Raw genomic sequence first — 144179 nt, forward strand, 5'->3', positions numbered from 1 at the left:
ACAGGATTAAGAGGAAAAGAGCAGCTAGTTATCCAAGAAAAGTGCTTAGGACCATGTTGATCAGTTAGAGAACAGAGCACAACTCTTCACATTGGATGTTTAAAAAGCATCATCAAGCAGAAATACGAGTTATAGCTGTGGCAAATGTTAATAGAAGATGTTGACAGAAGGTATTGGAAGCCGGGAGAACGTTAGGGAGAAGGAAGCATCCCCTCAGTATTTCCTGTACTATTCTGTGTTACAGTAATTTTGTCTTCTCTGTGTGTGCTTGTCTAGGTGATGAGTAACAGAGATGCATATTTAAATTTAAATTTAAATTTAAATGTAAATGTAGTCTTTCAGTTTAGTTTAGGATTCCAGGACCTTCAAGAAAGTTCTGTAAGAACCAGGAACTTGTAGGAACAGGGCTGCAAAAGACAGTAAAATGAATGATACGGTCATCAAAAAAGAAAAAAAAGAAAAAAAAAAGACATAAATGGGGAACCTAAATGAAAGAGCAGTACATTTCTTTTAGTCCAGAAACTGGCAATGAGCTCTGTGTAAGTACTTCATTCAATTCCTGCAAAACATAACAGGATGGAAATAAGAGACAGAAAATATTTGCTAGGTTATGCAGGCCATTTTCCAGTGCTAGCAGAGAAGGAAAGAAGTGGAAAATGCATCTCGTATCACTCTCTCATGTTCCTTCTGGCTATATTAGGAAATGACATGGATAAACTCTGAAGGGAGCCTCATCCAGTCACTATAAGCCAGGAGCAGCTTAGCAGTAAGTCAGCTAATGCGACAGCGAAGGAAAAACCTGGGTGATGCTCACAGAGATGGGGAACCCCTTTGCTTTGTGACCTGGAGTACTTTTCTTGAGTTTATTGGCATAGGAAGTGACCAAATGCTGTAATGCTAATTTGCTTTGCTGCAAGGGCTACTCTCTCTTTGTGCTCACACACCAAAACTTTCCCTTCAGTCACCCTCCTTGGGGGCTGTACAGCTCCCACGCTGGAGGTGTGCCTTGGGGCCCCAATATTGTTTCTGACAGCAGTGGGTGACTTGCCGAAGAGGATACTTGACAGAAATTTGGAAATTTTTCAAATTAAGAAAAAACAAATCATGGCACTTGATCTCCTTTGACTTTATAGTCAGAAAATTATGAAAGCAGTATTAGTGTTTCATTGTAAAAGGGGAGAAGTCTCTTTGACTCACCTTAAGTAGCTGACAGTTAAAAGTGTCAGAATTTTAAACTGAGATCTGCCTCTCTCCCTGAGTTTGCTCTTCAGCTCTGTGCTCTTATTTTTATTCTGTTTTTGAAGTTAAATTCCTGTAACCGCTACCACTAAAGCCAGGCCATGTGGGCAGCAATTCAAGACTGACTAATTTTTGTGAGCTTTCTTTCAATTACCCAGCTACAGATGTAACTATGGCTGCCAGAAGAGAATGTTTTTTCTTTTATTTCTCTTTTTTTCCCTACCCTGTGGAATTCTGTTCAAGTAATTTATCTGGGTTTGATTTATTTATTGTTTTTAATTGCATATTTTTGAGTATGTTGGCAGATTACTCTGAAGCCACCTGACTGGGGTTTTTTTATTTAATTTTTTGAAAGAACAGTTATACTTCCTCTCTTTTTGCTGAAGGTGTTTGCTGGTGTACCTTTGAAAAATGCAGTCCTAAGCAGTCAGTTATACAAGTACTGAAAAGACCATGCAGTGTGCATACTTGAATACGCCAAAGAAACAGACATGAAAAATATTGATAAATGCAATTTATTCAGCTTAGCATGTGGAAGGCCAGAAATGAACTGGTTATCAAGTAGTGAAAGAGTAGTGAGTAGTGAAACTTTATTTGTTTGTTTTGGTAAAAAAAATTATTCTGGCATCTTGAAATGTGATGTGCTGGGAGTGAAATAAGCCATACTCTGCTGGTGTTGTCTTTTAATAGCCACAGTCTACTCTTTTTTGAGACTGCACAACAAATGTTTTTGCAATTGTTATCATCTAATGTCTGCAAGATCTGAGAGTTGCCAGTTTATGAGGTATTGTGGGTTTGATCTTTGTGGTGTCAAAATGGCTGTGTCCTTTGAACTTATAATAGCTGAGCAGATTTATGTCATCTATCTGGTTAAACTGATTAGCTGATTATTTCTGTATTTTGGGGAGGTCTTGCCTTTGATCTCACATACATTTGAACAAAAAGACAGCTCAAGGTTTTATGATCTACCAGTGCTTTCCTGTGTAAATCTAGGGGAGATCCAAAAAGAAATTTATATTGTCAGTGTCTGTAGCTTGTTTTTTGCAATGTGATGGAGAATCCCAAGGAAGCTCATGGGTCACCTTTTTAACCACAGGAGATGAGTAGCTACCATTAGCATTTCCCTTGAGCAGTGATAAGAGGAAGAATACCATCAAAACTGACATAGTTTGAACTAAATCAGATAAATGAGACTGTTCTTACCTCCTGGGGGTAACACCCGCCCATCCCCCCAATATCCCCCCCAAAAAAACCCCAAACCAACCAAAATCAACAAATCAAACCAAACCAAACCAAAACAAAAAAACTAACACACACATACACACACACATACACACACAAAACCCCAAAACCCCACAGCAAAACCCAAAGCAAACAAACAAAAATTCAACTCTATATCCATGGAATACAGCTGTTATTGAAAGTAATATGAACAGGCTAATAGAAATAACTATTTAATATCTCGATCAGAATGTTCTGAAAAATAAAATTCATATTCTGGGTTATTTTTTCTTAATTTTACAGTGGCTTGAGTTGAGGCTGCTTTATGACCCTCCTAATGGGATAGGAGTGGTCTTGTGAAAATAGAGGATAGGCATAAATATTATCACAATTACATGATGAAAGGACACTAAAATAAATGCTACCACTTTCTTTTTTTTTTTTTAATATTGATTTATATTTATATCTTCCTTTACCATTTGGGAAATAAGGGGAAATTTCTTTAGCCTGTAAAACATGAATTGGAAATAGAAACTGTTAAACTAGAAATTGAACCAAATGCGTATTGTGGTTTCAATTCTAGTTAAACACTTTGTAGGTATTCAACTGTAAGTCATCAAATGTTGAATTAATTATTTACTGCCAAATCATGAAAGTTTAAATATCTGTTAATTTTTCTCTCAAAAGATTGCCAACTGGTTTCTTACAGAGAAATAAAGTCAAAAAAATTAAAACAAGATGGCAATCTTGTGGCAATATATCGATATGAATCAGGCTTTTAAGACTGGTGTTGTACTGCTAGAAAGCCTGATACTATCATATACATTGGATAATATTTTAAGTAATTGAAAGATTAGCATAAACTTGCAAACTGGGAAAAATATTGATAATAAAAGATTTTTATGCTTATTTTCATAGGCAGTGACACAACAAATCAGTTTCTCTTACTGGGAATGTATTTGGTAGAGAATAGAAAGTGAAAGAGAATGATTAAGTGGCCTGTGTATACATTTCTGTCAATTAGTGTTTGCTTATGTTCAGAAACATGAAAGTATGAAATAAATTGTTACATGCAGGATTTTTTTCCAGTGAAAAAACCCCCCATATTCACAATTTCAAAACTGATTGGAACTACAAGACCCCTTGAATTTTGTAATATTTTCTTTTACAAGTAACAAATAAGAGGTTAGGCTTTACAATTTTGGTATATTTTTCTGATAAAACCCCCTATAAATTTATCCAAGCATAAGTCTTACGCATTCATGCAAGTTTAATCTCTGTTCAAACTACAGTTTAAACATAACCAAACATCATCTGCAAACTCTCCACTGCTCCTTCCATATTCACTGGTATGTAAACAAATACTGGGAAATGATGCTAAAAGTATGTGAAATATAATTAATCTGTCTTCACAAAATCCATTTTGAATTATTTTGTTGATCTTTCATTGAATTGTAGGCAGGAATTGAAAAGCTGGTCTTACAACATATCTAGGTTTTCACAATCTTGAGATCCTGGGGAGGTCCCCATTGAAAAAAAGCGTCCCCAAAGGTCTGAGAAGCCAAGGTGAGAGCATCACTATTTCCATCCTGTATCTTCAAAAATCAGTGGTAAATACAGCAAGTTTGATGTGAATGGTAAACCAAAAACCAAGACCAAAGCTTCTAGGCTTATGTGCCCATATAGCTTAGATCCTCCTGAATTCTTAACAAAGTAAAAGCCAGGCTAACACAAGTACACCCATGTCTGTTTTTCATTGAAAGAAGGGGAATACAGCTACAACTACATTATGAATTACCTAACAGTTGAGACAAAGCCTCTTAAAAGTAGGCTGCCTGTCCATTTAAATAAAGTGAAACCAAACATTTATAATCTATTTAGAACCCTAAAAGCAATGAACATTAGAATTGGTCTGTGAGGCCTAAAAAGAAAACAGCCAAACACTATCTTCACTAAGTAAATTTTTTCAACCCTCTTCTCCTCCCATCTCCATCTGGCACTGTTTTCTTTTTGTGGTTTGTCTGGTGTTGGATGAGCTGTTTAGTATTTGCAGTTTTTAGTGGTTCCAAGAATATGTGGGGACCAAATCCTTAGCTTGAAGGCACTGTTTTTTGTTGTTTTTTGTATTTCAGCAGTGTCTAGCTGTCTCACTGTGGACTGCAATCACACAGTGAAAGCAGCAATACAAACACATGATAAAAATAAATTCTTGCCACATCGTGCCACTGTGTAGGAAATGGGTGGAAACAGAATTGTCTTTGGCCAAGGGTAGTGAGGACAAAAGGCAGCTGTAGCCAGGAATGATGAGGGCTGCAACTCACCCATGCATATTTAAAGAAATCTTCGAGACTGAGCTTTGAAGATTTTTACTGAAATATTCCCCAGTTGATTTACAATTTTGCAGTATGTTCACCTTTAATTCACCCCAATTCATGCTCTTATGTTGGCATTTTGGTATATGTGAGACAGACTTCATCCCTGCATGTTAGGTCGTATCTGAATTATTGGAGGCAAGAAATGATGGAAAGATTTGATGTTTTAATATGAAGTGGATGAGAATCTATCAATACCAAAATTACTCATGAGTAAGATAAAGATCTAACAGAAAGCAGAAAAAAGAGTTTTTTCCATGGTAGACTAATTAGAAACAATTGACTTGAAATTCAAATATGGGAATGTTTGATTCTACTCCCAGAAGTGATGCATGCATTTTTCAGAGTTAAGGCATTTGCTAACAGTGCATATCAAAAGGTTTAGTTGTTTACACATTTTCTTATGCCAGAAATGTTGCTTCTGCTTAGGACAATGCAGCCACTTATAGGTTGGTCTATAAACCAGATCCCAATAATGTGCTTCATTAGGAAAATCATTGCCAATTCTGTGGAAGGTGAATGCAAATAAATATTGCTGTATTATTTATTAATTACTGTTTATCGTATTATGCCTAGACTAACAGTAGTGGAGTCGCAGCAAGAATATTAAACAGGTGATCAGGAACAGGGACTTGGCAAATTTGAATTAGACTTTTAATTCTCATTAAATTTTGCTGAGCTTTTTTTTTTTTCTGAAAAGACTGTTAATCAAAATGTTGGAATTACCTTATGACCTCAACATACAAAATATTATTGAGCATAAGAACTCTTCCAGAGAGAAAGTTAATGAATTTTCAGCTAACATTCACAGTACCTAAATAAATTTGCCATGCTTAATGACTTGTATCATCTTTCTTCAAGCAAATTATTAGAAGCAGTCCATTTTCAAAGCCTGCATAAACTGTGGCCCTGAAATATTTGAGAAAATTGGGGTTTTGAGGCTCAATACTGCAAGCATGTATAGAATTTTATTGGCATGGAATGTCTTCATTGGCATGAGAAATTATACTGAAATTAGGTTTGGTGGAAAGGCAACATGAGTGCCACTGCTAATGTGCAACACCTAGGCCTCATTAGAAAATATGTATTTTGTAAGTATAATAATCTTACTATTTTAAATGGAACTATTATATATATTTACTTGCAAGCCCACAAATATGTTTTTTCTGGGAGGGTGAAAGTATGGTGACTTTTATGTATTAATTAAATTTTCTTTGGAATTCATGGGGTAGTTTAATGGGTCAAAACCCAAAGATGCATAAATGTATATAGAGAGTGAGAGCATCAGTCTACCTTGGAAAAAAGGATAGTGGTCTCATTTCCTATGCAACTGAGGCACAAAATGCATCCGTTTTTTCTTTTCATTTCATGAAGATGCAAAGTTTTCTGTCTAGAAACAGCAGTATGAATGATCACAATCAAGCGTAATGAATTTCATTTACATATAATGCATGAAAAGTTCTGAAAAAGTTGTCCTCAGCAGTCTGCCTTAAGGATATGCCAGCTGGGTGTTGCTTTTTTAAAATCTATTTTTTTAATCCATATGGAAAAAGAAGAGACTCAATTCCTTGGTAGAACTGGTGAAAAACTGTCATTTGTGAGGCACTAGGCATGAATAAGTCCGTGTATGAAACTACAGGAGAGGAAGCACTTTTCTTTTTCTTTTTTCCTTTTTTTTTTTTTTTTTTTATCATCTTGCCTGCTTTATGGCTTGTAAATGATAAATGAAATTTACTAGCTAAGCCCTGCAGTTATATTTCAAATTATGCTACAGAATACACTGTAAAAAATATTGAGTTATAGCAGAACCAAAGAAAAATGCCCTAATTTTTTTCTTTCTGGAAAAGTGTGCTACCTTATAACATTTCCCAACCACCATTTAAATATTACAGGATGCTGCAACGATTCAACTTTAGTGTGCTCAAACAGTTTATTTAAATAACTTTAAAAAGTATGCCTGCTTTTAATATTGAGACTTAGGAATTAAGCAAAGTTAAAACTCTCATTACAGTATAACTCTGGGTAGCCTTGAGTGCCCAGACAGCCCATAAAATGGCCTGTAAGCAGGAGAAATGAGCCTGAGCAGCAGGAACCCGGTGGCACTGCCCTGTAAGCCTCTCTCTTAATGATGTTAGAAAACTTGCATTGACACATTTTTATGACATTTTATTTGTGGCTGTTGTTGAAGGATAAAAACCAAGACAAAAAAGACATTATCCTAAACTGGGGCCGTGGGTAGTTGTCCACAGTGTCCTTTAAGCCCTGTAAAGCAGGATCCTTTTGTAGGCTCGGGTGAGTGGCGGCTCTTTAACATTCTGAACCTGCTGTGGCTGCTGGGACAGTTCATCACCAGAGAATAGAAAAGAGCCCCTGGCATATCAAATAAAGAAAAAAAAAAAAAGGAGAAAAAAAAAAGTGGGGGAGGAAAACCAAAGAAAGGCAAGTCCTGAGTACACAGACAGCACATTGTGTAAGAGGGGTTTAAAGAGCCTGCCGTTAGGTATATTTCATAATATGTAAAGACAGACCGATTTTGACCCCCTCGCCTGGTGGGATCAGTGCTGTCAGTGCCATTTATTTTCAATCCCCCATGATTTCTGTATCCCCACAGCCTTTTTGCATAAAAATGAACCATAAAGGCAGTCAAAACACCTGCTTTACTGACAGGCCTGATTAAAGCTTTGATTTATCCTTCAAAGTGAGAGCTGATCTGCTGTTCATGGGGCCTCGCGCTGGTGCGTAATTCATTGGAGGCTGAAGGTCTCCTTTCTGTGTCCCCAGCTTCAGCTGTGAACGTCTTTTGTACCTGCTTGAGAGCTGGGTGAGCTTCGAGAACACCCACCCCAGCTGGAGGCTGGGATTTTTCTATCCCTACTGGCGCGAGTTTCTCGGTCTGTCTTATTAAGTGACAGTAAATTATAGGACTAACTGGGGAGGCCCCCAAACATAGGGTTACATGTTTCTGAGGAGCCAGCCCTGCTCCCGCTCTGGGGAGTGGCTCCACCAGATGCAAAGGAATAGTGTTGCTTACTACCGCTTCATGTTTTCCCATCAGTAAAAACATCAACATTCAATGTGGAAGTTTAATGTCATGTAGGAGCCCTTTACTCTTTATAGGCAGGTTTTGTTCTGCAGTCTTAAACCTTCGTTTTGGGGACTGATGGGGCTATGCACAGTAACTATCTCCTATGGCTCATAAACAGCACAGCAAGTGAAAGCAAACTTTGAAATCTTTTTTGGGAATGTGGGACAAAGGGGAAGGAAGGTTCTAAGCTTTATCATTGTAACTGTAAAAATAGATATTTCTTAAACTTGCTGGAAGGTCGAACTGGGTCTGATATTTCAAAAAACTACTGTCTGGAGACAGTGAACAAGTTTGGGGTTTTCAGTACATATATATATATATATATATATATATTTTAACACAAAAGCCCAGTTTATATCCTGCCTATATATTGTCCCACCACCCCAAAAAACAGCCTTTAAGGTATTCTGACAAAATTGCCTTGTAAGTATTTTGACTTGTGCACCATCAGGTCTTGTCCACCGTAAATGGTTCTATGATCATCCACTAAATCACTAAGCTATTATAGAACCAGAACACGGTATAAAAGAAGGCTGAGCAAGTGTGGTTCAATGGTTCAAAAATTTCCCAAAGTGAGATTTTTTTTGTGATTGGAAAATACCTTTTCACTGGAACTAAAACATCCTGATCTGTGTATTGTTATTTATAAATAAAGTGGGAACAAACAGGATGGTTACTTCCAAAGTCTTTGTTTAGAAACAATATTTGCTTTTGAAATGTTGATGAAGTTAAGGCATAGTCTAACATAGTAAAAATGTAATGTTCTGATCCACTTTGATAAAAACAAGTCTTCGTTTAACCAGGTGCAACATTAAAAAAACATCATCAAGAAAGAGTGAAAAAGTCCTCTGAAATTAAGCAAAATTCATAATAACAATTTCCTATTAAGAACAAATAATATATGTCTTTATTGAAGAAATTGCCACATTACTGGGAACTGGAACACTAATTTAAAAATAGTTTTACTGTAAATTCTTTAAGTGGCAGAAACAAATTATGTAGAATTTACATTTGCAGTTATGCTAGCACTTGGCATAAGACTACAGTGCAGGGAGTTCTCCTTACTTTTTGGAATGTAAAATAACAACGTAGTTTAAATTCTGATGTGAACTTCAACAGATCTAAGATGTGGCACCACAAAGACTATGGTGAAGCTGCAGAAATTGAGAGCCCAAGCCGCTTCCTGACTTCATGCTGAGGTGTAAGGTAGGCATGAGCTTGTCGTTTCCTTCATGATTGCTTGCATAAGAAGTGTACAGGTGCACAGGGCAGGCAGGACCCAACCAGCCTTAGCTGAATATTGGTACCACGTGTGCTAAGAAGGCCTTAGGTTGCTATCTAAAAATCTGACTCATGACATTTAGGTGTCTGGAAGTATGATTAAACCTCAATACATAAAAATTGACAGCTCTCTTTGCAAAAACAAGGACACATCTTAGGCCTGCAGTAATGTGTAGGTAGATGCTGGGTTATAATACAAAACCATCAGAGAACAAAACTGACAGCAGCTATTAATGCCAAAGAAATTTTATCTGATGAGAAGTGGGAAGGTACGTTACTAAAACATCACTTATTCCTTGTCTATGATTGCTTTCTCAGTCTTCACCTTACTTGTCCTATGCTATTTTCCCATTTAGTCTGGCATGTGGCTTACAACCATACATGCAATAAAGAGGATCTTTGATTTTAAGGTAGGCAAAACTCTTACAGATTTTAAATACAGCAAAACCTCTTTAAGAAAATCTAAAACAATGCATGACAAAAAATTCCTAAAGATTTCTGTTGTCACAAAAACTTCTTTTTGCTGAAAAAGGCAAAAGTCAGAAATAGAGATAGCCAAAATTTAAATTTAGGTTGGTTTTTTTGTTTGTTTGGCTTTGGGGTTTTTGTTTGGTTTGGTTTCTTAAATTTTTTTTTTTTTTTTTCTGCAAAGAGAAAGACATTTTGCCTGGTGGTGAAAATTGTCAGTCCTGATTTTTGCCTGGTGGATATGAATTATTAGTCTTCGCTTAGTTTTAGTTGCTACTAGAGGGAAAACTATTACTAGCTAGTGCAGATTTAAACAAATGACACACATATTATGAAATGTTGCTGTTCTTTTTCTTGTACAGAATATATAAGGTTTTCTTCATGTCTCCCTCATCCATAGATGTGCCCGTTCCACACAACCTTTCTCATTGCTAGTTCTTTGCTTCTATTCCTTTACAGCCATATTTTTGTTCACCCTCCATGAAATTGTAATTGAGAATCCTTTCTCTTCCTCCTAAACTTCTATTTTCACCTACCTTCTCTGTATAGAATGCATAAGCTATATATATACACATAACATAATACACATATACATGTGTGCATATTTACATTGTATAGAATGGTTATGAATAGAAACCTTAAAATCAAGACTGTAAAATTGTAAGTCATTTAGGAACAAGCCATTCTGAAGAAGTTTGTAGTACTGCAAAACCAAGCCTGTAAGATTGCCAGCTCCTCTTTCATTCTTCATATATATCAAATTCAATAGTGTAAGGTAAAAAATAGCATTGAATCCTATTAAAGTGTTCCTACTGGGAGCAAAGATCATTTATAGGTTTTAACCTCTGTGTCCACCAGCCCTGCGTTGCTCTGCGCTAGCATTGAGATATAATGTCACATCCTGATGGAGCCTTGAGGTAGCAGGGGAATTGAGCAGTACATGATGTGAAGAGGAGAAAATGGAGTGGGAAAGGGCTCAGGCAGGTATTCTCACTCCATAGTCTCGGTAAAGACAGTATTGAGATGATTTAAGATAGCTGTATCCAGATTAACTCTGACTTTTGAATTTTCAGCATAAGAAGTGAAACAGCTGAAGAGCTTCAACAGCTTTTAAAGACAAGGGGCCTCTCGGGCATTAGCACTTTGCTCTTGCAAGTTTTTTGTCGACATACACATCCTCTTACTAGATAAAATCCAGAAGAACTTTAAAAAATATCAGCCTTAGGTTTAGATTCATCTTTCTGCTTAGCCCTGATTGCCATTTCCCAGAGAGTCCAACCTCATCATAATACTTATCTTTCTATCCAGTTTCTCCAATGAGGGTTTGAATTTTGCTCCCTGCTGTACCTGAAAGTTAGGAGTAAAGTATAAGCATCTGACTGTAGTATATCTGTACAGCAGTCTAAATACTGTGTAGCCGAACAGGTTCTTAGTGACTCAGCTGTGTTGTAAGAGATATTAGAAAATATCATTTGACTTATTTGAAAATACTAATTTGACTCTGTAGCAAATACAAATATTGTTGATGATATATAGGTGCAGGACGAATGGTTCTATACCTATATTGCTTTCTTGTTATGCTTTACCAAACCTTTTTTCAGAATTCAAGGGGTGTTTTCTTTACTCATGTTAGACTTTGCCGGCTCTCACAATGGAGCTCTTTGTGAAGAAATATTAATGATTGCTATTTTTTTTTTTTTTTTTTTTAAAAAAGTAGGTCTTGGTAAACTCTTTAAAGCAAAATGAAGGAAATCCTTTAGAGGTAAATCTCCCACTAAAGGCTTGGCTACTCTGAAACAGATTTGCAGCCAAATCTCTTTAGCTTGAGGTAAGCACAGAAGAAGGTGCTCAGTGAAATCCTGGCAAATATCCATAACTTACCTGTGACTGCAAAAAAAAACCCAAACAAAACAAACCCAAAAGAAAACAGAAAAGAAACCCATACCTGCTATTACAGACGATATATCAATTTAAAGGTGTTTTTTTTTTTTGACAAAATGCTTAGTTTTACTTTTTAGAGTAAGTTTCTGTGCATAAAGCAAAATTGCTGTCTTATACAAACCAGAGCAGCTTTATGAATTTTAAATCAGCCATAGCACGTATAATAAACTTTGGATGTTAGTCACAACTGGTTTGAATAAAATATTTACTTCTCTTTTGGTCTTTAAAATGTTACTTAGTCTAAAAGATATTTTAATAAATGCATAAAACATGTTAATCAACATGAAAAATTAATAGAGTGCACATTTCTTTCCAGATACTTTTGTAATTGATTTTGCCAAGGGTAGTTTAGTTCAGATGCAATCTCTGTTTGTTCACTGAGGGCCTGTTCATTATATTTCATACAATTTCCCTGTATTTTCTATATCATGTATTTTTAATACCATAAAATTTTAATTTTAACCTTATTACAGAATAGTTCTATTTACTACTTTATGCAATATAGACTCATATGAAAAAAAGACATAAGCAACTTTCTGTAATAAAAGCAATTAACTTGACCTCACAGAGATGTAGCATTTTCCAGCTGTTAGAGCCAGACCATAACAAAGACCTTTACATACAAATCTCACATTGGTTGTAAATATTATTCAAAACCAAAGCCTGGATACTGTCCAGGAGTTTTGCTGTTGACCTTAGCACAAGGCTTTACCTCTTGCTTGATGCTTTCATACTTTTTCAATGCATACAACTCCAGTTCTGCAATGGGATCTAGCAGCATCATGACTACAATAGCATTTCTTGTAACACATTCGTGAGGAACAATCTCTCCTGGGAATAGAATTGGAAACAATTTTGGCTCAACATAAGTATTTAGGGATGCTGTACCTGTTTGGAAAGCTAGCCCTGGCATTACAGCATACCCAGAGAAATTTTATCAAACATGCAGTGGTCTAGAAACGGGATAAAAATAAAGAGGCCAGTAATATACAGTACCTAGCAATGTATCTCTTAATCTAAACAAAAAATAGTATTTTTCTTAAGGTAGAAATAGCTAAAATAGATAGAGTGTGTTGCTTTACAAACATAAGCAGAAAACTTAACAGCAAGACTAATTTTTTTCTCCTTTCTTATTTGAAATACTATCTTACTTAAGAACTGTAACCCAGAGATCTGTTATAAAAAGATTCATATATACATATGGTAAGGGTAGCCTACTCTCTTTCCAGGGATTCTAATAGCTACAAGTCAAAGTTACCTCGGGTAATGCCTGACTGGAATCAGAAAGTCCTCTCTTGACAAGACTTTTCCTAGGACAGACATCACCAGAGAGAAAAACTTACTCAAACTACGCATATGGAAGCTACCTTTTACTGACAAGTAGATGTAGATATTAAAATAATAAAATCATAGAATAGTTAGAATTGGAAGGAACATTAAAGATCATCTAGTTTCAACCCTGGAACCTGCCATGGGCAGGGACACCTTTCCCTAAGCCACGTTGCTCAAAATCTAAAAGTACTGTAACATCACACAGACACTGTAGTTGCAAGCAAGGGAACTGGTGAAAGTCAGACTTACCATGGCAAAAAATGACTTGATAAGGGTTTATCTTTTAGCTTTGGTTTGTTTCCCTGCACATGTACAAGCAGATTCATCTTTAATATCTTTGCTTTTAGCATCTTCAGTTGATGATTTTACTGCTGAAAGGTTGTAGTCAAGAAGAGAAAAAGAACATTAGAAAATGATTCAGAACAACATGCCTTTTTGTTGTGCCATGATTTGAGTCTACATGGCTCTAGTTTTAAAGCTTGAAGAGCACATGTTCAGTAATTCATGCTCTCTAATTAAACACTGATGACTGTGCCTAGATGAATTTTATTTTAAATAGCAGCGTGTCCTTTATGTTTTCTGTAACAACAAATTGTCAGAAAAGGAATCATGTTTATTTTCCCAGGTGGTTCAGAACACGGCAGTGTATTCAGTGCAGGTTTCATCAGTTCCTTTGATGGTTTTGTTCATGGTCTTGGGAGACTTGCCATCAAAATCTGACTTTGTATGCCTACATCCTTAATAAGTGGTATATATTGAGTAAACTGATATTGTGTGTTCTCACTGCCTACAAAGAGCTGATCTCCCTCTACCTAAGATAGAAATGTAGTTTGAGTGCACCTATCCTATCCCATTTTGTTATCTGCAGCCAGTCTATCTTTTGCTGAAGACCATTTCAGATTCTCAAACACCATCAGGCTTGTTCATCTTTTAGGTGAGGGATGCCTAACAAATGCTTATAGTTAATTAGAGTCTTGATTACATAGAAGTAAATTGTCTGCCTTTTGTGAAGATTAGATTAAAAGGGGAACAAGAACTAGGCCCTCCCAAAAATATGTAGTAAAATACAGGTTTGGGAGTTGTGCTATAATGAAATCTGACCTTATGCAAAAATATGACAGCTGTATGTATTATTTAATGGACAGTTGGTCTGCTCTTACAATCAAAATTAGTATATTATGGATATATTATGTATATTATGGAGTATATTCCAGCTTTCTGGAAAAAACATGGCTTGGTTTGTTATTTTTGCATACACAATTGACTTGTGGTCAGACTAGAGGTAGTTGTTTGAGTGAGATGATGATAATCAGAGACCATAGGAAGATTATAATACTACAGTGATAAAGTATAAGATTTGGCATAGCATAGCAAAAGATTGGAATACCAGTTAGCTGTTTTGCACATGTTCAAATGTTATTTTGTCAAAAAATGGAATAAATTCTGTCTGGTGCAACAAGGGAAAAAGGTGCAAGATTAATTAGTTCCTAACACTGAAGGCAAATGACAGGATAACGTCTATTACTAAATGTAGCTCAAAGTCTTTTTCTGCTCTTTTGTGCTCAAAATGGTGACCCTAATATAGGTAATGCTACCTCTGAGTACACAATACTTTTTATTATTCTTCTGCCCTTTAGAATTCTTTCTTTCATATTGCTCTATATTTGCAAAGTACCTCAAATTTTAAACAGGACTTTTGAAGACAATGAAAAGCGATTGCCTATCTCAGGGGATTACTTACCTAAGGCAGAACTTGTTTAAGGATATGTATCTTGACGATATCAAAGAGGATGAAGAACTGTTTGGGATGTTTTCCCCTATTCTTTGAAGATGATTAGAGAAAAAAAAAGAAAGAAAGACCATAAAAGAAAAGATTACTTATAACAAACACTGAGTTAGAAATTTAAGACCCTCTGGAAAGATGAATGTTTTTCTCAGATGCTCTGTTGAATATTATCAAGTCAAACTCAAAGAATTGTTCACCACTTGTACTTAGCTCTGAGTAACACTCTATTTCCTACTTGAAAAAAAGTCTGCACACTTGAGATCCTACCTTTAAGTTTTCTAGTTGGCCAAATAAGAGACATTATGTACTGTACAATACTAAAGTTGCATCTTACCAGCAAGAAATAGTCCCCCTGTTGTTTAATTTATCATAATAATATTTATTGTAACTTCCATCCAAATTTCTAAGATCTAATATTAAATTTCTTTTCGTACTTCGCTGTTCCTTGCAGTAGTTCCTATATTCATCATAACACAATGAGATCATTGAATCACAAGATGCAGAGTTCATTGGCACAAGTTTTTCATGTCAGAATATAGAATCATAGAATAGTTATGGTTCAAAAGGACCTTAAAATTGTCTAGTTCCAACCCCCCTGCCATGAGCAGCGACACCTCACACTAAACCATGTCGCTCAAGGCTCTGTCCAACCTGGCCTTGAACACCACCAGGAATGGAGCATTCACAACTTCCTTGGGCAACCCATTCCAGTGCCTCACCACCCTTACAGTAAAGAACTTTTTCCTTATATCCAACTTAAACTTCCCCTGTTTAAGTTTTAACCCGTTACTCCTTGTCCTACCACTACAGTCCCTAATGAAGAGCCCCTCCTCAGCATCCTTATAGGCCCCCTTCAGATACTGGAAGGCTGCTATGAGGTCTCCACGCAGCCTTCTCTTCTCCAGGCTGAACAGCCCCAACTTTCTCAGCCTATCTTCATATGGGAGGTGCTCCAGTCCCCTGATCATCCTCGTGGCCCTCCTCTGGACTTGTTCCAACAGTTCCATGTCCTTTTTATGTTGAGGACACCAGAACTGCACACAATACTCCAAGTGAGGTCTCAGGAGAGCAGAGGAGAGGGGCAGGATCACCTCCTTTGACCTGCTGGTCACGCTCCTTTTGATGCAGCCCAGGATGTGGTTGGCAAACCATAAATGTTGATGAGCAACTCATGAGGGATAGTCTACTGTTTGCCTGTGATATGAAATAGGTAACATGAATGTGGCAGGGCCCTGAGTGTTATCCTGTGCAAACTTTCTGAATCAGCTTGTGACACTATGGAAAAAGTACCTAAAATATTGGTTTTCTAGCACAAATTTGGCACTTGATTCAAAGAACAAGGATAAAAAAAAAACCCCACCACATATCTCCCCTCCCCAAAGGTGTGTGTGTGTTTTTGTTCCAAAGTTATAAGGATCATAAAATACTTATGAAAAGTAAAATATGCCTCCTTAAAAAAAAAAAAAAATAGTATTTTCATTTTGATATTGTCAACTTCTGTCTCTATGGTGACATGTGGATATGTGTCAGCCCGAAGGATATTTTTCCAGTAACACAGTGTTCAGAATAAGTTATTCATGAACACATGAGTAATGAGCAAGTTCCGTTAGCTTGTTTTTTGATTGAGAAACCAACTGCAACAACTTATTTTCTCCTTTAAATTCCTATTCCAAACGCTGTCAGACTAACCACAGATTTGAATGAACTTTCTGTCTGTGGTAAATCCCAAACCAAATCTGACATGATTTAAACATTTTTAGTTAACAAGCAGTGTTATTGAGGAAATGAAAAAAGAAGAGAGAGGAAAAGATATCTTGCCCCATGTTTTGCAGAAATGATGCTGATTTGTTGGGATATCTTTATAACTTTTTTTTTTTTTTTTTAGGACTGGCATCTGCATATTTGTTTCAGAAATGCATTTCAAAGGACAAGAAACACAAAAACAGTTATCAGGTGACTAGAAGGTGGCAAAACCAGAAGGATAGTAGAAAGCTGACTTAGAGTCAACATCTTTTCAAAAGTCCCAGAGGCTGGAAATTCATATTCAGCAGACTCAGTCTGTTTCCACTCTTAAGGGCTGCTCTAAGGATGGAATACAACAATCTATTTTCTAACTTAACACACCAGTATAAGCTTTCATAGCCAGTAGGTGAGGCAGCTCCTTTCAAGAAACTTTTCTGGTCCTTTTTCTGTAGTGGTGTAAAATAGATTTCACTGGTGGAAGGTCTTCTATTTTATTTCAGGAAGGGGAAATCTGGTTTTTTTGCCACAAATAAGTCTACAGATCATGTTCCACAACAAATGTATGTTTGGTTTTTTGGGGTTTGATTTTGGGTTAGATTTTTTCTTTTTTTTTTTCTTTCTGTATACATTCTTTTAAACATTACTAGGTTTAGGTCTAACAGACCTAAATGGAATTAAACTTCCACTTTCAAAACTATTTGTTTCCCCCATCTTTTCCTCTGCACAGGAAACTCTTATTGTGTGGCTTAATTGGAAACATATTTCTGGGATGGGAATGTACAAGGCATAATGTTAGCCAGCTGAGGAACAGAGACAGACTTCTTTGGGAATCTACTATCTGATGAAACAACAAAGGTTTGAGAATGAATTATTCAAGACCATAGTCAAACTATTCAGGAACTCTGATATGGGGCTTTAGAAAAACAAGCCTGTAATCTGTTTGGTGAACTTCTGCAACTTGGGTCTCTTGAGGTTTGATGAGCTCCCTAGATGGGAGTAAGAGAGAAACACATTTTTATGATCTTGGCAATTGGAGGAGAGGGGATATTGCCATCAATGATGTGCCAGCATTTCCACCACTAATTCATGTCTAAAGGGAGGGCTGTATCACAGTTACATTGATTCTTCACGGATGCATTTACCATGAAAACTATATTTGATTTATACACTATACTTTGAGCCAAGCATCTAAAAAAGTATGCCTGGACACAAAAAAGTGCCTGGACAGTCTTTGTGACAAGAAAAGTGCTCTTGTGTAGGTGGGTGTGCATGCATGTGCACATGTATCTGATTTCCAAGTTTCTTAAAAATAGCAAATATTTTATGTGAAAAAAAAAATTAAAAAGCTTTAATGGCAAAAAAAGTTCTGGTATGAGCAGCTGAACTCACTGTATTTCTCTACAGATATACATGAAAGCAAACATCTTTACATGTTCAAGCTTATAATGAACATCAAGCAGCTGTGGACCATGGACAAAAAATTAACTCTGAAGTTTTGATTTATCCATCATTGGTATTAGGATATATTAATAATTGCTTCATGCAAGTCAATATTTATTTTATGAAAATATAATATTAAAAGTATGTAATACTTTAGAAAATTTATATCAATTATTTGAACTGTTTTATTGCATCAACATGCCAGAAAGTTGAATAAAGCCATACTTGATTTCAGTTGCTACCTAAATTTTCAAATCAGCATACTCAGCCCTGAAAGAAGTAACTCACCCTTCACCTGGAAATGAGTAAAATGTACAGTATCTCTGTATACAGCAATCAGCAGCAATATTACCAATTCACAAATTATTTGCTCATAAACTTAGCAAAGTGCCAGAAGATCCTGTTCATTTTCCACTTTTCCAGAAATTCCAAGTATTAGTTTGATCTTACAGGGATAATGACAAGACGGAATTGTCAATACATGAAATTGGTACACCAAAACTTAAAATGAGACTGAGAATTCTCTATCTGAACCAATCTAGGTTTAAACCGATTTAAATCATACAAGCAAAGAATCTCACAAGGCACCTACTGCTGAAAAGCAATATGATCTCCAGTTGTAACTTTAAGTTTCATCATTCCTTTCTGCCTTGATAGGGTACAAGGGTAAAGTCACTTCTAAAATAACTGTAATTGAGGATGCTACAAACAGCCAAATAAATCTGAGTCATGATCTGCTCAAAGGTGGCTGACAGAAGCAATGCTTCTGTGGTACAACTCAATCATTTGAGTGCCATAGTTACTGCTTCATGGTATTGCTTATATATGTTCATACTGGGGTTGATCTTATATCTTTCCTTAAGCTTTTCTTGTATATGTACATGCATACGTATGCATTTAGACACCACGTAATGCAATTTTACAACAGTAATGTATGCTGTTGATTAGCATTTGGTGACAAAAAAGCAGTTCTTGTTTTTGACTGTCGAATAAAAATGATCAGAACACTTAGGAATGTGTAGATTTAATACATGGATGAGACAAATCTAAACCTCAGTGGTATATAGTAACTTTTTCAATAAACAAGGCTGTAATACAGACAGATTTAGGCATTGTGTGATGTTTTCTATGCTGAATCAGCTGCTATTGACAAAAATACCTGAAAAAGTCTATGTCCTACACGAAGTCAGTATGATCTGAGTTCTTCAGTATCTTCTGAAAATGAGATGAGCCCTTCTAAGCCACTCAGACACTGTGGAAAGTATTTTGTGCCTACTAATTTCACAAGCCAATTTCATGGAAATTATAATTAGGTAGTGAAAACTTAATTATAAAATGTAAGCTTTCATGTTAGAAAAAAATTATGCTAAATTAAGCCAGTTGTTACTGGAAAATAACACAGAAATATCATTAAAATAGCTTGGCTTTGAATTAAGAGAGAGGATCAACTGTGTTCTAACTTTGGGCATTTAAAACACACATGAACATTTGACCAAGCTACTGTTAGATATAGTAGCATTTACATTTGAATACTTGGTTGTGTCAAACTTGTAACTGTTGTACAGAACACATCAAAAAGATTGGAAATTCTCAGTTTTGCAATTCTCAAACTAATTTGCATATGTAAAACCAGTATTACAAATGTTGACTAAACAAAGCATTATTTTTCTCTGTCAGTTAAAAACATTTTTTCATTTTTCCCAAAAGTGAATCACTTCAAGAAATAATAATAATAAAAAAAAATTCACTAACTTAAAGGAAAATATTGTTATGAAACATACTGTACACATCTTTTGTCTTTACCACACGAATTTTTCTAAGCTAGAAACAAAATATGCATGCAGGCTTTGTTTCTATTTTCCTTTTTTGGTGTTTTGGGCTTTTGTTGTTCTCTTTTGTCACTGGAGATGAAGAAATGAGAATTTCTGCTTATTCAGCATTCTGATTTTGAGACTCTAATAGTCATGATTGATAGTTCCATAGCCTGTGAAAAGTGCTAGTAGTTTTTCCATGAAATTTTTGATAAAGCCGATTTAGCCTGAAGGCAGCTTTGACTCCTATAGCTGGTTTGAGTACCATGGGAACATCTCCTTTATGGGATGTGTGTGAGATAGATAGGCATAGAACTACAAAAATGAGTTATGGAGCTTTGACTGGGAAAGTTCATACTGTGAAAGAGATCTGCATCAAAAAACGATGTATATGCAAAGGAAGAAATTCTCTATGTAAGAGAATGAAATGAAAAAAAAAACCAATCCTTAAGAACCCAGATTATGAAAGGTTTATTTTAAAAACAGTATTTTGAGAAATAGTAGACAGAGAAGACAAAATAACTCCTGCTGAATCCTGCTAGAAGATCCTATTTTCCCCCTTTTGCTCTTGTTCTCATTACTGCTTTCGTAATAATCTCTCTCACACCATATAAACTCAAGGAGTTCAAAGCGAGCTTTCAAATCAATAGCATACAAGGCCCCATTATTATAAAGCACAGTGCATTCACAGTGTCCATATTCATGAAGACTAGGTTTGAGTGTACTGTGTCAAATCTTGAATGAATCTATGCCACGTGACAATAAATTTAATAAGTATTTTTATTTACATCATAAAATTGATTTGGCTACAAGAATGATATTAAAGCATGACATTCATGATGATGGATGACTTTGTGAGTTTCTACTCATTTAATTTCTCTGTGGTAGTGAACAGTGTAGCATCTTAGTCACTTGATGTAACTGTTCAAGTACTGTATGCTCCAGAACTGCCTTTGCTATGAACATCTTGGCATACAGTGCAAACAAGCCACAAGGCTTACTACTGACTAAACAAGGATGTCTGGAAGCAGGAAAATCTTCCATCTGCTATGTATTATCCTTTAAGCTATTTTAAATGGCATCCACCATGCTCTACAGTTAGAAAGCAAAAGCAGTCTGAATTGTTGCCTGTTGAGATTCAACCTTAGAAGGCTTTTTCTGTATTGCATCAAGTGGTAGTTTGTTTTCAAATTAGTAGTTCGTTTTCAGATTAGAAGTGGCCATAGGACTTATTGTTTTACTTTCTTGTTTCTGCCTGACTTACATTGCCTACTGAGCAGTGAGTCCCATGGGCTTTGGTTAGAATGCAGCAAAGGAAGGGTTACTCTTTGAGGTTTATGCTTTCCATAACTTAAATACTACATGAGCTACAACCAAATTAGTTTTACCATCTTTATTTTAATTAACTGCATGTGTAACTGAATGTTCTATCAGAAGTCCCTACAGTATTTCCCCAAATAATTCTCCTCAATTAGTGTAATGACTTTACTGATATTCTGGAAAGCAAAAATATAAGCAAAAAAGAAAAAACAAAGCAAAGTAACAAATAAATAAATAAGGCCAGTCTCGGATATAATCTTTGCTGGATTTGATTTGCATATAAAATAATAAGAATAATTTATGTTTGAAATGACAAATATTAAACTTTCTACCTTTTATTGAACAAATTATCAACATAGTCACCAGTGGTAATCCCTGCAATTTATATTGTTTTGCTCAGTGTAGTGGAATATTTCAACCGTTAATGAAGGGAAGTTGATATATTGGTAGGGTTTTACTGGAAGTTGTACCCGTGTGAGTATTCTCAGGCTCTACTGGCTCAGTATAACAGAATCATAGAATCATAGAATAGTTATGGTTCAAAAGGACCTTAAAATTGTCTAGTTCCAACTCCCCTGCCATGAGCAGCGACACCTCACACTAAACCATGTCGCTCAAGGCTCTGTCCAACCTGGCCTTGAACACCACCAGGGATGAAGCATTCACAACTTCCTTGGGCAACCCATTCCAGTGCCTCACCACCCTTACAGTAAAGAACTTTTTCCTTATATCCAACTTAAACTTCCCCTGTTTAAGTTTTAACCCGTTACTCCTTGTCCTACCACTACAGTCCCTAATGAAGAGCCCCTCCTCAGCATCCTTATAGGCCCCCTTCAGATACTGGAAGGCTGCTATGAGGTCTCCACGCAGCCTTCTCTTCTCCAGGCTGAACAGCCCCAACTTTCTCAGCCTATCTTCATATGGGAGGTGCTCCAGTCCCCTGATCATCCTCGTGGCCCTCCTCTGGACTTGTTCCAACAGTTCCATGTCCTTTTTATGTTGAGGACACCAGAACTGCACACAATACTCCAAGTGAGGTCTCACGAGAGCAGAGGAGAGGGGCAGGATCACCTCCTTTGACCTGCTGGTCATGCTCCTTTTGATGCAGCCCACGATACAGTTGGCTTTCTGGGCTGCAAGCACACACTGCTGGCTCATGTTAAGCTTCTCATTGACCAGCACCCCCAAGTCCTTCTCCACAGGGCTCCTCTGAATCTCTTGTCTGCCCAGCCTGTAGCTGTGCCTGGGATTGCTCCAACCCAGGTCTAGGACCTTGCACTTGGCATGGTTAAACTTCATAAGGTTGACATCAGCCCACCTCACAAGCGTGTCAAGGTCCCTCTGGGTGGCATTCCTTCCCTCCAGCGTATCAACCGAACCACACAGCTTGGTGTCATCAGCAAACTTGCTCAGGGCGCACTCAATCCCACTGTCCATGTCAGCGACAAAGATGTTGAACAAGACCAGTCCCAACACTAATCCCTGAGGGGCACCACTCATTACTGGTCTCCAGCCAGACATCAAGCCATTGACCACAACTCTTTGCATGTGGCCATCCAGCCAGTTCTTTATCCATCGAGTGGTCCATCTATCAAATAGATGTCTCTCCAATTTAGAGACAAGGGTGTCATGTGGGACAGTGTCGAACGCTTTGCACAAGTCCAAGATGACATCAACTACTCTACCCCTGTCCATCAGTTCCGTAGCCCCATCATAGAAGGCCACCAAATTGGTCAGGCAGGATTTCCCCTTAGTGAAGACTGAACTGGAGAGGTTTCCTAAAACTTGAATTTAATGTTAAACTAGTTATGATCTCTGCAACTGTCAAAAAGGTCATCACTTACTGCAAATCAATAGAATGAATTTACTGTAGAGATTCAAAAGCCCTATGAACTAACCTATAGGAAATTCCTTAGTCAGAGGGAGAATAAGTCATCAGGTTTAAGCAAATTTTTGCCTCTGTGGCAGACAAAGAAAAAAGCATACTGAACATATGCCACTTGCTTTTCTGTCCTGGGCTGTTTAGAGAGAGACAAAACAGGATTGTCAGCCTCAACACCAAGGCACTCTACCTGGGTCGTATGTGCCTCAAATAAACACACCAAAATTTTTCTTTTCAGCCAAGGAATAAAGCACTTGCAGCGTACTATGGCAGAGCTATGAAAGAGCCCCTGAAAACTCCTCCAAGCAGCATCATGTAAATCTGAGTCCAGGCTGCTATGATTTAGCCTAAATGCTGAGCTTTTATTACATACTGAACCTGGTGACATTGGGAAAAAAATGCAATGTCATATTCATCCACTGTGCATTGATAGAAACTGATATGCATGCATTAGTCCTGACAGCAAGCAGTGAATAACTGAAAGCTGTGTACAAAAAAGTTGAATCCTTGCCATAGATTAAATAGATACCATGCGTAGATTGATAGGTACATAGATTTTCTTTCTGAGGAACAAAAAACGACAACAAAAAGGTAGCTTACCAAGAGCTGTATGTGGGATGAATCGGTGACAGAAGCCAGCTTAAAGCAAAAAAAAAAAACAACCCAATACACAACTTTGAAAGTTCCCATGTTTGTACATGTCAAATCCTGACATCTTTCCTTTGAAAGGTTCGTTTATTTTACAATACATCTATGCACAATGTCTCTGCACTTTTAGGAATACTGATTAGACATCTGAGAGCTAAAACAATGCTCTTGCAGTGGGACTACAAAGATTTGTCAGCTTATTTTCTCTCATGAGAGGCAAGGATTGCTTAATGTATTAAAGAAAACTAAGTCAGGTGTAGAAACAAACTGAAATTTTCATTTTATAAAGAAAACTTCTGACTGGAGCGAAATCAATGAATGAGAAAACGTTATGGTTTTGAAGCACTGCCTTCCTTCATGGATACAGTGGAATCTGCAGGGGGAGGAGACAGTCCTGCTGTGGCAGTGCTGAGCAAAACTGTGCAAGCTTTTGATTCTGTTCTTCTGCCATCTTCTCCTTTTGAAGAGCAATGTGGAAAGCATACTACCTTCAAACTTGAAGGCTTCTTCTCTTCAGAAAAGGCCAGAAATTACTTTTCCTTGCTCCATTTGTATGTGCTAAATTGATAACACAGGGTTTTTCTTGCTTTTAACAAATTTATGTTTGATTTGTTACAGATACATTTTCTGACTTTGAAACTTCTATTCTCTCACCTTAAATAGCTTTCAAAGTCATACGGAATTGAGATGGAGATAAGCACTAACATCTACCCATATTATTTTACGTAGCTGATTATGTAAACAGCACAAGCCTGCTAGGAGATAAAAATGTAGCATAGTACTCTTAATATATCTTCAGTAAATCCTAAAAGGAAATCTGCTAAGGCAGCTTCTTGATTCCCCCTTAAATAAAATAAAAAGGAAGCATGGGACAAGGCTATACAGAATGAGTGGAAGAGGCTGGATGTATGCATACAGCAAGCTCCTGATCTGTCTGTAGCCATGTGTCCCAGTGACCTGAAGTGCTTGGTCTCAGGCTCTGGCTGCTAGGTGGTACTCAGATGGCATCCATGGTGTTCTGAGAGTGGTCAGAGCAGAACATGCCAGGTGCATGTTTGTGTCTGTGGCACAGTGAACATGCCACGGGATAAAAACAGTCTTGAAAGCTCCTTGGGAACTTTCTACCTCCTGTGTGAGCAGAGGGACACCTCAACTCCAATCTGTGAAATGGAAGGAATATAACATAACATACAGTGGTCTGCAAACCATCTGTGGGATATTTGCTTATGATCCACAAGGAGCTAATTAATTACATGCTAATACTTCCGTTTGTTACTAACTGGGAAAAAGAAAAAGAATGAAGCAATAAATAACGTAAGGCATAAAACTGGACAGGCATCCAAAAACATAGACACATGCTGCACTACAGTACTGGGAAACATCCTCATTTAACATATTTCTACATATTTTATGGACTGTGAATTTGACCCATAATAAAGATATTATAGATAATTTTACTTCCCACTTATGACACTGCCACGCAGTTCCCGAGCATTTAAAACAGTGACTGTAGGTTTGACAAGCACATTGAATACATCACATCAAATAAAAGTGCTTACACCAGCAACAGCCTGCAGCTTGTCCACAGCAACAGGCATTATCTTCTAGGGGCATTAGAATTTTGGAAGGGACTTTCTGGAGCGATCTGGTTTAGGAATAGTCTGGGTTACTTCTGTTAAGAATTGGGTCTCCCAGGTATAGCTCAGATGAAGAGCTAGAGTCGTACTTATGCTACGGTATGCACAGCTTTAATTTAATTGTGCATACTTAATTTGTTTGTACTTGTATTTGTAATTACAGCTCTAAATCTAATAGATATGTTTCAATAACCATTTTCTTTCCTGAAGAAAGATCTCTACACTATGTAAAAATCAGTACTCTTATTAACTTGACAATGAAGAGTGTATAATGAAAGATAGTTAACATTTCTATTTTGTTATTCTCATTTATTCATCTTGAGATCTTATCTAGCCCCTAAAGCTGCTACAGAACTTAATTTCTTTTATATATTTTTTGTTCGTATTCAGTTAGACATGTATGACAGCTACAAAATCTGTGAGAACTCTCATTTAAAATTAAATTTGTATTTTGCTTCAGATTTGAAAGAAATAAAATCAGATGAATATTTTAATTTTATTATTGCATTCAATTAAAACTGCATAATGATTTTTAGTTTTCCAAAGTTGAGGAGGTTAAGAATTTGTAACTTATCACTCTTTATGAATACTATTTCTAATAAAGGTCTATTATGTACAGATGTACCTAGTTTTGGAGCATGAAGTGGTGTTTGAAATGTCTGAAATGGTGTCTGAACTCCACAGGACTTTGAATGAGCAAAAGAGGCAGCTAATTGCCATCCTCATTAGAAGTAACTTATTAATCTAAAAAGGTATATAATATTGCAAGTTGAGCCATTGCCTTTAGAGACACAAATGAGAAAGGGGATTTGTACTGAAATCCAACTATGGAGTTTGTTATGAATTGTACTGCTAACATTTTCAGCCATATGGAAACAGAATTTTAAAGATTGAGTCACCCAAGTTGAACCACATTTAATCATATCCGACATCTCAAGGTCTCACTGCATTTTCTAAATTCCACTGTGATTTAAGGATAATCAGTGCTGAAACTAGTCATTACAAACTTGACAACACAGTAATAAAACCAAATATTTTTTGAATTTACAAGTAGCCTGTGTTTGTATTATGCCACCTCAAAGCCTTCAATACTCCTATGATCATCCCTCTTAATATATAAAAGCTAATAAAAATACAGGAATTAATTTACTTAAGAGATCTATTTTAGGAATTCATACATATATAAGATGTTATAAATATATTATTGTGTCTTAAATTGATGAAACTTGTTGAGTTTGGCACATTCCACTTTTCCCAGTGACAGCATCTACAGGTATCAGAAGCATCCAAATCACCGCTATTAATGTCTATAGAAAACTTGAGTCAAGCAGGTGTATAGCTGTGAAATACGAAACTTGATGCGGGAGAACAGAGAGAGTTTTTCTAAGTGACTGTAAGTGACTGTAAGAGCATCTCCTTAAGAAATCTAGTGATGAATTAACTTTGTTAATGCAAGAATCTAAAAAAAAAAAAAAAAAAAAAAGGTGTGTATAAAGTTTACATTTAGCTGTCTTAGAGAAAACCATACAAATAGAAGTGGAAACAAAGCCACTGGTAAGAGATGTAATGAACAGCTAAAGCTGGTGGAGAGTATCTGCTCCACTTCCATTCATTGGAAAGCACCAGGGTTGTCAGTGACTTTGAGACGAGTCCTTTGGTCACCAAAGCACTCTCAATTGTGAGCAGCCTTCCTCCAGCAGCGTTCCCAGCCCCAGCTGCTTCCTGCCGAGGCGCTTGCAGTGGGAACCAAATGTCTTTGATCACATCAACCCACATGCTGGACTCCCACCATGGCTCTGGTTCCCAGTATTCCCCAGTTCCTCACACCACCCACCAGGGCTGTGATTCCCCCACTTTCTCACAAGTCTGATACTATGGCTTTTGAAGTTATTCAAGCTTTTTAGTTCAGCACCCACCTACTTAATTTCTTTTCTCTTTTCCCTCTATTTCTGCTTTTCTTTCTTATTAAGCTCTCATTAGATGGTAATTATAGAATTTTTCTTCCGTTCTAAATGGTCAACGAAAAAGTAGCCAGTCATGGCTAAATGAAATAGACAAAAAAAATAGCCTTTCCAAGTGGGATGGGAGAAGGAAAGTGCTTGGATGAATGAGATTATTCCTTTTTGTTTCTTTATCAAACTAAGATCAAGCAAGTTCTCAAAAAGTCTAGAATAGACCTATTTCTGCTGCTGTTAACTTATAAATGATTGACTTATTAATGGTTGACCAGGTCACAAAGAGCAGCAGACAACTAAGTTTTCTGAACTGCAGAGGCTGGAATAACAGGTAAAAAAAATTAAATACATAGCTTATGTTATTGCAGCTGAAACCCGTGATGAAAGATCACTTCGTAATGACTTGTAGGCATTGGAATTTGGGGCTGACATTTTATTTTTAATCATGGCTTGTGACCTGTCACCCTTATGGCAATAATGCTGGATATGTGTATGATAAGGAATACATATGGACCTCTTGCTACTTCTAAAAATAAAATACCATTTGGATATAAAGATAATTTTTTATTGCCTATAGTAAAACCTTGAAGTAAAACATGCCTTCTAGATACTTTCACATCAGGGAACTCAGCTGTGCTTAAACCTTGGCATGTGAAATAAAATGTCCACTCGATGTAATAATTTAACATTGCTATTTCCTCTTTGGCATGCCTAAAAATTAGTATCGGCTTTAACCTTCTACGTGTATGAAAGTGTCAGTGTCAATTGAGCTTGATATTGGTTTCTCTGCTGCTTATTCTACCCTACATAAAACTCCAAAACACATTCATTCCTTACACAGGATTCTTGGATTATAACTATTCAGTATTAAAACTCTAGAAGACAGAAGATGAAGCTTTCTGATGAGATGATATTTTTATATCAGATTCAGTATCATATGTAACTTGATAACGCAGCTGTAGCCATATGGCCATTTGCAAACAGTTTGGAATAATAGTTATTATGTAATTTTTGGAGTGTTCTGCAACATTAGAATTTTATTTTAGATCAGGTATCCTTTCAGCTGTGCAGAAGGTGTTTGCTCCATAAAATTGTGCTGGTGTATCACAAGAATCTCCAAGATAAGATGTAAACAAAGAATGACTTATTTGAAAGATGTGATTTATTCCTGGGAGAGAGATGTCCAATTATTTTTCTTGTAGCTGCCTTTATAGTCATGGGAACATTAGTTAAGACAGTGTACACAAATAAAGTATTTAGCAAAACACCCAGGAGATATTCAGATTTAATAACTTGCAACCTGTCTCTCAAATTCATTGAGAAAGCACTATAAAAGATATCATGAGGAAGATTTTTTTGGGAGATGGTGTCTTTGATCTATGCAGTTCTTCCCCTATCAACACGTTTCTCATCCATTTACTGAAGGAGGAATTTAGCTGGAACCAGCAGCCCCTCCTGTTTGCTGCCTGTGACACTGGCAACCAGCCTAATAGCTTTGGTTTTTATGAGCAACTCGTGGAGGAAGCCCTCCAAGCTTGAACTAATTCTTCTCCTGAAGAATATACCTGATTTTCTGTGACACTGGTACATCTTATAGGGGTCAGATTCCCTGATTTTTCAGTGAGGGAGGAGAATAGAAAATAACTCTGCCTTGCTGGAACCTTCTGAGAACCTCATAGATTGTTTCCCCTTTGTCCTTCTCTTACAGGGTTTCCCATGGGAAAAGGAAAATCTAATCCAAAATCCAGGGGTAACCTTTTCCATTAGCATTGCTGGTTTTGATTAACTGGAAATTGATAATAAACACCTAATAAAAGTTTTTCACATTCCTTCACAATTTCTTTGCCAAAACAAAAAGAAACAAAAAACTTAAGGGTGAGGGAATAGAACATTGCAAGCGGATTTTTATTTTTTTTAATGTATAAACAAAGACTGCTTCCATATAGGGATAAGAAGATTAAATTTCTTTAATGGCTGGGGAAAGGCTTGCTTGCTTTAAATAACTATAGAATCTTTCTTTGTTGTACAACATTCCAGAGTGAGGCCACATAATCTCTTGGTGCATGTAAATTGCTCTGTGAATTATGTTCCGGTTATGAATTTAGAACTTAACTGTGACTGACTCTGAAGGGAGGAAAAAATTTCCCTCCATGCAGCCATGGAAGTATTACCCTGACCTTAGCGCTGGGACCTGACATGAGTGTTGGCAATGTCAAACACTTGGATTCTTCTCAACAGCAAATGCAGGAGAAGTGGGGAGTTTATTTTGCCTTTCTGTGTGTCAGCCCATGTACATGGACCTGTGATGGATTCCAAAGAGCGGTACTGCAAAAAAGAGCTGCTGAGTTTCTTCTCCTGCTCCTCCCAAAACAGTAAGGGAGTCCTCAGGGTCTTGTGGCTTGTCTAAGTCCATGGGTGCAATGTTTACTTTTCCCCAAAGATCCTCTGCACATGTCCTGCATCCTTCCAAAGGCTAGGCCTGAAGGGATGGTTTATTACTGGGCAATTAGCATATTGCAAAAATAATATTGAAATAGATGAGATAAATATTTCGATAGTCACTTAATTTTCTCTTTTTCCTGGATGATACACAACCTTTCTTATCTGAGTGGTAAGAGGTTTGCTTGCCTCTTGTTTGTTTAGTGAAGTATATGTAAACAAGTAATGCATATGAGTCAATATATCTTTGGTGCGATTTAGCCTTTTGCAGTGTGGAGTTAGCCTATGAAACTGCAGGTATTTGAACCTCAGAGCGCAGTTTCTAATATAACTCTGGAAAAGAATCAAAGGTAAAAGAATGGAACCTGGTACTTCAGGTTTAGCAGAAAATAATTTGGAAGAACACACTGCATTCGAATGAACACCAAAAGAACATCTGTATGTTTTATTACATTTTTAAAACAATCATGTGTTGCTGATAATGGGAAGAAATCTACTGTCTCTTCCTATTCAGAACCAGTGTGTTCTCCTAAACCATCTGCTGGGACTTCTATGCAGCTTTATAAAACATTTCTTAGAAAATAACAAATCGGAGAAATTAGGCATGGGAAGGAAATTAGCAAGCTTGAGTTGAAAAATGTAAAATCTTATTCAAAGTATCACCTCAGATGAATAAATAAAACAAAGACTGTAACTCACGATATCACCATTACTGAGATTTATAAACTTATTATTTGTATTAATTAATATTCATTTTCTCATTGCAATATCTAAATATATTATCTGTTATATTATTATGCTTGATTTAGCCCCTATTACAGTCTATTTGTTCAATGGCTGATAGCAAGATTTTCATATCTGGCTTTGGTATACATTACAAGATCCATTTGGAGAGCCAAAAGTGAGTTTATAAGCATTTTTGTAAAGGCTTATTGTAATTGGCTTTTACTGTGTGTATGTTGTAGGAGGCAATATATTGTGATTTCACATAATTTAAGCTATAATGAGGGGAAAAATGTGTATTGTTAAGTTTGCAAATGTTCTCTCTCTTCCTCCTTCTCCCTGCAACTGGAAAGTAATCCTTTTCATTAACTGTAGTTCATAGAAACTGCTTCAGTGCACTATTTTATTTTAGCTGTATTTTAACTGTAAAGCTCAAATATCAGTGAGATGGGATGTTGTTCTATATTTCTTTATGCCAGTTATTTGCCCCACATGTATGTAGCTTATATTTTCTTTGTATGTCTGTGTCTGCATATCAAAAGCGATTACATTGGATCGCTTTAAGATCTGTCTTGCCTAATGAGCTCATGGATGTTCTGTTACTGACTTCAGTGGTACTGGCCCTAAACGAAAAGGCTTTTCCCTGTTTGGAAACTTTTGCAGGATTACATTATCATTCAGTTCAGCTGAGCTCTGGCATATGCAGGTCACTTTAGGATATTTTCATGCCTGGAACCAGACGGAAAATGTCTTTTGCAATCAACAAAAAGCTTGGATTGTTGACATTTCAAATTTTTTTCTACAACTGTAACTAATTTGCTTTCTACAAAATTTAACAGTGTCCAAAAATTATTACAAATACTTTGAAATGAGATTACTTTTGTGGTTCAGAGAGTGTGCAGTGTCACAGAACTTTGCTTTATTTTGGTATGCTCAGATTCAGCTTGAACTGAATCTGTGGCTTGAATAGCTTAGCTGATACATTATTTTGCTTCCATGTGGAGTAACTTTATAGTTGCTCAGTCTACTAATCAACCTATCTGAAAACCCTAATCATATACTGGTAATGGGATTTCTCTCAAACTCTTCCTTCTTCAAAATGATTATTGTTGGGTTTTGTGACAAAAGGCTCCCATCCATACAGGCAAAGGAGTGCAGAGAACCAAAGGTGGGTGGGGAAACCCCTATAACCTTGATGGAAATGTGAGCATCCTGACCTGCCTCTTCCTGACACTGTCTCAAGAGGGTGCTAAGCCTTATGGTCTGGGGGCAATGTCCATCATGATGGCTCAAAGGATGCCTTCTTGAGCACCTTGGGCTGAGGAGGATGATGTCTGAAAAGGGTATGGGATTCATCATGGGATGTAGGGAAAAACACTGAGGTGAGATCATGAGGCACAGGTGTCTGGTGTCAGTAACTGGAGCTGGTAAGGGTCTACATGCCAATGTGGTTGCTAAAGAATATCAAGCTGTGCTAGCTGGTAAATGGAACAAGTGGGTTGTGAGCCCTGTGTGTGTGTCTGGAAGTAGGGAACCTGCAGGAACTGGCAACCAGAGAGACTGTAAACTCAGGGGACTGCTTGAGACCTACTAGTGTGTGAGGGACTGGAAATGAGAGGATGCAAAAGCTACTGAATATAAAGCCAGTTACTGGATGGACCAGCTGTGTGCATCTGTGTTAGTGTGTACCAGTGTCTTAGGTGGGGCTGTGGGCCTTAGAGCTTGCATGTTCAGATGCCAGAAATGGGGGATCCAGGAGCAGATACTGTGTGGACCAGGTTGTCTAAGCCCAGATATGCAAGGATGTAAATATATATGTGTCATTTTTTACTAACAGACTTTCACCCTGAACTGGCAGAGAGGGGAACAGGTTGAAGCCGTTGGTGCTGTTTGTGCTTATGAGTGCTGAGTGTTTGATCTGTGTGGTTGGTTATGTATACAGGTATGTGTTATAAACATATTTGTGTCTGTACTTATTGGGAATATGTGCTCAGCCTTGCTACTGGCTGGACCCAAGAACAGTGGCAGCCTTGGCTGTATGGAGATACAGTATTCAGCACCTCCTTACGACAATTTATCTTTTGGATGTGAGATTGGAAAAGGCTGCTGTAGAAACACCATTGTGTGTTAAGCTTTGTATGAGATGGTCATTGGCATAGAATGTGAATGAATTTACACCAGGTATTTGGGAAGCCAGGCCTGTTTAGAGTACTCACCTCAGTGTCAGGTCCAACCTGTATACACAGGCTGTCAGATGAGCTGCTGTACAACATAGTGAGTCTCCATACACATTTACACCTACTTTCTCTAAAACTTTTACAACCTTTTCCCTCCTGTGACATGGGATAGAGGGATAAATCCTTCTCAAACTCTGTGCTTATCTTGACAAAAGGATCACTGAATGGAAAAAGGATTGATGTTTTAATCTGCAGCTCTGCCTCTGAAGTTACAGGAGCTCTTAATCCACTCTTATGCAAAGATAAGTCCACCACAAAACTGAGGAAAATAACTGGTTTGTTTGCACATGGAAATCTTAAATTGGCAGCTCTTGAAATCTTGAAAAGCACCAAGACATTCTTGTAAGGAGAGATCATTGAGATTTTCTCTTTCAGAAACAGAGGAAAGCAGCTGTTTTAATTCTGCTTCTTTCCTTCTTGAAGTAGGAAAGTACCACTAGTTGAGCTATTCAGCAGCACATGCCCAGATCGACTGCCTCATTTCCAGGGTGAAAGGAACTCCTTGTCTCATCCTAACATGGCAGACTTTACAGGGACCTTCCTTCCCTTTGAGCATCAGAAAGTGCCGCAACCCCTTATTCATCTATCTGGGCGCCCTCTTCACCATGGCCTTTGCTCAAGCTTTCAAATGACCAGGAGGTTATTGATGAAATGCTGTCTGCTTTCTCTGTAAACACCTGCTGTCTTAGCTGAGTACTAACACTACATGCTCTGGAGCATGTTTTCAGTGTCTGGGAATTTAATATCTGGTAAGCATTTGTAGCCTGACAGCAATTTCATCTTTAATCTTTAATATATTTATCTATGCATACCTTGTGATTTTTAATTAACAATGCAGAATAATTCCATGCTTTAAAATGGTTAACACAATTTTAAAATAGCTTTTCATATAAAATTAAGAATAAGAATGATCATTACAAAAGATGATCATTAAGCGTTCTTTTTCTGCCACATGGCAAACACTTAAACAGGCTCTGAAATCCTGTGAGATGATTCCTATTTCCACCACCATCAATTCAAACTTAACGTGCAAGTTATTTTGGCCTTAGATTTCCAGCTGTGTAAATCAGATGTCATATTCAAGTAACTTTAAAGCTTTTTTTTTTTTTTCCATGGAGAGCTTTCAGCACAAGAAGATAATATGCATACTACAGACCTGTTTCCTTCTATGTGTTAAATGTAAGTAGATTGAATCTCTTCTGTTTAGCCAAATTGTTTTTTTTCAGTTTGTAACAAATCTGTAGTGCCCAGGTCTAAAATCAGTCACCTTTTGGGAACATTATTTAATCAAAACCTGGATGCAGCTTTATCAGGGATTTCTCTAGTTGGAAGAGTGGAGTCAAATTTCAAGCAGATGGCCTCATTTGATAGATCAAGGTCTGATCTTGCACATAACAAATTCTCCTGTTTTGAAATCTATGTCTGTGTATTTGAGGTTTTTGCATGTGTTCAACTGTCAGTGGTATAGAAGAAGTTGATGTAGGATTTTCTTGCTTTCTTCTGCTTCCCAGAAGACAAATTAATCTGATATGGCAAAGCCATTTTCATGGCTCTCCATAGTTCATCTGAATTCTGTGGTAGTGGTATAGTGTTTCTTGAAACTGGAAAAAGACAAGCCTACCTCTATAGCTTTAGTTAAAACCCCAGCTTTTTAAAATGCTGAAGAGTTTCAAGGAACAGCTTGCAGTTAATACTCTACCTCTTACAGAGGAAGGATACGTAATTTTGCTTTACAGCACTAAGGCTCAGCAGCAAGAGCCTGGGCTGGAAAATCCACAGAAGTTCAGAATGCCTTTCCCCACATGAGAAAGGTCTCACTAGAACAAACAAAACATAATGATTCTGGACAGTGTACAAAAACTGTACAATCATCTCTTTAATGTCCCCAAACTCTACAATCATCTCTCTAACCTCCCTTCTTTCCTTTTCTCAGAGACTTCACAGTACAGTAGGGAAAAAACCCCTTTCCTTTTGCATAACTTTTTTTTTTTTTTCACTTATTCACTGGAAACTTTACTTTTAACTCATTACAAAGCAACATTTTTATTTGCTTGAAGAAATTGTCAAAATAAAAACCTGATTTTCCCACACACCCCTAATCAGGTTTGTTTCCAGAATAGCCTAACATGGAGTCTGCAGTTAATGCTGTGCTCAAGTTCTTCATTCCTGTACAGAAATCTGCTCTTAATAGATACCAAACTTAATTATAGAATGGGTTGGGAGGGATCATCCAGTTCCAACCCCCTGCCATGCACAGGGACACTTTCCACTAGACCAGGTTGCTCAAAGCCCTGTCCAACCTGGCCTTGAACACTGCTAGGGATGGGGCAGCCACAGCTTCTCTGGGCAACTTGTGCCAGTGTCTCAACACCCCCACACAGAAGAACTTCCTAACATCTAATCTAAATTTCCTCTCTGCCAGTTTAAAGCCATTGCCCCTTGTCTTCTCAATACATGTCCTTCTAAAAAGCTCCTCTCCAGATTTCTTGTTGGCCTCTTTAGGCACCGGAAGCTGCTCTAAGTTCTCCCTGGAGCCTCCTCTTCTCCAGGCTGAAAAGCCCAGCTCTCAGCCTGTCTTCCTATGAGATGTGTTTCAGCCCTCTGATCATCTTTGTGGCCTCCTCTGGATTTGCTCCAAAAGGTCCACATTCTTATTCTGATGGGGGCCCCAGAGCTGAATGCAATATTCCAGGGGAGGTCTCATGAGAGCAGAGTTGGAGAATCACCTCCCTTGACCTGCTGGTCACGCAGGGTAAATACAAGGGTTTAAATGTTTTTTTTAATTATTGCTCAAGTTTCCAAGAGTTTATATGACAATCTTTCAAAGTCAGATGCCTAAGATGTGAGGTATTTCATGTTATGAGAAGAAATGTAGTGTTCGGAAAGCTCATTTAAGCACCCAGTCATAGAAAAGTTAACCCCTTCCTGCAGTGTTTGCAGCAGTAGCAGAAAACAAAAGTCTTCCCTTCTGTGTTGACCCGCTGATCACCTCGGCCATGGCTAACAACAGGCAATGAGGGGGATGACTCCTCTCTGACAGATGGGCAGAAGAGGGTGGAGAACACATAGCTGATTTTTTGGGAAAGCATGATGACTGCTGTAGCTGAGTCATTCCAGAAGCAGTGTATTCAGAGTTTAATAAAAGGCTGGTACTTTTATCGGTTCTGGAAAGCTGTTAGGGCCTCATTTGGTAATCACTGAGTTGCAGTTTGTTTCTTGGCTCGCTCTTGGATCACTGTGGTGCTCCTCTTTGAAAATGAGCAGATGATATTGGTATAGCATTTTTGTGCTTTGTCACAAGTAATTCTACTTGCTCAAATGGGGTAAATATATCCTTTTATCTGGTATTTGTCCTGAAACTTATATGGCTTGAGACTTTTTAACCTTACCTTATATGGCTCTTGAATTTTATTTATGTTTACAAGAAAGTCTGTCTTGTTTTGAAGGAAATATTTGAGCTATAAGTATTCAGTTATGTTATTTTCTTGCCTATTTTCAAAGGTAAAAGGAAATGAAGAAGTTGGAAGACACATTGTTATGTTAGTGAGATGTCTGTACCAGACTTCTGAGTTACACACTTGTAATAATGTTGTATTCTGTATTGATCTTTGGTATGTATTTCAGATTATAATCCTAAGAATTCTTTTGGTGAATATAACATCTTTGACAGTGAATTGGGGTTTAGTTATATAGAAAATATAATTTCAATAATTTACATTGGGTTTCTTTAAAGTGTGTTTAGGCCTAAGGCTTTTAATACAGGTGACCCTCACATACGACTCAACACAATCCTCATAATAGACTGTATCCAAAAGATGCAGTGGTATTAATGCTGCCTCTTTTTTTGTTGTATGGGTTTTTTAAACTATTCAATGGAAAATGCTTTAAGTTATAAGTTATGGGTGGATTTGGAAACCTTAATTAAGGAAACATCTTTTTAGCTGTCCTCAGAAATATACTTTGGGAAGACAAAAGGAATAAGAGACTTAACTCACCGTGAAGATTATTTGATGCTTCCCTAGATAAACTACAATATATTTATACAGCAGAATGCTACTTTCTGTGGCAAAATTTTCCCCATATATGTGCATATGCATACTCACACAGTACTGCTTCATCAGTGATCCCCAAGCTAGCACTAACTTGAGTTGATGCTTCCATACACACAGCACTGTGCCAAGAAAATATTAACCTGATTTCTCAAAACTGTATAAAGCCTAAAGTGATAATTCCACACTTTAAATAGAAGTAAACAGCTCAGGTGTTGTTCAGCTTTGGGTTAATGTGCCATGATTCCTGTTTGAGGGATAGAACATTCATCTTTGCAGAACAGGCCGTAGTTTGTTATAGTCTCGAGTTTGTATGTCCATCGCTTATAATTATCTTCTGCAAAATTTTGTCAGAGATGAAAAGCAATCTAAAGAATAGACTGGGATGCAATAAAAAAGTTTTGGATTAAGCTGAAAAATAAAAACTTTTCAATCAAGGGGAAAAAATTAACTGTGTAAGTATCTTTTTTGGTCAATTTTTTTAATTAGAGAATTAGCTTAATTTTAAGGCTTGGTGTATTTGTTTTGGGGGGTGGTTGTTTCTATTTATTCTGCTACTCTGCAAAACATAAGCTTCCTTTCTGGAATTTTTCATTCATCTAAAAAGCAGAAAAACTTCAGCACCAAAATTTTTTTGCTTGAGGCAGGTGAAAAAGTAGAGCCAGGTGCTTACTGTCCACTCTGTCTGCAGGATATTAATAAAAAATTGTAGGATTGTGATACTTGAAGTTCCTTACACCTTTGAATTTCAGTTAAAATGCCAGAGAGATGTTGTTATGAAGAATAGAAAAATGTATATTTTTCAAATTGATACAAAGCATGCGAGCAACATAATACTTTCACTGTTAGTACTTTGCTATCTTTCTTCGAGAAAAATGAGAATTTAATTCTCAGATGTATTCCTATTAGTGTAGGATTTGTCATATTATCCTTTAATCCTTTTTTGTTTGGACCCAAATATGTGTCATGGAATAAAAGATTACTTAATGTGCAGTCTTTTTCAGACTCTCTTCTGGTACCCTTTATAGCTTACATTTATGTAAGCTCTCATGCTGCGCGACGCAATAATATCTAAATAGCTAAGTGTAAAAACAAAATTTTGCAATAGTTTTTTCTTCCCTATGGAAAACACTTGAGACGAGAAACTTGAAAATATGTAATTAAAAAGCTTATTTTTTGTCATATTTTGCCTTTTTAATCTAGGTAAACCTTTTTTTAGTCCTGTTATAGTAACATATGAAAGTGGGGTATATGTTTGGGGGATGGTAAAACTTTCTCTACAATGGATTACTGGGAGAGGTTTCAATTATGTGTTTTTCACCAGCTAATTCTGGGTTTAACCATTCCAGTTGGTTTATGATTGCTAGATGAGCTGGAGAGGGCTTGAGTCATTGTAGCTGTCAGATAAACTGCTTGAGGAAAAAGGGCTTAAAGGGTGGAAGCAGAAACACTATCATCACTCTGCAATCTGCCTCCATATTGTGGCATTGCCTTCGAATAGTATTGGACCCTTTCCAGAGCAAAACAGTACAACAGCTGGTCCCAATTATCCTAACTACAGTGTGTCTACATGCACAAATGGCCAGCTTTTCTAATTTGGCTTTCTGGTTTAATGAATTAGTTATTTAATAATTTGACAGGAATGCTAGTGTTGTGTTTAGCTGCTTACTTCTGTTTAATCTTATCTTTGGGGCTGTGTTCATACAATCCTGCTGTGATCATTGGCTGCTATTGTAATTTATGTAGATGAGACAGCAGAATGCATTGGCAACGCACAGCATATAGATTTTTTTACTTTACAAGGTTTAAAAGTTGGAAATATATCACTTGATAACAGTTTTTCTCTTTATAAGAGTAAAGAGAACCCTTTTTACAAGTTACCACTCAATACAGCTGGGAATACAGAAATTTAACCATCGCTTTTTCCTAAGTCTCAGAAATTAAAATAAGAAATTAACATCTGAAAGACATACCCACATTCTACTTCCTCTTACACATTCATTTACTTCAAGGGGTATATTTTCAGATGCTTCTAGGTGAACTGCAGAGAAATCTACCTGCATGAGCTTAAATAGGATCTTAAGCATGCAAGCAGTGTAGAAAAATGCACAGCTGTCATACCAGGATAAGGAAACATTAATATCTGCACAAATGGGAGAGGCTGCACATACTATGAGCACGCAACATAAGCCTGCAGACAAATGGTCCCAGATATATTGCAAATTAGAATATTCGCCTCTTCTCTGTCAGCACTTGGCTCCTAATAAATCACCAAGTGGTTATAGTTACCAAGCAACCCAAACCTGTTAATTTACTGTGCAAGATCATGAATTCCAGATGACTCATAAGGATGAGTAGAAATTGAATGACACAACTCAGGGGGAGGGAGAGAAATTGTTTTGAAATGAGATTTTCTTTTTTAAAATGTCAGAGTAGTATGAAAAGAAGCAGCCAATTCACATTCCTTCTCCCTGGATTGTACTGAAAGAGTTGCACTTTGTCCACAGAGGTCCTGATGGGTCTCTGATGTAATAGCTGCAAATCAGGAAAGGCCTCCAGGGAATTGAAAGTGGAGTGGGGGTGTGTATCTGTATTTACTCAATGTCTTCTAAAGATTTAAGCCTGGAACTGTGGGTGGGTCCACGTTCCTCCAGTATGGTAAAGCTGGGAAAACAGATCTGGGAAAGATGGAGCTATGCTGTGGCTGAATAGGACGTTTGCTGGGCTAAACATGTTTGATCCTATTTACTGACCAGGGTCTTGCCTGTAGGATTACTGAAATTTAGCTGAATCAAAGGGGTTTTCAGATGAAAGATTTCATAATAAGACATTTTCACAGTTTCCTGACACGTGTAGTTCTTATGTTGAAAATCAGAAAAATCACTGGAGTTAAAACATGATTGAATTCAGGTTTTCTTCATTTTAGAGGCAAGACACTGTACAGTGTGAAAGTCAGATCAGATGCAAATCATGAGCTGGAAGCACGGAAAATTCAACAGTAAACTGAGTAATTGAGTGCACAACTATCCAAAAAATAACTGAGAACAGGTTGCAACAAGGAAGAAAATTATTTCATTGGCAACAAAATATCCATTTCTCTAAAAAAAAAGTAAATATTTAAATAGAGTCTATCTATGCCATCATAATCTATGCCATCATAATAATAACAAACACCACTTAGCCAGCAGTAAAAATGAGTAAGTATTCTCATAACAGACCTGGGACAAAGTTCTTTATTTCCAATCTTACCAAAACAGATGCAGTTAATATCAAATTCCTTTCAACTTGCAGTATTGCCCAGTGGAAAACAGATATTGATCACTTACCTGGAAATAACTACAGATTTATTATCTGCAAGTTGTGTTGCTTATCAGAGTATTTGGTCCTATCTCATGTCATATCTGAGCTTTTTCCATGATTTAAACCTATATTTTCAAGTTACTTGTGAGTCCTTACAGCAAGCTTTTCAGAGGCAAGGATTGTTAAAAGAAATAGCAGAAAATGGTAAGAGAAAACTCACTGCTTGTCTGTCAAAGACACCTAGAGTTTCCGTGGCAGCAGGAGGATGGGAGGGTTAAGAAGGAATTATGGTCTGTAATGCAGTCTCTTGAGCTACCAAAATAACATACGGTATGCAAATGTGAGGAATTGGCGATGGTCTTTTTAACCTGAGCTAAAGCTCTCCTTGAAGGAAATTATTTTCAAGTGTTCCCCATAAAGACTGCAGCAATTACTGGGTGAACGTAATGTCTGTCAGGAGGTGTGTAACATGTCAACTTGCCAGAGATCAAAAGTTCACCACTTTGCTTTGCATGACATAAGAAGCTCATGAGGTCTGCTTTTTAGCTTTCTTTGTCAGCTCATCTTGCTGGATAAGAATACAAGCCATTTCCTTTCCAGAGTTTCCATCGTAATAATGTTATCACCAAGGATTCGTATCCAAAATGTCTGGTTTATGGCAGTATACATGTAAATGAGATTTATCAGAGCATTGAAACTAATATTGGAATTGACACTCTGTTGACCCTCTCTGTGTAAATATTGACAGAAGTTCAAGACTTCAGAAAGGAGGTAAAATGGTATAATGTCAAAATAACTGGCCTTAGGAAAGAGACATAAATTGCAACTGAATGAATCCTATTGGTGAGGCTCTATATTCCATTTGCGGTAGAAGAAAAGTCCATTTAGAAGTGTCATATCAGAGAAATATTTCTAAAGAAATTCAAAATAATAAATTAGAACAACATGCTGAGGAACTGGAGACGTTTGTTACGGAACAAATACTTTCTTTCAAAGAAAACATGTTTTTAAAGGAGCTGTTTGCTTTTAGAATGGAATGGAAAATTCTTTTGAACATGTGGGTTTTATTGTGATGGAAAAGTTAGGTTTTACATAATTCTCATTGGGCCACTTGCCACTGACTTCAAAAAGGGTGGTAATGACCACAGTACAATCCAGAATGTGTTCAGAGAATTTAAATATTTGTTTGACTAAGGCAGAAAAACATTTCTCTCCTGTGGATTTACCGTAATCATAAAGTTGTCTTATGTAAAATGCCTTCTTCAGTTGTACTAGCTCTTGCTTAAACATACTAACTAAAGTTGACCTTAAGAAAACACTGATGAAATTGCATATCATATAGCAATGAATACAAGAGGCTTTAATCATGATTACCCGTATAAGTAATTAAATTCAGTTGTTATTGCTATAATTCTGTCCTACATAGCCAATTTCCTTGGGAAGAATTCAATTTATGTTTCAAGGATGTTATTGGAAAAAAGTTACTTAAAATTTAAAGACTTATAAAAATTTGAAATAATTTCCTGTAATAACAAAATATTCAAAATTAAGGGATTTTTTTTAATTTTTTTTTTTGTCTTGAACAGTTAATGTTGATTTTTAGAGTTCTGGATTGTATGTAGGTGCACACAAGGTTATACTGCATAAAACTGGATCAAAAAAGACATAGGTTAAAGGACAAAGTAAGAGTAAATTATTTCTTTCCTTATTTTACTGTGGGTTTTAGTACTTCAAAATAATAATTTGTGAGTTGTTAGCTAAAGATGTTCATGCAACAGAAAGCAAAAAAAAAACAACTTTGGGAAAGCCTAATTTTACAATAAATGTGAAAATCCAAGAACAAATTAAGACCGCAATATGCAGTATAATATTCAGGAAACTAATTTCTAACGCATAATTAGCTTCCTCAGGTGTGGCTGCCAATCTTTAGCTGGGCAATTGATAGACTTTTAGTTCCCCATGACTTTAAAAAAGAAAAGTGTTTTTTCTTTTTTTTTTTTTTTTGTGTGTGTGTGTTTAAAAAAAACAACAAGCAAAACAAAAATAAGACCGTCCAAACCAAACAATAGGAATTGGCTTCCTAACTTAAAGATTGATTTTCACTTACAAGACCATCCAAACCGGACAATAGGGATTGGCTTCCTGACTTAGTTTGATTTTGACTTTGGCTTACTAAAACTTGAGCTTTCAAATGAAATAAACCAACCAAACAAAAAAAATCCAGATTTTATTACAATGGAGGTGGAATTCAATTCACCATAGAAACACCTAAATTTTGGTATCCATGTATAACTGCTTAAGCTCCTGTTATGTCAGTGGTGATATTGTCAGTCCAGCTGCACAGTACAGAGCATGACACAGCTGTCCAAGTGTAGGTGTTTGCTTTAGGATGAGGTTGGCTCTCTTGCTCATTTAAAAGGGCTTAATCATATTATGATGGCCTAAATGTAAATGGCTTGTGCCAAGTGATGTGCCCAAGGCTATTCACAATGACCATGAAGTACTGGTAGATATGACACAAGTCCTTTGAAAGATTTATACCTTTCTGAGTTGTCAGGAACTAGCCACCAGCACTTAGACACCTAAACTCTGCCCTCAGCTTCTACTTGTTCTAACTGCAGCTACCCACTCAGTGCATAAATACCTTCATCTGATTATTCAGCCAAATCCCACCTGGATTGTTTGATGTCTGCTTTCCTTTTCAGACTTTATTTTCAGAGAAAATATCTACCCACTCTATGAAGGCTGAAAAAAAAAATAAATTTAGAGGAGTCCAGGTGGCACAGAAAATGCATGAAAATCTCTCTTCACTGCTCTGACATGCACCACTTTTTTTTTTTTTAAATACCTAATGAAAGACAAAACACAAATGACACATTTGGGACATATTTTGGTAATATTTACTTATTTTGATTACTTGAATAGTTTTGGAGTTCTGTTATTCCCTAAATACATAAACTCATCACCTCAAAGAGAAATGCACTGAGGATGCCTTGTTGAAGATGCAACCCCTTGTTACATGAACTTATAGCTTTCCTTCCAGTGCTACATGGGTCAAGCATCAGGAGACTGGCTGAATTGGCCTAGGCTACTCAGAAATAGTTTCTGCTAGGACTGTGGAATTGTATAAAAAGCCACTTGTAAGTTTTAAATGAACTGTATTATGCAGGAAGCTTTTTGACAGAACAGTCTCTACTGCTGAAAAAAATGTTAGTGCAAAGCAATACAGAAAGAGCAGCACCTCCTGAAGCTGCTGTCACAAACGTTTAGGTTTGTAAATAAAGGTTTCTATTGCCATTTTAGATGTCTTGGGATACTCCACTTGGCTGTTCCAGAAGTTGTTCTGGAGGTAATGAGTCTCCTAATTCTGTATGATGTTTTCTCGTATACTGAGGTCTAAAAGAGCCTAGAGCATCTCAACCAAATCTAAAAGCCTATGTTTAAAGAGATAAATTGCTCCTACATATGTTTATACACTGTTGGTTTTTCTTTCATGTAGGCATCTAATTGCATAGCAGTATCTATAGACATAGTGTCTCTAAACCCCTCCATAAAACACATAAGTGACTTTCTTCTCCTGTGATGTTTACCTTTGCAATTTTGGGGACTGTCTTCTCTAGCTAACTGTGACAAAACAGGTAATTTAATTCTCTTTCAAGTCAAAAAGTTTGTTCTTCCTATTCATAGGTTTAAACACCTCAAAGCATCATCTCTGTCCACAGTTTGGTCTTCTGCCAAAACCCAGGTTTTTTCAAACCAAGAATGCCGTTAAGATTGAGACATAATCCCAAATTTGAATGCAGTTTTCTGATGTCTACCTAACTAATGTTCATAACAATCTCATTTGGGAAAACTGAAAAGTAGCATTTAGAATGTGGTACTTTACTCACATCACAAAAGTTCAGAAATGCTGGCATTTGTGAGTTCTGAATGGCACTTGTCACTGCATTAGCTTTGAGTTTCCACCCACTTTTGGAAGGAAGTATTTCCTGAAGCTCATATGGTGAGTGCCTCCATAGCTTTCAAATATGGATATAATAAATGAAATCCAAATAATTGTTAGTAAAGAGGTAACATTAACTATGCCTCTATTCCAATGCCTCCTTCCTTTTCTCTGTTTAATTTTCTTTTTCACCAGGACTTGTCCCACGTCTGCCTTTTGCTACTGAGGCCCTTCCCTTACACCTTCTCTGAACTTTAAACCTCAACAACTCTATGTCTATAATATTCTAAAATGAAATGTTCCATTATACTCCTAGGAGGTCTAATGCCTTCTGGAAAAGGTGACTGCGGTCTATATGGCTGGCTACTAAGATTGTCAAGGTTACCAGATTGATTCTTTACATCTTATACATTATATCACACCCATTTTTAAATCTGTTATAACAAACTTGCTACCAATTCTAGTAGCTACTGCTCAGCTAACAGGGAAGAACTCATTTCCCATATAGTATTCAGATAAAATTGTATTGTTCTCTGAGAAAGTAAATTAAATGCTGTCACGGTGATAGCAGCATCTTGGCTTCTTAAGGAGATGATTAGTGCACCAAATTCAAAAATGCCATGCATTTATTTCTGAGTGATTAGTGATACCTTTGCCAGCACTAACATTGCAGCAGCAAACAGCTTCACATCTCAGGAAAACTGGGCAAACAGGACTGCACAGCACTTTTCCCTATAAATTCTACTAAATGTGCAAGTAAGAACATTGCCTGCTTTTCTCTAAAATATGTGTACTTATCCCAAAACAAAGTTTCAGCAGAATGGATAAATACTAAAGAGAAATTCCTTATCTTTATAAGCTTTCCTAAGCTTCTTATCTTCAATGCAGCTGTGGCAATTTGCTAAAAATGTGCATCTTTGTATACATATCTGTATATATATAACTTCTCATGCACCAGGAGTCTAACAATATTCAAAACTTACCAGGCTGCATGGTTTTGTTTGTTTTTGCAGTTCATCAGGAAAAATCTAAATACTCCTCCCTCCCAAAACTTCTCTGGATTCCTTTAACTACACTTAACTACAGTTAAGTGTTTAACAGATACCTGTCTGAGAGTCCTTTATGGCAGTATTTTATCCCAAACTAGTACATCCTGGGGATTCACTGACTGCATCAATCTGGACCAATGGTTTTCTTTTGCGTTGATTGAATATCACTCTGCCAAGGAGCTGTACCAAACACAGATTCTCTGAGCCCTTCTGCATTCCAGAGATCCTGCAGCACTCAGGAGCTTAGATTCAGCTTCAGTGACTGCTGACTGTTATCATGAGGTTCTTTTTCCAGGGTTTCAGAAGATCCTTAATGTCCTCAAAAACTATTGGCCTATGGAATTTTTTCTGTTCTGAAGTCATTGGTTGTAGTTGTCTGGATCTGGTGGATGAGATTTGCAGATCCATTAACAGAATCCTTCAGCTACCACTTTTACCCAGGGACAGCCCAGCTTCCTCCTTAAACTAAAAGTGCTCACTTTGCCATGTACTTACACCTATGTAAAGTATTCTAACAACTAAAAATTTCTATTCAAAATAACCACTATAAAGGCCCTGCCATATTTCTAGAGTTCCCAGTTAGCTACCTTACTTTGGTCTGCATTGATTGAACTTTGCAAATTTTGCAGATTTTGTTCAGTAGGGACTATAAATGGTTTATAAATCTATTTTGGTATGAAAAAAATAGGTCCATCTCAAAATTAATTTGTTGTTGACTTCCTTCTGCTTCTTTGCACCATCGTATCAATTTTCTGAACATCTGAATGTCCAGAGACTGTTTTGCTGACACTCATTTTCTCAGGGATGGTGAATTGTAAGCTCATCAGCTAAAATGTTCCCGCTGCCATGCAACATGAAATACAATATTGTTTCCAACAGGTCTTTATCAGACCCATGAGCAGAAAAGAACAAAAGAAAATGGATCTGAGCAAGGATCTGAAAATACCCATTACAGCTGGGACAATGCATCCATAGGCAGTTGCTTTCTGTGAATGTAATCAGAGAAAATGAAATTCCGCACATAATACAGCTTAATAATTCATACTTATGAATTTTTACCTAACAGCAAGTTCCTCGTAGCTCAGAAGTGAGATGCTTCACGTACTTTAAGATGTATTACTGCTCTAGAGCTGCTGCCTAACATACAGAGTTGGAGCCCAAATTATTCCTTCCTTTTATTCTAATTCGTACTCATGTAATCAATGGAACACAAAACTTCACATAACCTATATGAACGGTCACATTTGCAAAAGCAAGCTGAAATATTAAACATTTGAATGTCAGATGTTTGTAACAAATGCTTGTTCACAGTCCAAAGATTTAAAACCAACAAAACAAAAAAAATGCCCACAGCCAAATTTGAATAACTTGAAAAATATTGCAAAACATTTCTCTAACAGAATGAGGCCTTTATTTTTAATCTTATGCATAGCCACATGAGTATTGAGCAAGACAAACAATCCACCAAGTATGAAGAAAACCTGCAACGTTAGGGGATTTGAGACGAAATTATGGAGCCCATGCAAATTTTTTTTGAATTCTAAAGACATAACACTTCAAGCCTATCCATATAACTTGTAGTATATACCCTAGTTTTAATTTAATCTAAACACATGGTCTGTTTCATAAACATCAAAGATAATGAGAATGTCCTTTAATTAAATCTGTTAGAATCTACATGTTTATTTCAGACTAACTTCCTTTATTTGTCAACCTTAGACATGAAAAATGACCTCTCCTCTGCTGTCCCTGCTTAATGTCAAAGCTGTAAGGAGAAATGTTTATAACATTAGCTGCATTCTTTCACTAAGGGCTGGCAATTAACATTGTGCCTGGAATCAGAAAACTTCAAAATGTCTTTCGTTACTACCTGTCTGGGTGGCAGGGAGGAAATGAAAAGAACTTTTCTATTCTTGTCACATCTAGTTGCAGGATTTACTAGAAGCGGATCTTGTTCCAGTTATAGGGAGTAAGATTATACCAAAGCTGCTGATTTGTTTTCAGAACAATTGTTACAATCCTTGAGAGGAATAGGCGGGAGTAATAGAACTCTAGTAGAAAAGAATCTGCTACTAGCTAGGAAAAAATTGCTACAGCCAGATAGACCTGAGATGTCACACTTGCAATTTCAAGCATGGCAGATGAAATTATGACTAAGAAGGAAAAATATATTGAAAGAAAGTTCTAATCAACCCCCTCTCTGTGATTTACTCCATTTTACTCTTTTGCCAGTAGTTCCTATCAAGTGGCTATTAGACCAGGCAATGAACCTCTCAAGTCACTTCATGCTTAAGCCTCAGTCTAGCTCAGCTAACCCATGCAATGAGGAAGAAGTTTGACTTTTCATGCTTCCCTGGTACAGCTTGGCAGAAAACATTTTACCCTCTGGAACAAAATCTGAAGACTTGAAGCACTGAGAAGAATTTGGGGGAGAAGGGGCAGGGAACTCCACAAAGACCCTGCTTGTGTCACTCGGGTGAACTGCTTGGGTTCATTGCTATCCAGATGATCAGGGTAATGTTGACACTTAATGTCTTTTGTCTGTCTCTGATTGAAGGAGACAAAGTCATGTATTATCAAAAGGAACATCCTATATTGCAAAGACTATTTCTTTTCTTTCTGTTTTGATCAGCACAGGAAATTAGTAATTTCCATCAGAAAAGTAAAGTACCTTTTTGGGTTTACACTAGCAGACATTGGGTGTTAAAAAAATACCTCTAACCCAAAAGAGATGTTGCAGTTTTGGTGACAGGATGTATAGCATACCTAGTGCTAATTAGGTCAAGAGATTGTCTATCCATCAAAATATTTCCAGTTTTAATTAGTGTTTACAGAATAAAATAAAGTTTTTCTTCTACATATAATTTCAAAAGCCACAATTTCTTTTCTCTATTCTCAAATAATGGGCTTCAATTATGCTGCCTGGTAAATGGAAAGAGAAGTAAAAGTTATCCGCTTTGCTCTTCAAAAATGGACATAGACATTTCTCAAAATGCGCCAGTTTATAGGCTTTATATAGAACAAAGGCAATGTATGAAGGTATGGGCTAAATCCCAAACCACAGGTGAGTTCACTGTGATGAGTATGTAAAGTTGTAGTCAGCAGCCAGTGAGTCACTATGACTGATGTGCCCACAAAGACGTAAATGCATAAAGCTGAGAGCATTGCCTCAAGACCCTGTGCCAAAATGGATGTGCCGCCACAGTCTGTGCATACCAGACATAGTATCGACCAAGTTACACCCACAAATATGGCAGGACCTGATACAACTGAGGGGTAACTGGGATGAGCTATGGGCAGAGGACAGCCTAAGGGCTGCACAGAACCACCGCTGCCTTAGGACAAAATCCAGATAAGCAAAGGCTATCACATTAGGAAGAAAGAAGCAATGATGGAAAAAAGCATGTAATCAGCTCATGTTTCTTGTATGGCTGGAGATATGCCTGTAATCACACATCCCAGAGTGCTCATATATTTTCATTTGCAAGCACTCTGTCCAATAATATCAGAATAGAAATAGTATGAGTTAACTGCATGATCCTAGGTATCCTTACTCAGAAGGGTCTACTTGTCTTCTCTCCCATAATGTATCTAATGATGTACCTAATATGTCACTAAACTGATATAATTGAGAACAAGTAGCTTCACATCCCAGTAAAATTGCCAGGGTTTACCTGAAAGAAGTCCAGATAGAGGAACAGGGAAATGTTGCCAGTTTTCAAAGAGATACTTATTTGGCAGAATTCAAGATGAAATCAGTAATGTATGGCTGATGTCCACAAGAGCAGTGGTGATTCTAGAATTCAAAGCCACCTGGGTGTGGTGTTGGGTGTTTGCTTTATCTTGTCTTTGAAAGCATGCTTAGATTCACCATTACTTGATCTTTAAAGAAATATGGAAGGAAACTGCAAGACCGATTTGACAGTGAAAATTTATATGCAATACAACTGTTAAAGGAAGGGGTGGGGGGAGGGGTGGGAGCATGGAAGACAACAGATTTCTGGATCCCCAAGCAGCCCTAACTGTTGTGTTGCTGGTAAAATACCCACACCCTGTTGAGTGGATATCAGCTATGTATACAGATGTCCTTAAAGAGAAGAGGAAGTGTTGAATAGCTGACTTGTTTTGTTGCAGTACTGCTTAGACTGACAGTTATAGGTTTAAAGGGTGCTTGTCATGACCAGCAAATCCAGCCAGCCTTTAAGTGCAGCTAAATCCAATAGAAACTCTCAACTTCACACTTTTGCCCTGGAGATGACTACAGGTCGATAGATATTTTCGGAGTTATTTGGGGCTAATCAGAAAAGTATGTGCGGATGTCGAGAGTCTGGATTTATACCTCTGGAACTGATTCAGGTGCTTTTTAAAATATATTCTCATTAAAATTTTTTATTATTATTAAATATCGCAGTAAGACTGAAGCAAATCTCACTGACTTCTGAATGAAATTTAACTGTTTGTTGACTTTCAGTTGACCAAGCAGAAGTATCCTGAGGCACAAGGAATAAAACAGCATGTTTGTTAAATAGCCAATCACTACTCTGTACTTTTCTACAACTTTATTGTAATAAAATAAAGTGTTGCCCTATAGATATAACAGACATCACCTTGCTTGCTTGCCAAAGTTAGGATTTATTTCGTTTGAAAAGAGATTACTTTTATTTTTTACTTTAAAAAATGCCTGCCTTTAGAAATATCACACAGGCAAATCAAGTTATAAGCATGTAAGGTCTAAATAATTAAGAAATGCAGGAAACCTTATTGTAGTAGTCCTTAAACATACTCCAGGAGAAAACACTTTCTGCATATTGAAATGCCATGTCTTTAAGCTTCTGAGCTCTGGACCCTTACAGAAGAATGCAGTTGTGCCTTTTTTTTGTTTAACTAAGGGAATCCTAAGTAAGTAGTTGAAATAGTACAGGATGTATTCATTCTGCCACACAATGCTGATGAGGAGTGTATTTAAACAGCTTAAAGTCTTTGGGAGGGAGAGGGGCAGACAAAGCCCAAGCTGCATTTCGAATGTGAATGCTGAAAACTTTGTCAGCATTTTAAAATTAAGTTTCATTTATTCATATGTTAAGACTTTAGGGAGATGAATTAAGACAGCTGAGAAACTGATTACAGCCTCTTGCTGCATTTTCTCTCTTTGCTGTTCACGTAGCCAAGCTGACAGGGCCCCTGCTGAAATACTTCTATCATCTCGTGATACATGTATCAAAGACGAATAGATAGGCTGGTTCATCTTGTGCCTTTCTTGTTCTGCCGCAAGCTTTTACTTCGAACCACATGTCATTAATAGAGCTAATGGGATTTTGGCATGGAACCAAAGGGATGGGAGGGGAGATGGGGGCTGTGGGAGATGGATGGGAGCAAGATGAACTACTGAGAGAAGCACTGTTGCCTTTCTTTGCACTAAAGCAATGTCAGGTTTATCAGGCTTCTTTTTAGTCTTTCCTGACAGGACTGGAGGCACTTTGCTATACATGTATGTCTCACGCATTCATGAGCCTCTTTGACACTATTGCATCTTTTGTTAGGAGCTGAACATGCAGATCATTGCTCTACCCTTCCTTCAGCTGCCATATGGCATTGTGAAAAGGGGCCCACAAAAGAAAGAGAGGGAAATGAAGAAAAAAAGGAAAAAAAAGGGAGAGGGGGGAAGAAATGAAACTACCAGCAGATGAAATTGATTTATTTTCACCATTAGGGAGCAGGGGGTGGAAGCCCTTCGGAATATAAAACCTTCTTGCAGAGCAGGCAAACAGACTGCCCACATGACAGCTCTGGTACATGTTAAAAAATAACATGTCTTGAAATAGAAGCACCATTGTTTTGCTTAACTACTGTAACAAATATATATGAAATGGAATGCATCATCTAAAGTGAAACAACTGCCAAAGTTGCAGACTTTTATTTTTACCCCTTGTCTGCAAGAGGTAAAAACCATGAAACCCCAAATGCTACATAGGTGCAACAGTTTAGTATCACTGCGTATTTTCTAAACTAAAAGCATCTCAAAATATCTTAGGTCTAGTCTGCATTTTTGTGGAGCTAAACCTTTCTTAAAGTAAGTAGCAATTAGAGCACTTTTATATAACTGCTTTAAAAACAAACCAAAACTGAATTTGAGAAAATAAGCTTGGTATGTCAATTCTTTGGCTATTTTTCTGTGAGTGCTTGCTTTATGAAACACTAAATAAAATCTTTAGAAGAAAAAGCAGTGCAGCTAAAATAGATACTCTTACTACATGAGTTTTTTATTCCCTTCTGATATAAATAAGCACAACTTAATCTGGATTTAAGCAAGTTCTGCTTTTGTAAATGTAGATCATACAAAGTTAAAAGCAGAAAACATTATTTATTTTAACCCTTTTAACAAATTTGCTTCCAATATTCTCCACTATCTTTTAATTATAAAGTGAATGTCAGTGAAGAGGTGTTTTTAAAAATTTCCATTGTATCTAGGAAGATTTGTCTGCATTTTCTGAGGGTTGCTTTCAAGATACTGATTAACCTTATGGAAGCAAATTTGACACTTTAGTTTCAGTGAACTCATGAGTAGGTAAGTGATCCAAAATCTTTCTTAATCAAGAATTAGGTGCACAGAGTCTACAGTTAGTTCACTATGTTCAGCGTAATGTTTTGGTTTAATTGTTTTTAAGACCTTCTTTGATATAATAGTTTGTACTGAGTTTTCTTGTTTTGTATGTTTGGCATGTGCTGTTTCTCAGGTGAATATTATTTTTATGTAAGTCACTAATACCTGTTAGATGCTGTATTGGCAGTTGTACATGTCTGCTGTTGAACTTCCGTGTTGTTATGCTCCTGCAGAATTTAAACACTAAAGTAATGATTTGCAAAAGTGGTGTTTAATTTCTGTATCTACATTTCTGTGCTGTAAGTCTTAGTTTTTCTATTCTCTATTCGCAAAATGAAGTCTTTTCATTCCTTCTTTCCTGCATGTATAAGGCATTCAGCCCTGTCAGTGTTAGAAAAAAAACAGGCAAACATCTGCCTTGCAGTTGCACACTGCCATCTGTACCAGGTTTCTGCTTCCATCTTCAGTTTGAATATCTCTCCAAAGCCCACTGCACTTTTCTTCTAGCTTAAACACCCAGATTTTCCATGGGTGAAAATCCACAAAACCAGAACATAGTGAAGAAGTGAGCAGATATTGTGTATGAGTGAGCCAAATCTTGAGCATGTGGGCTGGTATGTCCATTTGGAGCACTCGTGCAGGAGCAAGCCTTTTCCTTAAGTTTTATACCATGATTAAGTGAAGACGTCTTCGAGGAAGACTTTAATTTTAACTTATTTTCTCGTGGTTGTTAGTTATCAAAAGAATTAGTCTTATAGATTGTTAAGAAGCGTGATGAGGAATTGATCATCCTTGTTTCTGGCTAAAGAAATGACCTAAGTCATAGATTCACTGAATTCTATTACTTAGGTTGACGCTGATGCAAATGCCTTCTTGCTACCATAATGTTTGCAACTACAGTGGCACCTAGAATGTCAGACTGATGTTTGATTGCTTTGAAGCTTGGAGCTGTGTTATTTGTAACTCACAAATACTGTCAGCTGCAAAACACTCACAAATGTTTTCACTTATGCATGGATTTTATTGCAAACTTCTGAAATTTTAGACAGGAACTGTCTTATTCATCACATTCTTATTTAATAATACTTTTGTCATTTGTAGAACAAGGGACATACTGTGACTTGCAGAGAATAATCTGTACCTTGATAAATATGCATGGTAAGAATTCAGCAGCTTTTGCAGCCAATTGAAAGCAATTCAGATAAAATCAGAGCCCATTCATGAATGCAAGAGCAAATTCTATGGCAAATATTAGTCATAATAATCTACTACTAATAACATTTACAAATTTTTTGTGCATCATGAATAAACAAAGATTAGAAATAATTTTGTCTATGGTCCTCATCCATTCAAAGTTGTATTTGGTATTCTTTATGTCTTAAGGAGGAGGAATGAAAGAGTAGTCAGCATGATCAAGGTTAAACATATGTTTATAATATACTGTATGGGAAGGTTGGGCATGGCCCCAGCCCTAAACAACAGGGTTTTGTTCTGTTAGAACTTTCTTTTGTGCCAGCTTTCTTCAGAAACAATTAAGCTGCCAGCTTCATGGGTGAAACACGTGAGAGAAGGAGATAATTTTGTGAGCATCTTCCTCCAGACTACAGAATTCCCTTATAAATGAATGACAAGTGTGGTTGCAGATTTAACTGTTTTCAAAACAGAATATAAATCCTACATCTTCAGTTTAATATCACAGTAAAAACAACAACGAAAAGGAAATAGCATGAAAAAAAGTCCCACCAGCCGTTTTGGAATAAGAAGAGGGCACATCAAATCCTACCTGGCACTGTCTAGTATGGAAATTATCATCTGTAGTATACTTAGGTGCTAGTTGTGTGGTTAATCCCAAACACCAATTCTCAGAATGCTTTTCAGCTGCGTCTAATTCTGAAACCCTCCTGCTGCAGGTCCTTCATTTTCAGATGGTAAGGGTCCTCAGGTTACATTTACTGCACAGTTCAGCACCTCAGGATGAAATGTTAGATATTATACATGTCTGAAGACCACACATTGACTAAAATCAAACATTCAGTTATTTGGGGGAAGTTAAAATTCATACTCCCTACCTGGAGGAAAAGTTCTTATAAATTAATTTTATACTAAGCAAAACCATGCATGAGCAATCAAACTTTTCTATTTGGCACACACTATTCATACCTTGGACCAAGAAAGCTAAGCTTGATCATGGATATCTGGTTAAAGCATTCCAGACAAGAGGAAAGGAGAGAGGATAAGGATTTTTGGATACCAGATTCTTCTGCCTGGGTGTTTTTTACGTTAACCTGTGGAAGAAACATAGAACCTGCACTGAGGAGGAAGGGGAATGTAAGACCTGCTCTCAAAAGAGTTTACTGGACATTCACGCTCTAGTTATTTATTTCTCTTATGCAAAATATGACAGCCTCAACAGGAGGAACAGAGAGTACTTCCTTGCAGCAATTATAGCTGTTCCTTAGAGGTACGGGTTTGAGTTCTATGGTGAAGAAAACATTGGATATGGGACTCTTGACCCCACTGGAATGCTTTAGTAAATGAATAAAACAAAAGTGGATGTAAGTGTAGCAACAATGAAAACACCACCACTATGGTTTCTGGTTGTGATATTTCAAAGAAAAAAGCTCCTGTCTTTTGAACAGAAGACCATAGGCACCAAACTTTCAGCTAAAGTGCCTACATTATTACTTGATGTATGTATAAACACTTTTTGTTTGGTAGAGCCTGATACACACGCAAAAATAGCTTAAAGGTGTGATTAGAAAAGCTTGGCTTTTAAGTTGTAGAGTTGTGCTGAATTAATCACTGTCATAGTTTAAGCCCAGCTGGTAACTCAGAACCACGCAGCTGCTCACTCAGTCCCTCCTTTCCCCAACCACTTTCAGGCAGGATGGGGAAGAGCATCTAAAAAATATAAATTCCAAAGGTTGAGATAAGAGCAGTCCAATAACTAAAGTATAACATAAAACTTCTACTGCTACTACTATTAATAATTATGATAAGGGAAATAACAAGGGGAGAGAATATAAAACTAAGAGGTGAAAGGAAAAGAAATCAATAAACACAAGTGATGCACAACACAATTGCTCACCACCCACTGACTGATACCCAGCACAACCCAAGCAATGACTGGTCCCTTCTGGCTGACTCTCCCCAGTTTATATCCTGGGCATGATGTGCTGTGGTATGGAATATCCCTTTGGCTAGCTTGGTTCAGGTATCCTGTCTCTACTTCCTCCTTGCTTCTCATACCCCTCTTCACTGTCAGTGTATGAGAGACTGAAAAGTCGTTGATCAGAGTAAGCACTACTGAGCAGCAAATTAAACATCGGTGCGTTATCAGCATTGTTCTCAGACTAAAGCTGAAAAGACAGCACTGCATCAGCTACTAGGAAGGAATAAAAAATAACTGTTACAGCTGAAACCAGGACAGCCTCTGTGTGCAAAAAAAAATCACCATTCTAACTCCTGCCACATGTCTTCATATTTTATCAGGGTATCACAATTTGTTTATGCCCATTTTACTGAGTTTAAGGGCTGATGTGCAAATTCAATAGAACTAGAGCTCTAAGTAGAAGCAGACTCTGAATAGGCAAAATGTACAGATTATATAGAGCTATTTAAGATTTACTCAAATCAAGTAAAACTAAAGAGTTTCAGAAAGAGTTCACAAACCAAGATCTAAGAAAAACATACTAGCATTTATGTTTATAAATGTTAGACGATATGCATGTTAAGATTAATTTGGAACCATAATACATTTGGATAGGACTTAGAAAAATAGATTCAGGAATTGTTGTGTTAGTTTGTTGTAAATCTGTCTAGTGTACACAAAGGGGAAAAAGTGTGTGTGTGTGTCTGTGTGTGTGTGTGTCTGTGTGTCTGTAGAGGGGATGAGACTAAACAGGATTGGATGAATAAGCTTTTGGACTGATCCTGCAGTAGATAAGAATAGCATGGTTAGAAAACTCGAACAGCCACACCGGCAATGTCCTGGTCAGAGATGGCTGCTTTTACTTTTTTTCATTATTATTGTTCAGTGGCTCTAGCACCACTTTGCATGTAGATTGATTCGATCAGTGAGCAGCTCTTATCTTCTTTCCTCACTTCTGCTAGTTTGCTGGGTTTTTTTAAAATCTTAGCATACTAAGTCAACATAGAAAGTTCTTTGGAAGTGGAGATCTAGTGGAACCACAGTGTTATTTTTCACTAGTCTTTAGTTCCTTATATTTACCCACTGCACCATTTTTACTGGATGTTGACAGGAAATCTATTGCTGTGTACCTGCTGAGGGGAGGAAACAGTCTGAATGTCACCTAAGCAAATGGCCCAAGACACTTAACTCCCCCACCAGTTTAGCAGAAGTTGTAGGGATTCCATGTTGCAGACTACTGAAAAGTCCCTAAAAATCCCAGAAAATGTAAAATTTGAGACTGTTATGAAAGCTTAGTTCTGGAGAAGCTTATATGTCCAAATGCGCATCACGATGCATTTGAAAGTGTGTATTTTGCACTTCGAATATATTCTCCTTGGGTTGAATAGAAAGATAAAAATTTCCTAAGCTCTTCCTCTTACAGGCCTAGATTTAGAGCACGGGATATGTCTGGAGAGGTGATATGTCCAGCCTGCTGACACATGGTCTGCCAGTATCAGCAAGCCAAAACGTAATTTGACCTTCTCTTCTAATGCAACTGTCACATTTAAAGATTAAACAGAAACAGGCAGTTTTCTAAATTAGCCTCAACTTTATCCTCCTTTTCTTTTCAACTGAAAGATTTGTCATATCTGAAGCTTGCTTTAAAAGTCTTGTCTTTCTAATCTTTTGGGAATTCTGACATTTACTGGACCTGGAAAATTTGACTGAATGGAGGAGGAGGATGTGAATAGTGTCTGTACCAGCTAAACCTCTGGGAGGTATTAGATCATAAAGCAGTAGGATAAATGTAAAAAAATAATTTTCTTGTCTTTTATGATCTGTGAATACCAAACAGTGGAGGGTGCTGAAAATGAAAGGAAGACAAGGCATGGGACGATAGAGAAAATTGATGTTTAAAAAAGCATTGAGGTTTTTATTAAAATAAAGAAAAAAGTCACACAAAACCAATGAATTTTCTACCCTACAAGCCAATAATTAAACCTTAAAATTGGCTACAAACTCTGCCACTCAAGTCACAACACCTTGTTGCTGTCATCAATAAGCTTCATGGTTTATTTTTCCCCTCTCTCCAGTGTGTCAGTCACCAGGAAAAGTGATTACTAGGGTGAACATTAGTTAACCCATGCTAAATTAGTGGGTTGCACAAACAGTCCACAATAAGGATAATGTCTTTACACCATTTTTTAGTATACCCAAGTTATAAAATTCCTTGCTTTTATGCTAGTGACTACCCACAGAATCTGTGGAACTATTGGCAGATGTTTTACTTGTGCTTGTAGAATGTCTCTCGTTGAGATTATGCCACACACTTACTTGTTTGCCAAATTTTCTATATAATAGATATTGCTTAAAATATTGCTAGTAATGTTGTGAGATTAGAAGAACGAATGCACAGCTCAGTCACGCAGGTGTTCAGATCTTTGAAGTTCAAAACCCCTTGATAGTAACGTATTTGGAAGAAAAATCATGAAAGTCTATCAAAAGCTGTTAGTGGATACATGACTACAACTCAAATTTGGGAAGCCCACAGTTTTTAGATCTCTGGAAAAGGGGATTGTATCTTAGGGGAGCTTTGTTCTAGTATTTGATAAGCATCTGCTACCAGTCATTGTAAGAGACGTGGCGCTAAGTCAAATATATGTGCATTCAGATTGAATTTGGGGTAACTGATATTTTTGATTATTTATTTACAGACAGCAACTAAGTACTTGTGGTGGTGCTTTGTTGTTGTGTTGTTTTGTTTTTTTCTTGAGACTGTAATAACTCTCAATAACTTATACTACTCTTCAATCACTAAAACGAGCTCATACACCAGCACATGCAAAATTCTTCCACCACTTGAAAACACACAGAGACGAATGCTTCATGCACAGTAAGGGGTCATGTTCACTGTCAAAATAGACTTTTGTTTTAGAGCTGTTGGAAATACAAAATACAGCCACCAAGATACTAGAAAAAATATCTTTAAAAAATTTTCATGAAATTGTTTCATAGACCTACAACAGCAGTAGGAGTTTGTGTATTTTTAAGGCAGATACAATTTTGTGCGCATGCTATTATCATAATAACATTTGCATAAGGATTGTAAAAATTAAAGGATATTTTTGAAGGGTAATAAAAATTTTAGCTGCTTCATCTGAACAAAAGGCTGCACCAACTATATACAGTCACAGAGTTCCTGAAACAACTGAGGAAATAAAACAAATTTGATGGTTTTTGCAAAAAAAAGCCCTACTAAATGCTACTAAAAATGGCTGGCTTGCTTGCTTGCTTTCTTGCATGAATATCCTTTTCTTTTCAATGTTACTCTTTCAAACTGTTTTGCCACTGAATATTAGCCATTGAATGTTGCATACTTGGTCTCAGGTCTCTTCCTTATGCTGAAACAAAACCTCTCCACTTTAGCTTTGAGCATACATGTTATATAGGATAAACATGGTTTTCTACTAGAAAAAGGGAGGAAAATGGGAGATTCAATCATAATAAATGAATGCTTTATACAGCCTAGAGAAAGTACTTGAAAGAACAACATTTTAAAAGTTAACTTTGCTCTAAGTACATACCAATGGTGGCATTATTGTGATCCTGCTGTAATGTCTTGTGAGAAATCATGTGGGATAATGCAACAACCATGAAATTAAAATGGACTGCTTCTATAAAGCAGACCATTATTATGCGGTGTCTTATTTCTCAGAGGGTCCATTATCTCTTCATCACCAGAAAAAGCAGGCTCTGCAATGAAGTGTTGAAGAGGTGGCAGTACAGTAGAGGAAAGCACAGAATGTACCAGTGTCACATCTCACCAGCCTTTATTTAGTGATCAGAATTTTGGAATTCAGTAGTTTTAAAAATTGTTTAATTTATAAGTACCAGCTGCTGAAGAAGATAAGGGAAGAAAGTAGCCTGTTTAAAACTAACAAAATAAAAGCAAACCAAAACCCCATGCCTCTATACCTGAAAGTACTTTAGTTTGTTTTCCAGCATAGCCTTTGAATTTTAATGAAACATTTGGAGAAACTTGTAAATGAAAATGGAAATGTTGCTTTCCGAGAAGCTGGCTCAGCACCACATGTGAATTATTTAGAGACAACTTTTATTGTTTTTGCTTGTCATGAGAAAAGAAAATGTTTGGTGTTTTTTTGTTTGTTTGGTTGGGTTTTTTCTGTTATCTTAGTCTTAATTGGTTTTATTTCCTCATCACTGTTTTTAATACAAAAATCCCTTCAAAACACTATAGCTACGCCTTCCAGTAATTAAAATACCTACATAATAGAAGGAATAATTTTTTAGCTGCTCATCTGCAACTAAAAGAGGAAAAAGAAACTTCCTGATCACCCTTGACTGATTACATTACAGAGATATTAAAGGACCCTAACTACAGTGAAGTGTCAGTTCTAAAATCTTTCCTCAGAAATAAGAACTACCCCAGATTCCCTCAAATGACAACATCCAACATAGAAAACTAAAGAACTGCTTGTCCAAGAAGCAAAATCTGTAACTGCAACAGTATTTAGAATATTTTTATTTGCTTAATTCATAGTTTTCTTTTCCTCTCTCCCTCTGTTTTTTCCTTTACCTTTTTTTTTCATTCCCGTCTTTCAATTTTTTTAATCTCTCAGTTATATTCCTTGGCTGCTGTGTTCATGTATTCACGCACAGTTCTACCCACTACCTTCATCAATGGTGTTTTCAAAATTAAACAGAAAAAAAGTGTAAATAACTGTGGTATAATTGCCCAATTTTTAAAAATGTCTACTAAATGCTTTATCAGCTCCTGTTGCTTTAAGACATTTAAAATAAATATAATCCTATACTGAGTAGGATTTTTTTTTTTTTTTAATTTAAATTAATATTACATTCAACATCTAGATCTTAGGTTCCTGGAGTATTTTTCAGGCTACTTGTATAAAAAATTCAAGGCTATGAAAATCAATGTCAAGGAAAATAAAAAAAAAATCAATGGGGCTTTGAGCAACCTGGTCTAGTGGAAGGTGTCTTTGCCCATGGCAGGGTGTCCTGGGTTCAGCAGCAGCAGTCAGTTTTTCTCCTTCTTAGTAGCTGGTGCAGCGCTGTGGTTTTGACTTTTGGCCTGGGAATAATACTGATAAAGCCAATGTTTTCAATTGCTGGTCAGAATGTTTACCCTGACCAAGGACTTTGTGAGTCTCATGCTCTGCCAGGGAGGAGGAGAAGCCGGGAGGAAGCAGGGACAGGACACCTGACCCAAACTAGCCAAAGAGGTATTCCATACCACAGCACGTCATGCCCAGGGATGTAACTGGGAGTTACCCGGAAGGGCACGTCCTCTTTTCTGTCGGGCTCTCTTTTCCCGCGGGCGGTATCGTATTCTCTTCCCTTGTTATTTCTCTTATCATTATTGGTGACAGCAGTAGTGATTTGTGTTATACCTTAGTTACTGGACTGTTTTTACCTCAACTCATGGGAGTTACATTCTTTCGATTCTCCTCCCCATCCCTCGGGGGGAGGGGGTGGGGGGGAGTAGAAACTGCGTGGTTCTAATTTACAGCCTGGGCTTAAACCACGACACAGAGGGCTGGTGCTAGATTAATTTTAAGTTCCCTTCCAACCCAAACTGTTCTGGGATCAAGCAAGGACTATGAAGTATAGCTTTTAATGCAATAGCACGTGAAGAATCCACAAGTGACCTCATAATCGGGTCTGCTGTGACAGATGGAGCTAGAGAAATGCCTTACATAGCCCAAGTATATAGATTCCATTAGATGCCTATAAACACTGGGTTCTGTCATTTTTTTAGCTATAAAATTATAGCTAGAGTATCAATTTATTTATTTTGGTAATTTAGGGTAGAACTGTTGATTTTAAGTGTCTTGCTTTCCTACTTCTGTATCAATTATTACAAGACAAGGGGAACGACTTAAATGTCCATTCTTTAGAGTGTATACAACAAGAAAAAGTAAAAGTGAACTCATATGGGATTTTAGCAAATACAGTTTTCTGGCAGAATAAAATTGTCATGATATTCTTACCTAGAGATCAAAAGCTTGATGCTTTATTCTTTGGTAGAAGTGTGTCTTGACAAGATTATTTCTTGCACATATTAAAAGATCAGCCTCTTTCATTTAACCAAGTAAAGTGCCTTATATCACCTGCAAACCCCACAGCTTTCTCCTTCATGTTTCCTTTCTATTTTCATATCTATGGGAATGGAATCTTCTCTTCAGTATTCAGTGAATATGCCTCCTGCTGGTGCTGCCTTTGACTTAGGCCTGAGTTACCATGTCTTCTTCAACGATGCTGAACCACTGTGAGTGTGTTTTGCAGTCTGGAGATTCCAGCCCAGTTCTCCCTAAAATGGGTCCTTTCACTATTTTCTTTCTAACTCATTTCTCACTGGATTTTCAGGTTCATATGGGACCATTCAAATATATTTCTGGTAGAATACACAAAGATAACTGCTCAACACAGTGCAGTTTATATTCATGCAAAGATGATCAGAATAGATCTTAGTAAGTTTCTCTGTGGAAAATACAAGTTGAAGCCAATTTGGGAGGATTTTTTTTCCCTACGTCTGACAAGGATGTTCTACTTCTATGGCATCTCCTATCCAATTATTCTTGTTATTATGCAGCTAACATTCTTTCTTCATTTCTCTTTTTATAGGTCAAAGCTACTTTTGTTTATCCTCAGTAGCTTCTGATAATATGTGCAGAATAACTGTCTATTCAATTCTTAATGTACTTGGCAGTTACAGTGTCACTAAGGAGTAAATCCTACAAACAGAGATCAGAACTAAGTCTGAATTTTCAGTGAATCAGAGTTATGCTTTGCTACTATCAAGGAAGAGAGATGTTTGCTCTGTTTTAGATATACTCAAGGAAGATTATAGTTTCAGAATTACTGTCTCCAGCTGTCTTCCTTTTATAGTCTGTTTTGTTCTTTATTATCTATATGTTCTGAATGTTCTGCTCCCTTGCTTTCAATTTTAAACATGGTGCAGACAGCTTACAGCACATTGTTGGATGTGGGCTATAAACTGACAAATGTGTTCTTTTTATATCCTCTCCAAACCTTTCATTGGATTTCATGCCTTTACCTTTGCAAATATTTGTGAAGTTCATAAAGAGATCAGGGAGAGAAGTGTTCCAGACAAATGAGACCTGTAAATTTTTTCTGTGTGTGATTTGTTTTTGATGTAGTCACTATGTATTTCACAAAGAGCCAGGAAGTCTGGACATAATGTAGCTTACACAGAAACCATGATATATAATATAAAAATACTTGGCACTGACTGAGGTTTCTAAACAACGAATGTTATGAAAAGCAATGAAAAGGATCAGTGGGTGACAGGGGACGGGGAAATTAATGCCATTGATACATTAGTTGGAAGCTGTTAGTGCTAAATGACAATGACAGTTTAGTATGACCTATAAAAAGGACTGGTGTGATAACACAAAAAAAAAAAAAATCTGTGTGATCATTAGGTTTGAATCACAACCTATCTCTGCATCTTGCACCAGTTTTTGCTAAATGTTTTCTTTCATGAAATATATTGATGACATATGATGCTTAATGCATTAGGCTATATACCTCTGTTCCTTATAACGGTTACAAACACAGAGCTACTGAACATGGAACAAATGCTGTTGGGGAGCAATACTACAAAATTCCCAGTACATAGAGGAATGGTTACAATGCTGGTGAAGGGGTCTGTTGTAGGGATTGGTGCACGGACGGGAAGTTGCCAGGAGGGACAGGAACCAGCTGACCCTAGGGAGGTGCTTAGGCAACAGATATAAGGAATTGTAACTGCACAATAAATGTTGTTGACCCGCATTCCATGAATGCTCTATGTCTTGACCTTAGTTCGGAGGGAACTAGTGCTTCCATCCCTCACCACACGAGTAGCGAGAAACTACAGTCTGTGTCAGAAAATCTTCTATCTCAAGGATAAAAAGAGATCATAAATGGAAAAAACCATTGAGGACTATGGTATTGCATGGAAGATCCAGGGCTGTAGGGCAAGAGAGAGCCTCAGACAACCAAGAGAATAAGAGTCACAGAATCAGATTCATACTCCTACTTTTGTTTTCCTTATACTTGTATTAAGGAAGGCAAAATGACCTCTAGAAAAAAAATGACATTACCTGGTTGGGGGATTTCTTTAAATCTGAAACTTTTTTAAAGTCTAAAAACATTAAAAAAAAAAAGTTTATTAAAATCAATGTAAATATACCCCCTCATGTTCATTCCATCTCCAAAATGTAAATATAAACATACAAAAATTAAAAAAGCCACCAAGAGAGGTTACTCAGAATAGTTAAAAGTTTCTGTATTCTACAGTATATAAGAAAGTGCTTATGCAGATAATAAGCTGCTATACAGGGAAACACAAATTAACATAGGTTGAAAAACCCTAGGAATTAAAAGTGTTCTTGAAGAATTGCAAAAGCATTGAAAAAAGTGAAACCTACCCTTATACCTGCAGTGAAGTAGAAACACGACACATCACAATTTCAGAAATATACACCATTTTTGCTGCTTAAATAAAGAGACAATTTTCTTTAACCAAGAAGAAAGGGGAAGAAAAGTAGTTCAGCTGCTGTCTCAGTAACTGTAAGAAACTGGCAGCTGAAAAGAGAGAATCTATTTAACAGTTACACTATTGAACAGTAAATTAATCAATCACGGTTAGTCACTTTGCAGCAGCCTGCAAAATGCCTTTGGCTCATTACTTACATAGCCACATGGAGATATGTATTGTCATAGATTGACCAACACAAGGCTTACATGAAATTGTATTGTACTGGGAAATCGAAAGAAGAAGCCTGCATATATCATCTCAGATCACTACCTCTTAATATGAACGAAAAAGCAATCAGAGCTCTAAAACTAAAAGCCTGTGTGCCTTTTTTTAGACACCTTTTGAATTAAAAAACAACACCTCCTCTAAATAAAAAAATAATCACAAACAAAAACAAAGCAAGCAGAAACAAATCTAAATAAACAAACCAGAATGGGGGACTCAGTTAAAATTTTCTGTATTCTACAATACATAAGAAAGCGCATAGGTAGATAATGAGCTGCCTTAAGGGCAGTTTATAAGGGGGAGGATTGAAGTTCTGTTTTTTTGTGTTCCTCCATTTCTTGCACGAATTTGATTGGACTGCTAGTCTTGTGATTCCTTCTTGTATGACATATGTCCATAGATATTAAGAATACCTGTGGTGTTAAGAAACAATAGAATACTTCAAAGATTAAACCTCTTTTATTTACAAACAGGTAGCAGCTCATTCTTTTCAGGAAAACACATTTAAGTGGAAAAAATACCTAAGTTATGCTGTGACATACTGTGCTTGTTCACATATACATTCACGTTTTGAAGAAGTTTCCATTTAATTATTTTAAGAAGGACCATCTTTGGAATAAGAATTACATGAGCTTATTTTCTGAACTGTTTAACTTTTTTCTGACAAAAGGAGTAGTGTATTTTTTTTCTTCTCCTCTGGCTTTTAGGGGACCGTGACACCAATCAGAGACCATGAATATCTGTGGACGGAAAATAGGACCAGCTGGTGACGTTGCCTGGTACTTTTTACATTCTCTTTAGGGTGCTGGTTGGAAGGGGGGTTGGCAGAGAAGACAAGAAACAGAAGTTGTGACTGGAAAAAGGCTCAGAATTGGCTACAGCAGCACTCTACCAGCTGCCATTACAATGTGTATTGTGTACATTTGCACCGTGTAGAATCTAATTCAGTTTTACAGTCAGAAAAGAATAGGAGGCAATCACCAAGATCCATCACCAAACAGCATGATAAATAAGCTGTTATTTGCATCATGCATTTAATCCAGTCAGGAGATTTGGACTGGAAAAAAAAAGCAGACAGAAAAGACAGGATTGTAAAAACAAGGAACCCTCCCATGAAATAAAACAGAAAGACAAAGAAGTATTTTCCCTGCTTCTTTGGGCCGCAAACACTGACAACTACATAGCAGTAATATATGATTATTGTTTATGAGTTTAATCTGAGACTTCAAACCACAGTAGTTTGAAGTAAAAGAAAACAAAAATACTGGTCTTGTGAGTTTCCAGAAAGGTTCTTAATGTTTGGAATAGCGAAATATTTGCTTATTGGCATTACTTTGAAAATTTTCCTGTGTTTAAGCAAAGATGCAGAGGGACATAAAAACTTAAAGACATGAATCATTTTTTGCAAAAATAACTTCTGCAATTATGGTCAATTTTTAATTATATTTAGCCTTTGAGAGATTCAGAAAGGTTTCTGGGTAAGTGTTTCAAAACCATCTATAAAGCTAGTTCCTAAAGAATATATGGTGCTTAGGCATTTTTCTTTTTGTTTCATGGTACATCTTTGCAGACATTTCCACAAAGCTCTACTGGTCCGGTCCTACATGTGCACATAGCAGGCAAGCTGGCTTTTAAAAGGGCTAAACTTTGGTCTCTCTAGTATACCCTTCTGGAATTTTCAAGTAATCCATTTCCTCTTACAGCGCGCCAATGACTTTTAATATCTTACACTCGATAGCCTAGCTGAGGGCTCAGTCCCAAATCTAATTACACCAGAAATCACTATATGTGATTTCAGATATATGACTTATGCATACTCTCAGCAGGCCACAAATTTTGAAGAAGCATCAGCCCCTTTTACTGTTATTTAAATATTTCATTATATTACATGTGCTGTGATCTAAAGAAAAAGCATATGATTAATCACAGCTCATCATTTGCATAACATTGTCAGAGTCCTGAGGTTGCTGATAAGAGTTACTGACCCTGACCAGCCTTGCCATGGATCCCTGATCACTCCTCCTTTGCCCATGGGCCCAGGAGTCCCATTAAAGCTCAGTTGTTGATGTAGGAGTGTTGGTCTCTTGCCCTGCCTCCTGGATGGTTTCTGGGTCTTTGCTGTAGGTAGCTCCTCTCCTGTGTGTGCCTCAGACAGACAGTACAGCTTATCTCTGGCTCTATCTCTTAACCTTCCTGCCTTGATTCCCTTGAAACAGTCTTGCTCCATATCCTGCTGTGTCAGGGGCTGCTGAAAAAATATCCAAGTCATTTTGGAGTAGACATAAGGATCCAAAATTGATTCAGGATTATAAAAGTTATTGGTTTTTTTTGGTGTGGATACAGGGGCTGAGAAGGCTGGTGGGTGAGGAGGTGCATTAAACTATTCCTAAAGCACATGGCTTTGCTAACATCTGCCTTATCAATACAATTGCAGATACTGGGGTTTTTTTAGATCAGTAGCCAAAAGAAAGGTCAAGGCTTTTTGAAGGGTGGGAGGAAGGTCTCTGACTCAAGATTATTTCTTCAACTTGAAGTTTTAATAACCATTTCAGAAAAAGCTATATTTTTTTAAGAAATAATGCAACTAAAAATTGAAAGGACAATTGAAAGAAAAAGTAATGTTGTCAAAATAGAAGCATTCTTGGGGTTGCGTATGAGTGTTTTTGAACTAAGGTAGTTCTCCAATCTGAATTTAACAATGATTTTGCTTCTTTTAAAGATGCACTTTTCAACAAACTTGCAGCATTTACTGGCACTTTTAGCTGTCTCCCTGATGCTCTGTGGGTGTGGTTAGAATGCGTTCTTTCACTTTTAAAAGAAACTGCAAAATACCAAGAGAATTCTTGATTATCATCAGTCTGAAATAAATATATCATGCTTTCAGCCTTGTGTTTTTTATAAGCTGTTGTAGCACTATCATGCTGATGGTGAATGTGGCTCTGAGGTTTACGGTGGAGGGTGTGCATCTTAATCCGTACTTCAAATGAAGCTCTTCAAGTTCAGTGTCTCAGGGTTTAACTTCAGAATTCTATCTCCAGCTATCCCATTTCAGACTCTGAATCCCTTTATATAAAGGCTCTATAGGCTAAAATAATTACTTAAATATGGATACAAAACAAAAAAAGTGTGCCTGTGTTAATGAAACTTCACATCCACCTCTCATCCCATTTGTGTCCCAAATCCCAGTCCTTTCCCTTTATCTTAGGGGTTAAACACCCTAGCATTTCCCATCCTACCTGGCCCCTGTTATGCCCTCATTCTCATTCTCATTCTAGGACTCTCCCACACAAATTTTCCTATCTCAGACTTCCTTCTCACCAGCCCACTTGTGAACAATTAAAGCTCCCTTCACTCTTCAGCACTTCCTTCACATATTTTTTTCCTGTATTTCCTCCCACTCTAATCACATCCTTTCTCAGTTTACATTTTCCAAGCCTACTACTGTTGTTTCCTCTTGCTCTTGCTGTGTGTCACTGTTATTTCTTCAGCCTGTTGCTGGCAGTGCTCTCTGCATGGGCACTTCTTCCCATGGCCTTTGCAGACAGCCAAATTCCCCTTTTTGCTTAGCTCTCGCCTTCTGCTCTTTCCTGGGTTTTCAGAAATCCAGGAGTATTTCACACTTATGCAAAACTTGGAACAGAACTCTGGGGCCATTAATAGGTAAAATGTCAATCAGAAGTGAATCTATGAAGGCTTTAAAGACAGTGAAACTTTAAATTCTTTCTTGTACAACATTTGTGAGGTGGGTTTTATGTTTTAACAATAATTTTGAAGAAAGATAAAACTTCAGGTTGTTAATGATAAATTACTTCTAATTGAAACACTGCTTTTTATAGCCAGTTTGCCATTCTAATGAATATTACTGCTGTCAAGTGTGTTCAATAGTTTTATTAAATAAAAAATTAAGATCCATGGGAGTGTGAAAAGTTTTAATAGAAAATATTCCAAAACATTTCTTAATCTAGTTCTAGCTATTAGTTATTAGTGATTTGACAGACAGTGTGGGGCTATCTCAGGCTTGCTGGATGCTACTTTATCTAGAGCCTAACTATTTCAGTACATGTTTAGCAAAAATCTGTAAGTATTGTCTGTGGAGGGGAAGAATAGCATTGGGAAATTATCTTGTTTCCCCAAACTTTCTGCTACAGCATGAAGTATTTTGAAAGGACTTCAAGAAACTTTGTTCAAATTGTATTAAATTCCTCTACATTACCCTATATTTCTAGACTTTCAGAAAGGCAGCACACAGTGTCTGTGTTCTTCTCCCCAGCCACAAAGCACACAGGTATGGTTAAATGTACACATACAGCCCCGGCTGATGCAGTCACTAGAGGGTGTAAAGAGGATATCTGCTAGCTCCACTGCCAGATATACCTTGAAGTGCTGCCCTTCCTGATTGGGAAAAAGACAAAGTCAGGCTTAGGAGTTCATTGCAATGAGTCCCATAGCTAATTTCCGACTGCTGTAGAGTAAGGAGAATGATCTATAGCACAGATTAGCCTGTAAAATGTGTTTTAACACTTTTTTACTAATATGGACTACTGAATTTGTTAGTAAGACTGATGCTGAGTAAAATGTCTGCTATTTTTGTTTGAGAGATTACAACCTTTCTGGCATTTGACATAATAAAATCACAAAATTAACCTAATTGTATAATAGAGGAAGAGGTAACTAAACTGAAATGAGATGTGCAGTTAATGAATTCCAATGTACATATAGGTATCTCTCAAAGTAAAGTGCTAAACCTGCAGGAAAAGGCGTAAGGCTATGCCAAAAATTGAAGCAAATTAAAAAATGCTTAGTTGAAAATTGTTCTCAGGAGCATGGCTACATTTATTAAGAATTACAAATAACATAAAACCAAAATAATCTTTCTCTGAGAAACATTCTTTTAATATTTTTTTAAGTCTGATATTTTGAAATTTCTCCAGCCTCAGTCTCTAAAGGAAAAGAAAATAATTATATCACATTAATAAATCCACTTCAGGAACTGGAAGATTAAAAAACATGCTAAATATAAAAGTATTAAATATTCTATTAAATGCAATGTAAAAATACAATATTCAAATATACAAAAATTAAACTACAAAATGTAGGTTTTGTTGCTAATTCCAGATGTTTGAATTTCCTCCAGTTTGTTTTATATTAACTTATTTGCAGAATTAAATGGCTACAAAACTTAAATGCTAATAACAAGTAAAATGTACAGAGGTATGTGATCTTAAGTATATTCAATACGTATCTGGCTGTACTCCAGACTTCATGAACTTATCTATATGGGAGTCACTATTATATTAGAAATACCACAGACACTAGTAGGGCTGATCAAATAGCTGACCCCAAGTAGCTGATCCAGTTCACTTAATAATGAATTTTTGTAGTCTCTTTCAGTTGGCTATATAGCTGATTTGACAGCGTTTCATTGATACCTTATTTCACTGAGGGCATTGCTGACCAATAGTGTATTTCTGTTATGGTTTGGGGTGTGTTCTGGAGCAACTAGTTTCTTATTATTCACTAATAATAGATAAATTGCTGACAGTAGGGAAGTAGACATCATACATTTATAGTATGCTTATCTCTTTATACTGAGGGGTAGTTATGCCACATGAATATCCACATTAGGTGTTTGGAGATCAGTGTCTTTAGAGTTCTAATGGAAGTAGTCTTAATCTCTTAAATTTGTATATTATCTCTGTTACCTTCCCAACATTCAACCAGTGACTACTTGCTGTTTCTATAGTGAAAGCTCCAGTTCATGTTCAAATGATGTATGGATAACTGAGTGTAAATATTAGGCCCATGTTTTGAGAAAAAGTCCAATATAGTCCCTTTCTTAGTCCTATAGTTCTTTAGATTTGATTCATTGACAGATGTTATATTGCAGAACTTAATTCAGCACAAATGGAAGCTACCGTATTTCTCTTGACTACAAACACTGCAGAATCAAAGAAGAGCACCTCCTTAGCCTGTAGAGGATGACATGCAGTTCTCTATCCTCAGCCCTAATCTCTAACCTTTTCACCAACTTTTACAAAAAAGTATCAATCTGTATGAAGTTGAGGTTCCCCAAATCAATTTCCGCTAACTGCTAGTAGCCAGTATTGTTATTTATGCACAGCAGCACCACACAGACATTGCTCTGAAGCAAGATAATGAACTGTTTCTGTCAGGAAGTACTTTGTAATCTCTTAAATTATTAAAAAAAATGATCTTAAATGTATGATAGAGAAAGAAACATAAGAAGGGTATTAGGAAATTAATTGTAATTAATTTTTTTTACTGCAGTTTTCTCTAATGTGTATTGAGAGTTATGTCAGTCCCATTGACTAGTATATAAACATATTTAGCTGAAGTGATTTTTGTAGCAATAGTGGACCATACCCTCATAGCTTTTACAAATTTTTAACTCTGGAGCTTGAGTGACATCAAATCGAGATTTAAGGTAAACTGGGAACTTGAAACTCCCAGGAAAATATTAATCCAGTGGTGAACTGAATGCTAAAAGACAACCGAATATATGGAGGCACAAGCTTGTACACAAAAAATGCAGGTGTGCTGAGGTGCATAAAATCCTTTCTATGGAGAGTTACCAGCCAAAAAATCCAAACTGAATCTGAGTAAATACCATTTATTTCTCTCTTTCAGCACTTATGATGTAGATCACATCTATTTGTTGACTGTTCTGTAGTCTGTAGAGTTCTCACTTTCTTAGCAAGTGGACTGGCAGTGGTTTGATGACCTTTTTACATACAAAAACATCTGAAGGACATAGAGGTCTTTCATATGCATATGCCACTCCCAAACTTCTGTCCTTTGAGCTGCCATTCAGTCACAATCCAAAAGTTGAAATTCCTTATCTGTGTAACCGAGTTGTTTGCACCTGGGCTTACTTTACCTTTCAAAAAATGCAACTTTGCCCATCCATCAAAAACATATTCTTTTCATTGCAAATAACACTTATGGGAGCTGGAATGTAATCAAGTTCCCATAGCCACAGTAGATGAGGAAAGATGAGTTTAAAGGCCCTACAGGGTATATCTATAAGCTAGTTGCACAGATAGTAAACGTTAACAAAAACAGTACTAAAGGTGCTGAGAAATGAGGCAGACCTTTAAGAATATGCTGAAGATGAGCATTATTTGAGAAGGTTTTTAGACTTAAAACCTATGGTGGTGGTTCAGTAACATAGTTTTTACACTTTCTGTGTGGTAAGGCATAGGCAATTTAACATGAATATAGACTAATCTGACAAAAGACAAGTGGGCTTCATTCTGAAACCATAAATAAACTAGTATACAAATTAATGAACTGTTCAGCATTTGCTAAGTTACTGTCTGTTCTGGACTATTTTATCCCATATATTCAGAGTTCCTTGTAGAGAAAACTTCCCGTGTGTAGCTCCTAATGTTAGAGAGATTGAATGGAGAATGAGTAATTGAAATTGAAGACTGAAGTTAATATCTATTAGTGTCTTCTAACGGAAGTACTGAGCTTTTCCGGAATCACTTTCTACTTTTCTAAAATTAACTATTCTATTCTGTAATTGGTTATAAATAGTGTAATACATACCCACTCTTCCCACTGTTTCTAAAATGATAACCTAAATACTAAGAGGTTTAAAAAACTTACCAAGCAGGGCTGAAAAATGCATAATGAAAAAAGACCAAATATATTCTTGTATCTAAAAAGTAGATGTAGAAAACAAGGTGGACAAATCAAAGCACTTTTTCTGAATGTGAATATTGATGCATCCAAAGAGATTGTTTTTGTAAATCAACAAGGTATTAGTCATCAGGTATGGAAAATGACAGTAAAGATCACTTTGGTAAAAGAATTGTATTATACCTATAAAAACCCCAACCAACTAAACATAGCCAACAACAAAACCAAACAAACTGGGGGGCTATATTTACTTTATCATTAAAGTTCTTCAAAATCACTTTAGATTGGAATGTTATACCTTGGAAAGGTGAGGAACAGCACTGGGTCTTTCCACCTGACTTTGGAAGAGGTACTGAAAACTATGAAAAAACAGGAAAATTCTGCTATATTGATACCATATAGAAGGTGACCAGTAAGTGTAAATGGACTAGAACAGTGATAGCAAATAATATAATGCATAGGCTAACACCTTTATGCATCATAAATTTGTATGTTAGGAGCAACTAATGAGAGAACTCAAAAGCAGTAAAGCATTTCTTGTTTTAAGCCCTGGATGAAGATATACTAATGAAAAGCCACTTTAAGCATGGTAGTAAAGTATTCAAGCTCAACGTTTGTGTAGAAACAAAATAGTCCACCTAATAAGGATTACAAGTAAAAATGGAAACTACTTCAAAATAAGGGTGTTTATGAACAGAAGATTAAAAGATCAGCTGAAGCAGGTAATTTTTTGCAGGTGTCATGCAGATTGTTTGGGGATGCAGCAAGTGGATTACTGGGGAGAAATTCTGTGCAAGCAAAAAGGAGGCAGTTAAATTGTCTTTGGCAAAGAATGCTGTGGTCACCAGAAACATAAAGAGATTCAAACAGTGCCTAGTCAAAATTTATGGGAAAACATATTAATCAAGGGCTATTAAACAGTCATCTGGATATCACATCTGCTTAAAAAAAAAAATAATCAGACTCATAATTTCTCAGCAATTTCAATAGAAGCAGGAGAAACTTATTAGACCAGAGGTGTTCTATACCCTTTCTATACCCTAATACTTTTATTCCTAAATATTTGGTTTAATGTGTCATGTAAATTACACAGTGAATGTTTATCACTGGTAATGGATTTTTTTATACTTTGATAAAACACATTTTGACCTGCAAATTAGGCAAAGAAAATCGCAGTTAAGTGACAGCAAGCTCTCTTTTCAGCCAGCCAGGAGCTTATGTAACATTTAGTTAATTAATGCAGAATCACTTTTTCCCTGAAGTGCTAGTTAGTAAGCGTCAATGTCTTATAAGAAAAGCATACATCAGTAATTCTGGAAGAAGGGGCATGACTACTGAAAACTCAGATGAAGAGGACTGACATAAAAATACATCTTAGTTCTCCACATGGTGGCAGAACCTTCAGAACTAATTTTGCCTTGCAGAGCCACTCTGTCCCCTCAAATTATGCATATTCACTGGAAAGATTCTTCCTCAAACTTGAGAATAAATCTACCATTCAGTCCCTGAAAACCACTAAGAATATAATACCAAATGCTAATTATGTAGAAGCTGTGTAAAGACTCTTGGCTTTTCTAATTCTTCATTTAAAGCCACTTTATTTTTCAAGAATTTTAACATTTTAGATTGATTCAGCTTTGAACTTTACTATGATTATGAATGGCTTGAAATGGGAAAGGGACAGAATAAGGTAGAAGAGGGAAATACCTTTACACAGTAAAGGATGCATTTATCATTAAAGATTTGTCCTTTTATGTTGGGAGATGTAATAACTTTATGACAAAATTACTTCAGGGGGATATATAAAACAGTTTCAAGATAAATTATGTCTTATTAAATTTTAGCCAATATTTTAAAGGCAGGAATTTCTAAAATATGTAATGTATGCCTAACATGGAGACAAGGTTTTGCTGATTACAGATATTTGCAAAGACTTAAAAAAGATACACAGGTCTGCACCAGCTCCCATTGACAGTTCATACAACTTAACATGTAATGAGCCTCTAATAAAAAGAAGGATTTTTAGGATTAATAAAGATACTTCACAATTCTGTTCACATTTGGGGACTTAATTACATTTTGAGGCAGTTAAAAAGATTTGGCATCACTTCTAGAGATTTTCATATAAATTATCACTGCTGCATGGATATTAATCTGAGTCTTTGATATTCCTCTTTTCTAAGGAAAACCCATATTTTTAGGCACAAAAATAAACATACCATCAGTTAGGCACAAAAATAAATATACCGCCAATAAAATGTTACTCTTATAATCCTTTTCTGTATGGAAACCTTGTTCTCTGTTACTACAAACTTTTTATTGTTGATATGTCTCCTGCTGTGTTAAGTGTAAATTCCTGTTTGGGGCCAAGCAGTTTAAGGAGCACAAGTTGAACTTTAATCATCTCCCCATTCTCACTCTGCTGCAGCATGTGATTGTTAGCTATTTCAGCGTTACTTAAGACAATTAAGTAGGAAAGTTATACTTGATGTTTGAGCTAGTTTCCAATAACACCGATAAAAAGAATTTATCAGACTTGGTCAACAAATCCCACGTTTTAGATTTCATTTCCCATGGATTTATTTAAAAAATAAACCAGCCCCAATTAAAAAAATAAAATAAAATTCTTTTAATGCTAGACTTAAAAACTGAATCCATTCTTTCTTGTGGATTTCCCTTGTGACTTTTAATACTATTTTAAATGTTCAATTTTTGCCTCATCATACTGCCAGAACTGATGTTGACAGCTGGATAGCAGTGCAATGGTATCTCAAAATGTATTTCACTAAGTAATAGGCCATAAAAATAAATGGCTATTCATCTTACAAAAAGATCAGGAACCATTGAAGACTTCTGTACTAGGTATTGTAGAAACTTTACTTATTTATTGTAGACATTATTTCACAGAAGAATATGAAGTAATATAAAAAGGATAGCTGAGTGGTTATTTAGAAGGAGTACTTCTCAGGAGCAAGCTAGAATATAACATCCATTCATTTTCTATAGTTATAAGCAGATTTTTATCTATGTCAGAAAAGAGGAAGTTTAATAAATCGAAACTCAAAAAGAAGCAGATATGAAAGGTTATTAGCTGTATGAATAAGCAGAAAAGTGACGTTTAAGTATAAAAATGGCTTTCTCATTTTTCTAATAGCTCTGACTGCAAAAAATATATTTTCCATACATCTTTTTTCCACAGATCTTTTTTCCACATAATAATTTGAATTTAATCTGTATTTGGTTTTCCAGCAATGCAAAGATTATGATAAAAATACAAGACTGCTATAATACCATTTCTGCCCTGACAGGTGTTCTGTGATCATTAATTTCATACCTTTGAAGCAAGTTACAGCCTGATAGGTGCGTTTCAAGAGTTAACTTGAATGAGTTTGCTAGCTATTTATAAAATACTCCTCAGAATCAGAACTAAAATATCAATGGTATTTATTTTCCTTCCTGGGACAGTTTTTAGAAAAACAACATATTTGGTTACTAGAGTGACTTGTAGTGTATAATGGAACCAAAGATACCACCATGGTTATCCACCCTCAATAAGGGGTGCATGGCACTGTAATAAGACTAGAAAGAGCATGTTACTTTTTTTGTATCTATTGTTTCCATACAGGGTCACTTAATTTCTTAAAAGATACGCAGAAATATGACATTTTCTTACTTTAGCATGAGATAACGATTGTGATGAGAAAATTAATATCATCTTTTTCCTGAAGGGGAAAGGAGGGGAAGGGGATGGGATTCAAAATCTGAATTCAACTAATATCATTAAGTAACTCTATTCTCAGCTATTCTCAATGCGTACAAACTGGTATCATACTATATCATGCTATGTCCTAGACTAATCTGTTCCTTAAGAAGATCTTTACTAGAAAGTAACAGCGAGTATGTATTTTCTTTTTTTAATTCCAGAAGTCTGTCCTGACTCCTCAGTTCTTCATTCTTCCCCTATGTTCTTTTCTCAGATGCTGGTTGCTAAAGGGCATACAAGCATTAATTAAATAACTCTCACCCACAAGATTTTAATGTTGCTGTTTGTCTTCAGACTTTTGAGAGCAGTGCCAGAAGATAGCTATCAAGAACAACCTCATTTTTTTTCCACCAGAATATACCAGTTTGAAATAGATGTTTCCCTGGAGGACATTCATGTCAGTGAAGGTTTGCTTATGAAATAAAGACCACCATAACCCATGGGACTGTGACCCAACGCTTCTATGGAGAACTGTGCTATCAAGTGGGAGTAATTGCGTGTGTGACTATTGACAGTGCCACTATCCTGCTGCTTACTGGAAAAATGTGAAAACTTCTTTTGGAGTGTAAAGCAAAGGGCCACATATTCTTAGGCTTGAAAATGTGGTTTCCTCAGAGTTTCAAAGGACAGCTGTGATGTTGTCTGCTCCACAGCAACTGTAAGCCATGTACCAACCGCCTACCGCCATTTCTAGGGTTTGGGGGAGCTGCAATAGGCAAGAGACTATTAGCTAACAGATGGCAAATGAAGAAAATGCATGCCCCCAGTTTTCCTGTCTCCTTTTTTTCATTCTTTCTGCTGAATTTTAAAACATGTTCTCTGTTCTGCTGTGAAAGTGGTACAGTTTGCAAAGATACGGGACAAAATTGCATTTTACTCTACTCTGCCTGATAGAGCCTCTGTGCCACATCCTGACAGGGAATGAGCTGGAAGCTGATGCCAACCCCAGTGCAGTCTGTTCCCTTTCCTGCTGTCCCATGGCTTCCACACACTGTGGGCAGAAGCAGAGGCTGGCAATGGGGCTCATGGCAGCAGTTTGAGGCTGTGCTGGTTGTCCTGACAGGGGCTCCAGGCTGGTGAGGGTGGGTGCCCCTACAGCCTGCTAGTACCTGCAGGGTCCTGAGCTGTCTTTTTGTATGTTGTTGGTAAGTGAGGAAAAGCAGACAAGGAGTCTCATGGTGGTAAAAAGGGCACAAAAACCAAATAAGGCCCTTTGGCTTACAGTGCTCCACGAAGTCACCTCCCAGCTAACAGTTCTGGTGCTAGTCATCCCTGTGCTGCAATTTAAACTATTATGCAGGCATTTGTCTGCTCCAAAACTGTCCTGCTAATTCATAACACTAACCAGACATTTACCAGCTAGCTAGACAACGTGACCTAATCAAACTTTCAGGCTAGCACAGAAAAGTCAGAGTGAAATTTAATCATTCTAAACATTGCACACAATACGTGTGTTCTTCCTAAAATATGAAAGTTATTTTTCTTTGGGAAATTAAAAGACACTGGATTCCTTCAGAATTCAGTGGCACTGGATTGAAATGGTGAACATGGGGTTTAGTGATGAACACAGTTATAAGACCTTTTTCTGTCTACTGCTTGAACAGAGAAGCAACTATAAACCTTTCCAATACCAAAAAGGAAAGACAAGGAATGTATCAAGGCTACAACATAGATGTTACAGCCTCTTTTAGTAATAATCTCTAAGTATGTTCTTTGTCTTTACTATACAGCTGTGAATATTCATGTACACCTTTTCTTGAAAAAAAGCATGAATGGGTTTTTTTCTCCACCTTTCCTCTCTGGTTAACACTTACATAATTCTCAGATAATTCCATGTACTTTGAAAGAGTATTTACTATGACTTCCATATTTTCAGTAAACTTAAGAAACTTTGAAAACTGGAAATTTCAATATAGCAATTGGTGGAACAAAATTATGCAAGGCAAACTTCTAGGAAAGTTGCATCAAAACTCAAAAAAGGGAAGACCTTAAGGAAAGTTGCATAAATAACGGATTTTTGAAAAAGAAACAATCCCCAAAGCCTATCATGATGTAAAAAAAAAAGACAGACATACCAAAATTTAATTTAAAAAAAATCACTTAAGAATAAAACAAAAAGAATTTGGTTACTTAAATTCTCGATGGAATTATTTCTGCTTTTCAACATTTCAGGAACGTGAATTTCTTTTTCACTATTAATCTATGTCATAGTAACCGTAAGATGTATTTTAAATTACAGAAAATGTCCAGGGTTTTCTTTCGTTCAAGGAAAAATTATATTCATACATTATATTAGGAGGATAAACAATGATCACTATATAATCAAGATTCTCTCTGTAATAAGGACTCATGGTTTCTATTCCTATTTTCATTATTATATCCCACATCAAAAGTATACAACCTCTTGCATATTAAGCAGCTAATGTGGGACTTCAGTGTTTACATACAGAATATTCTTCCTTTTTGGCATTTTACACAAAAAAGGAGACAAATGTATAGGACAATACAGGCGGCCACTCTTGTTTGAAAACAAGACTTTACTCACATTAAAAATATATGGCTGTGAAATAAAAGCATACAAACTAATACGACATTTCCAAGAGGAATCATCTTAAACCCATGTGCAAGACAACTACAGTATGTCTAGCACTTGAAGGTACAAATTAGCTTTGCTTTCTGTTTAGCATTTTACTCAATATTTTATACTGCCTAATGGTCACATGAAAACAACTTCTGTTTATGCCTGGAATTGCAGAGGAGATGATATTTAAAATGAAACTAGACCCTATGTGACCACTTGTTTAAGTAACAAAATGTACTGTGCTGAAAAGTTAAGTATCTCATAGGAATGCACATTGTCACTGCCTCAAAGTAGTGCTAGAGTCAAACATTCTGTAATGTATCTGCTTTTGAACAGGCTTTTTCTTTGAGCTGGACAAAGTCTGAAATCTTTTACACCATGGTTGCCTGAAACTTTAAAACTGCTTCAGTCATAATCTCACATCTCAGTTCTATAATTTCAGGGAGCGACAAGAGACCAAGCCAAAAGGGAAGATTAGTGTCTGTCAGCTTCATAATCTGATGCAGTTATTTAGAAGACATCTTTATTCTCTTGCACAAAAGTAAGTGGCATACTAGCAATCTTTGTCACCAGTTCAGGATAGGCTCTAAAAAGTTTGACTCTGCTAGTTTATTTGTAGCTTTCACTGTAAAAGCTGTGCTGTTCCAGGTAAAGCAACTGTTGGACTGCTGAGTCCAGCAGCTCTCATGACTGCAATAATCACTGATGTAGCAAGACAATATGGGGTAAAGCCTTAATTGGTGAGGTTCCCTCTTGCTTAAGGACAAGAAATATTTAACTTCAAGGACTGCAACAAGTTTTGCTGGATATTGTATGTCTTTTGTAGAGCCCTCAGCAAGGGTTTTCATTAACATGTTTCATGCCTTGCCATAAAAACAAGTATTACATGCTCCTTTGAAAAACAATTCTCAGTCTGCTGCCTACCAATCTGTTTCAAGAGAAGTCCTCTGTGATACTTCTTGCTCTCTCAGCATGACACTACTATGGACCCAAACATGCCTGAACACAACATCTTTGACTCAAGCACCCTGATGTGGGTATGAAATGTTCCCCTGTCTTTACCTCTCTGCATATGAATGACTGCTTTATTTTATCTTGCTGTTAAAGACACATACCCACAGTGACTTCTGTGTACCAAAAGTGGTTGGGTAGCTAAAAGGGTGAGAGCAAGCTCAATGCACAGTTTGCTCAGTCCAACAATAGCTTTAGCAACTTGTACAGTAAAATAACAGTACAGTACATTAATTTTAACTGTGTTTCCAAACTGTGTGACTTTTAGTCTGTCTACTTCCTTGGAACAGAAAGGTTCTGGAAACTTAAGGCAAGACCTTTTTCTTTCACTTAAAACACATTTGCAAAATTGTTAATAGGTCTATTTGTCAAAATGGTTTCATTAATAATTCTCAAACTTAATGCAGGGCATTAAACATTTTTCTAGCCCCAAAATAGCATTAAAATAATTTTTATAACTAAGATATTTATGCACAGCTGTTAGCGGCTAAAAAGGAAGTCAGAAATAAGTTGGTTGTGTATTCTGGCACAAGCAGAATATCTTTATTTTGTGAGTATGAGTAGGTTGATGGCTTGAATGGCTAAAAAAATCAGCAGAGTGTAAGCAGACAGTCTCGAATTTTGGGAAATGTTTTTTTAAGTGGAGTGTGAAATTAGAATAGTGAAAGATTTATGAGCTTTTGAGGGGGGAGGAAGAAAAAAGTTAAATCAAACAATTGCTGTTGTAATTATGTAATGTAGGAAAGGAAATGTAGAAATGACAAGTCAAATACAGCTACATTAAAATTTGGAATACATCTTTCGTATGCAGTATATGACTAGTTTGAATACAGTTAGAAAATTATAGTAGATATTTACCCTCATCAGCATCGCTAACTTTGAAGCCAAGGGAGATCTTGGCTAAAAAAAGATGTCATGCCTGTGTCAGGAAGGCAACTAAAAAGATGTGGCAGGGAGGGGGAGTTGCTATTTATGCTAGGGATAGGCTGGAGAGTATGGAACTCTGCCAGGGGACGGGTGAGAAGTCAACAGAGAGTGTGTGGGTCAAGGTTAAAGGGAGAACAGCGATGGGAGACATTACTGTGGGGATCTATTACAGACAGCCTGATAAAGAGGAATCTGTGGATGAAGTGCTTTATAGGCAGATAGGAAAAGCCTCAAGCTCACAGGCCCTTGTTCTCAAGGGAGACTTCAACCACCCTGACATCTGTTAGAGTGAAGGTACAGCCCGGCACAAGCAATCCAGGAGGTTCCTCAATTGTGTGGAAGACAACTTCCTTCTGCAAGTAATAGAGGAGCCGACAAGGAGAGGTGCCATGCTTGACCTCCTGCTCACCAACAAGGAAGGGCTGGTTGGAAATGTGACGCTCCAGGGCAGCCTTGGTTGCAGCGACCACGAGATGGTCGAATTCGAGATCCTCGGGACAGTCAGAAGAGCGTGCAGCAAGCTCACTCCCCTGGACTTCAAGAGAGCAGACTTTGGCCTCTGCAGGAGCCTGCTTAGTAAGATTCCATGGGATACAGCCCTAGAGGGCAGGGGGGCCCAAGACTCTTGGTTGATATTCAAGAATCACCTGCTACAAGCTCAGGAGTGTTGCATCCCAACTAGAAGGAAGCGCAGCAGGAGGGCCAGGAGACCTCCTTGGATGGATAAGGAGCTGCTCAGGAAAATTCAAGGGAAAAAAGAGGCTTATAGAAGGTGGAAGCAGAGACAGGCGGCCTGGGAAGGATACAGGGATGCTGTCCGGGAAGCTAGGGACCAGGTGAGGAAAGCTAAGGCCCAGTTAGAATTAAACTTGGCTAGGGATGTGAAGGATAACAGGAAGGGATTCTATAGGTACGTAGCGAATAAAAGACAGACTAGGGACAATGTAGGCCCCCTCCAGAAGATATTGGGAGAACTGGCTACCCAGGATTTGGAGAAGGCTGAGGTTCTTAATGACTTCTTTGCCTCGATCATCACTTGCAAAGGCTATGACAGCACCACCCAAGACTTGGAATGCGGACGCAGGGACTGTGAGAATGAAGACCCTAGGCCCACTGTAGGAGAGGATCTGGTTCGAGACCATCTTAAAAACCTAAACATACACAAGTCCATGGGACCTGACAACATCCATCCACGGGTCCTGAAGGAGCTGGCGAATGAAGTTGCTAAGCCACTGGCCATCATATTTGAAAAATCATGGCAGTCAGGTGAAGTTCCCGATGACTGGAAGAAGGGAAATATAACCCCCATTTTCAAGAAGGGGAAAATGGATTATCCGGGGAATTACAGACCAGTCAGTCTCACTTCTGTGCCTGGCAAACTCTTGGAGCAGATTCTCCTGGAAGAAATGCTAAGGCACATGAAAAACAAGGAGGTGGTTGGTGACAGCCAGCATGGCTTCACTAAGGGGAAATCCTGCCTGACCAATTTGGTGGCCTTCTATGATGGGGCTACGAAACTGATGGACAAGGGCAGAGCAGTTGACGTCATCTACCTGGACTTGTGCAAAGCCTTCGACACTATCCCACATGACATCCTTGTCCCTAAATTGGAGAGACATCAATTTGATGGGTGGACCACTCGGTGGATAAAGAACTGGCTGGATGGCCGCATGCAAAGAGTTGTGGTCAATGGCTTGATGTCTGGCTGGAGACCGGTAACGAGTGGTGTCCCTCAGGAATCGGTGTTTGGGCTACTCTTGTTCAATGTCTTTGTCGGTGACATGGACAGTGGGATTGAGTGCATTCTCAGCAAGTTTGCCGATGACACCAAGCTGTGTGGTTCGGTTGATACGCTAGAGGGAAGGGATGCCATCCAGAGGGACCTCGACACGCTTGTGAGGTGGGCTGATGCCAACCTTATAAAGTTTAACCATGCCAAGTGCAGAGTCCTACACCTGGGTGGGAACAATCCCAGGCACAGCTACAGGTTGGGCAGAGAAGAGATTGAGAGCAGCCCTGCAGAGAAGGACTTGAGGGTGTTGGTCGATGAGAAAATGAACATGAGCCGGCAGTGTGCACTCGCAGCCCAGAAAGCCAACCGTATCCTGGGCTGCATCAAAAGCAACATCGAAGCAGGTCAAAGGAGGTGATCCCACCTCTCTCCTCTGCTCTCGTGAGACCTCACTTGGAGTCTTGTGTGCAGTTCTGGTGTCCTCAACATCAAAAGGACATGGAACTGTTGGAACAAGTCCAGAGGAGGGCCACGAGGATGATCAGGGGACTGGAGCACCTCCCGTATGAAGAGAGGCTGAGAAAGTTGAGGCTGTTCAGCCTGGAGAAGAGAAAGCTGCGTGGAGACCTCATAGCAGCCTTCCAGTATCTGAAGAGGGCCTACAAGGGTGCTGGGGATGGACACTTCATCAGGGACTGTAGTGACAGGGCAAGGGGTAACAGGTTCAAACTTAAACAGGGGAAGTTTAGATTGGATATAAGGAAGAAATTCTTTATTGTGAGGGTGGTGAGGCACTGGAATGGGTTGCCCAGGGAGGTTGTGAATGCTCGATGCTTGATGGTGTTCAAGGCCAGGTTGGATGAGGCCTTGGGTGGCATAGTTTAGTGTGGGGTGTTTCTGCCCATGGCAGGGGGGTTGGAACTAGATGATCTTAAGGCACTTTCCAACCCTAACTATTCTATGATTCTATCATTCTATGTGTTATATGAGTGTTTTATAATGGATTCAGTACTTGCAATATTTGAGTACATATGTGCGTATGTGATAGAGTCTGTCCGTACTTAAAGTGTTCTAAATTGCAAATGGTGGCTTAAGATGTTTTTGGTTTTAGATAAGGCACCAGGAGATTATGAATTATGGTATATGGGTAGGAAGCATCTTAAATGCCAGAATGGGTCTAGTCTTAAGCTTTTAATGAATTTGGGAGGTAGGATGCCATCTTTGGAGAATTTGGATTTTTTTCTTCTGTGCATTGAGATGTTTGGGATATGCTGTGATTCAGACCTACACTGCAGACTATGAGCTCTAGGACAGTGCAGCTCCCCAGGGGCTAATTCTTGCAAAGGCTACAACACAAATCAAGAGGAACCTTAGCTAGTGTGTCCTTTTTGCTATTCCACTGCAAGAATAATACACACAGATGGCATAAGAATACTTCTAAAATTTGCTATTAATAGCATAGTGTAAGAGATTTTAAAAAGCCAACAAAACCCGGATCTATAGAATAATTTTTTATGATACGTTTTTTGAGATGCATTTAATCAATAGTATTAAGCATGAAAAATGGGAATATTTGATTTCTACATCTGTGATGAACAGCACACTGTCCATATACATATACTGTATACCACATACTATATTACTACATTGACACCCAATGTAGAATTAGAGCAGAAAGGCATGGCAAGCATACAGAACACCTATTCTGGGATTTATTCCCTTGTCTGATATTTTCTCATTTCTAACACAATGTGTTAAAGATATAAAACTGTCACACATTTGATTAATAGCACACTATTTGGCTTTCACACAGATTATAAAAATATATCTTACCAATGTTAGAAAAATCACCCTCTTGTACTAAACACTTTGAAAGACATTTAGAAAAAAAACTGTTAGAACTTCACTCAATCATCAAAATTGGATGTTTTCATGACAGTGATACCATTGAAGTAATAGCAAAAACTAGGTAGGGTTGCATTACAATGTGCTTGCGAAAGAAGAGGTTTCTGGCTGCATGCCTCACTGTCTCTTTAGTCTGTTTTCCTAATTCTTTCAGACTTTCTAAAGAAGAGCTGATGAAATCCATCAGCGGGTCCTGAAGGAGCTGGCGAATGAAGCTGCTAAGCCACTGGCCATCATATTTGAAAAATCATGGCAGTCAGGTGAAGTTCCCGATGACTGGAAGAAGGGAAATACAACCCCCATTTTCAAGAAAGGGAAAATGGATGACCCAGGGAACTACAGACCAGTCAGTCTCACCTCTGTTCCTGGCAACATCTTGGAGCAGATTCTCCTGGAGAACATGCTAGGGCGCACAAAAAAAAGCAAGGTGCTTGGTGACAGCCAGCATGGCTTCACTAAGGGGAAATCCTGCCTGACCAATTTGGTGGCCTTCTATGAGGAGGTTACAGATCTGATGGACAGGAGTAAAGTAATTGACATCATCTACCTGGATTTGTGCAAAGCTTTCGATGCTGTCCCACGTGACATCCTTGTCCCTAAATTGGAGAGACATTAATTTGATAGATGGACCACTTGATGGATAAAGAACTGGATGGATGACCACATGCAAAGAGCTGTGGTCAATGGCTCAGTGTCCAGCTGGAGACCAGTAACAAGTGGTGTCCCTCAGCGATCGGTGTTTGGGCTACTCTTGTTCAATATCTTTGTCGGTGATATGGACAGTGGGATTGAATGCATCCTCAGCAAGTCTGCCGATGACACCAAGCTATGTGGTTCGGTTGATACGCTAGAGGGAAGGGATGCCATCCAGAGGGACCTTGACACGCTTGTGAGGTGGGCTGATGCCAAGTTTAACCATGCCAAGTGCAAGGTCCTACACCTGGGTGGGAGCAATCCCAGGCACATCTACAGGTTGGGCAGAGAAGAGATTGAGAGCAGCCCTGCAGAGAAGGACTTGAGGGTGTTGGTCGATGAGAAAATGAACATGAGCCAGCAGTGTGCACTCGCAGCCCAGAAAGCCAACCGTATCCTGGGCTGCATCAAAAGCAACATCGAAGCAGGTTGAAGGAGGTGATCCCACCTCTCTACTCTGCTCTCGTGAGACCTCAGTTGGAGTCTTGTGTGCAGTTCTGGTGTCCTCAACATCAAAAGGACATGGAACTGTTGGAACAAGTCCAGAGGAGGGCCACGAGGATGATCAGGGGACTGGAGCACCTCCCGTATGGAGACAGGCTGAGAAAGTTGGGACTGTTCAGCCTGGAGAAGAGAAGGCTGCGTGGAGACCTCATAGCAGCCTTCCAGTATCTGAAGAGGGCCTACAAGGGTGCTGGGGATGGACACTTCATCAGGCACTGTAGTGACAGGGCAAGGGGTAACGGGTTCAAACTTAAACAGGGGAAGTTTAGATGGGATATAAGGAAGAAATTCTTTATTGTGAGGGTGGTGAGGCACTGGAATGGGTTGCCCAGGGAGGTTGTGAATGCTCGATGCTTGATGGTGTTCAAGGCCAGGTTGGATGAGGCCTTGGGTGGCATGGCTTAGTGTGGGGTGTCGCTGCCCATGGCAGGGGGGTTGGAACTAGATGATCTTAAGGCACTTTCCAACCCTAACTATTCTGTGATTCTGTGGTTCTAAACCTCTTTAATATGGTTTCCTTTTACTCCAGGATTCAGGGTACAAGGGAACCGCTCAGAGTTATAACATTAGGAAATCCAGGTCCTCAAGATCCATGTTTTTAGGAAAACTTACAAGTCAAGGCTGGTTGCTCAGATTCACTTCAGGAAGAAAGTGTTTTGTCCTAGGGCAAATAGTTGAAAGTTCCAGTGGGCCTCTGACATTTCCTGAACTGATCAAACAAATAAAACCAAAGTCTAAACTATCAAAATTCTGTGGGAAACAATGCACCTTCTTCTACCTGAGCTTTACATGCTAATGAAAAAAAAGACATCAGTAACTGGAGTATTTCACATGACTGAGCTTTTATTGATATAAATATTTTATTCCTTTAAGTATTCCTTTAGTTTATATGTGGTCCATTTCATTTTTTTTTTTTTTTGGTGTGTTGGTTTTTTTTGTGTGTGTGTTTTTTTTTTTTTTCCTTTAGACTTTCTCTTTTGTTTGTAAACTATAAACAGAAGAGAGAAAGAAACATGATTCACACATCTTGGAGGAGTAAAAAATAGTATGTTTTAGGAGAGTTTTGATCAAGTGTCCAGATGCTCAGTGTTGTGTGTCTAAATGTGTGCCTATTTAATCCAAAACCAAAGATAAGGTTGAACTCCACAGGCAGCCACTGTGTTTCTTGGTCTGGACAGTTAAAATCAGGGAAATAAGGTGTCTGCCTCTGGCCACCATAGTGAACAAAAGATTCTCTGGGTTTTGACTCTACATTGGCTACATGTTCTGTGAGACCAACGGCAAGTCTTTGACAACTTTTATACTTCGGAATTAATATTATAATGATTTTCATACAAATTTTTGTCTGTGTTGAGGTTCCATAAACAGCAGCCAGGGATTCATGCTAAGGGCAAGTAGGAGTAAACTGACATCCTTTTCCCCAGACAACTCTTTTCAGATGTTCCAAAATGCCCGAGAAAGGAGAGGTTTGACCAAGTGCACTTTATTGCTTCTGCTTCTGGCCTTCCTGGGTTCAGGTTACTCTCCTTCAACTGCTCTTCCTTCAAAAGGCTCATTAAAAGTGCTGTTGTTATTCATTAGGTTTCTAATGAGACATCTGAGATAAATGCTTGACACATCTGGTACTTGAAAGCATTTACACATTTCAAGTACGTGTGCATTCCTTTTTAACATGTTTTAATAGCCGTCACTATCAACATTTAGTGACAAAGAAAAATATTAAAAACCACTAGATTGAATGCATCTGGCTTCTTCCTTGTGGCAGGTCAAACTCAGAAAAGGGAATGTGAGTGAAAGGTTTGTCTTTTTTTTTTTTTTTTCTTCATAAAACAAAGCAAATAAACAAAGCAGTTTTCTTTGTGAAAGGTTTTGTTCCATAACTGTTTTTGAAGGAAAGACATGTTTTTCCTCCTATATGCAGGGTACTAACACCAGTTTGAGCTGTCATAAAAGCAAATAAACAGAGTTACTTGTCCCTAAAGAGAAATTTCTCTACCTCTTTGCCTATTTCAAAATTAGCAAAATCTTTTCTGCTTCTGTGCCAGATCTCTGGGCAGCACCAGCTGCCCTAGGGATGGCACTTCCCAGCCTTTAATGATGCTTCACCTGGGATACTTTAATGCTGGGATACTTCAGTATCCCACAAATAACATCTGGGTTTGGTCACTAACCTAGAGGGATTAGTTTTCATAATCCTCCAAAACAGGGAATGTGCTCGCTGGAGAATGGTATTGTTTCAGTAGTCTGCATTTACACATGGCATCTTAAGCATCACTTCAAAATTTTAGTCTCATGTGTTTTGATGGGGTGTGGCATTTCACGACACGGACTCAAGTTGATGCAGAGACTCAAACCCTCGTTTATTGCCACCAAGCCCTTTTTATCCCTTTGTTTGGTACTTTCCCAACCTGCACATACATACAACGTTCAATCTCATTGGCCACTGTGAAACTCTCCAGGTAAATAGTCCAATCACAATGCTGCAGACCCTCTCACAACCCCCACATCCTCTGGCCTCCAACTGAGATTCCCACCACAACTACATCCTTGCCCATCCTCCCAAGGCTTGCTCTTGGACCTTCCCTGTCCTTCAACACCCCAACTCATCGCTCCAGGGCTTGTCAAGCGCCAAGGCCTCAGAGCTTATTCCCAAACTGTTCGCCTTCACTCCCCACAATGGGGCTGACCTGGAGCCCATGCAGTCACCATGCTACCGATTCCCCGAGAAGAGCATGCCTGTCTTAGTGGCAAGGCTGCAGCCTGGGGTTTTTGCTAGGTCACAGGGCTGCTTTTGGCTCTGCTGCAGCCCCAGCAATAACCCTCATCTCTGGGCTGGTTCCAGAGTCTGGTACCAGGCCCTGATCTATGGGAGCAAGCGGGCTGCTCAGCCCATGGTTCTGCCCTGGCTGGTAGGCTCTATAGTGCCGGCCACTGCTCCTAGTACTGCAGGATGCAGTCAACCCCCACTGTGCCTGGACAAGTAAGTACCTCTTGGAAGTATCCTTACTTCCAATGGCTGATGACCTATTGTGATTTAAGCCCAGCCAGTAACTCAGAACCACGTAGCCACTCGCTCGTGGCCCTTCCTCCTCCCCGCTTCCAGAGGAATGCAGAGGAGAATCGAAAGAATATAACTCCCACGGGCTAAGAACAGTCCGGTAACTAAGGTATAACATAAATCAGTACTGCTGCCACCAATAAAAATAATGATAAGGGAAATAACAAGAGAAGAGAATACAACCGCTCACCACCCACCAAACGATACCCAGCCTGACCCGAGCAGTGATCTGACCCTTCCGGGTAACTGCCCCCAGTTTATGTACTGAGCATGACATGCTGTGGTATGGAATACCTCTTTGGCTAGTTGTCCTGGTTCAGCAGCAGCAGTCATTTTTTCTCCTTCTTAGTAGCTGGTGCAGCACTGTGGTTTTCACTTTCGGCCTGGGAACAGAGCTGATAACACTGATGTTTACCCTGACCAAGGACTTTGTGAGTCTCATGCTCTGCCAGGGAGGAGGGGAAGCCGGGAGGAAGCAGGGACAGGACACCTGACCCAAACTAGCCAAAAAGGTATTGCATACCACAGCACGTCATGCCCAGGATGTAACTGGGAGTTACCCGGAAGGGCACGCTCTGCTCGGTTGGGCTCGTTTTTGGCGGGTGGTATCGTATTCTCTTCCCTTGTTATTTCTCTTATCATCATTATTATTGGTGGTAGCAGTAGTGATTTGTGTTATACCTTAGTTACTGGACTGTTCTTATCTCAGCCCGTGGGAGTTACATTCTTTCAATTCTCCTCATCCCTCCGGGAGGGGTGGAGGGGTAGTAGAAACTGCGTGGCTGACTTGCCGACTGGCTTAAACCACGACACTAGTTTGGGTCAGGTGTCCTGTCTCTGCTTCCTCCCAGCTTCCCCTTCTCCCTGGCAGAGCATGAGACTCAGAAAGTTCTTGGTCAGAGTAAACATTATTGAGCAGCAACTAAAAACATCGGTGTTATCAGCGCTATTCCCAGGCTGAAAGTCAAAAACACAGCACTGCACCAGCTACGAAGAAAAATGCCTGCTACTGCTGAACCCAGGACATGACCTTACATTATTACTGTTCTAGCCATAATTGTAGTAATAACTTCATAAACATCAATTTCAGCAGCTTGATGCATGCATGGAAGCATGAGTAGATGCCATTTCTATTGTGCTCACAAGTTTTATTAGCTCTGCTACGTGTTTGAGAATGCACAATGGGATACCAGGAACACTCAACATTCACAAATTGCTGTCCACATTTTAAATTCTTTATGTCTATCAGGTTGGACAGAGCCTTGGGTCACATGGTTTAGTGTGAGGTGTTCATGCCCATGACAGGGGAGTTGGAACTAGATGATCTTAAGGCCTTTTCCAACCCTAGCTATTCTATGATTCTATGATTCTGTTCCAGTATCAGTGATTTTTAGTGGCCTCATCCTGCAGCAGTGGAGCAATGCCAGAACTGAACGATTTTTGTACATTAAAAGTAGTGTACTAGCATGATAACAAAAAACATTGAACTACACCATGATTTCTGTTTTGTTCAAAAAGCTATTTAAAAAGGAACATTCCAGATACTGCTCTTTAAGCAAGTGTATTTTTGGTACATGTGTTGAAGACTTCCTTCAGATTGTGAATCTGGCCTCAATTTTATCCTGTGTACAGAGGAATTTTAGAAGAGATAACAAAGGTTAGGAAGATTATCTTTCAGGAGTCAAGCTTGGTATCTTGCAATCATCAAAGTGTCAAGGACTGGTCAAAGACAAGATGCATACATGCACCAGTGCTCCACATTTCAAAACTCTTCGGTGCCCGGGGACAATAAGCAGTGAAAAATAGAGTACTTGTAGACTTAGAGCATAACAGTCCACCCAGTTTCCGCTGTAAAAGCCAAAGGTCATACCCAGAAGTTTACTGCAAAATTTGACCTGATTTTTTTCCTCTGTTTCCAAGAAGCATTTTATCAGAAGCTCTCAATAGTCATGGCTCATCATTAGAAAAATTTCTTTCTTCTAATTCACCAGTGGTAAAAGATGGGTGTGTATATGGGGAAATATTGAGGTTAAATTGTCAAGAAAAGTAGTTACAGTACACAAAGATAAGTGGATACTAATGCATCCCTTAACTTAATTTCTCCAGTGCCTCTCATGTTTCTGTCTTAAAGCTGTGATTTCATAGCAACAGGAAAAAAAAGGAAATATTAGTCTATAAATCTGAAAGATGTATCTAAAGCAGAGAACAGAGAAAGTTCCAGACTCCTTAAAGTTCATTATGGACTTTACTGCACTTGATTTTACTTGAAAAATGTGTGGTGGTGTTCAAGGCCAGGTTGGATGAAGCCTTGGGTGGCAAGGCTAGTGTCAGGTGTCTCTGCTCATGGCAGGGGGGTTGGAACTAGATGATCTTAAGGTTCTTTCCAATCCTAACTATTCTATGATTCTATGAAAGTCTTTTAAATACTATGGTGACTGATGGTAATATAACACTGAGTGTAACACAAAAATATTATATTTCCAACACTAGATTAATCTGGATCAAATACTTTGTTTCAGGTCTCAGATTTTTTTTAATAATGGAAAAAAAAAAAAAGACATTAAAAATTGTTTAGTTCCAGCTAGTGATGGTATTTCTCAGAAAATCATATTCAATTATTTGGTTTTATAATTTCTAATATATCTTTTAAAAGTTGCTTATACTTTACAACAAAATCTTTCTTTTTATTCAAATTGAGCATTTTTTGAAGATAGCTTGCTAAATTCACTGCTCACAGGGAAAGCAAAATTGAGCTCCTGGCTGTGGCTGCGGCTGCGAGGCTGAGAGCTGTAGGAGTTAACTCTGATGGTGATAATGAGACTGAGCAGGCAGCAGATGCTTACGTGCCTTTACAATCCAAACCTACCGAAAAATTCCTCTCACAGAAAATTTGAGGAATGTCCGGCACCCTGGAGATAGTGACAGACTTGGTATTAGCCATATGCCACCTGCTAGAGCCATTGTTAAACCACAGGATTTTATAACATCATATGAAGTTGCTTACTCACAATCAGAATATCCCATTCCAAATTTTATCATCTTCCCTTACAACAACTCTTTAAACCACAAGTCATTCTAAGCTGTAAAAATACTTATTACAAAAATATTAAAGTAATTTAAGAATATTTTATAAGATGTGTTATTTACAACCATCCATGAATAGGAACATAATGTTTGCTGTGTTGTGTTATTTTTCCTGTAAAACCTCAGATGCTATACACCTACTGTTTCACATTTGCAATTTTAACATCTGTTTCCTTGTTGGTTTCACAAAGGTCTGTTGCTGGTTTTATGCATTAGCACATCTGATGTGGTTCTGAGCCAAAAATCCATTCTGTAAGAAATGCAAAATTCTTCATTTACAAAACCTCTAAAGAAATAATGCCTCACTGTAAAGAAAGGTGCGTTAGTGAATTCCTAGTGAATTCCTACAGTCATTCTAAGGACTAAACTATATACAGCTGTTTACTTTAAATTTTAAGCTTCAGCTAATTTTAGGTTACCTTAACTAAAAGAATAAACAAAATATTTTGTGATGCAACCACTGTAATGCTTTCCTCAAAGACACATAAAACTCAGGTGTGGGACTTGTGAAATACAGACATTTCATTTCTCCTCATTTCCTTTACTTAGTCTGCTGTATTAATTTACCTCTCTAAAGCTGAGATACTGAAGCTTGTTGGAATATTTATTTTCAGGATTTTTTGCCCTGAAGTAACTTGTTCAAATTCAGGCTTAGATTCATTTTAGTAGGAAAAGATTTATATATTTCAGAGTTTTAGCTCCAGCATAAAAGACAACCTGTTTGTTTTTATAGATCTGCTCCAATTTCAGGGATTTTTTTAGTGGTAAGCAAAGAAAAAATTGGACTTAATTAAAATTGGGGAAAAAATGCACTTTATCTCTGGATTAATTTTAATTTTTAATACTTCTGTCAACTTCCTATACAAACATTTTAGGAAGCTCCAGCCTTTGCAAGAGGTTTTGTTTCTTCTCTCTGTGCATATTTTTTTGTGAATAAAATTATTGAAATTCTTCTGCTAGAGAAGTTTGTTTCGAAGAATGCAGAAGTAGAAAAATAATTATTCTTACCTCTGACTCTATTTCTGAAAGATGTATTCATAACTATTATCAACTCCATCTCCAGTTGCAAAGTTTAGCAAAATGATGACTAAAATGACTGGCTTATTGCAAATATACCACAGATCTTACACCCAGAAAGCACAACATTGTAAGAAATATGTGTGGACAATTTTTGAACATACTTAGGCTGGCATTTAGAAAATACTATAATAATATTCCTAAGCATTAATACAACTGAGTATGATGCAGTCTTTAGTAGAATAGTCAGGGTGAAAACTCCCCTTATTAGTTTTAAGATAAAGTTGATGTATTTTTAAAAAGATTTACATAGTGCATCACCTGAGATAATAATGTACTGCTCATTAAGAGTCAGAAAGCTCCTGCTAATCCTTTGCTTCTAAATGCACTTGTATTTTCTTGTATTCATTTTCTGATTATGCTAAATAATAACTAAAAAGAATGCATTTTGCCTTTTGAGTACTGAGGTAGCTACTGCTCAAGGAGCTGATCATGCTTGTTTCAGCACAAGCAAAGTGGTACATAAAGCACAGAACTGTTAATCCTATATGTGTATTATTTGGAGAGCAGTGAGTGCTTGTGTCTTTAAAAACATCTTAAGAGACCTATTTTCTAAGGTTTGCTCAGCTGCAAGACAGCCAGATAGGTGCTGACACCAGCTGTCTAATTTTACTCTAATGGAGATGTTCCACTCTGCAACACATCATTATTGCATCCATTGTACCTCTTCACCTTATACATGCTGTGCAGAATGACTGACTCAGGAAAATTGAACTGTTGCATGAACAGGAAAATTTTTGTCTTGTTACTTTCACATATGGTCATTCACTATACTACCTACACAAAAGAATTAAGACTACTATTTATCGTCAAGATTCAGTACTGATCTGGGTTGTTTTTTTCTTCTGAGTGCACATTCTACTATGCAGAAAACTATTTCTGACTTCATTTCAGAAAGCTGAGGTTCTTGCCTTAGGGACTGCAACAAGCCACTCCAGGTCCTTCAGGGAGAAGAGATATTCTTGGTTAGTAGGGTAGCCTTATAAAGTATTTCCCTGCCATTTTCTTTTCTTTATTTTTCCACATTTTCACAAGACCCTTCCACAATGTTGCTGTTCTGATGTTTCACAAATAAGGTATCTAGACCCTTTGTTTCAGTAACCACAAGCCATTATCCCTTTCTGGACATCCACATGGGACTAAATAAGGTAAATATAAATAAGTGGAAAAAATAACACAAAAAATAATTTTTCTACTCAAGATATTTATTATGCATCTTCTTTTAAGTAGAAATGCCATTATTAGAAATGCTATAAAAATATGTTTTTACTCAGATTTTATAACATCCAGACACTGTAAGTCCATTTGCCTGTGGTGAGTCTATTCACCATATTTCTGGAGTGGGCAAACTCTAATAAAATATTAAATATTTAATGTTTTATTTCCTTATAATATTCTAAAATACTTCCTATAACAAGTAAAAACATAGAGGATGATTATTAAAATGTCTCAACTTTTGGGTATGGCTTCAGTAATTTCTCCTTAATTTATATCTTATATCCTTTTATCTTAATATGCTTTTATTTGGAGCTATTCATTCCTTCTGAAGCTGATAATGAAATTAACAGCAATTATCTTTTTCTTTCAGTTGAAATTATGGTGTTATAAACCCTGTTTGAATCAATTGCACTTTTTTTACTTTCTCTTCCATTCACAATTATGACAGTGATAGATTATTTTTTTTATTTTATTTTTTTAGGCAAAGGTATTATGGGAGGACATTTATCATAGCTTTAAGAAAAGCTCTGAATGATATAATAGAATTATTATCTTTGAAACACCTCTTCAGGCAGTTACCAATTCCCTTTTTTATTTTCTTCATCTTTGAAAAATTTCACTGAGAATCCTGAATTGATAATATTGCCTCAGATTTTTAAGAAAGTACAACAGATGATAGATGCTGCTTTCAAAAGCCCCTACTTTTTATATCAGCTTTTCTTGTTTGCATTTTGAATTGCAGGATCCGGAACAGAAAAGTGCCAGAAAAAACAATATTCATAGCACACTTGGGTTTGGTTTGTTTTCTGTGTTCTGTTTTTTTTTTTACTCAGGCAAAATTTTGACTCACAAGGGGACTCTGCTGCCTTACAGGACTATATGTATTTCTACCTTGTAAATGGATTCTGATTCAACTTAATAAAAAGCGCATTTCTATATTTTATTTCTTTTGAAGTAAGAGTAAAAATTAACTAATTAATTAAACTCCAAGTCATAGTTCATAGAATAGCCCTTAACAGCTCATTAATTCATGGTTTAAGAATGGGCAGTTGAGTCTAACTGTTCAGTGTGTTTGTTGCGGCTGTCATAACACATCCCATGAGTGACAGATATATCGCACAAGTTCATTGTTTTCATGCTTGTTGGCAGACTGCATATGTAGGAACTGTGAAAACAGCAAGACAGAGAATGCTTCCTATTAGATTCCACAGGACATCTTGCAGCAAATAAAGTGTCAAATTATACTCTACAGAAACCTGTAGAACCTTACCCAGGAAGACATAAAAAGTCTGTGTATGTGTCTATGGATGAGTAGGATAGAGAGATGACGGTACTGAAATAGGAATTACATGCTCCAACACACCTAAGATGATGCTGTGAAATTATATACTTTATAATTTTACGTTAAAGTAGTAACACATCTGTCTGAAACTATAAAATAATTAAAAAAAAAAAAAAAAAAACAGAAAAAATAATAATTCTGATCTTAGTTAGCTAATTTGATTCAGCAACTCCATAAAATAATCTTTTTTTATTTTTTTCTCTCAAGTTTGAAAATCTCCTTTTGTCTTTTGCTGGAATAATTTTTTCATCATAGATTATAGATATACGATGATTTGTAGTTAAAATGGTGAGTCTGAATCTCTTCTCTGAATTGTAAGCAACCATTTCAGCAGCGTCAGCTATTTCAAATAGATAAAGTGTTTCATCTACAGAGCATCATGACTTTTCTATTTCATTGCAGATCTAGGCTTACATGAAATTTGCAGCAGAAGCATGTTGAAAATGAATGAATACCTATTTTCAAAGATAATGAATTCTTACTGATCCCAAAATTCTATTTTCAGTAAAAGGAACTGAAGAGTGATGTTCTTACTGATAAAGATAAGTAGAAGCACAAAAGGTTTAGTTTACATATTGCACTTGCTGTACCTTTTTAATTCTTTTAGATGTAAGTATGAGTTGGAGAAGAGAGTTTTTTGCTGTCATCATTGTGCTCATGATCCTAATTTTAAATTTCTATTTCATTGCAGATCTAGGCTTACATGAAATTTGCAGCAGAAGCATGTTGAAAATGAATGAATACCTATTTTCAAAGATAATGAATTCTTACTGATCCCAAAATTCTATTTTCAGTAAAAGGAACTGAAGAGAGATGTTCTTACTGATAAAGATAAGTAGAAGCACAAAAGGTTTAGTTTACATATTGCACTTGCTGTACCTTTTTAATTCTTTTAAATGTAAGTATGAGTTGGAGAAGAGAGTTTTTTGCTGTCATCATTGTGCTCATGATCCTAATTTTAAATTTAAAATTTCTGTACAACTTTTTAAAACTTATGCTGTTTATATAGGGCATATAGCTGGCTTATGTTCACTTGATACATCAGCGTTTCAGTTAAATGCTTATTTGTTCTTGTTCTGGTGATATGGTTCTGCATAAAATATAAAACGGGCAAAGAGGGTTCAGCTGACTGAGCAGAGCTGTAAGCAGTTACTGTGGAAAGTAGCACTACTAAAACAGATTTGCATTGACATCTTAAGTTTTTATAGTTGATGGTGAGCTATAGATTGCTGGGGTATGTTTGAAACTGGGAAAAATTTTAGAGGATGCTTCTTACAAGTTATCATCAAGTGATTCTTTCATTTAGTCTTTTGCTGCTCACCAGAAGATTACAGTGTCGCACAAGATCAGTCTTAAAACTTCTGTTCTGATTTCTAACTTTTCCTTCTGTCCTTCATTCCCATATCAACTAAGATCCATTATGCCATAAAAAGACAGGTCTAGATTTCACAAACAAATCTAGAAGTTAGCTTCAAATGTAAAGGGAATTTACATGTCTGAGACACGTAACAACATTTGCACAGATAGATAGCTGACTTCCTCCAGGTATCTAGTCCATGCCACTGTCAAGACCAAAAGTCATAAAATTAATTTGCTTGTAAAATGGAAAACTGGAATGTTAGGTGATGCTAGAATTAATTTAAAATCTTCACTGTGCACATGCTTTATTTTGTTTACTGTAGGATGCCATGAGCATGTCTTTGAAGTTGTCATTGTGCCATGTAAGCACGGCTGTAGGTCTGAGGTCCAGCTGCTGCAGCAGGAACTGGCCTTATATCCCCATTACCAATTATTCTGACACAGGAGTATATTTGTGCTGAAGACCATGAGCAACAAAATGAGTACAACAAATTTTAATCTCAGGAAATGCTGGTCAGAAGAGGTCTTTCTGTAGCCTGAAAGCATTCCCAGCCACCACTACTTGCCTCCAACAGTAAAGATCTTTAAGGTTTTCCAGGGAATCCTGTGATCTTTCCTAAAGTAAAGTAGCAGGAAAATTACTTCAAGGGATGGCAGCCCAGGCTCCTGGTATGATTTAGAATATTATGCACTGGAATCATAGACTGCAGTTGTTACAAAATGAGTATCAATGTTAAGAGGACAAGATTTCAGATCACAGGAGGCCTGAATTAAAACTGATTTGTTTGATATCACATCAGGTGTCTAATTTTCGTCAGTCATGGCAGATGTATCACCAGAAGCATACTTCATTAACATTCATGCTTGCTCATATATGTACCTGAATGAATATCTGAATGCTTTTGTTTTAGAATGATTTAACAGCAATATTTTTTCTAAATACAATTTTCTTTTTTATTGAGAAAACATGAAATGACACAACATTAAACACTAATGAATAACTGTCTTGTTATGTGTCATACAATTCATAACAATTAATGTCTTACAGCAAGTACACAGGAAAAGCTCACAATTTTTACACTCAAGGTAAAAATATCACAGTAGGTTACTAACCCTACTTACAGCCAATGAACTATTCATGAATTTGAAATTAGAAAACCATTAGAAATAGCAATACTTATTTCTTTATATAGAGAATTAGCAATTTCTGTGGAGAAAAGTCTTGCCCAATAAGGACATGATCAATAAAAGCAAGGAAGCTTATTTTTCAGTTTATTGTTGTGGCCCAAATTACCTGCTGTTCCCCTCCTCATGTTCCTTATTTGCATGTCTGGGCAAGCGCATATTTTGTGTGGTTTACAGCTATGCAAATATTGACTTGCTGATCAGTTCAAGCACACAGAAATGAACTGTAAGACAACTTTAGAACATGTTATTGTATTTCTCTGCCAAATTACAGTTTTCACATTTAATGAGCATGCATTCTTCCACACAACCGAGGAACCTCTTGGATTGCTTGTACCGGGCCGTACTGTCTCTCCTGATATCTGTTGAAGTGATGGAATGGCCCGGTACAAGCAATCCAGGAGGTTCCTCGATTCTGTGGAAGACAACTTCGTTCTGCAAGTAATAGAGGAGCCGACAAGAAGAGGTGCCATGCTTGACCTCATGCTTGCCAACAGGGAAGGGCTGATTGGAAATGTGATGCTCCAGGGCAGCCTTGGCTGCAGGGATGGTCGAATTCGAGATCCTCGGGACAGTGAGAAGAGCGTGCAGCAAGCTCACTGCCCTGCACTTCGAGAGAGCAGACTTTGGCCTCTTCAGGAACCTGCTTACTAAGGTTCCATGGGATATAGCCCTGGAGGGCAGGGGGGCCCAAGACTCATGTTTGTTATTCAAGGATCACCTGCTACAAGCTCAGGAGTGTTGCATCCCAACTAGAAGGAAGTGCAGCAGGAGGGCCAGGAGACCTCCTTGGATGGGTAAGGAGCTGCTGAGGAAAATTCAAGGGAAAAAAGAGGCTTATAAAAGGTGGAAGCAAGGACAGGCAGCCTGGGAAGGATACAGGGATGTTGTCCGGGAAGCTAGGGACCTGGTTAGGAAAGTTAAGGCCTAGTTAGAATTAAACTAGGCTAGGGATGTTAAAGATAACAGGAAGGGATTCTTGTCGTGGTTTAAGCCAGTTGGCAAGTAAGCCATGCAGTTTCTACTGCACACCCCCCCTCCCGGAGGGATGGGGAGGAGAATTGAAAGAATGTAACTCCCATGGGTTGAGATAAGAACAGTTCAGTAACTAAGGTATAACACAAATCACTACTGCTGTCACCAATAATAATAATGATAAGAGAAATAACAAGGGAAGAGAATACAATACCACCCTCCAAAAACAAGTCCGAACGAGCAGAAAACGTGCCCTTCCGGGTAACTCCCAGTTACATCCTTGAGCATGACGTGCTGTGGTATGGAATACCGTTTTGGCTAGTTTGGGTCGGGTGTCCTGTCCCTGCTTCCTCCCGGCTTCCCCTCCTCCCTGGCAGAACATGAGACTCACAAAGTCCTTGGTCAGGGTAAACATTCTGACCAGCAACTGAAAACATTGGCTTTATCAGTATTATTCCCAGGCCAAAAGTCAAAACCACAGCGCTGCAACAGCTACTAAGAAGGAGAAAAAGTGACTGCTGCTGCTGAACCCAGGACAATTCTATAGTTACATTGCAAATAAAAGACAGACTAGGGAAAACATAGGCCCCCTCCTGAAGATATTGGGAGAACTGACAACCCTGAATTTGGAGAAGGCTGAGGTTCTTGATGACTTCTTTGCCTCAGTCTTCACTGGCACATGTTCTGACCACACCACCCAAGTCTTGGATGGCAGATGCAGGAACTGTGAGAATGAAGACACTAGGCCCACTGTAGGAGAGGATCTGGACACAAGTCCATGGGACCTGACGAAATCTATTCACGGGTCCCGAAGGAGCTCGCAAATGAAGTTGCTAAGCCACTGTCTATCATATTTGAAAAACCATGGTAGTCAGGTGAAGTTCCCGATGACTGGAAGAAGGGAAATATAACCCCCATTTTCAAGAAGGGGAAAATGGATGACCCGGGGAATTACAGACCAGTCACTCTCACCTCTGTGCCTGGCAACATCTTGGAGCAGATTCTCCTGGAAGGCATGCTAAGGCACATGAAAAACAAGGAGGTGGTTGGTGACAGCCAGCATGGCTTCACTAAGGGGAAATCCTGCCTGACCAATTTGGTGGCCTTCTATGATGGGGCTACGGAACTGATGGACGGGGTAGAGCACTTGATGTCATCTACCTGGACTTGTGCAAAGCATTCGACACTGTCCCACATGACATCCTTGTCTCTAAATTGGAAAGACATCAATTTGAATGGGTGGACCACTTGGTGGATAAAAAACTGGCTGGATGGCCACACGCAAAGGGTTGTGGTCAATGGCTTGATGTCTGGCTGGAGACTGGTAACGAGTGATGTCCCTTAGGGATCGGTGTTGGGATTGGTCTTGTTCAACATCTTTGTTGGTGACATGGACAGTGGGATTGAGTGCACCCTCAGCAAGTTTGCCGATGACACCAAGCTGTGTGGTTCGGTTGATATGCTGGAGGGAAGAGATGCCATCCAGAGGGACCTCGACACGCTTGTGAGGTGGGCTGATGCCAACCTTATGAAGTTTAACCATGACAAGTGCAAGGTCCTACACCTGGGTGGGAACAATCCCAGGCACAGCTACAGGTTGGGCAGGGAACCCCTATGATTATATGATTCTATGATTCTGCTTTCCTGCATGTTAACCTTATAAAAGGGCAGATTCTTCAAGTTGCTGAGTTGTGCTGTTGTCTTCTTCATCTTTTTCTCTTTTAACTTTTCCTTTTCTGAAGGTCAAGAATGAAATGCCCAGTCTTTTCAGATCACTTTGATTACAGCTTATCAGTAAGACCTGTGAATTGTGACTGACTTTAAAGAGGCCTCTTTAGCTGGTGTCCACTCTTCTTACTTACCTTGGGTTTGGATGGCCAGCCAGCAATTCCATTCAGGACGGCATAAGGGAAAAACATCAGAACATAATGCTGTGAAACATCAGGTTGTAGTAAAAACTATAATTTTCTTATTTTTTTTAAGTTTCAATATTCAAGTCAGTTTTTACTATTTTTCTTGCTGGTGGAACTTTGAAATCAAATGTCATTTTAAAGCAAATATAGGTAAACATGCCTTTAGCTGATGGAGGTTTTTTCCTTTTCTGTAGTAGTACTTTCTACTTTTAAATAGTTTGTTTTTCTTACAGCTTTATGATCTTATTTCATAGTTTGATGCTTGATCAACCTATATCATTTGCCAGTACTGCTTTTCAAAATGGCTTATTGTGTCATAACTTGTTGATAAGATTGAGAGTTTTGTTAACTAACCAGGCATAAGACTTATTTTTTCAGTGTACTTTGCTGATTTAGCTCCATTTTTTTAAGGCTTGGTTTTCATTCTTACAGATTGATTTCTTTATTTAAGCTGTTTACCCTGAGTTATTTAAAAAGCAAATAGATTTTAATGGCTGAATTATCTATGATAATCGTTGAATTTTCAAGTGTCTCTCTTTGACAGTATGGCATATTTAACTGATTAAGAGGATAGTCTGAAGCATTTGGGTGGTGCTATTTTACCTAATTTGTTAATTGTGGTAATTTAAGCTGAAGACTTTGGCATTTCAATAGTCAAGCATTTAGGAAAACTATTTATTAATCAATGCTTGAGTATGTCTTAAGTGAAATCTCTATTGTGTCATAAACATGTGTTGTGTTAAGAATTGTTCAGAAAATGTAGCAGTACAGTTTAATAACACATTAAAACACAAAAAACACTTTGTAAGAGTACATTTTACAAACTAATTTTCCTATATTAATAAGATTTTAGAAACATACAGAACAAAGTCTCTGTGAAGAATGAATGACAGGATACTTAGATTTGTTCCTGGGGAGGCAGGTAATATATCATTGGATTGAAGTATATTGTCCAAACCTCGGGCCAATGCAACTAAATGTAGGGAAATAGTTTTCTCCAAAAGATATTCTCCAAACATCTAGTTACTGGGGGTTTTTTTTGCATCTTTTGTCCTACTTTTTTTTAAACATTTATTTATTTATTTTTTTTCATGAGTACTTTAGCATCCAAATCATCTGCATCTCACCAATCTGGCTATAAATATAATACAGATGACAGTAGCAAAGGCCTCATGATTGTCATGGTAAACAATATACATGCTGCATGCCCTTCGATAAGGGCAGTGTACAGGGTTCTAGCAACATTTGACCTTGGTAAATCCATATCGGCTGTTCTGAACAATCATTTTGTCCTGCATGTGCTTGGAAATAACTTTCAGATTTGCCCTGTAAATATCCAGGGACTATGGTGAGACTGATCCATCTGTAGATCCTTGGAACCTCTTTTTTGCCCTCTGCAAGATTGGCATAATACTTGCCCTTCCACCATCCTCAGGATCCACACCACCATGGCCTTTCAAAAATGATGGAGAAAGGTATGACAATAACATTGGCCAGCTCTCAACACATTCAGATGCATCCTATCTAGTTCCATGGGCTTATGTATTTTGCATTACCTCTGATATTATCTGTCCTTGTAGGTCACAACATCCCTAGTACACAGTTTTGGTGCTCTAACGGACTGGAGTTTTACAAGGCTGCAGCAAATCTTTTGCTCTAAATAGGTCATAGCACCTTACTAGCCCTTCAGTTTTTAAAAGAAGTGTCTGGTAACTTTGTATTAGATACATGTAGAATGATGTCATGTCAGGACATCATTTATGTCAATGGATGTTGATTGTGATAGTCTGGTTTTGTGGTTGAGTTTTGAATTAAATTTATCAGTATAGGGTATATCATGATTGCTTTGTGTTTCTTTTACTGAGTCATGAATGGTCAGTACAAAATTCTGTGAAAATATGAGGTAGTACAGGTGTACAGGGTATGCCACGGAAACTGATTTTAAATTCTTTGTCTTTTCATCATTATTTGTTAAAACTGTGACAACTTAATTCCAAATAAACTCTTATTCTCTAGGAATTTGTAAGATCTATGCGTTCATTCATTTCACATATTTGATATATAAGTTATATACATATATAGAGCATTTCAAGGATTAACATATTCTATCAATTTTTTAATTTTGCTTTGAAACAAATGCTCTGACTGGGCTTCTCTCAGAAGTTATGTAGTTATGACCATATGTATTTATATGCCATAACTACAATGGGCACAATATTGAATATGGTAATGGGGTAAACTTGTGGGAAGCTGGTTTTATGCAATTGAAGAAGTATAAAACAGGACTGAACTTTGTGTAAAGTGGACTGGAGGTAACAGAGGCGTAGAGCAAACCAATGAGTAGGACAGAACAAACCATGTACAGGAAGAAAGATTAGTTTGACCTAAGCTTGACTCTTAGCTACTTGATTTGATACAATTTCACTTTATAATTCATGGATGTTTTAGAAGTTGAAATATTTTTGATTTTGCCATTCTGGAAAGCCTCAGGCACCAGCACAAAATTCTATCTCTTATTGTTATCAAATCTTTATAAACATATAAAAAAAATTCTTGTGGAATTTTTAGTAATATTTTCACTGCAACTATGTAAACTACAGGAAATTCCTAGATAAAAGCTCTAATAAGTGTTAAGTATACAACAAATTAGGTTTACATTGCTGCATGAAGCTTTTATAATTAGAGAAGTTACATAGTTGAAGAATGTAGAGTACTGATGTCACTTTAAAAACAGAAAGTTTACATACACTTTAAATTACATTTAGCTTAAATATTTTTGAGATTTTTGTCCTTATATGAGACACCACTTGCACAATAGGGTGCGTTTAGATACTGGAACAAAAGAGGAATCTGATTCCCTTCATATTTTTAGTTCACTAGCAAAACTGCAGATTGCAAACATGAATTATTTATTCAGCAGAGAATTCTGATCGGTATTGGCAGGATGTTTCAGGATATCAGAGGACTGGTACATAGCAATTTTTAGGGCAATATGTGCCCCAGTACGTAGAGGTAGGGCAAATAAATACTGAAATGGTAGTACAATAACAACGGGCAAATGGGAAATAGGTTATTCAGCTGGCCTGAATGATTTGTGTGCACAGTGAATTATAGTATCATCTGGTATCTTGATAGTAAAGATGCAATAATGGCTGCACTGTGCTTACTGATAACATTTCAAATCAGATACTGTGTAGCATTTAAGTATCTACTGGCATCTCATTTCATCAAGGAATGAAGACGAGCAGGGAAAATCTATAGAAATCTCACACTGATATAATGGAAATTTTCAGCCCTAGAGTTTATAGATTTTTCTATAAATCATAGAATCATAGAATAGTTAGGGTTGGAAAGGACCTTAAGATCATCTAGTTCCAACCCCCCTGCCATGGGCAGGGACACCTCACACTAAACCATGCCACCCAAGACCCCATCTAACCTGGCCTTGAACACTGCCAAGGATGAATAATAAAGAGCAGGAAGGATGAAAAATAAAAGAGTATTTAAATTCTATTTTTCCTGTATCTATATTTTAAATGCCCACATTTCATGTTTTAAAAATAAACCAAAAGTTCAAATATCTGAAACATGATGATATATGCATTTCATATGCATTGCAATATAGTTTGATATTGATATAGATTGCAATCAATAATATGATTGAAATATGCAGGACTTTCATATATGCAGCTCCTTGGAATCATCATTAAGGTCAGGAAAGAGAAGAATATATAATGATTGCAGTGCAGTTGTTGTTGGCAGCAACATCTCTTCAGACATTACAGTTACCTATATGGATTTCTCTTGTATGTAGGTAGAGGTGTTTAGAATAAATATATCTGTTTCCAGCCAATGAAATATTAAATAAATTATAGTGTGAACACAATACTAAAATATAAATCTCAAATATGACACTCCTAGTCAAAGGCCCATTATGACAGGGTTAAGAACACATTTACAGAAAAGAGCCTGGGGGTTAGTTGCCATCTTAGTGCCAGCTGGGATTGTCTGTACTCACTGCTAAACCACACCAAAAAGTAAATTTTCTGAAGCACCTGGCTTTTGAAAGATTTCTGTTATTTTGTCACTGTTAAGAGATGTACAGCTTACATCAAGATTGTTGTTGACAAGTAAATAGCCAATGTCACTGATTCATTATCTGAAATAATACAAAAAAACCTAGAGCATTGAAAAACATGTTTTGTCATGAGTAAAATCTGTTCCATCTGTAATTCAGACTTACAGAATTTTTAGCACCATGTTCTCCTTCAGGCCAATGATTTCTCATCTCATTTGTTTAAAATGAGTTAGAAGAATAGCCCATTTGTTAATTATTAAAAGTGTAATTGAGCCCAGGCTGGGGAATCAGGAAGGCCTGTGCAAAAGATGTGACTTGAGGCTGGGAATTGGGATGGAATAAAGGAGACATTTGAGGAAGCAAAGCTGAAAAGGATTATAGAGAGAGGAAAAGTCAGGACCTGTACTTTCATTTCAGATAAATATACCTTACAAGTGCACTGAAGTCTCTGATAATTTTTCCTAAAATTATTTCTTAACCTTCAAGCTTTAAGGGATGTGTGAAAATGCTGCGGAAAAGTAGACATTGAAGTTGCTTCTCCCATTAGAGACTTCTTTGTTGTCGTGGTTTAAGCCCCGGCTGTAAATTAGAACCACGCAGTCTACTTCCCCCCCCCACTCCCCAGAGGGATGGGGAGGAGAATCGAAAGAATGTAACTCCCACGGGTTGAGATAAGAACAGTCCAGTAACTCAGGTATAACACAAATCACTACTGCTGCCACCAATAATAATAATGATAAGAGAAATAACAAGGGAAGAAAATATGATACCGCTCGCCGGAAAAGAGCCCGACCGAAAAGAGGACGTGCCCTTCCGGGTAGCTCCCAGTTACATCCCCGGGCATGACGTGCTGTGGTATGGAATACCTCTTTGGCTAGTTTGGGTCAGGCGTCCTGTCCCTGCTTCCTCCCGGCCCCTCCTCCTCCCTGGCAGAGCATGAGACTCACAAAGTCTTTGGTCAGTCTAAACATCAGTTGTTATCAGCTTTGTTCCGAGGCTGAAAGTCAAAAACACAGTGCTGCAACAGCTACTAAAAAGGAGAAAAACTGACTGCTACTGCTGAACCCAGGACAGTATCCACCCCTTATTCCATACCATTCACGTCATGCTCAGATCCCACATTTTCCATATACCCTCACTCTCATTTCAGTGCACTGTTATCTTAGTGCACGGACCAATTCCTATAAAGCTACTGAGTCCGTTCGGTTCATGATGTTGGGCTCCATCTCTTGTAACAGTCTTTCAGGGCAGGAGAGGCTGTGTGCAGTGTTGGATCGTTGTCTGCTGATGCTGATCGTTCCTTCACTGTAGAACTCATCCGGTTCTATCAAAGTTCATTCTCTGTTGGGATGATGGTCGGAGGGAAGTCAGGGCCAGTCGCTGGTGCCCTGCAGACTTCTAGTTGATGGCTATAGCAGGCAACAGCGTACAATTGAGTTCATTGTCTGTTTTCCCCTAAAATCAAATCCCCTTGAGGTACGCATCGGACTTCCCCATCTTCCCGCATTACCCACCAAGTATATCCGGGTCCCTGAGCAAAAGCAATCCCACGAGTGGGTTTGCCTTTACCTGAAGCAGGAATAACCCAGACTGTCTTCCCCAGCAAATTCTTCATGTGCACCACAGGAACTTTGTCCCCCTCTACAATATGTAAAAGTTCCGACTGGGCTGGGCCAGCCCTGTTGGCAGATCCTCTGGTGTTGACCAACCAGGTGGCCTTTGGTAAGTGTGTATCCCAATGCTTGAAAGTTCCCCCACCCATTGCTCTCAGTGTAGTTTTTAACAGCCCATTATACCGTTCGATTTTCCCAGAGGCTGGTGCATGGTAGGGGATGTGATATACCCACTCAATGCCATGCTCTTTGGCCCAAGTGTCTATAAGGTTATTCCGGAAATGAGTCCCATTGTCTGATTCAATTCTTTCTGGGGTGCCATGTCGCCACAAAATCTGGTTCTCAAGGCCCAGGATAGTGTTCCGGGCAGTGGCGTGGGGCACAGCGTATGTTTCCAGCCATCCGGTGGTTGCTTCCACCATGGTAAGCACATGGCGCTTGCCGTGGCGGGTTGGTGGGAGTGTGATATAATCAATCTGCCAGGCCTCCCCATATTTGTACTTCAGCCATCGTCCTCCATACCAAAGAGGCTTTAACCGTTTGGCTTGTTTAATTGCAGCACATGTTTCACACTCATGAATAACCTGGGCAATAGTGTCCATTGTTAAGTCCACCCCTCGATCACGGGCCCATCTGTATGTTGCATCTCTGCCCTGATGGCCTGAAGTGTCATGGGCCCACCGAGCCAAAAATAATTCACCTTTATGTTGCCAATCTAAGTCCATCTGAGCCACTTCAATCTTAGCAGCTTTATCCACTTGTAGGTTGTTCTGGTGTTCCTCAGTGGCCCGACTCTTGGGTACATGGGCGTCTACATGACGTACCTTCACCACCAGGTTCTGCACCCGGGCAGCGATATCTTGCCACAGTGCAGCAGCCCAGATGGGTTTACCTCTGCGTTGCCAGTTGCTCTGCTTCCATTGCTGCAACCACCCCCACAGGGCATTTGCCACCATCCATGAGTCAGTATAGAGATAAAGTACTGGCCACTTTTCTCGTTCAGCAATGTCCAAGGCCAGCTGGATGGCTTTCACCTCGGCAAACTGATTCGATTCACCCTCCCCTTCAGCAGTTTCTGCAACTTGTCTTTGAGGACTCCATACAGCTGCCTTCCATCTCCGATGCTTTCCCACAATACGGCAGGACCCATCAGTAAACAAGGCATACTGCTTTTCACTTTCTGACAGTTTATTATATGGTGGGGCCTCTTCAGCACGCATCACCTCCTCTTCTGGTGACATTCCAAAATCTTTGCCCTCTGGCCAGTCCATGATGACTTCTAGAATGCCTGGATGACTGGGATTTCCTATTCGAGCTCGTTGTGTAATTAGTGCAGCCCATTTACTCCATGTCGCATCGGTTGCATGATGTGTAGAGGAGACCCTGCCTTTGAACATCCAGCCCAGAACGGGCAACCGGGGTGCCAGGAGGAGCTGTGCTTCAGTGCCAATCACCTCCGAAGCAGCTCGAACCCCTTCATAGGCTGCCAGTATCTCTTTCTCAGTTGGGGTATAGCTGGCCTCAGATCCTTTGTATCCCCGACTCCAAAAGCCGAGGGATCGACCTCGAGTCTCCCCTGGAGCTTTCTGCCAGAGGCTCCAGGTAGGACCATTCTCCCCGGCTGTGGTGTACAGTACATTTTTTACATCTGGCCCGTTCCGGACTGGTCCAAGAGCTACTGCATGAACTATCTCACGTTTAATTTGCTCAAAGGCTTGTTGTTGCTCAGGGCCCCATTTAAAATCGTTCTTCTTCCGGGTCACATGATAGAGAGGGCTTACAATCGAACTGTAATTTGGGATGTGCATTCTCCAGAACCCCACAGCACCCAAGAAAGCTTGTGTTTCTTTCTTATTAGTTGGTGGAGACATTGCTGTTATTTTGTTGATCACATCTGTAGGGATCTGGCGACGTCCATCTTGCCATTTTATTCCCAAAAACTGAATCTCCTGCGCAGGTCCCTTGACCTTACTCCGTTTTATGGCAAAACCAGCTTTCAGCAGGATTTGGATTATTTCCCTCCCTTTCTCAAAGACTTCTTCCGCTGTATCACCCCACACAATAATGTCATCAATGTATTGCAGGTGTTCTGGAGCTTGCCCCTGTTCCAGTGCATTCTGGATCAGTCCATGGCAAATGGTAGGGCTGTGTTTCCACCCCTGGGGCAGTCGGTTCCAAGTGTACTGGACGCCCCTCCAAGTAAAAGCAAACTGTGGCCTACACTCTGCTGCCAAAGGAATTGAGAAGAATGCATTGGCAATATCAATCGTGGCATACCACTTGGCTGCCTTTGACTCCAGTTCATACTGAAGTTCTAGCATGTCCGGTACAGCAGCACTCAATGGTGGTGTGACTTCATTCAGGCCACGATAGTCTACTGTTAGTCTCCACTCTCCGTTAGACTTTCGCACTGGCCATATGGGGCTATTAAAGGGTGAGCGGGTCCTGCTGATCACTCCCTGACTCTCCAGACTACGGATCAGCTTATGGATGGGAATCAGGGAGTCTCGATTGGTGCGATATTGCCGCCGGTGCACTGTTGCGGTCGCGACTGGCACTTGTTGTTCTTCGACCTTCAGCAACCCCACAACAGAAGGATCCTCTGAGAGACCAGGCAAGGTGGACAGCTGCTCATTTTCCTCAGTCTCCAAAGCAGCAATACCAAAAGCCCATCGGTACCCTTTTGGGTCTTTGAAGTACCCTCTCCTGAGGTAATCTATGCCGAGGATGCATGGAGCCTCTGGACCAGTCACAATGGGGTGCTTTTGCCATTTCCTTCCAGTCAGGCTGATCTCAGCCTCCAGTACAGTCAACTCTTGGGAACCTCCTGTCACTCCAGAGATATAGATGGGTTCCACCCCTTGACAGCTTGACGGCATCAGGGTACACTGTGCACCGGTATCTACGAGAGCTTTATACTTCTGTGGGACTGATGTGCCAGGCCATCTGACCCACACAGTCCAGTAAATCCGATTATCCCCTACCTCCACCTGGCTGGAGGCAGGGTCCCTCTAACAGTCATCACAACGTTGGACACCTAAGTCGTATTGAAAGGGATTATTCTTCGTTATCATAGGAGCTGGAGTAAAATCAGCTCTTCCGCTCCATCTGGGAACCTGCTCACCAGAGACTGAAGCCGCAGCTCTCATGGGATGATTAGTCTTGACCCTTGTTCCTATTTTCAATTCATGCACCCGTTCCTCCAAAGCTGAAGTAGGTTTTCCATCCCACTTCGTCATGTCTTCTCCATGATCCCGCAGGTAAAACCATAGGGTGGCCCGTGGTGTTTGCCTTCTATATCTTCTGTCTCGAACAATAGGACGTCTTTTGTTAACAGCTGAGACGTATGTTGGTACACGTGAGGAGCTGGATAAATCAGATAGATCGTCCCTCAATTGTTTGACATCCTGGGACAGTTTTTCCACAGCTGAGATGATGGAAGGGGTGAGATTGTCTTCGAACTCTCGGAGTTTATGAATCATTTCATCCACTGTTAGTGGTACTATGTCATTCCAGGTTACTGTTGCCAATGAATGGGCATATGATGACGGTGCATTCCGTGTAAGTTTTCGCCACATGGGTCGTGTACATTCGACTTCATCTGGGTCTATGGGTATATCTCCGTTATTCGGTTTGATGTGATAAATCATCTCTACGATGGCTGATTCCCTCAGAGACTGGATGCCTTTGTCTAAAGTAGTCCACTTGGCCGAACGACTCGTAACATCGTCCTTGTATGGAAATCTTTCTTTCACAGCTGCCAAGAGCCGCCTCCAAAGACTGAGGGACTTTTTCTCTCTTGCAATTGCTTTGTCAATTCCCCCTTCTCTAGCAAGTGATCCCAGCTGCTTGGCTTCCGTACCTCCTAGTTCGTGACCATCGGCCCCATTGTCCCAGCATCGCAGCAACCAGGTGATGATGTGCTCCCCTGGTTGACGGGTAAAATCTTTTCGCATATTCCGTAGCTCGGTTGAGGTCCGAGGTCGAGAAGTCACCTCTTCTTCTTCTTCGTCATGTGATGATGACTCCTGACCAGATGCTGTCCTGAGTGGTGAATACATTGTTTCTTCATCTCGCTTCACCCTTCTTGCCTCTTTTTTGCTTTTTCTCTTGCGTAGAGGGGCAATCGATATTGGTACGAATTGGTCCTCTGGTTTAGCTGCAGTCATCACTGTGGTTTGAGTAGCAACAGTACTTGTTGCTGGGGGTGGTGTAGCTGCTGTGGTTGGAGCTGGGGTAGCTTCGCTGTCTGTTGCAGTTGAAGTTTGAGTAGCGGCTGTACTTGTCGCTGGCGGTGGTGTAGCTGCTGTGTTTGGAGCTGGGGTAGCTGCACTGTCTGTTGCAGTCGAAGTTTGAGTAGTGGCTGTACTTGTCGCTGGGGGTGGTGTAGCTGCTGTGCTCGGAGCTGGAGAAGCTGCGCTGTCTGTTGCTTCGCTCTCAGATCCAGGGACATTTTTTCCCTTTTGAAGGTGCTGGATAGCGTTGAACAAGGCCCGGTAGGCATAGGCCAAGCCCCAGCACGTTGACATGATTTGTCCCTCTCTGGTATGACCAGGATGACAGCACACCTCATTTAAGTGTTTTACTAATTCTTCTGGATTTTGCAGTTGTTCGGTGGTGAAATTCCAAAACACTGGAGGGGCCCACTGACCTAGGTACTTGCCCATACTATCCCACACACCTTGCCACTCATGGCTGTCCAGCCTTGGGGAAAATCTCTCGGTCCCCCTATTTTGTCGTCTAACCCCAGACAAGACCCAAACCCGACTCTGCTTAACTCTTGAGATCAGACGTAATGGTTGTGGACAAAACACACTCTGTATGCGTGCCAACATGGTGACCCCCATCACAATCAGCAAACAGGTCTCAACAATATTAAAAGGCCACTCAAAAATTTCAAAACTCTCAAACGATGCTGTAAACGGTCTGGGAGGGGCACTGGGAGGGTAAAAGAATGTCTCCTTCATAGGTTGACCACCCAGGAAGGAGAAAAAAGATGTATAGTTGCTAAGCATTTGTATTATATACCTCCCAAAGTATAAAGGTGGTGACCACACTGGGAACACAAGCCAGATCAGTTTCATGATCAATCCTTCTATTGTATTACAAGTCATTGCTACAAAATGCAATGAGACAACAACCTTAGCCCAAGCCCCACACTTGAAAAACACCAACACAGCAAATACCGGCTCTAAGTAACCTACGGCATATTGAGACTGTGAGATCAAAAACAACAACTTTGAGAGCCAATAAATCAGCATTGTGACGAGTGACTATTAATCTAAAACACTGAATGCTTATCACAAATACGATTAGACACACTCCGGTCAGATCTGTCGTTATCTCAACCCTTCGGGCCCCACGTTGGGCGCCAAAAAGAACTGTCGTGGTTTAAGCCCCGGCTGTAAATTAGAACCACGCAGTCTACTTCCCCCCCCAACTCCCCAGAGGGATGGGGAGGAGAATCGAAAGAATGTAACTCCCACGGGTTGAGATAAGAACAGTCCAGTAACTCAGGTATAACACAAATCACTACTGCTGCCACCAATAATAATAATGATAAGAGAAATAACAAGGGAAGAAAATATGATACCGCTCGCCGGAAAAGAGCCCGACCGAAAAGAGGACGTGCCCTTCCGGGTAGCTCCCAGTTACATCCCCGGGCATGACGTGCTGTGGTATGGAATACCTCTTTGGCTAGTTTGGGTCAGGCGTCCTGTCCCTGCTTCCTCCCGGCCCCTCCTCCTCCCTGGCAGAGCATGAGACTCACAAAGTCTTTGGTCAGTCTAAACATCAGTTGTTATCAGCTTTGTTCCGAGGCTGAAAGTCAAAAACACAGTGCTGCAACAGCTACTAAAAAGGAGAAAAACTGACTGCTACTGCTGAACCCAGGACATTTGTCAGGGAGGATCTGTTTTTACTGAAAGCCATCAGTCTATTCTTTGTCAGTCTCAATTCTTCATCAGCAAGAATTCTTGCCATGAAATTATGTTTTCTTCCATCCACACTTGCTTACAGGCAAGTGTCTGTAAGAGAAGTAATCCATACGTAAATTTTCCAGGCTTTAATTGTATTGTTGGAATCAGTAGATATAAGCCTTGGTTGTTTTGGGTGGTGGTACTTTTGTTTGTTTTTACAGTGTGAGCAGAAGGACTAGAAAAAAAGAACCACAGTATAAAAAAATGTTAAGTTTGTTAGCTATTTTTTTCCTTGCTTTGTTTTTGGTTTGGCTTGGATTTGGTATTTGATTGTGAGTTTTTTTAGGTTTTCTACTTTTTAACATGTACTTAGCATTACAGAATTGAGAATGTGGAAGTCAGAAAGGGGCAGTATGAGAGAGCTGATATATATTTGGCTTTTACTAAATTTGTTAAGGTTTCAGCTCTAAGAAAAAAACCTGTTAACAGGTTAGTTTGAGGAAGTTGTACTTCAGTACTAAACATGATGCTTTTATCAGTCCATTACTTCATCTTTTGTGTGTGTGCGTGCTTGTGCCTGAGGCTTATCTCCTTTTTATCTCATCCCTGATAGAACTGTCAACACTGATCAAGTTTCCTAAACACACATGAAAATTGACTTGTTCTCAACTCCACCACTGCTTTTCAATACTTACATATTGTCTCTTTGCCCAGTTACAAGAGCTCTGTCTTCATGGCAGTTTTTGTAAATCCAAGTTGAGTACACCAAACTTGTAAGGTAGCAAAGAGTGTCATCATTCATTCAAAGAGTGTCATCATTCATTCAAGCTTGTGTAGCCAGTTGTGAGAAGCCATCTGCGTAAGCTGTAGAGCTTAACTCTCCATCATCCAATGTCATGCCTTCCAGCTCATCTCTCCTTGTGTCCAGTTTCAGAGCATGATGGAAAGTGACACTGATTCTGTGTCCCTTTGTGTTCCACCATACCCTAACTTTAATCAGCTGCTTGATTTTCCAGCCATGTTGTGGTGTGGAAAGATTTTTCTTGTGTTACTTTTACAATTGCAACTGGAAGAAATTGTCAGCTTCCCACACACACATCTCCCCCACCCCAGCACATAAGATGCATTAAGTATTTTCCCCTGTTCTATTCAGGTTCTCAGCTTGTTCCATTACCACAGAATCCTTACACCTAAGCCACTTAATATTATAATACCTTCAAATTGAGTCTTTCTAAGTTTTTTTTTCTGCTAACATTTATGTAGCAGCAGAGATTCTTACACTCCATGGAAAATAACTGTGACAAACATGCAGAAAAGGGGGGGAAGGTATCAGGTATTATGAGGAATAACAAATGAAATGTGCTTGGAATTTCTTGTTTTGGGTAATATGGTAACAACTTTTTTCTTTAGCTGCATAAGAGAATTCTTACAAGCATAGCAGCATGAATGTTGTAAGTGCAAAATTATTTCATGGAAAGGAAATGAGAAGCAGTGTAGTAATAGATTCTTCTGCTAAGGGCTACAAAGAACAAATGCATTACATGCTATATCTATATTTGGTATTAAAAAGAACTCAAAGATCCCCTTTAAAAACTTTTTTCTGACAAGATTTTCATTAAAACCCAGTTCTTGTTATTAAGCACATTATTACATCATTAAAATTAAATAAGTCTTGGGGGAAAGCAATAATTTGACAAAAAACCCACCCTTGATTAATTTTTTTTTTCAATGGGTCTGTTCAAAACAGAGATATAGTCTGAGAAATAACATTATAAACTAAACATGTTTTCATTATCTTACTTTTTTAATTTATATACCCAAAGGTACCACATGGCTATTGTATATATATGAGGATAACAGGAAGGGATTCTATAGGTACACAGCAAATAAAAGACAGACTAGGGAAAACATAGGCCCCTCCAGAAGATATTGGGAGAACTCGCTACCCAGGATTTGGAGAAGGCTGAGGTTTTTGATGACTTCTTTGCCTCGATCTTCACTGACAAAGGCTCTGACCGCACCACCCAAGTCTTGGAAGGCGAATGCAGGGACTGTAAGAATGAAGACCCTAGGCCCACTGTAGGAAAGGATCTGGTTTGAGACCATCTTAAAAACCTAAACGCACACAAGTCCATGGGACCTGACGACATCCATCCGCGGGTCCTGAAGGAGCTGGCGAATGAAGTTGCTAAGCCACTGGCCATCATATTTGAAAAATCATGGCAGTCAGGTGAAGTTCCCGACGACTGGAAGAAGGGAAATATAACCCCCATTTTCAAGAAGGGGAAAATGGATGACCCAGGGAACTACAGACCAGTCACTCTCACTTCTGTGCCTGGCAACATCTTGGAGCAGATTCTCCTGGAAGGCATGCTAAGGCACATGAAAAACAAGGAGGTGGTTGGTGACAGCCAGCATGACTTCACTAAGGGGAAATCCTGCCTGACCAATTTGGTGGCCTTCTATGATGGGGCTACAGAACTGATGGACAGAGGGGTCAAGGACAGCAGAAAGAGCTTTTTCAAATACATGACAGGTAAAACTAACACCAGAGGCAAGATAGGCCCACTGATGAACGGGATGGGTGCCCTGGTGACAGAAGATACAGAGATGGCAGAGTTATTGAATGCCTTCTTTGTCTCTGTCTACTCTGCTGGAGGCAGTCCTGAAGAGCCCTTTACCCCTGAGACCTCAGATGAAGTCAGGTCACTGGAGCGGTTTGCCTTAGTCGATGAGGAATGGGTTAGAGACCAGCTGAGCAATCTGGACATCCATAAATCCATGGGTCCAGATGGGATGCACCCGCGGGTGCTGAGGGAACTGGCGGAAGTCATTGCTAGACCACTCTCCATCATCTTTGCCAAGTCTTGGGAAACGGGAGAGGTGCCTGAGGACTGGAGGAAAGCAAATGTCACTCCAGTCTTCAAAAAGGGCAAGAAGGAGGACACGGGTAACTATAGACCGGTCAGCCTCACCTCCATCCCTGGGAAAGTGATGGAACACCTTATCCTTGATGCCATCTTAAGGCATGTCAAGGATAAGAGGGTTATGAGGGGCAGATCAACATGGCTTTACCAAGGGGAAGTCATGCTTGACCAACCTCATAGCCTTTTATGAGGAAATAACACAGTGGATGAATGATGGCAGAGCAGTGGATGTGGTCTACCTTGACTTCAGCAAAGCCTTTGACACAGTCTCCCACAGCATCCTCATAGCTAAATTGAGGAAGTGTGGTCTGAATGATCAGGTAGTGAGGTGGACTGCGAACTGGCTGAAGGAGAGAAGCCAGAGAGTTGTAGTCTATGGGGCGGAGTCTAGTTGGAGGCCTGTATCTAGTGGAGTGCCTCAAGGGTCACTACTGGGACCAGTATTATTTAATATATTCATCAATGATTTAGATGAGGGAATTGAGTGTACTATCTGCAAGTTTGCTGATGACACTAAGCTGGGAGGAGTGGCTGACATGCCAGAAGGCTGTGCTGCCATCCAGCGGGACCTGGACAGGCTGGAGAGTTGGGCAGGGAGAAACTTGATGAAATATAACAAGGGAAAGTGTAGAGTCCTTCATCTGGGCAGGAACAACCCCAGGTTCCAATATAGGCTGGGGAACGACCTGTTAGAGAGCAGTGTAGGGGAGAGGGACCTGGGGGTCCTAGTGGACGGCAGGATGACCATGAGCCAACACTGTGTCCTTGTGGCCAGGAAGGCCAATGGCATCCTGGGGTGTATTAGGAGGGGGGTGGTCAGTAGGTCGAGAGAGGTCCTCCTTCCCCTCTACTCTGCCCTGGTGAGACCGCATCTGGAATATTGTGTCCAGTTCTGGGCCCCTCAGTTCAAGAAGGACAGGGACCTGCTGGAGAGAGTCCAGCGCAGGGCGACTAAGATGGTGAAGGGAGTGGAGCATCTCCCTTATGAGGAAAGGCTGAGGGAGCTGGGTCTCTATACTTTGGAGAAGAGGAATGCCATCCAGAGGGACCTTGACACGCTTGTGAGGTGGGCTGATGTCAACCTTATGAAGTTTAACCATGCCAAGTGCAGAGTCCTACACCTGGGTGGGAGCAATCCCAGGCACGGCTACAGGTTGGGCAGAGAAGAGATTGAGAGCAGCCCTGCAGAGAAGGACTTGGGGGTGTTGGTCGATGAAAAAATGAACATGAGCCGGCAGTGTGCACTCGCAGCCCAGAAAGCCAACCGTATCCTGGGCTGCATCAAGAGGAGCATGACCAGCAGGTCAAAGGAGGTGATCCTGCCCCTCTCCTCTGCTCTCCTGAGACCTCACTTGGAGTATTGTGTGCAGTTCTGGTGTCCTCAACATAAAAAGGACATGGAACTGTTGGAACAAGTCCAGAGGAGGGCCACGAGGATGATCAGGGGACTGGAGCACCTCCCCTATGGAGACAGGCTGAGAAAGTTGGGACTGTTCAACCTGGAGAAGAGAAGGCTGCGTGGAGACCTCATAGCAGCCTTCCAGTATCTGAAGGGGGCCTCCAAGGATGCTGGGGATGGACTATTCATCAGGCACTGTAGTGACAGGACAAGGAGTAACGGGTTCAGACTTAAACAGGGGAAGTTTAGATTGGATCTAAGGAAGAAATTCTTTACTGTAAGGATGGTGAGGCACTGGAATGGGTTGCCCAGGGAGGTTGTGAATGCTCGATGCTTGATGGTGTTCAAGGCCAGGTTGGATGAGGCCTTGGGTGGCATGGTTTAGTGTGGGGTGTTTCTGCCCACGGCAAGGGGGTTGGAACTAGATGATCTTAAGGCACTTTCCAACCCTAACTATTCTATGATTCTATGATTCTATAGTAGTTTGGGAAATCTTTAAATTATTAAGGAAACCATTTGTTGAAAGCTTGTATGTCATTATATAACCACAGTATGTTGTCATATAATATTCAAGGAATAGATTATAGCAATTGGTTCTTGGCTTGCTAACATTACCTTCATTGACAGTTTTATTGACTTTTAAAAAAATAGCTGATGTTAAGATTTAATTAATATTTTTTAAATGTCTTCAAATATCACATGCCATTAGAAAATCAGGTACATATAACTTCTAAGCTTTTTTTTCACCACACACAGCTCTGAAATGTTAGATTTGGGGAAGGGGGCGGAAACTAAATATAGACTGTCTACTTTAGGATTTTGGACATCCACCTGAGACCATGGGATCAGGTCTACCTATGAGATGAAATGGGTCTTCATGTTATGGTTTCTACTGTCTTTAAGACCATCCTGTCTCAGGACAGCTAGAAGTTACATGGGCTGCCTGCAATGGGCAAAGTTGTTCTGAACAGATTCTTGATCTCAGGGTTGACTACTTTGGAATCTAGTAACTGAAATGATTGGTGATTGGTAGATGTGTCTTCTGCTGTGGCACAAAGAAGAAGGCTGATCTTTGTGCGGTTTGGTATGTGATGGGTGGTCGTACCACATGCCATCGTGCTGAGTCTCTAGAATATAATGTTCTTTCGAGGGGGTTTACCTGATGGGTGACAAACTGATGGTTCTTTCAAAAGGGCTTATCTGCCCGGTCAAAATGTTAGTTGTGATTGGTTTTTGAGCCAAAATTTTCATTGGTGATTAATTTAAAGCAATTTTGTCAATCTAAATAACTTTTGCATTATTGTAGTACAAAGCAAATAAACAAATAAAAATTAAAAGCCATAAGTCTTTCTAGATCTAAAAAGAAATAGTTGCGTATTTGCTACATCACAAAAATCTTGGAAACATTCTCCAATCAGAAGGAAAAAAAACCAAAACCAAACACAAAACAGCAACAACAACAAAAAAATCCCCCAAAAAACCAACCAACCAACCAAACCCTAACCAAGAAAAACCCTTAAAAAGGTTACGCCATACAATTTTTATGAGGTGATGAATGATATAATTTTGGAGTAATGCTTTACTTAGGGTTTTTTTGTTTGTTTGTTTTGTAATTATTAGGTTGTTTTTTTCTAGGAAAAAATGAGAAAAGATAAAAGTAAGCTTTTTTTTCTTAGTATACTATGACATATTAAGACAAGATACACAGACAGAAATACGCTTGTAAGACAGCTTTTAGACATCATTCTACACCAGAAACAACTGTCATCCCTGAACATTTGCAAAGTAGTTCACACCCTTCAAAGGCATTCAAAAGGCCTCATCAAACGAGTTATGTTTGATGTGAGGTTATACATTGGAAAAACTGTACAGCACTTTGTAAACCAATGCTTACCTCAATTGTTTCTTGGAAAATGTATGCAAGGTCAAATTGTCTGCACAACTTTACTCATCATGGTTAGGTAGGATATCTTGCTTTCCACACATAAATTATAGAAAAAATATGCTTGTTCTGCAGGCAAAGTCACTTCTCCTGGAGACTCTGCAACAATTTAATTATTTCTTCCTTTTTGGCAAGGGAAATGTAATTCAAAATAGATAGATATAGAATAGTTCATAATAATTTTTCAGACCAACTTGAAGGTTTGGGTTGAAAATCAGTAATGTTTTGCACACAATTTATCCAAGTTAAAACTCAGAGCTGGCTAAAGACTGGTTATATTAGCTTTTTGTATCATCTTTACAGACTAACAGTCATATAAAGGATGTACAGAACTGATCAACATGTTTACCATAGTTAAGAATTACAGGCAGCTCTTGAGATGTGTGAGATCTGAAAGGAAGCAGTAATAATAAAAAATAAATAAGCATAAGCTTTTGCCATATTGCTGTTGGTTTCAGGGAGTGGAAATCAATGGATGAAATTTTAGTACATTTTGCAGCTCTGGTAAACTCTATGTGATGTTCTGCACAGCTACAATAAAAGTGGTGAGAAAGGAAGTACACAGTGTGAAGTGTGCATATTCTAACAGGGAATGCCTCTGGCAGGCATTAAAGCACTTCTGAGTAGCAACAGTGGAAATTAACCATTTGGTCTTTTGTATTTTTCCTGACAAAAGCTTACAACCTTTTCACTTCTTCCAAGCTGAACAAATGATCTCCTCCAGAGGATTTGGTTAACTTTGTCTTCAGAAGTGTCTCACTCACATTTGAAGTCAAAGATAGCAAATGCTGTTCTTTCTCATCACTTCTCAGTGAAACATTAGAGTTTTTTTTTTATTCTGGAGACTTGAAAACATCCAACACTACAGATATTGCTATCAACAGATAGCATCTATCTGTTTATAGTAATAACTGTTACTTATTACAATAACTATCACTTATAAGCAATATTAAAATTTTAAAATATTTAGTAGCATATTAGGACAATGGAAAATTGTTCAAAACAAAGAGGTTAGCTGGTTTATTCTGCTTTATCATATTTCCTGGGAACAACTTTCTTTTTAGAAAGTTTTATGTGCTTTAGTATCATAAGATCATAGAGGTCTTACTTCTGTGCTGTAATTGTATTAATCTGTTTACAGCATTTCTATATATTTATATTTTGTATTCATTTGATGAGGTATGGTTGATCAGACTAACACCTTCTGCTCTTAGCTGCTTGAATATGCATTGTTAAGCAGTGTGTAACAAGATACATGTCCCTATTTAGAGTCACTCTGTGGCTTCTGGCCACTCTGAAATTATTTTGAACTTTTAAAACCACTAAAAAACCCCACCCAAATCCACAATTTAAAGTTTAATCACAATAATTATTTTATTATTTTACTATATTAAACAGGGAGGGAAAAAAGCAGTCAATTAATATAATTTTGCTAACAAAAGAATTCAGGAAATGCTACTTCTCCAATTACATTTGAAATATCCTAGGGTTATTTAATCCCATCTAAAACTCCTTTCAAGTACATCAGCTCAACAGAATTCTGCAGAATAGCTTAAGCTACACAGAGTAGGACTTTGGAATAGTCTGTGGCCTGTCTGGCTAAGAAGTGGACTTTAAAGCTTGGCCTTATTCGGAAAATTTGTCCCTGCAGCAAACGGCAAGAGCTCTAAAGAAACCTGTCTAGTGGGATTCAGAGATCAGCAGCTCTGCAGCAGACCAGGTATGCCACACTGAAGCTCCAAAATCCTTCTTTGGAATCATTTGTAACCCTCCTTTTAACTAAAGGATATCCCCCAGCTTTGCTGTAAGGATCTTTGGAAGTCAAAGTTCAACTTCCCAGGCTTCTCCATGTTTCTAGGTGAATGGATGCAGAGCTAAGGGGCTACGAGCTTGACTTGTGAGACAGTCTTCTAGGAACCGTGGCCAAAGGGTGGTTCTGGCATGGTAGATCTGAGAAATGCAGCTCCAAGAAACTTCCTGGAAAACATGAGTGATAGCATGCAATACTAATACAATAGTAACTTCAGCAAAATGGTGACTATATACACTTTGTGATTTTTTAAGTGTTTATGTGTTCATTCATTTGAAAATCTTAAAAACCATATATATGAAAATTGAAACAAACTCACTGAAATATCTTTGAAACTTGAGATTTCATAATTCTTCGAATAATTATTCATTTTCCAGCTGATAAATGAGCTACCTATATGTGATATGGAAGGGAAAAGAAATCATAGCACTACATTGAATACATATGAATTTGCAGTATATAAGTCAAGTCTGAAGTAGAGAGAAGCAAGGGCCTCTTAGAGGAAGTTCATGGCTCATTAGGCTAACATTAACGATATTAGGCTGTAAAAGACTACTTTACAATCCAGTGACAACTTTCATTTCACTACAAAAATACAGAATCAATACAGGTTTCAATAACCCTTCAAAATCTCTTTTTACAGAAGGATTAAGCAAGCAAAAAAACCCCAAATAGCTCAGTTCTCACTGGTGCAGATTTTAGGAAAATGACAACCTATGGCAATTTGATGTTTTTAGTAAGAACTGTCACATTTTGACATTGTCACTATGCATTTTCTGTATCTAGCTGTACAGGTAACAGGCATAGATACATAGCCAAATAGTGCATTCAGACAAAAACTGTTACAATGGGCATTCAGACAGAAAAGAGGAAAAGCTTTCTCACCTTGAGTACAGCCAAACAGGGTAGTAGGCTGCCCAAATTGCTTATGCAGTCTCTATCCTTTGGGTTTTTCAGGATAAAGACAAGCCAAAGCTTTGAGCAACCTAGTCTGACCTCAAAGGTGACCATCCTGTGATCAGGAGGCTGGAGTAAACACCTCATGAGGTTCTTTCCAACTTGAATTATCCAGTGATGCAAGTTTTATTAATTTATTTATTTTAAATAAGTCTGATGGGCTAATTGCTGAGAATATGACACCTGAGAATTTTCAGGCTTAAACTTCCTTTGCTAGATCTTCCTATTTAGGCTACATCTTTAAACTAAGGAATTTTGAAAGAGTGAGGCCTAATGAAAAGCATAGACAGTGTTATAATCACTCTTGCATGTGTTTGTAGTTTGCATACTGCATGTTTCAAAGCACATCAAGGACAGCAGCAGTCTATTTGAACAAATGCCTTCAGCGAGAAGACACAATACTTTGCTGGCAAGTTAGACAATGACTAATAGTTTAACTTCTTAGAATATAGTATTGACTTAAAATATGGGAAAAATATCCAACAGATCAATTATATATCATTAAGTCTGGAATGCTACAAAACAATAGTCGTCACCTGATTGCAGTGAAGCTCTCTGCTATAGAGTACCTTGATAATTCTGGGATCACCAGAATTGCAGTCAGAAGTGTCAGCTGCTACTCCTTTTACTAACTAAAATACCCCTGATTTTCCAAACACCAAGAAAAGTACAAAAGTAACAAAATAAGCATGATACCTGAGTTGGTCTGATTTTCAGGGAAGCTGATGCAGCCAACCCAGAACTTCAGTGGATTTGTTCAGCAAGGACAGAAAGAACTCCTTCCAGAATAGAGGGATGTTGGCTGAAGTAATCCCAGTCTGAGTTATTTGAGATTTTATAATGTTGTTATAAAGATAACTTGGTGTCATGGGAAATAAACTATAAATCAAGGTATTTCAGATTGTGCTGGACTTACAGCAACAGCGTGGCTATGGTCATAGGCATATCATCTTTGGGACAGGAATAAAGGAGGGTAAATACCTTATATACCGATTTCTCACACTTTTCTGCCTTTTCAAAATGCCCAGAAACCTGACAAAGGCTTCAGTCTTCTTTATTTCTCTATATGAAAGCACAGGCCAAGCGATAATCTAGCCTTCTGTGAACAGAAAGAGATCAAAAAAGGCTGTGAAAGTTGTACATAGTTTTTTGAATTGGATAAATATTTACAAGCTGGAATACAAACTGGATTAATTTATTTTTTCTGTCTCATTCTGACTAATTTTTAGCTCAACGATTCAATTTTATTTAGAGCAATGCCTTGGTGACTTCCTATGTTAGCTTATTTTCTGGTTTTCCTGGCTTTCTCTTTCTTTACCTCTCTAGTAGTTGTATGTAAGTGAAATAATAACAAAATAAGAAAAAATTTCCAAATGTTAGATATGGGAATTTTGAGTCCTCAACTGATCTGATTTATGACGGTTCAGAACATAGTATTTTATTTGAAGGTACAGCCAATACTGTTGTATCTTGTTCCTTGTCTCTGGATAACCATACAAAAGGTAAAATCTTGGTTCATACACCAGCTTGGCGTACAAGTAAAACCACATTTATAAAATCCAAATACAACACAACACTTTTCTATATTACTTTCTTCTTTTTTCTGCTCTCTCTGAGTTGTAGAGTTAAGTAAGATAGTGAGGCAGAATGTGGGTTTATTTCAAGATTTTAAAGAAATATTTAATTAGTATTTAGCACATACATTTTATGTGTTATTTAAAAAACAAAAAAGCATATGTGACAGCTTTATAAAGTAAACTTAGTGCTCATTATAAAAACTTCAAAATAAGCACCAAATTTCGTTTGCTCTAAGTTTAAAGCATGTTCTTTAATACTTCAAAATAAGGGTAGTTAGACTGGACCACAAGGAATAAACCTTTACTTGTTTAGAGTTTGTCTTTATTATGGAAAGTGGAGGATGCTGCAGCATTTCAGTGTACAATCCAACTATTTTAATCCAACTATATAATTTCAACAGTGCTGAAAATGTTGACTTCTTCAGATAAGAGACTTATGAAAGAGGATTTCTGAACAAGTGCTCTTGGCTCCCTCTAATGGTAGGAGGTTACTATTGCTGGGGCCATGGTTTCTCTGGAGAAAAAACTTACAGATAGAAAGAGCAAACCTAAAGTACCAACAACTTCATAGCCCCTTGAAATGATTTATCAGTTTTCTTATTATGTACTACTTAAAAAAAACCAAAACTTGTGGGGTTTAGGATTTGAAGAGTAAAAAATAAAAGTCAATCATGGACAGGGTTGTTTTTTCTGTTGTAAATTAAATCTCTTTGGGTGGGAGCAGTACATTCATGAAATCTGTGCCTCCACAGATTAAACGTATTTTTCCACCATCAGAGGTGAAAACTTTAGAGAATATTTAGATTATGAAGTTTGAGACTGTGTCTGTTATACAGTAGATAAATCATAGAATCATAGAATAGCTAGGGTTGGAAAAGATGTTAAGATCATCTAGTTCCAACCCCCCTGCCATGGGCAGAGACACCTCACACTAAACCATGCCACCCAAGGCCTCATCCAACCTGCCCTTGAACACCACCAGGGATGGAGCATTCACAACCTCCCTGGGCAACCCATTCCAGTGCCTCACCACCCTTACAGTAAAGAATTTCTTCCTTAGATCCAATCTAAACCTCCCCTGTTTAAGTTTGAACCCGTTACCCCTTGTCCTGTCACTACAGTCCCTGATGAAGAGTCCATCCCCAGCATCCCTGTAGGCCCTCTTCAGATACTGGAAGGCTGCTATGAGGTCTCCACGCAGCCTTCTCTTCTCCAGGCTAAACAGCCCCAACTTCCTCAGCCTATCTGCATAGGGGAGGTGCTCCAGTCCCCTGATCATCCTCGTGGCCCTCCTCTGGACTTGTTCCAACAGTTCCATGTCCTTTTTATGTTGAGGATGCTAGAACTGTGCACAATACTCCAAGTGAGGTCTCAGGAGAGCAGAGGAGAGGGGCAGGATTACCTCCTTTGACCTGCTGGTCATGCTCCCCTTGATGCAGCCCAGGATACGGTTGGCTTTCTGGGCTGCGAGTGCACACTGAAGCCGGCTCATGTTCATTTTTTCATCGACCAACACCCCCAAGTCCTTCTCTGCAGGGCTGCTCTCAATCTCTTCTCTGCCCAACCTGTAGTTGTGCCTGGGATTGCTCCCACCCAGGTGTAGGACCTTGCACTTGGCATGGTTAAACTTCCTCAGGTTGGCATCAGCCCACCTCACAAGCGTGTCGAGGTCCCTCTGGATGGCATCCCTTCCCTCTAGCGTATCAACCGAACCACACAGCTTGGTGTCATCAGCAAACTTGCTGAGGGCGCACTCAATCCCACTGTCCATGCCACCAACAAAGATGTTGAACAAGACCAATCCCAACATCGATCCCTAAGGGACACCACTCGTTACCAGTCTCCAGCTGGACATCGAGCCATTGACCACAACCCTTTGCGTGTGGCTATCCAGCCCGTTCTTTATCCACCGAGTGGTCCACCCATCAAATTGATGTCTCTCCAATTTAGAGACAAGGATGTCATGTGGGATAGTGTCGAATGCTTTGCACAAATCCAGGTAAATGACGTCAACTGCTCTGCCCTTGTCCATCAGTTCCGTAGCCCCATCATAGAAGGCCACCAAATTGGTCAGGCAGGATTTCCCCTTAGTGAAGCCATGCTGGCTGTCACCAACCACCTCCTTGTTTTTCATGTGCCTTAGCATGCCTTCCAGGAGAATCTGCTTCCAAGATGTTGCCAGGCACAGAGGTGAGAGTGACTGGTCTGTAATTCCCCAGGTCATCCATTTTCCCCTTCTTGAAAATGGGGGTTATATTTCCCTTCTTCCAGTCATCGGGAACTTCACCTGACTGCCATGGTTTTTCAAATATGATGGCCAGTGGCTTAGCAACTTCATTCGCCAGCTCCTTCAGGACCCGCGAATGGATTTCATCAGGTCCCATGGACTTGTGTACATTTGGGTTTTTAAGATGGTCTCGAACCAGATCCTCTCCTACAGTGGGCCTAAGGTCTTCATTCTTACATTCCCTGCGTCTGCCTTCCAAGACTTGGGTGGTGCGGTCAGAGCCTTTGTCAGTGAAGACCGAGGCAAAGAAGTCATTAAGAACCTCAGCCTTCTCCAAATCCTGGGTAGCCAGTTCTCCCAATATCTTCTGGAGGGGGCCTACGTTGTCCCTAGTCTGTCTTTTATTCGCTATGTACCTATAGAATCCCTTCCTGTTATCCTTCACATCCCTAGCCAAGTTTAATTTTAACTGGGCCTTAGCCTTCCTAACCTGGTACCTAGCTTCCCGGACAGCATCCTTGTATTCTTCCCATGCTGCCTGTCCCTACTTCCACCTTCTATAAGCCTCTTTTTTCCCTTGAATTTTCTTCAGCAGCTCCTTACCCATCCAAGGAGGTCTCCTGGCCCTCCTGCTGCACTTCCTTCTAGTTGGGATGCAACACTCCTGAGCTTGGAGCAGGTGATCCTTGAATAACAAACATGAGTCTTGGGCCCCCCTGCCCTCTAGGGCTGTATCCCATGGAACCTTACTAAGCAGGCTCCTGCAGAGGCCAAAGTCTGCTCTCTTGAAGTCCAGGGGAGTGAGCTTGCTGCACGCTCTTCTCACTGTCCCGAGGATCTCGAATTCGACCATCTCATGATTGCTGCAACCAAAGCTGCCCTGGAGCATCACATTTCCAACCAGTTCTTCCCTGTTGGTGAGCACAAGGTCAAGCATGGCACGTGTCCTTGTCAGCTCCTCTATTACTTGCAGATGGAAGGTGTCTTCCACAGAATCGAGGAACCTCCTGGATTGCTTGTGCTGGGCCGTACCATCCCTCCAACAGATGTCAGGGTGGTTGAAGTCCCCCATGAGAACAAGGGCCTGTGAGCATGAGGCTTTTCCTATCTGTCTGAGTGCTTCATCCACAGATTCCTCTTGATCAGGCGGTCTGTAACAGATCCCCACAGTAATATCTCCCATCGCTGTTCTCCCTTTAACCCTGACCCACAAACTCTCTATTGACTGCTTACCTGTCCCCAGACAGAGTTCCATACTCTCCAGGCTATCCCCAACATAAATAGCAATGCCCCCTCCCCTCCTGCCGGGCCTGTCTTTTATAAAGAGCCTGTAACCTTCCATTCCAACACTCCAGTCGTAGGAGCCATCCCACCATGTTTCTGTGATGCCTACTGTATCATACCCCTGCAGACGTGCATACATCTCTAATTCCTCTTGTTTGTTCCCTATGCTACGGGCGTTTGTATAGGGGCATCTGAGCCAAGCTCCAAATGAAGCTGGCTCATTGGCTGGAGCAGCTGGAATATCTCTACATTGCTCCGAGCCTTTATTGTAGGTGCTGGCAACAAAACTGGTGTGTTGGGATGGAATGATGCCCCCCTCCCCCAACACATCTAGTTTAAAGAAACCTTGACCAGCCTGGCAAGCCTCCTACCAAAACCGCTCTTCCCCTTCTTTATCAGAGCAGCTCCACCAGACCCCAGTAGACCTAGCCTACAAACTTGGGTCCCATGTTCAAGACACCCAAACCCCTGACTATGACACCACCCTTTTAATCATTTATTAACCTGGCCAATCCTCCTAGCTTTTTTAAGGTTCTCCCCTGTATCCTGGAGAATTGATGAAAAGACAATCTGAGCTCCAGAGCCCCTAACCACCTCTTCCAGGGCTCTGTAGTCCTTCTTTATGCTCTCCAGGCTACTGCTATCAACATCACTAGCACCCACATGGATCACCAGAAGTGGATAATAGTCCATGGGACTTACTAGATCAGGCAGCCTCTCTGCAACATGCCTGATCCGTGCTCCAGGTAGGCAACACACCTCCCTTGAAACTGGGTCAGGCCGACAGATGAGCGCTTCTGTGCCTTTCAAAGCACAGTCCACTATGACTATGATCTGCCTCTTTTTCCTGGCAGCACCAGTAGTGATCTTCTTTACCAGTGCATCAGCCTGTTGTTTCTGATGTGAGTGCATTTCCTCTTTAGCCCCCTGCAGGACAGCAAAGCAGTTCTGGGTGGGGACGACAGATTTAAGAGGAAGCCCCTTGCTTTTAATCGTCTTCTTCCTCTTTTTTTTGTTGGTTTTCTTTGTTACTGTTTCCCAACTTCCTGGGTTGACGACCTCCTCTCCTCCATGAGCTACAGGGGACGCTTGAGGCCTGCTACACAGATAATTTTTTAATGTGTTTTATCACTTAGTATAGGACAATTATTTGCCATCTCTGTGGGAGAAAACTTGATAAGAAACTTATCAGATAATTTTATTAAGTATTGAACATGGTGTACAAATAAAACCCAAATGTTCCTTGTTACCGTTGAGACAAATTTTGCAATGCAATTCATGCTACACAAGATAGAGGACTTTCCTCATCTCTAATTTAGCCTCTGGTCAAAGACTGAGAATATCAAGCAACTTAATCTTATTTTAAAACCTATTTATTATTTTCAAAGAACAATTTCTTTGTTAGCAATAGGGGTCAGCACTTTACAACACTGAATATAACTGATATTACTATAAAAATACCAGGTATAATGAGAAAAACATCATAAGCTCAAACAGACAAATAATCATTTTAGGTAAAGATGATTTTATCTCTCTTCAGGAAAGCCTTGCACCAATTAAATACATTAAAAACTAAATTTATTCAAAACTAAACATATTCTAAGTAACTTACCAACCCTTGAATGCCTTGTGAGTAGCTAAAATGTGAATTTATTGATATTAAGGTCTGTGTGAAAAAAAGATTACTAAATTGTCAGCATGCCTGATTTCTATTTATCAGTATGTATAAATAGTCATATAACCAATTTCTAACCCAAAGGCCCTTACTAGTAGGGCTTTTTTTCTCTTTATAATTTTCTTAGTCATATGAGTGAGTGCTAATATTGGAACTAGATGATCTTAAGGTCCATTCCAACCTCTAACTTTTAACTATTCTATGATTCTATGACTGAGGTGTGTGGACCCCACAGTACTTCTCACAGAATCCCAGATGATTTTTCTTGTACTTGTTTTATCAAACATTGATTACTTTTGTATATGTTGGGTTTTGAATATTGTAGGTTATCTTCTGGCCTTCACCTCTCTATCTTAAACTTCTATCCTGTGTGTTCTGGGAGTTACTACTCTCGTCTATTTATCTACTAACCTGTGAAGGATTATTATCAACAGATTTTATGATGGCATTCTCAAAAAAATGCACTTTATAATAAATACTAAAATTTGAGTGTGAAGTAATTAATTGTAACATTACCTGATTCCCCTGGCCCTTCAACATTTCTCTCAAAAGTTAGACTTTTCATGCATATTATATTTTTCATCTTTTCTTTGTTTAATCTGGCTCTGTTACCCACCAAAGCATGTCAGCTGTTGTACTGTCAAATGAATTGACTGACTAAGGTGATTCTTGCCCCTTGTTGCATACTGCCTTCCCTGCAATAGAGACTTGCATTCTGGCTAGTGTCTTAGATTCGTTGGTTGGCGGGGAGGGGGGGAAGTTGCCTTTCCATTGCACAAATATGTTAGTGAATTAACCTTATACATATTAAGTCTCACATCTGCTCTTTAGCTCCTCAGTTCAGACTATACCACAAGAGCCTTAACTTTTGTTTTCCAGGCTACACCTTCCCTAAGTCTTTAGAAGGTTGTGTTTTTTCCCGCTAATCTTTTATAGTTCCATTGTTTGTTTGTTTTTTTTTCTTCTCTAGTAGACGAACCAGAAAACTATTTGATTTTCTCCAACTAGGGAAGAAATATACTGTCATTATTGATGGCTTTATTGACTTTTCAGGATTGATATTGCATATTTACTGTGGAGAGGAATATATGGATTTTATGTGGGTATGGTTAAGTGGTTAAGGGAACAAAGATATTTAACTATTCAGATAATCCTTCCAAGAAATATTTTTCCATCCTGAAGTTAGACAGAGCATAGAATTGATAACTTTGGGCCACTTGAATTATTTCTTCAGTCAAATAATAAATCTCAAAATCCAAATAGTAGTGATGATCTGTGTACCACATATTCAAATTTACTTCAGTTTATGTAGTACAATTTACAAAGCATTTCTGAATGTACAAAGAAAACTAGCAGACAACCTAAAATCCCTAGATTAATAAAGCACTAATAAATACAGTACAGTTTTGTGATTATTGAAGCATTCCTACAACAGGAAGTGTAAGAATTATTTTTACTGTGCAAATTTCCAAAGGCTTATACTATTAATCACTCTACAGACACTGACTAACAGACAATCCTTACACAAAGAAACTCGTCTAATGTTGTGCAGAGATGAATGATGAAGTATCAAACAATATCTCTTTAAACATATTGGTTGTCCTGATCTCTTCAAGCAACAGGGTATTATTGCTTTCATACTCAATTTCTTCCTGACATTATTCATGGCAGCATCATCTTTTATGTCATATGTTGTAGATTAAGTAGATCTGTTCAAATAAAGATAGGTGATGACTTTGCTCTTAATGGGTCACAATGCCTTTCTGAAACAGTTTCTGGGTCCTGCATCTGCATTCGTCTTCCATTTTTATGCCATTTCCTGGGGTTTTCTGCTTCTACCTGTGCTCCCAGATTTACTACTGTCTCCTAAAATGCACTTGATTGTACTTCCTCAAGCTGCCTTCTGTTTTGGGAATTCCCTGAAAGTAATCCTAAAGGTTATCTTCTTCTTACTCTCAAATCATAACTCAAGACACATCACAGTGACTGTGATTCAGTTATAAAAAATAAGTATACCCAACCCACTTTCCTTCCCACAAACAAGATGATGCTCTGTTCCACGGGTCAATACAGATATCAACCTCTTGGCTTTGAAACCCACGAGCAAGGATTGTTGGCAGAGCTGTATATGCTTACAACATCTTCACAATGTGAAGAAATGATTTCACATAAAAATTGATAAAACCTGGTTATGCAATACAACATTTTTTCAATCTTCTGACAGCATCTTTGCTGAAACAATCACTTCAGTGGGAATTGAATTGCTTAAAAATTGCACAGTATGAACGTACCTGGTCAGCTGAAAACCCTAACACAATCTAAAAGAAATAATGTTGGTGACTTCTTAAAACTGCTAAAAATACTATTACATAATGTCCCTACACAGAAATAAGAATTCTTGGTTTCCATATTTTCATTTTCATGAATTTATAAAACAAGATGAACTTATGGGTTGTTCTTTTTAAATACATGGTTTTATCATTTCTAATTTCTTCACTTTTCTCTATAACTCTATAACTTGCTTACAGCTGTAAGTTTTTTATAAGAAGAACCTTCAAACATTAAACATTCTGTATGCACATCAATGGAAAATTAAATTTCATGGGAGAAAAATAAAGGTGTTTCAACTGCAGTGTACAGGTGATTTTGAAATTTGGAACAGTTAAAAAGCGTGTGGTGTGTGCAATATACATCTAAGATAAGCGCATGACTAATTCCAAGAATAAAGACTTGCTTTGTGTTGTAAAATTGCAGTTTCCAAAAGATGTAGCTCTCCTTTACAATCCATTGTTGTACCCCTGTCTTGCCTCTTAGCACCAAAGGGGAATCTAAAAGAACAGGCACATATAGTTTGCTGAGACATTTCGATCTTCTGCGTGTAATAAGTACAAAATAGAACTAGGGTCCAAGCAGAAATATGGAGCTGACAAGACATCTCAAAGAACTACTCTTACTTTAACATAAATATCTTATTTATAAGCCTACTAAAATTGCTTAAGCTATGAGTGAGTGTGCTAATTTTTTTCCATATCTTTGTAATGGTTGGGATAGCCTACATGAAAAATAATGCAATCCAATGCCACCTTCTGTTCTTATCTGTGTCTTATCTGTGCTGTGTCCTCAGCAAAGTTGTTTTTGCTGTTTTCTGCTATTTAAATTAGACTGCCTAGCAACTACCTGTTCTGACAAGTCACTTGTGTCGATAACGTGGAGTGGTTACTGAGGGCCACAATGCCTGAAAAAGGTCTTGAGAATCAGAAATGTTTTTGAGTAGTTGAAGGTGTCTTATTTATTTACTTATGTATTTATTTATTTTAATTTATGTATAGGCAAAGACTTGATCCTGAATGGAAAGTTGGTGTGAGGTATTGAGAATACCCTAAGATCCTTTCATGTAAAGGAAGCAACTAATTTATTTTGAGATGCCTTCGGGGTTTAATTATATTTTCAGAATTTATTCCTTATATATATAAAACACATTTTGTAAGTTCAATACACTACAGATGTAATAATACAGAGTCTATGGGGAAAGACATACTCAACAGCCAGGAAGCAGGCTCCTAGACAAGGGGTACAAGTGGAAGGCAGATGTGATCTATCCAAAAACTGCATCTACATTTAAACTATAGCAAACAAATTCTTCTGTGGTTAGCTAAATCATAATTATTTAAATCGGAAATAACTTTTTTTGAGGAAAAGGTCTTTAACTATGAAAGGAAACAAAGAAAGAAGCCAACCCAGGAATGACAAATATCAGAGTAAAAGGTAATATTTCAAGATGCTAGGGTTAGCAGCCATCCTTGTGTATCATCGAATTCAACTGGTTTTTGCTGAATATTTAAAGCTATGATTATCTGAATTCTAAGGACAAAATGTGAAGTGTTCCTACTTGTGTAATGCTGCTACTACGTAATGCTACAGCATAAATCTCTCTCCTTCTCTTTGGCTTCCATAGATTGCTAGGAGAACCAAATGCTCATGACAGCACTGCCAGAGTTGGACTTGGTGACAGCAGACCTTTCTCATACATTTCTCCAGTCTCACCTTCAAAGTGCAATTCCTACAGAGATGTCGCTGAGCTAAAATGCAATATGCAGAGACCTCTAGAGACTGGAAAGCTAAACTACACCTAATGACATGCAAGTATAGTTCTGTGGTGTGTAGTAATGAAATCATTTGGGGAGCTATAAAACAGATTATAAAGAGAACAGGTAACATTCAGACTGTTTCAATCTGTGCTGTAAAAGTCGTGTTCTTGGAAGTGATATAGTTTAGCTTATTTTCTTCAAAGACAGTCAACAAAGTATGGCAAAATATATTTACCAAATGTCATCAAAGGTAAAATATATTTCATTTTTATGATAAAATAAAACAAACAACAAAACAAAACCTTGAATGCATTAGATGCTTTGCTTGTGTAAAAACCACAATGTTAAATAACAGAATCTTCAAAATAGCTATGACTTCAATTACTGTGTTGTGAGCTCCTGAAATTTGGAATTAATTTGTTAACTCATTGTTATATAATACTGTGCTTGTTTTTCATTTGCCTGAAGTCTGTTCAGAGGCTGCATCTCTTAACATTGTCTGAGAGATGTCACAAGGTTCCTGTTGAGTTCAGAGCTAATTACAGTTCTGAAAGAAACCTTTGCAGGATTGTCATTAGCCATGCTTATAATTCAGGTGAAGGTGCTACCTCATTTATTTTCCTAGCGAGCAGCTCTTGATATGTTTGACCACGGGAAAATGTGCTCACCTTGAAGTACACTGAAGCTACAACTTAACCTCCATGTTTCCGCTTTATACTTTATGTTGTACTTTACTGTGCTATTCAATTTCTGCAAGTCCTTAGCTCTCTGCTGTATAGAAATCAGTGTGTCCTTTTTTATGTCTGTTTGAACACAGGGAATTTGACTTGGAAGCAGAGAAGATCTTTGTCAATAATTTTTAGCTTGCAGTGGTCTTTCAGACAATTGCGACAATGTATCCTCTAGGCCTTAACTGTGGCTGTACTACTAGTACCATGTATTGCGTTTTTCGAAGTTCTGATTTTATAGAGACAGAGCAGAGAGAAAATTGTGGCTTTGCTGGTGCTGAAAGACCATCACACAGATCCAAACCAGATCCTAAATATTTTAACAGTGTTGCTGCATGAGGTTTTTTTAATTGATTAATTTTAAAATTGAATAAATTAATCCTTGCCTAAAAGTGGAATTAACTAAGCCAAATTACTGACCAAGCAGAGTTAATTTTAGAATTAAATCATTGTCAGATGCAGGCAGGCATCTGTGTCTAGCTTTTCAGGTCTAAAATGATTGATAAGCGTATGTTTTGCTAATGTTACTTCGCGGACTTATCCCTGTTTCAAGTAACTTTGATTGCTAGTGTGGAAAACTTGTAACTGCATCCAAGTAAACAAAAATAACTCTTGACAATATGAAAGCAGACAAAGTAGCATGAGCCTAAATTTCAACTCTGGAAATTAGTTTTGGTTTGAGAACTGCAATTCCAGTTTTTTTCATATCACAGCTAAATTTTCTGCTACTTTCATCATATTTGTTAAAACTATCATACATGTCTAATGTCTGTAATGTCTGTGATTGCATTATACCTACAATGAAACTACATGTTTATTCCTTGAAACTCTTCGTCCTTCAGGCTATTTAAATGGGTTTTAAGCCAAGGATTCTACATTCACTTAAGAAGTCAATGTGAATATCTAATGAATGTCCAAGAGAGCTTGGGGAATTAGAAGTTTTGCTCTTAAAATTGTACAACAAAAGCAAAATTTCACTTTTTGCTACTTAGTACTCTGTGAATTAGACTTTCTCTTTTTTTTTTTTTTCCTAGAAAAGTAGAAGAAATAAGAAGCAGGCCTATTAATCTGTCCTCAAATTCCCCTATGAACAGAATCTCTAAAACTTCTCCCAAAGAAACCTGCCTAGAAAACGAACTTGCCAAATAAACATTGGAGATAAAATGCACTGAGTGAAACAGAAACTAATATGCTGGACTATGTCTAAAATGGTTCACTGGAGTTCTATGGACCTTTTTCTCACAGAAGATTTAAGCCTTGCTGAGGGCGGGCTGGGAGGTACTTTGTGAAGGCAGTCTGCCTTGAGGTATGCGCAAAGGTAGAAAAGATTTTCATAGGCTTTCAAAATGCATTTCAAGAAATCGTGTGTGTACTGACATCCAAACTTTCAGGGTCGCTTCTCTAAGAACACTCATTTTATGCTACTAGTCTTCACGAACAGCAGAACTGTCCTTCAGGAAAGAAACTAGTGCATTTGATAGACGCTTGTAGCAATTAGTTGTAAGGTGCATTGACTTTAGCTTTGCTTTGAGCATCCAAGTAGGGGTACTGAAAAATGTGCCCATTATTTTGCACATTTTCATCTAAGTACTGATCTGGTGGTGGCTGCATCATTACCTCTCAGTTCTTGTGTTCATCTATGGTTTCACCTGTAATGAACTTTAATTAGATGCACTGGGGCTTAACTTTTTTTCTTTTTTAAAGTCTAACCACATGACTATATTTTATACTTTTCCCATGAAGTTGGTTCTTCATTTCTGTAAATTAAAAACAGGCAAGGGTTCAGACTTCAGAATAGGAAAGGAAGATACCTGCTGAAATGATACTTTTATATCCTGCACTGAGCTTTTATGAAATCTGGAGGTCTGTGATATAAAAATAAAAAATCTAGTAACTTTAAAATATGGTTATTAAATGTCTTTTCTTAAAGAGGACAAAAAAAAGTGTTGTGGAGTTCTTTTTCATTCAGTGGATTCTTCAGAGTTATGAACTGCCAAGAGTAGCTATTGAGTTTAGAAAAACAGATGAATTAAAAAAAAATCACTACTGAGATAATTAGGAAAAAATCTAAATACTTATAATCTTGCAAAACAATTAAAAAAATGAAATTAATGAACACAAGAAATTGAGCTGATCTGTTCCATTTTCTCCAGGTTTTCCACATCACTGTTTTAAAGTATTTTAAGACAATATATTTTCTTCTTCCTTCCTTAAAATACAGCACAAACATTGAAAGTCCTGCTTGCACTTTGTGAAGAGACTAAAGTTATCTTTTGCACTTCTGATTCTTTGTCAAGAAAGTCCTGTGTAGGTTAAGTAGATCTGAGTGGGAGTCTCACTTCCTTGTTAATTTTGACCTTATACCTTGTGTGGTTGTTTAAGTAACACCCAGACTGTAAATAACCTATAGTTCTGATAGAGTAGTCTGGAGATCAGTATTGAACCAAGTCACTCACTGCTTCTCTACTTGGACATGCACACATATGCAGGAGCACCTGAACTGATCTGTGCATCTATCTTTTGCCTAAGTTCCTTCAGAATCACTAGTTTAAGGAGAGAGGAGAGCATCCTAGTCACCAGGCTATGCTGGCAGAGTGGGAGATGAGAGAGGGGAGCACACTGTTTTGAAGTAGTGCAGGTTTTATGAATAGAGAGCAAAAGAAGTATGCTACTGGTAGGAGTAGTCAAAACTGAAAGAAGCTCAATTCCAGATCCAACCTTTAGACTTTTCACATTAGACAAACATTTGATAAAATTTGACCAAAACCTGCAAGGGGTGTGGGGGGAGAAGGGAGTCTTATTCCTTGCATTAAAAATTATTCTCTAATCACTAGGCTCAGCAAGTTTGTGCAGCTTGCACTTCTAATCCAAAATCTACTATGTGAAAGACAAATATTTCTGCTGCCACTACCATTAATCTGTCTTTGTTCAGGGAAGCCCCAACATTCTTTTTTGCCACCTCATGTCTTGAAATTATCTATGTAGCTTACCATGTGTTGCATAGATTTTACTTAATTTAGAAGTTAACAAAAAGGTCTAATTTTTTGAGGTAAGTATAAAAAACCTGACCCTATCACTGAGCAGCAGGAAGTTGTTCAATAAAAAGCGGTAGATAAAGATAAAATGCTATTTGAATTTTAACAGATTAATACCTTAAATGAATGAAGTCTTTTGGAACTTCACTGGCACAAAATTGACTGATTATGCCTGTATTGGTTGTCCAATTTTTGAGAATGATGAAATTCAATGAATGAGCTAAGCATGACCACTCTTGGCTTTCAGGCAGCCATTTTGAGAGTTGCTGAAACTAAATCAAGGCATAGGTCATTTGTCTTGATATGTTTAGTGAAGCAACAGAATAAAAATAAATAGTTTCTGATACATTCAACATAATACACTAAATGTTTGGCTAGAATTATGATGATATAACCAAAGTCTAAAATTGCAGTAATAATACAGTAAGATGATCATGAACCCTGTCCTTGGATTTTAGCTAAATGTCAAGTCAGAAGGATTGAACACTGTGTAAGCCTACTAATACCTATGTCCAAAGCCAAACTTGTCCCTATTTTTCTCCCTTCACTCCTGTTTCACCTCATAATATTTTCATTAACACTGGCTACAAAATGAGCCTGTTGAACTTGAAACTAACTCTAAAAAAATTCTTGCTGTCATATATTAAGCATACTGGTAGCAGCAGTACTCAGTCATATGTACTACTAGTGAAAAGTAGGTGCTGCTAGGCTGCCATGCATGATTGTTCAGTGCTCTGCAGTAGTAACTCAGAAAAATTTAGTAGTCACAAGGGAGAAATGAACTGAAGAAAACACCAATCACCATATTAATTGTAAGGTTGTAAGGATCTGGATAAATCAGACATAGGAACTTGTGTTGAAATGGAGAGAATCAGGCTGCAAGAATGTTACTGGAATAAATCTTAAGTCATTTAATTAGTTATCTTGGCATGCAAGAAGGATGGTGTAAATGAGATTTACTAATGACACAAAGCTGAAAGGCCTTGCCTTGACAGAAGAGAATGAAAATGTCAAATAAAAAAAAATAGAAGAATTGAGTTAGAAAAATGGGAACTTAAATGCTATAAATATATAGATTGCATATGTATTACAAGCAAGTATCATTCATTCTACCACAAGAGTGACCAGCTTCATTTAATTGGAAGAAAGTCTAAAACTCCAAACTTATTGGATAGCATGGGTGTCTAACATTAATTCTCTTTCCAGGCACTGACTCTCTTGGCATTCCTTCCAAATGCTTTTCTGTACCCCCTAGGAAAAGGCTTTCTAAGGGTAAGGAATTGTTCTGTCAAGTGTCTGCTGGGTGGCTGCAGAGATATTTGAAGCTTTTGAAGACTAATGGTGGTGGAAAAAATCTCTAATTCTGCTTACCTACCCAAAACAAATATGGTTTTGCATTACTGTTTGTCATTCCATCACCCCACCCAATCTATGCAGTCTATCCAGAAGCATCTAGAAGTCAGTCACATGTGAAGCAAAACTCATGTCCAGTTCCAGGTTTAAAAAAAACAGAGAGTTGATTCTCTCAGTTTCCTTGTAAAGATGACTAGGCCTTGGGATTGCAGCTAACCATCGAGACCATCATTGAGACCACATTTTGAGACCATCTTAAAAACCTGAAGGTACACAAGTCCACGGGACCTGATGAAATCCATTCGCGGGTCCTGAAGGAGCTGGCGAATGAAGTTGCTAAGCCACTGGCCATCATATTTGAAAAATCATGGCAGTCAGGTGAAGTTCCCGACGACTGGAAGAAGGGAAATATAACCCCCATTTTCAAGAAGGGGAAAATGGATGACCCAGGGAACTACAGACCAGTCACTCTCACCTCTGTGCCTGGCAACATCTTGAAGCAGATTCTCCTGGAAGGCATGCTAAGGCACATGAAAAACAAGGAGGTGGTTGGTGACAGCCAGCATGACTTCACTAAGGGGAAATCCTGCCTGACCAATTTGGTGGCCTTCTATGATGGGGCTACGAAACTGATGGACAAGGGCAGAGCAGTTGACGTCATCTACCTGGATTTGTGCAAAGCATTCTACACTGTCCCACACGACATCCTTGTCTCTAAATTGGAGAGACATCAATTTGATGAGTGGACCACTTGGTGGATAAAGAACTGTCTGGATGGCTGCATGCAAAGAGTTGTGGTCAATGGCTCAATGTCTGGCTGGAGACCGGTAACAAGTGGTGTCCCTCGGGGATCAGTGCTGGGAGCGGTCTTGTTCAACATCTTTGTTGGTGGCATGGACAGTGGGATTGAGTGCGCCCTCAGCAAGTTTGCTGATGACACCAAGCTGTGTGGTTCGGTTGATACACTGGAGGGAAGGGATGCCATCCAGAGGGACCTCGACACGCTTGTGAGGTGAGCCGATGCCAACCTGAGGAAGTTTAACCATGCCAAGTGCAAGGGCCTAGACCCGGGTCGGAGCAATCCCAGGCACAGCTACAGGTTGGGCAGAGAAGAGATTGAGAGCAGCCCTGCGGAGAAGGACTTGGGGGTGTTGGTCGATGAAAAAATGAACATGAGCCGGCAGTGTGCACTCGCAGCCAAGAAAGCCAACTGTATCCTGGGCTGCATCAAGGGGAGCGTGACCAGCAGGTCAAAAGAGGTGATCCTGCCCCTCTCCTCTGCTCTCCTGAGACCTCACTTGGAGTATTGTGCACAGTTCTAGCATCCTCAACATAAAAAGGACATGGAACTGTTGGAACAAGTCCAGAGGAGGGCCACGAGGATGATCAGGGGACTGGAGCACCTCCCCTATGCAGATAGGCTGAGGAAGTTGGGGCTGTTTAGCCTGGAGAAGAGAAGGCTGCGTGGAGACCTCAGAGCAGCCTTCCAGTATCTGAAGAGGGCCTACAAGGATGCTGGGGATGGACACTTCATCAGGGACTGTAGTGACAGGACAAGGGGAAACGGGTTCAAACTTAAACAGGGGAAGTTTAGATTGGATATAAGGAAGAAATTCTTTACTGTAAGGGTGGTGAGGCACTGGAATGGGTTGCCCAGGGAGGTTGTGAATGCTCCATCCCTGGTGGTGTTCAAGGGCAGGTTGGATGAGGCCTTGGGTGGCATGGTTTAGTGTGGAGTGTCCCTGCCCATGGCAGGGGGTTTGGAACTAGATGATCTTAAGGTCCTTTCCAACCCTAGCTATTCTATGATTCTAAGTCTGAATGATCAACCTCTGTGTACCCTTCCACACCCAAGATGTCTTCTGGCATAACCAGCATAGATTAATTAATTGAACTGGAGGTTAATAAATTGAACTAGAGAAAACGCTGACAAGCATGTGAACTATAAGATGATTAGGAACAGGGTGAATTTTTCTTTAGAAAGTCTTAGCAAAAAGGCTCCAAAGTTTACTTGGAAACTCCATAATTATTTTTCTCCTAGAAAGAAGTTTTCATCAAAATCAAAGGTAAATTAAAGTATTTTTTATTATCATTATTTTGTAATTATGTATTTTACTTTAGAAAGCTTTGATTCTTTATTACAAATATGCATAATATGAAGTGTTTCCATATAGAAAAATAAAGACAGTAGAATCAAAGTTCTCAAAGCACAGAAATAGGACATTTTAGTAATCATATAAAAATCTCTTGAAAAAATAAAAGTTTGTGTTATTTCCTGCTAGAAAGTTCTTTCTCCCATTCTCCACTTTATAATCATTCCAAATAATAGCTTACATTTTAGTGAAATGTGTTGTAATGATATTTCACTTCATTATATCATGCATTCAAATGGAATATGAAGTACAGAGTGGGAGATTTTCTGAATGACTTAATTTAAATATCACAAATATTCCTGTTGTGTTTCTTGTTGTGAGCAAAAAAACAGAATGAGAAATATTTAATGGAAAGGTTTGATGAAGATTTTTAAAGGAGAGAGGCAATTGTAACACTATAAATATGTTGAAATAGTACTACAGAGTACAAAGTATAATCATGTTTACTAAAAATGAGTGCAGAACGTGTAGTAAAGAAACAGATGCCAGCAGTATAGGAATCATGGGCCTGTTTTTTTCTAGGACAAAATATTTTAGTTTCATTCTTCAGAACCTGTTATTAAAAGTATTCCATGAATACCAAAACACTATCTGCAGTCGCTTTTGTTTCCCACTTTTCCATTTATGTATTTCAAAGGAATTTATTTCCTTCTTAATAAGTCAATTGTAATTGATATTTGCAATGAATTATAGCCATGTTCTCCAACATCGTTCCACAGGGAGTTCTACAGCACACATACAGTCTGTTGAGCACCCAAACTCTTTGCAGTAGATTACTGAGTACTGTAAACTTATTTTCTGTGGGCATAAGGTCAAACAGTTAAAAACAGAAGCTTCACTCTAAGGATTGGAAAGTGATTTTTAGATAACTGCTTATTGCACAAACCCACTATCATAAATAGCAGACATTTTGAGGTTGGAGAATTAGCTGTAAACTTGTAATCTCCTCAGCAAGTTTTTGTGCCTCTGTCCATTAGCAAGACTTCAGTGCAGCAAGCAAAAAAAAAAACCAAAACATCACCAACTGAAAGCACTACTATAATGGTATTAAGGTCATTCAATACAATCTTTAATGCTCTTAGATCATGTCTTTAATTGCAGTAAAATAGTGTCTTTTCTATTGCTTATTTACCTATTTTGTCAGGGCTCTGTTGGCATGGAAATAATGAGACCTTTTCTTTACTTGTTAATGAGGATTGTCTTTGCATATAGACTCAATTGCTTTCAGCATCCTTATCAACAACTACCTCTGCATAAAGGCATTTTTCCATTATGGCCTTTACTTATTTGTCACCCTAATTAGACTTTTCTTTTCAGAAGGCTTTTAAGAGATGAAAGAATGGCATTGACATAATTATCAGTCCATCTCTTTTTAAGAATCTGCCTTCCTACCATACCTATTAGCTAGTGCACGTAGAAAGCATGAAGACTTCAAATTTACTTCAGCAAATTTATACAGAATTAGTTGGTATTTCACAATTAAAACTCATCATTAAGTTTTTCCTAAAACTGTATGTGACAAGAGGAAAATACAGTCAAACTACTTTCAAAATGTCAGAAGTTTGACTCCAGATAGCATACAGTGTTTTAGAAGTAGGATATCCCAATATTTTCCTGTATAAAAACCCTACTGTTAGTTAAAAAGCGATCTCAAAATTTAAAAACGCGTTTTGTTCAGGGAGAAGCATATAGGATGAAAACAGATGAGGACAAAAAACTGAACAAAAAGTGCATGCTGAGATTTTGTTTTCCCCAAATCAAATACGAGCAGCCAGTTGCTTAATACCCAGGCCTGTGGAACTCAGGGGAGAACGGAAATGTCAGTGAATCCAATTGTTGTTTGAAGGCCCGGCTTGGTATTTCTTTTTCTGAAAGAAGGAATCTAGAGGATTTCAGGGGCTTCTCTAGGATTGCCATCAAGATTCTGCTTTTCTTTAGCTCCTTTTCCATTGTAAAGAAACATTCAGGTTGATTTTCCACTCTGAAACTGGATTCTAAAAAGACCCTCTGGAATTTGGTAATGTTTTATTCAGTATTGGTTTTAATCCCCAAACCTGCCAGATGAGATTCTTCTAACTGCTAGATATATTATTGTAGCAATTGCTTAACATACTTATTGCATAATGAGTAAAATACCACAGACTTGTAAAATGCAAAAAATATTCCTGTTTTGAAAAAAAACTAGAAGTACAGTTGGCCTTTTGAAAAATGTAAAACATATTTATTCCCAAGTGATTTTGTTTTCCTTATTTAAATCATAGAATCATAGAATAGCTAGGGTTGGAAAGGACTTTAAGATCATCTAGTTCCAAACCCCCTGCCGTGGGCAGCGACACCCCACACTAAACCATGCCACCCAAGGCCTCATCCAACCTGGCCTTGAACACCGCCAAGGATGGAGCATTCACAACCTCCCTGGGCAACCCATTCCAGTGCCTCACTACCCTTACAGTAAAGAATTTCTTCCTTATATCCAATCTAAACTTCCCCTGTTTAAGTTTGAACCCGTTTCCCCTTGTCCTGTCACTACAGTCCCTGATGAAGTGTCCATCCCCAGCATCCTTGTAGGCCCTCTTCAGATACTGGAAGGCTGCTATGAGGTCTCCACGCAGCCTTCTCTTCTCCAGGTTGAACAGCCCCAACTTTCTCACCCTATCTTCATACGGGAGGTGCTCCAGTCCCCTGATCATCCTCGTGGCCCTCCTCTGGACTTGTTCCAACAGTTCCATGTCCTTTTTATGTTGAGGATGCTAGAACTGTGCACAATACTCCAAGTGAGGTCTCAGGAGAGCAGAGGAGAGGGGCAGGATCACCTCTTTTGACCTGCTGGTCACGCTCCCCTTGATGCAGCTCAGGATACAGTTGGCTTTCTTGGCTGCGAGTGCACACTGCCGGCTCATGTTCATTTTTTCATCGACCAACACCCCCAAGTCCTTCTCTGCAGGGCTGCTCTCAATCTCTTCTCTGCCCAACCTGTAGCTGTGCCTGGGATTGCTCCGACCCGGGTCTAGGCCCTTGCACTTGGCATGGTTAAACTTCCTCAGGTTGGCATCGGCTCACCTCACAAGCGTGTCAAGGTCCCTCTGGATGGCATCCCTTCCCTCCAGCGTATCAACCAAACCACACAGCTTGGTGTCATCAGCAAATTTGCTGAGGGCGCACTCAATCCCACTGTCCATGCCACCGACAAAGACATTGAACAAGAGTAGCCCAAACACCGATCCCCGAGGGACACCACTTGTTACCGGTCTCCAGCTGGACGTCGAGCCATTGACCACAATTCTTTGCACGCGGCCATCCAGCCAGTTCTTTATCTACCGAGTTGTCCACCCATCAAATTGATGTCTCTCCAATTTAGAGACAAGGATGTCATGTGGGATAGTGTCGAATGCTTTGCACAAATCCAGGTAGATGACGTCAACTGCTCTACCTCTCTCCATGAGTTCTGTATCCACATCATAGAAGGCCACCAAATTGGTCAGGCAGGATTTCCCCTTAGTGAAGCCATGCTGGCTGTCACCAACCACCTCCTTGTTTTTCATGTGCCTTAGCATTTCTTCCAGGAGAATCTGCTCCAAGATGTTGCCAGGCACAGAGGTGAGAGTGACTGGTCTGTAATTCCCCGGGTCATCCATTTTCCCCTTCTTGAAAATGGGGGTTATATTTCCCTTCTTCCAGTCATCGGGAACTTCACCTGACTGCCATGGTTTTTCAAATATGATGGCCAGTGGCTTAGCAACTTCATTCGCCAGCTCCTTCAGGACCCGCAAATGGATTTCATCAGGTCCCATGGACTTGTGTACATTTGGGTTTTTAAGATGGTCTCGAACCAGATCCTCTCCTACAGTGGGCCTAGGGTCTTCATTCTCACAGTCCCTGCGTCTGCCTTCCAAGACTTGGGTGGTGCGGTCAGAGCCTTTGTCAGTGAAGACCGAGGCAAAGAAGTCATTAAGAACCTCAGCCTTCTCCAAATCCTGGGTAGCCAGTTCTCCCAATATCTTCTGGAGGGGGCCTACGTTGTCCCTAGTCTGTCTTTTATTCGCTATGTACCTATAGAATCCCTTCCTGTTATCTTTAACATCCCTAGCCAAGTTTAATTCTAACTGGGCCTTAGCCTTCCTAACCAGGTCCCTAGCTTCCCAGACAACATCCTTGTATTCTTCCCATGCTGCCTGTCCCTGCTTCCACCTTCTATAAGCCTCTTTTTGCCTTTGACTTTTCCTGAGCAGCTCCTTATCCATCCAAGGAGGTCTCCCGGCCCTCCTGCTGCACTTCCTTCTAGTTGGGATGCAACACTCCTGAGCTTGTAGCAGGTATATTGTACTTTAATTTTTCTAATGTCCCATGGTGTACTACCTCCTGTTGTTCCACACAGTCAGTTTCTAGAGCCCAAAGTATCTCAGCAGCTAAAGCAGTCAATATCCATAGACTTTCTCTATTTCTCTGAAGAACCTTCAACTACCATATTGTTCTGTTTCTGTTTTTTACCTTGGTAATAGTAATATAAATGCAAGCAAACATACAAGTAAAAAAAAAAAAGAATGAGGTGAATCATATATGATTGTTTTAATGGTAATAAGCTTTCATTAGAAACAATTTTTTTTTTTTAGCTTTCTAATTATTAATGACAGCATTTAGAGAAATAACTTGAAAAATTTTCTAATATTGATTTCTTTCCATAGTCTGCAGAATGTGAATCTGAACTCTGATACTTCATGAATCAAGATTTAATAATTTTCCTAATTTTCCTCACAACCAATATTAGTACTAAGATAATACATAATACTGTATTTTCTCATACTTGAACAAGTATAAATTAGATTGCATTATAGTGTGCCAATGTCCTGTGAAGTCACATAAGAGACCCATGCCATAAGACATATGTATATCTCTAATCATCCTCAGTATATAATATTTTCTGCCATCACCAGACAACTGGAAGCAAACATGGTTATTCAAAGCATTTAGAACATATGTATTTTTAGCATGGAAATCTGGGGCATGTAAATGCATATTAGCAGACTGTCCTCCATTCTTCCTTCTCTCCACAAACTATTTTACTCTTTCTCACAAATATTGTGCATGGACCCCCTCAAACTCCATACTACTTCCTTCCCATGAAATGTGGACAAAATTTAAAACAGCTTGAAGCTGAGCCTATCTCTTGATTGAGTCCAAGACAATTGAACTTTAAAGGGCAATTCCACGCTTTTTGCTGCCAGAGGGTAGCTAGCTGTTAAGTCAAAAGGGGAATCAGAAATCCTACCTTCCAGCTTACCTTTCATAAGTTAAACATCCTTCATCAAGGAATGAATGTGTATTCCAAACTGTAAACCCAGCAAAAGCTGATCAGATTTTATATGAAATGGTTCTGCTTTCTCTGAATATTAACAATTCCACCAGGTATCTAAATGTTGGGAAGAGCTGTTCACATCTTTTGTTGAATTTATGGGTATTGAATGGAAATGATAGATAGTTCAAGATTAAAACCACACAGATCATGTTTAATGTGTCTTCCATCTGGAGAACAGGGTTTATTATAATAACTGTTTGGTTGGGTTTTTTATAAATAATTTTATTCTGTAATGTCTTGTGATAATTTCATTAGTTCTGCTGACAAATTTTCAACAGCAAATTTACCCACTTCATAATATTTCTTATCTGAAATTGTAGTGTAACATATATAGAATATGATGCAGAATTTATGCTGTATGTAGGGTGAAGCTATAAAAGTTTAATATAGAATCATAGTTTGATAAATCAAAGTAATGTTATATGTTCATTATATATATAGATGTGGTCATAAATACTTTATACTTAATGCTGTCTGACTGCTCTGACACAACTCTTAAATGACTAAGAAATGGGAAAATATACTATAGAAGTAATCAGCAGATAAACTAACGCTGCTGAAAAATTCTGTTCTGCTATCATAACAGTTCTATAAAAGTAACTTAGCACCTTTTTAAGGAAAATGAG

Source organism: Psittacula echo (genome assembly GCF_963264785.1).
Source record: "Psittacula echo genome assembly, chromosome: 1".
NCBI lineage: Eukaryota > Metazoa > Chordata > Aves > Psittaciformes > Psittacidae > Psittacula > Psittacula echo.